Source organism: Quercus robur, chromosome 2 (assembly GCF_932294415.1).
Source record: "Quercus robur chromosome 2, dhQueRobu3.1, whole genome shotgun sequence".
In the NCBI taxonomy this organism is placed as follows: domain Eukaryota; kingdom Viridiplantae; phylum Streptophyta; class Magnoliopsida; order Fagales; family Fagaceae; genus Quercus; species Quercus robur.
The window spans coordinates 3,196,061-3,340,239 of NC_065535.1; the positions used below are offsets into that span (position 1 = coordinate 3,196,061).

General features: G+C 36.8%; 9 protein-coding genes, 2 long non-coding RNA genes, 1 other non-coding gene and 2 pseudogenes across 15 annotated transcripts in view; 10 read left to right on the forward strand and 4 right to left on the reverse strand.

Moving 5' to 3' along the window:
- The window catches only part of LOC126709670 (cytochrome P450 81C13-like), a 4,037-nt gene extending 4,004 nt beyond the window's left edge, over positions 1-33 (forward strand). The window contains exon 2 of the mRNA XM_050409989.1: positions 1-33. This exon is cut by the window's left edge and continues 866 nt beyond it. The gene's annotated coding sequence lies outside the window, so the exon portion shown is untranslated.
- Positions 34-13,378: 13,345 nt separating this feature from the next.
- Positions 13,379-20,900, forward strand: LOC126709711 (cytochrome P450 81C13-like). Its single transcript, XM_050410043.1, has 2 exons — positions 13,379-14,277; positions 20,148-20,900. The coding sequence occupies exons 1-2, from the start codon at positions 13,399-13,401 to the stop codon at positions 20,769-20,771; spliced, it is 1,503 nt and encodes a 500-aa protein (XP_050266000.1). The 5' UTR covers positions 13,379-13,398; the 3' UTR covers positions 20,772-20,900.
- Positions 20,901-25,061: 4,161 nt separating this feature from the next.
- Positions 25,062-46,273, reverse strand: LOC126709720 (uncharacterized). Its single transcript, XR_007649466.1, has 3 exons — positions 46,192-46,273; positions 38,603-38,848; positions 25,062-25,205 (listed from the first exon to the last, which is right to left on the reverse strand). It is a non-coding gene; the product is annotated as an uncharacterized LOC126709720 (long non-coding RNA).
- Positions 25,083-32,606, forward strand: LOC126709691 (cytochrome P450 81C13-like). Its single transcript, XM_050410020.1, has 2 exons — positions 25,083-25,979; positions 31,918-32,606. The coding sequence occupies exons 1-2, from the start codon at positions 25,083-25,085 to the stop codon at positions 32,536-32,538; spliced, it is 1,518 nt and encodes a 505-aa protein (XP_050265977.1). The 3' UTR covers positions 32,539-32,606.
- Positions 38,316-42,536, forward strand: LOC126709676 (cytochrome P450 81C13-like). Of its 2 annotated transcripts, XM_050410009.1 has the most exons (3): positions 38,316-39,376; positions 41,807-41,927; positions 42,048-42,536. In XM_050410009.1, the coding sequence occupies exons 1-3, from the start codon at positions 38,480-38,482 to the stop codon at positions 42,425-42,427; spliced, it is 1,398 nt and encodes a 465-aa protein (XP_050265966.1). In that variant the 5' UTR covers positions 38,316-38,479; the 3' UTR covers positions 42,428-42,536. The 2 variants fall into 2 exon arrangements, with proteins under 2 accessions (XP_050265966.1, XP_050265958.1); XM_050410001.1 differs by having other exon boundaries at positions 38,326-39,376; positions 41,807-42,536.
- Positions 45,718-48,314, forward strand: LOC126709700 (cytochrome P450 81C13-like; annotated as a pseudogene).
- Positions 48,315-51,032: 2,718 nt separating this feature from the next.
- Positions 51,033-59,405, forward strand: LOC126709726 (cytochrome P450 81Q32-like). Its single transcript, XM_050410062.1, has 3 exons — positions 51,033-52,039; positions 52,831-53,151; positions 58,871-59,405. The coding sequence occupies exons 1-3, from the start codon at positions 51,104-51,106 to the stop codon at positions 59,174-59,176; spliced, it is 1,563 nt and encodes a 520-aa protein (XP_050266019.1). The 5' UTR covers positions 51,033-51,103; the 3' UTR covers positions 59,177-59,405.
- Positions 51,848-68,413, reverse strand: LOC126709756 (uncharacterized). Its single transcript, XR_007649477.1, has 2 exons — positions 68,269-68,413; positions 51,848-51,932 (listed from the first exon to the last, which is right to left on the reverse strand). It is a non-coding gene; the product is annotated as an uncharacterized LOC126709756 (long non-coding RNA).
- LOC126709736 (cytochrome P450 81Q32-like) lies at positions 66,670-90,414 on the forward strand. Of its 3 annotated transcripts, XM_050410080.1 has the most exons (5): positions 66,670-66,950; positions 67,095-67,148; positions 67,424-68,233; positions 83,739-83,880; positions 89,731-90,414. In XM_050410080.1, the coding sequence occupies exons 3-5, from the start codon at positions 67,470-67,472 to the stop codon at positions 90,355-90,357; spliced, it is 1,533 nt and encodes a 510-aa protein (XP_050266037.1). In that variant the 5' UTR covers positions 66,670-66,950; positions 67,095-67,148; positions 67,424-67,469; the 3' UTR covers positions 90,358-90,414. The 3 variants fall into 3 exon arrangements, with proteins under 3 accessions (XP_050266037.1, XP_050266029.1, XP_050266044.1); XM_050410072.1 differs by having other exon boundaries at positions 66,671-66,950; positions 67,095-68,233; positions 89,731-90,412; XM_050410087.1 differs by lacking the exons at positions 83,739-83,880; positions 89,731-90,414 and adding an exon at positions 68,958-69,818 and having other exon boundaries at positions 66,689-68,375.
- A 7,146-nt stretch (positions 90,415-97,560) lies between these two features.
- On the forward strand, positions 97,561-100,711 carry LOC126709762 (cytochrome P450 81Q32-like). The gene is made up of 2 exons (XM_050410105.1): positions 97,561-98,632; positions 99,956-100,711. Exons 1-2 carry the CDS (start codon positions 97,715-97,717, stop codon positions 100,574-100,576), a joined length of 1,539 nt encoding a protein of 512 aa, XP_050266062.1. The 5' UTR covers positions 97,561-97,714; the 3' UTR covers positions 100,577-100,711.
- Positions 100,712-104,665: 3,954 nt separating this feature from the next.
- On the forward strand, positions 104,666-105,530 carry LOC126709772 (MFP1 attachment factor 1-like). The gene has a single exon (XM_050410111.1). It carries the CDS (start codon positions 104,756-104,758, stop codon positions 105,314-105,316), a length of 561 nt encoding a protein of 186 aa, XP_050266068.1. The 5' UTR covers positions 104,666-104,755; the 3' UTR covers positions 105,317-105,530.
- A 17,372-nt stretch (positions 105,531-122,902) lies between these two features.
- On the forward strand, positions 122,903-124,871 carry LOC126709781 (uncharacterized). The gene is made up of 2 exons (XM_050410123.1): positions 122,903-123,202; positions 124,643-124,871. Exons 1-2 carry the CDS (start codon positions 123,020-123,022, stop codon positions 124,802-124,804), a joined length of 345 nt encoding a protein of 114 aa, XP_050266080.1. The 5' UTR covers positions 122,903-123,019; the 3' UTR covers positions 124,805-124,871.
- Positions 124,872-142,207: 17,336 nt separating this feature from the next.
- On the reverse strand, positions 142,208-142,281 carry TRNAI-AAU (transfer RNA isoleucine (anticodon AAU)). The gene has a single exon. It is a non-coding gene; the product is annotated as a tRNA-Ile (tRNA).
- Positions 142,282-143,406: 1,125 nt separating this feature from the next.
- LOC126716187 (uncharacterized) overlaps positions 143,407-144,179 on the reverse strand; it is a 1,200-nt pseudogene continuing 427 nt past the window's right edge.

Here is a 144,179-nt window from a genome sequence, read left to right on the forward strand (position 1 = left end):
GATTTTATATAATATTTAACTTTTATTTTTGAATGTTTTTTATTTATTTATTTCATTTTTATGAAAAAATATGCAAAATTTTTATTATTTTCTATATGTGGAAAGAAGATACATGTAGCAACGATTTGGAGACGGATAATATAAAACACCCAATTTTATATAGGTCCAGGTAACGAGTGTCAAAATGCATTAATTAAGGTTGGAATTTTTATTGCAATCGATCTGTTTTTTTTTTTCTTTGGAAAATTGTATAACATTTAATTAAAGAGGTATTTATTTATTAGTTTTTGTTATTTTCAAATGAAATGGGATGTGCCTGATTCCTCTTTCACTAGTGCATTATGTAGCTGTTAACATATATTCATTTTTGATGGACGCTTTCTAGATTCTTCTTCTTCTTCTTTCTTTTTTATTTTAATATGAAAAAAAAAATGCTTTGCAAATTTACAGGAGATGCTTTTGTTACTTTCAAATAAAATGGGACACGATTGATTCCACTTTCACTAGTGTATTTCCTCTTTCACTAGTGTATTATGCAGCTTTTAACATATATGCCTTTTTGATGGACCCTTTCTAGTTTCCTCTTCTTCTTCTTCCTTTTTTTTATTTTAATTTAAAAAAATTCTATGTATATTTGCAGGAAATGCTTTTGTTACTTTCAAATAAAATGGGATGCGCTTAATTCCTCTTTCACTAGTGCATTATGCCGCTTTTAACAGATATTCCTTTTTTATTTTAATAAAAAAAAAATGCTTTGCATATTTGCAGGAGATGGTTGTGTATGATTGGCTCGGTGGTTGTGGTGGTGGGGTACGTTTCATTCATTATTCAATGCATTGCAGGGATATTAATCGAACCCATCGGCCATGAAACATGCATCATGATTCATGATTGATAAAGACTTTCTGGTTGTTGATAAGATTTTCTCTTATGACATGGATGTGAAAGAACCACGCTTATCTCTTATCCACCTCTCTATTTGCAGACAAGATCTTCCTCTCTTGTGGTTACCTCTTGAAAAAATCCAAACCATTGGTCCCTACAAATTCAGGGGCGAAGCTAGGGGGTAGCCCCCAAGCCCCACATCAAACTTAGTTATGCATTTGTTGTCACAATACAAAAAATAGAAGAGATAATAACTAATGTGTGGCAACAAATTGCCCCTCCTCGACCCCTCCCCCCAAGCCTCACATCAAACTCAGTTATGCATTTGTTGTCATGCATCAGTTATTGTCTCTACTGTGTTGATTTGTTGCCACACATTAGATATCATCTCTACTATTCTTTGTATTGTACACCTAGATGTATTCTTTTATTTTTTTTAATAATATTTCTAACGTTATTAAGTCAAGATTGCTTCTTTCCTTTATGATATACCAATCATAAGCAAGCTGTAAGTAAAGGTAGCAAAATAAATAAGAGATTTTAAAAAGTTGGATCACCATTTTTTGTTCCCTCATACAGATTTAGCATGAAAACTTCTCTGTTAATTTAGCTTTTTTCATTCATGTTTATGTGTTTTACTTGTTTAAAATATTTACTTAAACTTATAATCACCTTAAAATTTAGAATACCTTAAGCATAACAGTGACTATTAAATTTCAACTCTTACATTAGGCACTGAAAAAAAATTGAAAAAAAGATGAGAACAAAATATAATTTACATGTACCTTTATATTTAATCTTGCCCCCCTAAAACTAAAATTCTGGCTCCGCCACTGCCTACAATACAACCATGGCCATGGTTTCGTCCCTTTGCTCCAGCAATAATATTCCGTTTTCCACTAATCTTGGACATTAATCGATATGACATTACCCTTAGAATAGCGTGCATGTTTCTGGGCAACTCAAGACCATGCCTTATTGGTACTCACCTTTAGCAGAGCCCGGAAAAAAAAAATGTTTTCTAACATATCATGATCTTATCTTAAAAGAAGTTATGTCCATTTTTGCTTACATGATTTCTCGGAGGTTTTTGTGCTACTAGTAGCTTGGTTTGGTATTGTGAAGTTTGGATGGACTTAATTGGAGAAAGGTAACTTATCAAGCCCGAAGTGAACCTTTCATGGCCTAACACATTCTTGTACACTTTTAGGACCGAATGTAACACCCCACCAAAAAAAAAAAATATCAGAGGAGAGAATTGGCAATGATTGTGAGTACTAATGCTAAAGACTCCCTTTGTTAGAAATAATTGTGAGTGCTATGTTCTTGAGAGACCTGAATAAGAATTAGGGCTAGCTGAACAATAGATGTAATTGATGCAATCGCTTAAGCCTCCTAAATAAAAGAAGCCCCCACTTGTAAAAAAAAAAATTATATATATAATATATTTATCTATATATTTTAATTACAAAAAATTAAATATTTTTATTAGTCAATAAAATGCATTAAAATGGCTCTATTGTATCCTAAAATGCAGAAGATTAAAAAAGGAAAAAAAATAAAAATAGTCAAACTTCAACTAACAAAATTAAATTTTAGGAGACTAATTCATTAACTCATTCTTAAAATATGCTAAAATCAAAATTAATACCAGACAAATTCATTAATAATACAACGTAATTGTCTTGAAATATGCTAAAATAGAGATTATAAATTTCTAAAACAAAATGAAAAATCTCTCATCTCTCTATTTCTCTCCCTCTCCATCTATATTCTTACCTTTCTTTTCTTCATCTAGATTCTTGATTTTTATCTATAAGCTTAGTCATTTTTTGTAATAGGCTAATAGCTTGAAATCATTCTTTGCTAATTGTCCTTCATAGTAAATTCAAGATTGAAGAGGGGCGGTGTCGGCATAGCAGAGATAACCCCTCTGTCCTTCTCTATCGTTTCTATATTTAACATTGAAAAGTTTGCTTTTTATTCAATTTAAATATTTAAATATATATATTTTTTAATATACTTGCTTGATAGCCTCATAGGACAACATGCTATTCTTGCTCTCTTGCATGGCCCACTGCTCACAACATTGCACTCAACACAGTGCACACCTGCACATGTTGATTCTGACAAGCCATTGGCCATAAGCCCATAGTACGTTGTTTACACTTCACAGCTGGCCGATACATGCCACACATCCACCACACACTAACCCACCGACACCCACACTCACACTCACCATATATGCACACATCCACTGTATCTTTTACCTCTTTTTTTATGCAAATTTTTACTTTATCGATTATTATAAATTATTACACTAATTAATAATTTGATATCTATCGTATCAACTCATTTATATTATATTGATACTAATTTATTGAGTTATGTAATTGTAGGGACACGATTATTGGACGGCTCAATAATGATGTTGGGCTCGCACATTAAAGATCCCTCACAATATGATTTGTAGAGAGTGAGCTTGAAAGGCTTGCCTTTGATCACGGGGCGATGGTCCGGTCTTGATTTTAGAGGAATTCATGTAGAAAAAGGGGTTAGGTTTGAACATTTAAGCCTTATAGCGTCGCATCCTGAGGGGTTGGACTCCTCGGACTTGGTCCGAGGAGTATTAGGGTCTTCCCCGATTACCCGGCGGTGGGTTTTTTCTGTGGTGTGCAGATATCATTAAGGTGTTTTCACCCCTGGAGTCTTTTTTTCTGGAGGTGGGATGGGAGGCTCTACTTTTTGGCCCCCCCCCCCCCTCCTTTGGCTTTAGTTTCCTTTTATACTCGTTTCCCTCCACTCTTTAGGGTCCACGTGTAGAGTTGTATTTATGATCCTGGTACTTGTCCCATCAGCCCATCCCTAAAGTCGTTGGGGGCGGTTGTAAAGGCTGAAAAGCAGGGTTCCTTTAGTTGCAGAACATTCAATGCATTGGCAGCAGCTTTTTCTTGGATATTTACATGCTTCCTTTTGTCCTTTTCCTTCTTAGTACTTATCTTCTTTCATGGAGTGATCTGATGCGTCCTTTTCTCCTCGGCCTGGCCTGTCCGAGGAGGAATCCTTCCTTGGGCTGAGTCCTTGGGCCTTGATGTATAATGGATTTGGGCCCTGAATTCTCAGGCCCCACAATAGCCCCTCAAAATCCTGCTGCCCGACTTTTTAGTTGGGAAGGAGGGTTTTGGTGATGCTGAGCCCTCCTCGTGACTTATTCAAATTCCATGTCTTACTGCTGCTTGTGTCCTTCCATTTGCGCGGGAGATGTGTCGAATTAAGATGCATTACTTTATTCTTCATCCGAGTGGGTAACTGAATCAGTAAGGGACTCCGATTGTGTTTTTGGTAACATATTGCTCCATATTGCATCAATCCCTTTGGTGCCGAGGATCCGAGAGCAGACTTGGGAATCTCTGCAGTCTAGGGATTAACCCAATTGTTAATGAAGAGTTCTCTTCAGATGGATTCTGAGGTCCATGCATCGTAGTTTTTCCTTTGAGTACTTGGTTTCCCATAGGCTTGAGTCCGAGGACCATGCAAGGCCTTGGTTCTATCCAAAACTTGTAGTTTTTTCTTTTGAGTACTTGGTTTCCCCATAGGCTTGAGTCCGAGGACCATGCAAGGCCTTGGTTCTGTCCAAAACTTGTAGTTTTTTCTTTTGAGTACTTGGTTTCCCCATAGGCTTGAGTCCGAGGACCATGTAAGGCCTTGGTTCTATCCAAAACTTGTAGTTTTTTCTTTTGAGTACTTGGTTTCCCCATAGGCTTGAGTCCGAGGACCATGCAAGGCCTTGGTTCTGTCCAAAACTTATGATTTTTCTTTTTTGTACTTGGTTTCCCCATAGGCTTGAGTCCGAGGACCATGCAAGGCCTTGGTTCTGTCCAAAACTTATGATTTTTCTTTTTTGTACTTGGTTTCCCCATAGGCTTGAGTCCGAGGACCATGCAAGGCCTTGGTTCTGTCCAAAACTTGTAGTTTTTTCTTTTGAGTACTTGGTTTCCCCATAGGCTTGAGTCCGAGGACCATGCAAGGCCTTGGTTCTGTCCAAAACTTATGATTTTTCTTTTTTGTACTTGGTTTCCCCATAGGCTTGAGTCCGAGGACCATGCAAGGCCTTGGTTCTGTCCAAAACTTATGATTTTTCTTTTTTGTACTTGGTTTCCCCATAGGCTTGAGTCCGAAGACCATGCAAGGCCTTGGTTCTGTCCAAAACTTGTAGTTTTTTCTTTTGAGTACTTGGTTTCCCCATAGGCTTAAGTCCGAGGACCATGCAAGGCCTTGGTTCTGTCCAAAATTTGTAGTTTTTTCTTTTGAGTACTTGGTTTCCCCATAGGCTTGAGTCCGAGGACCATGCAAGGCCTTGGTTCTGTCCAAAACTTATGATTTTTCTTTTTTGTACTTGGTTTCCCCATAGGCTTGAGTCCGAGGACCATGCAAGGCCTTGGTTCTATCCAAAACTTATGATTTTTCTTTTTTGTACTTGGTTTCCCCATAGGCTTGAGTCCGAGGAGCATGCAAGGCCTTGGTTCTGTCTAAAACTTGTAGTTTTTTCTTTTGAGTACTTGGTTTCCCCATAGGCTTGAGTCCGAGGACCATGCAAGGCCTTGGTTCTGTCCAAAACTTATGATTTTTCTTTTTTGTACTTGGTTTCCCCATAGGCTTAAGTCCGAGGATCATGCAAGGCCTTGGTTCTGTCCAAAACTTGTAGTTTTCTTTGTGTTTATCTGTTTTTCGAAGGTCAGCCCCTAGAACATGGCGGGGAGAGTTGGCTTGAGGCCGGAAGCCCCTAGAGCTGTCCGCGCCGTTGGTACTGCAGGGCGTAGCCCCTAGCAGAAGTTTACGTCGGAGCAACAACTGCATGTCGCCGGAGATGGAGGAAACCCCGCGAATCTCTGCTTGCTAGAGATTTGACTCAAACGCCACCTGCGCCAACTCGCAAGCCTTCCCACAGACGGCGCCAATTGTAGGGACACGATTATTGGACGGCCCAATAATGATGTTGGGCTCGCACATTAAAGATCCCTCACAATATGATTTGTAGAGAGTGGGCTTGAAAGGCTTGCCTTTGATCACGGGACGATGGTCCGGTCCTGATTTTAGAGGAATTCATGTAGAAAAAGGGGTTGGGTTTGAACATTTAAGCCTTATAGCGTCGCATCCTGAGGGGTTGGACTCCTCGGACTTGGTTCGAGGAGTATTAGGGTCTTCCCCGATTACCCGACGGTGGGTTTTTTCTGTGGTGTGCAGATATCATTAAGGTGTTTTCACCCCTGGAGTCTTTTTTTCTGGAGGTGGGATGAGAGGCTCTACTTTTTGCCCCCCCCCCTCCTTTGGCTTTAGTTTCCTTTTATACTCGTTTCCCTCCACTCTTTAGGGTCCACGTGTAGAGTTGTATTTATGATCCTGGTACTTGTCCCATCAGCCCATCCCTAAAGTCGTTGGGGGCGGTTGTAAAGGCTGAAAAGCAGGGTTCCTTTAGTTGCAGAACATTTAATGCATTGGCAGCAGCTTTTTCTTGGATATTTACATGCTTCCTTTTGTCCTTTTCCTTCTTAGTACTTATCTTCTTTCATGGAGTGGTCTGATGCGTCCTTTTCTCATCGGCCTGGCCTGTCCGAGGAGGAATCCTTCCTTGGGCTGAGTCCTTGGGCCTTGATGTATAATGGATTTGGGCCCTGAATTCTCAGGCCCCACAGTAATAAATTAATTTTATTTGTGCAGGTTTAAACTTTAAAATATAAAGTAGTCATGACTTTAGAAAAATTGTAATAACCAAGTTTTATTATTCTATACTTTAAATTTTATTTTTAGTTAAATTATTATTTTTAATTATAATTTGGGTTTTATTTATCTATAAATATTTTCTCTTTATAAATGTCTAATAGATTTTAAATAAAAAAATCAATAAATATTATTTAATTAATATTTAAATATAAAAAATGCCTTACTTAAAAATTTCGCCTAAGGTCCTCAAAGATATTGAGCTGCCCTGATAAGAATGATTTGTATTTGAGGGTTTGATTTGTGAATTTTGAGTTATTACTTATGTGTGGTGATTATTGTCTATGTTAACGTTTGAGGTAGGGCACTTGGAGTTTGGATTGTAGGTCATGGGTCTTAAAAATCCATATTTGCCGGAAGGGTTGCATATCCTGGTGAGGATTTTGTTATGGCACTAAATTGTATGTGTCATTGGTGACAGCTTTAATCTCACAAGGAGATATAGTTTCTAATGTATTTTCTTCGGAAATGTATAATTTATAGCCTAAATGGTTTATAAATGTTTATATAGCTCTAACTTATTTTGGTAGAGAGTTTAGCATAAAAATATTTTTATACCATACAAATTATAATTATCTGCTTGTTGTAAATGAATTAAAAGAAAAGGAAAAAAAAAAAAATCTCTAGCAATTTCTCTTGATGGACAGTTATTGTAATGCCACGTTAGTAGTGTTCTGTCAGCCTAGACTACCATGTTAGCATCATATCAAGTTATCAGCACAAACTATCACATTATTGATGCCACATTTGCAGCCACATCAATGTTGACAATTGACTTTGATTAATGTTAATTGGCATTGACCAGATACCTTAAATTCTTAATTACTACTTTGTTGTGTGTTTTAAAAGTTAACTCATCAATTTGATAGATTACATAGCAATTTTCATGAGTACCTACACCATTCAAGAAGGATTTTTTTTTTTTTTTTTTTTGAGGAGGACCATTCCAGTTAATATACACCTTATTACTCCTGTTTTCTTATTTGAATTATAACTGACCTCCTGTCTCCAAAATAATGATGTTCAAGCAAAGCTACTCTAATTCCAGATCTATATGCGCGCATTAAAGATTCATGTGTTATATTGGGTCCGTTTGGATATAACTGAAAACTGAAAATTGAAAACATTATAGCAAAATAATTTTTAAATGTGTGAATAATACCGTGAGATCTATTTTTAATGAAAAGTTGTAGAAAAATGATATTTGTGGGTCCCGTGAACAGTGTACAGGTGCACTGTTCAAGGAAAAAATCAACATTCACGGCTAAAAAAAAAGAAAAGAAAAGAAAAACGAGACGTGGAAACGCAGGAAACGGGAATCCAAACCGCACCATTGTATCTATTTTGTAACATTAACAAAGTGGAACATGATTTTCTCCATTTCAGTTAAAATACTAAGCTTCCATTTCGCCATTAATATTTTAATTATTAGGTCTATAACAATGTATCAATTACCACATTATTTAAAATTATAAATAATGTAATACTTGACACAGATTTAGATCTATAAAGAATGTCTCAAACTTTTACCTAAAAGTTTATTCTAACCTTACTTGAGCATTATATGTGTGCTTCAAACTATGTTTATTGCAAGAATAGATACAATAGTAACAACCATGGAATGGTCAATGTCACTTCTTCTAAATCATCCAGAGGTACTGCAGAAGGTTAGAACAGACATTGACAGCTAGGTTAAAAAACGTGGGCGCTTGCTAAATGACTCAGCTTTTGCAAAGCTTCCCCCTCTTTGTTGTGTCATCAATGAGAGAGTACTAAATCGGTAAATCCTCCACAGCCATTTTTATTACCACATTTTCCCTCAGAAGATTACATCGTGGGGGAATTTCATATACAACGAAGGACAATTTTGTTGGTGAATGCATGGTTCATGCATAGGAATCCTAAGCTGTGGGAGGAACCCAATAGATTTAAACCAAAGAGATTTGAAGTAACCATTGGAGAAAGAGAAGGGACATTCCATTTGGCATAATGAGGAGGCCATGCCAGGTGCGGGCATGGCCAAGTGGAAACTTTCGTTGGCATTGGTTGCAGTCATTTAGTATTTTGTTTGGGGAAAGGGTTGGGAAGGAAGTGGCTGACATGAACCAAATTTTGGATTTCTTTTGTCAAAGCCTTTTCAGGCCATTTGTAGTCCATGCCCTTCTAGGACTAACATATGTTCTCAAGAGTAATTATATAATTCTTCAAAAGTACGATAATGGCATATTCTTTCCTTTCACATGATAATTGGTCATACTAATTTGAGTGGTTTTGTAGTCTTGAATCATGTTTCTGTTTGAAATTAGGATTGTTATCATTTTTCGGGTACTAGCGGTAATATGTTTTTGAGGGGCAATATTGCAATATTGGATAACCATGCTCAAGATGTGCATAGGTTGAGTTGAGGGTTTCTTCCCAACCCATCGAATGTATAGAAACTAATCTAACTAACCTAATGGATTGGGTTGGGTCACTGGATTTAGATAAAAAAAAAAGGATAATATTATGTAACAGTAATGCCCCTCTCATATGGAATGAACCCGTTAGTGTGAGATCCATCCTTAAATAGTAAATATGAGAGGGAGATTACATGCCACTTGCATCATATACCCTCTCCATCCATACCAGTGAGCAAGTCACGTTTTTATGTTGTAGTTGAAGTAAAACACGTGAGAAAGTCACGTTTTTTGTTGTAGTTGAAGTAGTTCATCACAGCAAATCACGTTTCTTAGTTGAACCAGGAGAACGTGTTTTGTTGAAGTGAAGGTAGGCAGCATGGGTTATCTTTATAAGTACAAATAAACCAGTGCATGGGCGGTGTAGGCCATACGTGAGAGCCGCAACGTGAGAAAAGAAAAAGGATTGGCTGAGAGTGTGACAGTGACACCAGAGCAATCCATGAGAAAACATAATAAATGTTGCGTGTTTGTGAGGTTAAACTTAAATTTACAAATCTGAAAGTGTAGCATCGGTTGTCAGGATTACGACTAAAATTGATCTGGATCGATCGGTTCTTGATCATATATCTATTCGTTGGGATTGTGGAATCGCGTACAGAATTGTTTTTGCCTTTCTGGTGATTTCTCTTTTAGTTTCCATTGATCTACCTCACAACATCAAATATAAAACCCATAATAATGATACATATGTTTGCTCAACATTGAGAGAGAGAGAGAGAGAGAGAGAGAGAGAGAGAGAGCATTTGCAGTAGAAATCTGAAGGTGACCTGTCTATGGACACACACTGCTTTGTCACATATATTACCTCAAATTGTGCACGTAGGGTAGAGATAGAGTTGGGGCAGTCGAAATATTAAATGGGTCAGAGGGTCAGCACAAAGAGAGAGTGAAAGATAATAGCATAAGCCCTAAGCATTTGAAAGTTATTTTTAACTTCCAACCTACTTTACATAAATGGATATATACTAATATACCTACAGCTAACATCATACAATGTAGTATAAGAATACTAAATAATAGTAACATATTATTATATGGAATGCATATAAGATAATAATTAATGTTTAAATAATATAAATAAAGAATAATAACACCCTAATACACCTTTGTTATTTGTTAATTTTTTGTTTATTTGGTTAATTAATAGAAAATTCGTCATTGAATTTAGAATAATTTTTGATGAAAGATATATTAAAAAAAAAAAAACAAGATTCTTCAACATATGTCATTATTATAGGTGTTTAAAAAAAATTATATATATATATATATAGAGAGAGAGAGAGAGAGAGAGAGAGAGAGAGAGAAGAATCTTATGATCTATGATCTAACGATCCAATCCACAAAACCATCTCACTAATGTTATGTAATATCCCAATCCTAACAAATGCCATGATCTTGGGTGTCATTTAAAATTATAAATGACGTGATAGTTTGTATATTATTAGATTCAGAAAGTAAAATTTGAATTATGAAATTAAAAAAAATGAACAATTTTTGAAATTGAGAGGATCCTATTATGAAATTAGAGGTTTGCTAGGAAGTATTGAGAGTGGATATATCATGTAAAATTGTATTAATTTCTAGAGAGGTGATAGTATTGTAATTGTTGTAAATTTAAGTTTCAGACAAAAACTTGACAAAATATTATAATCGATTTTATTGTAGTAAATTTATTCAGAGTTGATCCTGTGGCTTTCCCTCATCAAGTTGAAAAGGTTTCCACACAAGATTAAGCTTCGATTATGCACAATGATAAAGGGATATAAGGTCTTTATAGTCTCAAATCAGATGTAAATGGAAGTGAGACCTGTTAATGGCCATAGAGGTATGATACGAGCTCATGTGAGTGTGGTTCCACAAGAAGTGAGAGACTAATGTGAATGTAGTTATTCATGTAGCCGTTACATATAGTACTTAATGAAAGTTAATTGGCTACTTTTCTAACTAGCTATCTTTATTTATTAGTGAATTATCACCACGTTAATATTAAAACAAAAACTAATCTCTTTATGTGTAGGGATAGAGCTTGACTATAGTATTAGGTCTCTCTCTCTCTCTCTCTCTCTCTCTCTCTCTCTCTCTCTCTCTTATATGTTGATTTTCCATGGAAAACTTAGGCTTTGTGTGATTGAGATGTTGGAAAAAATGGAGGATGAAAAATATTTTGAGGATAGAAAAGTAAAATGATAAAAAAGATTTTACTTTTCCACCATATGTTTTGGTTGGGAGGGTGAAGAAGTGGAATAATAAAAAAACAAATATAAATTTTCTTTGTTTGGCTTAAAAGAAAAATGAGAAGATGAAAATTGTTTCTTGTGTAAATTACTAAAAAGAGGTGGGAAGACAAAAATTATAGATGGCGGGCAGGAAAAATAAATAAAAAATGGTGTGGACGGACAGTTGAGTCATTTTGACTCAACTATCCATTTTCACTCAAATTTTCTCTCCAATTTAAAGAGAAAATAATCTGGTGAGTCTAGGTATTTTCTCCAATGTTTTCCATTATTAACCCAACAATGAGTGGGTTCCAGTTATTTCAACTAATAAAATATCTGATGGTTGAATAAGAGATTTGAAGTTCAATCCCCACCTACTCCAAAAATTGATTGGTGTCTTAATCTAATGATAAAGGGTTATCATCAGGAACGGACGCCATAAGTTGAAACTCTCACTCAAAAAAAAAAAAAAAAAACCCAACAATGAAAAACGTTACTTTTCCACCCACTTTTTCATTATTAAAATTTTTTCATTCTTCCTATTTTCACTCAACCAAATACAACTTATACATTTACCTTTCATTACTCCTATCCATTATTTTCATTTTGAACCACTTATTATGAGAGAGCTCATTGCATAATGCATATATCGGTAATATGTGAAAGAGAAATGATATGTCTACAAAGAACAATAGCTATCTTTAATGTCTATAACTAATGTCAATTTAATTATTATCTACTAATAACTACTTTCTAACATATTTTGAGAAAATTGTTGTGCTTATAGAGTTATTATAGGACAAATAATCTCTTTTTGGTATCATGGTCATGGACATCATCATCGTTCATTTCGTTAACTCAAATCCCCAAAGACAAGCCTCCCTTTGCCGACGTTCCCCTAAGCTGCAAATCACATGGCAAAAAGAGCAAACCAAGCTCCCCCAACACTTCAAAAACAATTCGCTTTTACACATACTGATCATCAACCAAGTAAATCCTTGACAGAGCAAAGGAACAAAGGACACTAAATTCGTATAAAATTTTCTGTATATATTTACCAAAGAAATGTTAATACTACAGTTTTTACCATAACTTATCACATGGTGAATTGTAAATGACAACAAAAAAAAAAAAAAAAAAAAAAAAAAAAAAAAATTAAATCTAAAAGAGACAACATCTCTACTATTCTAAATTTATATAGTTTTTGTCATAACTTATCACATGGTGAATTGTAAATGATAGAAAAAAAAATAAATAGTAAATTTATATGAGTCCATGTTTCTACTATTCTCAATTTATCACATAACAAAAGTTATGTAAAATGTTATGGTGCAACATTCCTCTATTTTTAATGCTACTCTTGAACGGGCCTACAAGTACAGAAGAGTCTCATAAAAAATACAGTAAACTCTATTATAAGGGCACATGTCGAAAAGAAAATGTCATTAAATAATGAATGCATGCCACATGTTTGTACTGTACACTTAATTTTCTTTGTTAGGTTGGGTTGGTCGGATGAAATTTGATTAAATATGAGAACAAAATCTTCTCAATTTCATAGAGGTGGGGGGGACTGGTTTTGTATTATTGGAAGGAAGCAATGAAGTTGACAGTAGAAATGTCCTCAAAAAATCACACCAATAATGCCCTTTTGTACGAGAGGCCATCCTTGACGGACTATGGACTCTTTGTTGATGAAGCAAAGGAGTTAGTTAAGAATTTTTCAAATTTTGAGTTTGGTAATGTACTAACATAAGGTAATAGTTCACCCTACAACATTGCTAGACATGTTAGTGAGTTTACGGTATGAATGAAGGATGTTCTCCACACCTAGTTTTTGTAATTCAAGCCGATTCCGCTCTCTCTTTGAATAAAATTACAGTGTTTTTTCTTTAAAAAAAAAAAAAAAAAATTCTTCTCAATTTCAAGCTTTTGTGTAATAGGGTGTGTAGTAGTATTTTCCCTTCTATAAATATGACAGCTGCTCGACCACCCCACTTCAGTATTAAAATAATATTTCTATCTCCTTTGTCTCTCTAGTTTGAGTTTGCTGCTTTGCCATGGGAAACTTATTCCTTGCTTTGCTCTTCTCCATTATTTTCATTGTCAAAATTCTAAACCATCGCAACAAAAATCTACCACCAAGTCCATTTTCTCTACCAATAATCGGCCATCTCCACCTCCTTAATAAACAGCCACTCCACCAAGCACTACATACCCTATCATCGCAGTATGGTCCAATCCTTTCTCTTAAACTTGGTTTTAGGTCTATGCTCGTTGTATCTTCTCCTTCTGCTGTTGAAGAATGTTTCATCAAGAATGACATAACATTTGCAAATCGTCCCCGCACCATGGCTGGGCAGCATTTAACATACAACTCAACAGTTCCAGTTTGGGCTCCCTGTGGTCATTTGTGGAGAAACCTCAGGCGTGTTGCTACCATTGAAATCTTCTCTCATATCAGCCTCCAAAAGTCTTCTATCATTAGAGAAGAAGAAGTGTACTATCTTCTCCGCCAAATGTTTAGAGTGTCAAATATAGAACCCCAAAAGGTGGACTTCAAGTACTTGTCCACACTTTTGGTGTCCAATATAATGATGAGAATGGTTGCTGGAAAGCCATGTGTTGGAGAGGAGTTTGCATGCATGGATGTGGGAAAGCAACTTCTCAAAGAATTCAAAGATAGCTACTTTGCAAGCTCGACAGTGAATATATGTGATTTCTTTCCAATTTTAAAGTGGGTCGGTTACAAAGGGTTGGAGAAGAATATGATTAGAATGCAGAAAATGAGGGATGGAGCATTGGGGCGTTTGATGGAAGAGATGAAACAAAAGAAACCCCATGTGGAAAAGAAGAGGACACTGATTGAAACTCTTTTTTCTCTGAGAGAATCTGAACCTGAATTCTATTCAGATAATGTCATCAAAAGCATCATATTGGTAAGTTCATCCACATATTTTTCATTAGTAAAAGTAATTGAGGTAGAGACATGCACCTACCTTAAAATACAAACGAAGTAAATAGTACCGATTGTGAATGATTTTCTGGTGGTCCTATGGAGAGCTCTTACAAAACCAAGATGCATGTGAAACAAAATGGGTTGCGCACAATAAAATTAGTTATTGTTATAAGTTATAAATGGTAGATAATTCAGTAATATATGTCAATGATAAGTTCATAGGAGAATTAATAATAAACTGTCAACTAAGTAATTGTGAATTTTGTTGTGAAAATTGTTGTGTTCGTAGCATTGTTATTTTACTACTAGTAATTAGTAGTGGCTCAAGACCTCCAATTTTTTTTTTTTACTTTTTTTTTTATCCTTTTATAAAATATAGGCCCATCCCATTATAAAAAATATCTCAAAATTGTAGAGTTGTGTTAGGAATGTTACAAATCTTACTATATAGAGCTCACCAAAAAAAAAAAAAAAAACATTTATTAGGAGGTTGAATTGTTGAAGCTTACTAATCACATTTATTAGTCATTAGCACATTTTGTGTGCTTTATATAATATAAATATATATATTGTAGGGACACGATTATTTAACGGCCCAATAATGATGTTGGGCTCGCACATGAAAGATCCCTCACAATATGATTTGTAGAGAGTGGGCTTGAAAGGCTTGCCTTTGATCACGGGGCGATGGTCCGGTCCTGATTTTAGAGGAATTCATGTAGAAAAAGGGGTTGGGTTTGAACATTTAAGCCCTATAGAGTCGTATCCTGAGGGGTTGGACTCCTCGGACTTGGTCCGAGGAGCATTAAGGTCTTCCCCCGGTTACCCGGCGGTGGGTTTTTTTTATGGTGTGCATACATCGTTAAGGTATTTTCACCCATGGAGTCTTTCTCCTGGAGGTGGGATGGGAGGCCCTACTTTTTTGGCCCCCCCCCCCCCCTTTCTTTACTACTTTACCTTTTCTTTTATACTATCCCACATTCGCTGTCCTTCGTCCACGTGTAGGGTCAACCTTTCCAAGACTGATATTTGTCCCGTCAGTCTAATCCCAGAATTGTTGGGGGTGGTTGATAAAGCCGAAGAATCCGGCTCTGTTGGGTGCAGAGTCTTATCTGGGAAGGGTAGTAAGGGTAGCTCTCCCAAGATATTTTAGATCTTCTTTCAAATTTGTTCCTATACCCTTTTTTTACCCCTCTTCTCAATGGAACTTTGGGTCTGCCGAGGACTAAACTGTCCTCGGCTGCATTTCCGGGCCATTTTGTGCCTTATATTTTTGAGCTTGGACCATAACCTTTTTCGGCTTGGGCCTTTGGACTCCCCATGAGCAAGTGGGCCTGGCCCATAAATTATTGGGCCCCACAATAAGCCATAACCTTTTTCGGCTTGGGCCTTTGGACTCCCCATGAGCAAGTGGGCCTGGCCCATAAATTATTGGGCCCCACAATAGCCCCTCAAAACCCTGCTGTCTGACCTCCTGGTTGGAGAGGGGGGTTTTGGTAATACCGAACCTTTATTACGGCTCATTTAATTCAGCCTTTCACTGACGTCGGCAATTCTCTACCTGCCCAGGCGATGTACCGGTCTACGAGATGTTCCTCTTGATTTATTCACGATACGTTCATGCCGTTTGGTTATCCGAAGCGTGTCTTTAATAGTTTATCTTCACGAGACATCTCAGATTTAACGGTTACTGATGGTGTGGGGGAGCGGAACGGGCGTATTCTTGTTTGCAGATTTTCTTGGAGATCTGAACACATTAAGTACCCTCCTCTTCGTCCCCTATATATAAAGAGAAGAAACAAGAGTTGTTTCTCCCACAAATGAATCCCTTTAATTCCCCTGAAATTTGAAACCCTTAGATTCCTTCCGGAGTTTACTTTTACTCTCTGGTTATACCTTAACCTGAAATACACTCACCAAAGTAATAAGCAATGAAAAAACCATTCCCCTCCCAGAAATACCATGTTCTAACGAAGCTCGAAATGGCTCGGTCAGGGCAAGGATGGCGGAGACTCAAGATTTGTCTCGCCTTCCTTTTAGCCAAAATCCGAAGCAGGGACTCGTCACGTCACACTTTCGGCGTGACTGAGCCGAGGACACACATTATCAGTACCACCCACTCTCTCATGAGCATATCTAACATGGCACCAGTGTGTTAGGAGTCAGGACTGGGGCAGGGACTAAGTGCCCCTGCTTCTTCCTCTCTTCGTTCACTGGCGCCTCCTTTTGCCTCTCTTTCTTCTTCTTTCCACCACCAGATCCATCCTGGTGCTTTTCCTTCTCCCTCTTTTGCTCCTTTTTCTTTCTTTTCGTCTTTTCCCTCTTTTTCTCCTCCTTCATTTTACTCATCTCCTCCATCTTCCTCATTCCTTCTCCTTCATCTTCTTCTTCCTTCTCCTTCATCTTCTCCTAAAGAAGGTTCTTCTCTCAATATGGGCGATACTGAGGCAGAGATTGGAGAGACTTTGAAGACGAGTTTAAAAGACACCTGACTGTTTATTTATCTGTATTGCTGATGTTATCGTTGTTTCGGCAATTTACCTTTTGTATAGGCTTGTTTAAGCCCCTTTTTGTACGTTGTAATGTATCTTTATATTAATAAAAATTGTTGCCATTTTACTTTACATGTTATATCTCTATGTTTCCAAAATGATAACGCAATGCATAGACATACAGTCTTGTAAATTCTTTTTATTTTTAAACCGTGACCGACGTATAGGACTAAAGTTCCAGCTAATAAAAAGATCTTGCTCCCTGTTTATAAAAATAATCTTGCTCAATAATACTGGATCGAACAAATGATTCTTAGGGTTGAAACTCCCCTGAGGCAGGAACAGAAAGGATATTATGATGAGCTTACTGAATCGGCCGAGCACAATACTGCTGACCTTAGAGTACAATACTTGGGTCCTTAACCCCTTATCAAAGAGAAAAGCGTTTTTACGAATTTGTAAGTGCTGTTCGGCACAAAAATATAGCGTTTGAATCAATGACAACTAGGGCCAAAATACTTGCTAAGAAATAGGTGTAACCATAACTTTAATAGAGTTGTTTGGCACAACAATGCCGACCTGTGAAGAACGATACTTACCCCAAAACTAGTCGAGATGAGAACTGAGTGCTCGATGCGGTGTAGGAAGTAACCATCCGAAGACATATCACCCGCAAAATGAACAGCCTCCTTAGGCTACTGAACAGTGGGGCGTTTCGCCATCTTCTTATCACTCTTACTGGCCTTAACCTTTTACAGTATTTGAGCCGAGGATCTTCCCCATCCACGTAGCTGGTTTCCCCACAGGCTTGAGTCCGAGGACCATGCAAGGCCTTGGTTCTGTCCAAAACTTGCGTTTTTTCTTTTGTGTACTTGGTTTCCCCATAGGCTTGAGTCCGAGGACCATGCAAGGCCTTGGTTCCGAGGACCATGCAAGGCCTTGGTTCTGTCCAAAACTTGCGTTTTTTCTTTTGTGTACTTGGTTTCCCCATAGGCTTGAGTCCGAGGACCATGCAAGACCTTGGTTCTGTCCAAAACTTTTTTGAGTACTTGGTTTCCCCATAGGCTTGAGTCCGAGGACCATGCAAGGTCTTAGTTCTGTCCAAAACTTTTTTGAGTACTTGGTTTCCCCATAGGCTTGAGTCCGAGGACCATGCAAGGCCTTGGTTCTGTCCAAAACTTTTTTGAGTACTTGGTTTCCCCATAGGCTTAAGTCCGAGGACCATGCAAGGCCTTGGTTCTGTCCAAAACTTGAGTTTTTTTTTTTTCTTTGTGTACTTGGTTTCCCCATAGGCTTGAGTCCGAGGACCATGCAAGGCTTTGGTTCTGTCCAAAACTTTTTTGAGTACTTGGTTTCCCCATAGGCTTGAGTCCGAGGACCATGCAAGGCCTTGGTTCTGTCCAAAACTTTTTTGAGTACTTGGTTTTCCCATAGGCTTGAGTCCGAGGACCATGCAAGGCCTTGGTTCTGTCCAAAACTTGGGTTTTTTTTTTTTTCTTTGTGTACTTGGTTTCCCCATAGGCTTGAGTCCGAGGACCATGCAAGGCCTTGGTTCTATCCAAAACTTGGGTTTTTTTTTTTCTTTGTGTACTTGGTTTCCCCATAGGCTTGAGTCCGAGGACCATGCAAGGCCTTGGTTCAGTCCAAAACTTTTTTGAGTACTTTTTTGTACTTATTCGCTTTTTTCGCAGGTCAGCCCCTTGACCATGGCGGGGAGAGCTGACTTGAGGTCGGAAGCCCCTAGAGCTGCCCATGCCGTTGGCACTGCAGGACGTAAACCCTGGCATAAGTTTATGTCGGAATAACAACTGCATGTCACCGGAGATGGGGGAAAACCCGCGAATCTCTGCTTGCTAGAGAGTTGACTTAAACGCCACCTATGCCAACGCGCAAGCCTTCCCACAGACGGCGCCAATTGTAGGGACACGATTATTTAACGGCCCAATAATGTTGTTGGGCTCGCACATGAAAGATCCTTCACAATATGATTTGTAGAGAGTGGGCTTGAAAGGCTTGCCTTTGATCACGGGGCGATGGTCCGGTCCTGATTTTAGAGGAATTCATGTAGAAAAAGGGGTTGGGTTTGAACATTTAAGCCCTATAGCGTCGTATCCTGAGGGGTTGGACTCCTCGGACTTGGTCCGAGGAGCATTAAGGTCTTCCCCCGGTTACCCGGCGGTGGGTTTTTTCTATGGTGTGCATACATCGTTAAGGTATTTTCACCCATGGAGTCTTTCTCTTGGAGGTGGGATGGGAGGCCCTACTTTTTTGGCCCCCCCCCCCCCTTTCTTTACTACTTTACCTTTTCTTTTATACTATCCCACGTTCGCTGTCCTTCGTCCACGTGTAGGGTCAACCTTTCCAAGACTGATATTTGTCCCGTCAGTCTAATCCCAGAATTGTTGGGGGTGGTTGATAAAGCCGAAGAATCCGACTCTGTTGGGTACAGAGTCTTATCTGGGAAGGGTAGTAAGGTCAGCTCTCCCAAGATATTTTAGATCTTCTTTCAAATTTGTTCCTATACCCTTTTTTTACCCCTCTTCTCAATGGAGCTTTGGGTCTGCCGAGGACTAAACTGTCCTCGGCTGCATCTCCGGGCCATTTTGTGCCTTATATTTTTGAGCTTGGGCCATAACCTTTTTCGGCTTGAGCCTTTGGACTCCCCATGAGCAAGTGGGCCTGGCCCATAAATTATTGGGCCCCACAATAAGCCATAACCTTTTTCGGCTTGGGCCTTTGGACTCCCCATGAGCAAGTGGGTCTGGCCCATAAATTATTGGGCCCCACATATATATATATTCTTTCAAAATTATATAATAATAAGTGGTTTAAAAAAATTAAAAAGGGTTGTGCACTATTTTTCTCTGTAAGGCATTAATTTTTGTAAGTCAGTATCCTACATGGCAAATTGTCAACATTAGCCGTCTAATCTCTCATATGGCCACACAACAAATAATCTATATTTCTTTCTTAATATCAAAATCAAAATTTATAACAATGCATCACCTTATCTAAGATAAAGTAAACCTATTTTTCTAAAAGAATAATAAATTTTATTTTAAAATTTTGGTTGAACAATGATATTTGATTTTCTGTATGAAAGTAACTTTAGATTGGTTAGTATCAATTTATAAAATTATTTGTTTAATTCATCAAATTAACCATGGTTTTGTTAGTATTAAATAAATTTATTTTATTGATATTTAAATATTAAATGCTCTATTTAAATTATTGCCTTAGACCCCGACTATATAAAGCCGGCCTTGCTTGTACTGCATGTTGTAGATGTGCATAGCTCGTTACACAGATTTTGAACTCAAAATTTATTCTAAAATTGTTGGAATATTATGTGATTCAGATGATGTTTATTGGGGGAACAGATACAACAGCAACAACCTTGGAATGGGCAATGTCACTTCTTCTTAATCATCCAGAGATACTAAAGAAGGTTAAAGCAGAGATTGACAGCCAAGTTGGGCATGGACGCTTGATAAATGACTTGGATATTGCCAAGCTTCCCTATCTTCGTTGTGTCCTGAATGAGACCCTTAGATTGTATCCTACATCACCACTTTTATTACCTCATTTTTCCTCAACAGATTGCACCGTGGGGGGATATCATATACCACAAGGGACGATTTTGTTGGTGAATGTATTTTTCATGAATAGGGATCCCAAGGTGTGGAAGGAGCCCACAATGTTCAAGCCAGAGAGATTTGAAGTAATCAAAGGAGAAAAAGAAGGATTCAAATTCATTCCATTTGGCATAGGGAGGAGGGCATGCCCTGGTGGTGGCTTGGCATTGCGTGTGATTTCATTAGCATTGGGTGCACTCATTCAGTGCTTTGATTGGGAAAGGGTTGGGAAGGAAATGGTGGACATGACCACAGGTTCCGGATTATTTCTTATGTCAAAGACTAAGCCTTTGGAGGCTGTTTGTACTCCATGCCCTTCAATGGCTAACATCCTTTCTCAACTTTGATTTGATTTATGCGTATTTCATAGCAATAAAACTTCATTTCCGCTGCCTAGCTAGCCGTACCTTTTTCTCCAAAGGGTAATGATGTGTATTTCATAGCAATAAGCCTTTTGAGGCTGTTTATTTTTTTCTCTGTGGGTTGGATTTACATGTTGGGTTTTTAATAACATTTCTTCTTCTCAATTATTAGAAATAAAAATCATGTAGGTTTTTTCGGTTTGGTATTTGGATTTGACAAAACTTTTGTATAAAATTTTGGCTTCGCTTGTGGTGGTTCTTAATCTTTGGATCCTAGCAAAAATCTCAACTTGGTCGGGTTGGATTCATATGATTTACTATTTTACTTACGTTGGAAATTAAGCAAAGCATCTTTCATATAGGAATAGGACCAAAACGTCTTAATCATACGGTGAGCCATCATGATTGAGATTTTCAGTAGTTGTTGATAAGATATAAAACGTTGTCATAAACGGAGAGAAAGGAACATATCATGCATGTATGGTTGGGACTTTACGTTTGTTGTCGATATTTGATAAGAAGCTTTTAAGTATTAAGACATGAATGTCAATGTTTAGCAAAAAAAAAAAAAAAAAAAAAAAAAAAAAGACCATGAATGGCCCAAATCTCCCATTGGGTTCTTTAGAAGTGTTCATTGTGGAGAATCAAGCCAAAAATTCCAAATGTATAATGAACAAAAGGCTAATGGTGTTTTGACAAGAGAGAATCAAAATGCTAATAACAAAAGTGTAGAAAAAGTATAAAAACATAACAAGTCTGAAACTTCGACCCATAGTCACCAAGAAGAGGAAAATGAGAGAGGTTGTGAGGAAGAGAGGGAAGGTTCCCCTCTACCTATATTTCCACCCCTAAGAGCATTCACATCAGCTCTTGGATAATTGTGTATAAATGTGTAAAATACACATTTTAGCTACTTTTACACATTTTGAACCAAAAAAATACTCCACATCAGTCCGTTTAAAAATGTGTAAAATCGTCCAAATTTTTCAACGAGCTATAGTACCCGTGTAAATTTACACGGGCACTGTAGCTCGTGTATTTAGTTTTTTAATGTTTTTTCTCTCTCCTCTCCACAGTCTTTCACCTCCCTCTCTGCGCTCTCTCTTTCGCTCACAAAAAAACCCACAAAAACCTTTCATCCTCAGTTCTCTCTCCCTCTCTCACATCTCTCTCTCGTTCAAAGCATGCCACCGAAGTTCACAGCGTGGCGAGATCGGCGCTATGGGTCACAGCGTGGTGAGATCGGTGCGTGGCGTGTGGCGTGGTCTCGATGGTGGCGGTCTGGGTTTGGGTCGATGATCGATGGCGGCGATGTGGGGAGGTCTGGGTTGATCGGTCTGGGTTGGCGATGGTGTGGGTTTGCTTGGTCTGGGTTGATTTGGGTTGTGGGTTGATTTGGGTATGTGTGGAGGCGTGGAGACGATGGCGTTTGATCAGCGTTGATTTTTCTTTGTGTGGGTTGATCGGTGTTGGTTGATCTGATGTTGAATCTGATTTTTTGTGTGGGTTGATCGGTATGTGGGTTGATCGTATGTGTGGGTTGATCGGATTTTTCTTTGGTTTCTAATGATTTTTCGTGTGGGTTGATCGGTATGTGTGGGTTGATCTGATTTTTGTTTGGTTTCTGATGATGGTGGTGATGGTGGCTGGGTGGTGATGGTGGCGGTGATGGTGGCTGTGGGTTTGTGAGAAAGACGGGCAGTGAGGAGTGAATAATAAAAATTAGTAAAATAATGAATAGTTTAATAAATAAATGTGTAAAATAGATAAATTGATGTGGGTGATTTGTAAAAGTGGATGTATAAAATAGAAAAAGTAGGTTTTTTCGTGTAAAATAGACAGAAAATTTAGAAGAACTGATGTGAATGCTCTAAGGTTCAGAATTATGAGAATGTTTCCTGACTCAGTGGGTTTTTACTCTCAAGTTTTAGCTCTATGGGGAAAACGTGGTTCAACAGGTTTGAAACTTCGACCTGCAATCACCGAGAAGAGGAAATTGACAGAGGTAGTGAGGAAGAGAGGGAAGGTTCTCCTGTACCTATATTTTCACCCCTAAGATTTAGAATTGTGAGATTGTTGACTGGCTGAATGGGCTTTTGCTCTGAATTTTCAAGTCTCTAGGTAGAATGTGGTTAGTTGATTTTGAATCTAATTGGGGCCTTTTGTATTGGACTTGGGGTGTTCTAAGTAACTGTTTTTGGTCAACAGAAGAGACTTTGAATCCTAAGGTATGAATCAAAAAAGTTATGGTCAAATTTGATTTAATTGGGTAAGAGGGATGCCTTGCTTTTTGCATAATTTGGGAAATAAAGTAGCCTAAATTCATGGGCTAATGTTTCCTAGACATGGCAGGTCCTTGGAGATTGCATTTGGTTGTTGTAGTAGACCAGACCAGCCAATTAGGGCCAACTACATAGGGCCAACTATGTGTTTTAGACAAAAAATGGTATAGCAGAAAAGTTGGGCCACAATCACCTAGAGTATAAAAGCTGTTTTGGGGTGGAAATTTCGGGTACAAGACCTCCTCCATGAGCCTAAGGTGCTACCAGTTTCCCTTGCTCACTTGGTAGCACATATGTGTTGGGCTCATGCAAAAGGTCTAAAAAGAACTGACCCATACCCTCCAAACCACACTTCCTCAATTTCCCCCAATAAGTCGCATGGGCTTGAAGCCTTGAATCATGCTTAAAAGAATAAAATATAATATAATACATGAATTGAGCCCACAAGGAAGTCAGGCTTGGTCGAATCGGGCTTGTAGAAAATGTGTTGCAAAAATGGGTATCAACAAAAGTCAAAGAACCATTTTAAGGGGACCCACAGCCAAACCAAAAAAGAAGAAGAAGAAGCACTCTCCACGTTAATAAAATGGGCACAGGCCATGATCAGGTTTTGGACAAAAAAAGGCATTTCTAAACTCGTATTTGCAGGGTAACACAGTCACTCTTTGTATTGGATGGGTTACTCTTTGAATTGGAGCAGGTAGTAAAAGATTTCTTAAACTTGAAAATGTGTAGAGCGCTTATCAAATTACTTTATCGGATATAGAAAAAAAATTAAGGATCATAGTCAAGCTTATTTCAGTTGGGCTTAACAAAAAATTTAAGGTCAAGGTGTTCATGTAGGAATCAAAACCAAAAAAAATTTAAAAAAATTAAGTATAATTTGTCTTTTGGAACCAGGTCAAGAGGTTCATTAGAACCCCTGCTGTTCATGGAGCCGCCCCTGCTTCTCCCTCTCTGTTCTCTAAACTATTGCTGCTTTGCCATAGAAAACTTGTGCTACTGAAAGGTCCACTTTAATGACACAATTTCAATTACCCGAGTCTTCTTATTTGGGCCATTACATTTTCGACAAGCTGTCTACTAAGCTTTACTATGTTCAAGTAAAGCTACTGAAATTCGAAATCTATGCGCATTAATAGACATTTCCTGTGTTTTACTTGGCTAAAATTCTATTGTTGTAGCGTTTAGAAGTTAATTAGAACTTATGATCACCTAGATAATATAGATCTAATTTGGAGTCCTTTTGCAAAAATCTATAATCCATTATTTTGCTTCTTTATGTAAGAGAACCAAAAACTTAAATAAGTGTCTATTGTTTTGCATCTTTATAGTAAACTTCCTCTAACATAATATTTGCACGTAATTCAGAAACAAAGAATAATAAGTAAAATGAATTTATTAGATTAAAATATAAGCACAAGTTGCATCTTAGGGGAAAAAATGTGAAATAAAAAAAATAGTGTGAGTTGTATTGTGTGGGATTTTTAATTATAGGGATGGCTTATTGGTTAAGTGAGATTATATTGAAAATCCATATATATATATATATATATATATATATATATATATATTCTTAAAATTATGATATAGAATTTTAATTGGAGTGGAATTTAAATTTCTAAAATTTAGATGATAACGTTTTATTTATATTAAATTATTGTTAAATCTTATTCTTTAGTCAAGAGTTTTGTAGCTTAGTATCTTAATAAAATATTAATTTAAAACGATGTAATTTGAGGAAAAAAATTATTTATATAAAATTTAAATTAAAAAAAAAATTAATAATAGACTTTTAGTTGGAATAAAATGACTAAGAGCCTTGTGGAAAAGGTAATTAGCTATTTGGCTTGGTGAAGACAAAATATGGCTATATGGGGGTACCACGTCAATAGAAGGACAAAGAGAAATTTGTTTTTGTCATTCATGGGATAAGATCCTCACGACAGTATTTGGGTAAGGGTCATTATCTCTTCTCCCTCTGTCTTTCTCTAAACTATTGCTCTGCTTCGCCATGGAAAACTTTTACTTCTACCTTGCTTTGATCCTCTCCACTGTTTTCATTATCAAACTTCTAAACCGCCACCATAACAAAAATTTACCACCAAGTCCATTTTCTCTACCAATAATCGGCCACCTTCACCTCCTGAAACAGCCACTCCACCGAACACTAGAGACCCTATCATTGCAGTATGGTCCAATCCTATCTCTTAAGTTTGGTTCAAGGTCTATCCTAGTTGTATCTTCTCCTTCAGCTGTTGAAGAATGTTTCACCAAAAATGACATAATATTGGCAAATCGTCCCCAAACTATGGCTGGGGATCGTCTTACTTATAATTGTACCGCCCCAGTTTGGGCTCCATATGGTCACTTGTGGCGAAACCTCAGACGTGTTAGTACCATTGAGATTCTCTCTCATATCAGCCTTCAGAAATCTTCTATCATTAGAGAAGAAGAAGTGTACTCTCTTCTTCGCCAAGTGTTTAAGGTGTCAAATATAGAACCCCAAAAGGTGGACTTCAAGTATTTGTGCACACTTTTGGTGTCTAATATAATGATGAGGATGGTTGCTGGAAAGCCATGTGTTGGAGAGGAATTTGCATGCATGGATGTGGGAAAGAAGCTTCTCAAAGAATTCAAAGAGGTTTACTTTCCGAGCTTGACAGTGAATATATGTGATTTCTTTCCAATTTTAAGGTGGGTTGGTTACAAAGGGTTGGAGAAGAAAATGGTAAGGATGCACAGGAAAAGAGATGAAGCGTTAGGGCGTTTGATAGAAGAGATAAGCAGGCTGAACAATGATAACATTATAGATGTGGAAAAGAAGAGGACACTGATTGAAACTCTGTTTTCTCTACGGAAATCTGAACCTGAATTTTTTTCAGATGAAGTCATCAAAAGCCTCACATTGGTAAGTTTATTTACATCTTTGTCATTATTGTTTAATGGTGATTTTGATTACTTTTTGTTATATTTTTCACGATTATTTTGCGAAGTAACCATTTAGCACTGTTGTAGTAATATAAGGATGCAGAGTAATCTTTAAGACTAATATTTATTGTAATGAACAAACGATCTATGATATTCCAAATGGATTGGCAATCATATAGGATTATAAGAGTGTGCTTTGCATGCGTGTATTGAGTTTCAAAACCATGTGTTTACGACATAGATGTTGGCCATATACATGATTACAAGGATTCTAATTATAATTTGACTGTTTAAAGCATATACCCTTCTTCTTATGTGAACCTTGAATCATTCTTTGAATTTCTTGACACTGAGAATGTGTTCATGCTGAACAATTGAGCAAGAACAAGGCGTAAAGACAAGATGCTTTTGCGCCCCTACCCCAAAAAGCTCTACGTTAGTTCATTTCTTCTTCAATTTTTTAGCTTGAATTTGAGGGTGATGGAAAAGTGGGAGAATAAATTTTTTTTATTTTTTTTTTATTTTTCTACATTGTGTTTGGTTGGGAGTGAAAAATTGGAGGATGGAAAAAATGAGTTTGTATAAATTTACTCATATAATTTTGTTAAAAATGATGTCCAATTAAAACAAAAAGTGCAAAAAAATCACCTAAATTTATTAAAAAAGAAAAATATTACCCTGGAAAAAAAATTCATGTCTAGTTAAAAAAAAAAACAAAACAAAAGAAAGCACTATCATGCCCATGGTCTAGGAAAGCAACCAAAAAAAAGGGGGCAAAGGTCCAACACATAAAAGAAGGAGGGTAGTTCAATTATTGACTGTGATTATTTCTCTCCTCTCAATCTTCTCCCCAAATTGGAGAGATACAATTTTGTTCGACCAAGGGAGAAACACCTAACCCCACTAATTTTTCATCATCCCCTTCTCTCCAATCAAATATCTATAAAATCAGTTTTATCTCCATTTTTCTATCCCTATTTTCTATCCATCCAACCAAATGACCCTAACTACCCTTTACATGAATATCAAAATTTTTAAGTATATATCATAATCGAATTGAATTTAGGAAAAATTAAATGATGGGCCTTTCTCATACGGTATCTTCTTGTGATGAGATAGCATTACAGGCAGTCATCAATTTGTCGGAAGGAGACTTGAATTTTCACACTACATCATTAAATTGTTGTCTTTTTTTCATGCATTGTCAAGCAAGCGTGACTTTAGCTCGGTCCAGCCACCCAGCATGACTTCTTTGCATGCAATTTAATATATGTTGACTTGTTCTTCACATATGCCGTATTAAATAGGTGAGTTGGTTTTTGAGTAGAGAAAGTAGTGACATAACATTTGTATAAATGATTGAAAAATTCAACAGAGTTTCAATCAGTGTCCCCTGCTTTTCTTCATCTATATATCATTGATCAACTATGAGCATAGAATTAGTTAGGTATAAGTGTGGCAAGTTTTTATTTGTGAGGTATAGAATGGAAAAGGAAATGTGAGAGAAAATTATTTTGGACCTGTGAACGTAGGACTAAAAATTGAAAAAACTGTATCAAAATAATTTTTAAATATGAATAGTACCGTGTGGGACTCAGTTTTAAAGGTTTTTTTTGTTAAATTTTGTATTTATGGGTCCCGTGAACAGTGCATGAGACCCACAATTTTTCAGTAAAACGCAGAAACACACATTTAACGTGTGTTCCAAATACACACTTAATGTTCTATTTTGTGTTTTTGTTTATGTTTTCTTTTAGTTCTCTTTATTCTTATTATTCTATTGTAATATTCCACAATCAATCTTGTCTATTTTCTTTCCTCCCAACCAAATAACCCTAACTACCCTTTACATGAATATCAAAATTTTTAAGTGTTTATCATAATCGAATTGAATGTAGGAAAAATTAAATGATGGGCCTTTCTCATACGGTATCTTCTTCTGATGAGATAGCATTACTGGCAGTCATCAATTTGTCGGAAGGAGACTTGAATTTTCACCCTACATTAAATTGTATGCCTTTTTTTCATGCATTGTCAAGCAAGCGTGACTTTACTCTGTCCAGCCACCCAGCATGACTTCTTAGCACGCAATTTAATATATGTTGACTTATTCTTCACATATGCCGTATTAAATAGGTGAGTTGGTTTTTGAGTAGAGAAAGTAGTGACATAACTTTTGTATAAATGATTGAAAAATTCAACAGACATAGAGTTTCAATCAGTGTCCTCTGCTTTTCTTCATCTATATATCATTGATCAACTATGAGTATAGAATTAGTTAGGTATAAGTGTGGCAAGTTTTTCTTTGTGAGGTATAAAATGGAGAAGGAAATGCGGGAGAAGATTATTTTGGACCCGTGAACATAGGCTAGAAACTAGATCATGTATATTTTTAGGGTCTGTTTAGATATCGCTTATTGCTAAAAACTGAAAACTGAAAATACTGTATCAAAATAATTTTTAAATATGAATAGTGCCGTGTGGGACCTAGTTTTAAAGGTTTTTTTTTTTTTGCTAAATTTTGTATTTGTGGGTCTCATGAACAGTGCACGAGGCCCATCATTTTTCAGCAAAACGCAGAAACACACATTCAACGTGCGTTCCAAATGCACACTTAATCTATTTTGTGTTTTTGTTTATTTTTTCTTTTAGTTCTCTTTATTCCTATTATTCTATTATAATATTCCACAATCAATCTTGCCTATTTTCTATCCTCCCAACCAAATAACCCTAACTACCCTTTACATGAATATCAAAAATTTTAAGTGTTTATCATAGTCGAATTGAATGTAGGAAAAATTAACTGATGGGCCTTTCTCATACGGTATCTTCTTGTGATGAGATAGCATTACTGGCAGTCATCAATTTGTCGGAAGGAGACTTGAATTTTCACACTACATCATTAAATTGTATGCCTTTTTTTCATGCATTGTCAAGCAAGCATGACTTTAGCTCTGTCCAGCCACCCCGCATGACTTCTTTGTATGCAATTTAATATATGTTGATATGTTCTTCACATATGCCGTATTATATAGGTGATTTGGTTTTTGAGTAGAGAAAGTAGTGACATAACTTTTGTATAAATGATTGAAAAATTCAACAGAGTTTCAATCATTGTCCTCTGCTTTTCTTCATCTATATATCATTGATCAACTATGAGTATAGAATTAGTTAGGTATAAGTGTGGCAAGTTTTTATTTGTGGGGTATAGAATGGAGAAGGAAATGTGAGAGAAGATTATTTTGGACCTGTGAACGTAGGCTAAAACTAGATCATGTATATTCTTAGGGTTTGTTTGGATATCGCTTATTGCTGAAAACTGAAAACACTCTAGCAAAATAAGTTTTAAATATTGTACATTTTTAGACCCCTTAAACACAACCAGATTAACCTAGTTATTTAGCCAAGTTATTACTTAGTCCAAATTCTAGATCTAGGTTAACACAATCATATAATCATATTAATGTAAAGCGCGAAATATAAAGAACACAAAAATATGATGACCCAGGAAACCAAACCAGTAAAAACCTGGGGAGGATTTAACCTAACTATTCTCAAGGTAAACCTGAATCCACTATGAAAGAATTGAAGTTTATACAATAGCGACTTAGACCACTAACATCCTATTACTACCTCGAGTAGAAAACTTACTAACACGACCACGTGACAGCTCCGAGTCCATGGACCACTTCTTTCTTGGATTCCTAACAAGTACAAGTACTCCTGCTTGTGTATCTTTAAGCTCTTAATGTAGCAACTGAATGATCACCAAGTTCTTGACATAATCTTGAATCTTGGAAACCCTAAGTATGTGTGAAGGCAGCCACCTCTTGATCTCACAAAAGATTCACACACACAGCATATGGAGCATCTCTAAAAACGTGGTTAGGATTTTCCCTTTTATATTTAAGACAAAACATAAAACCCTACACGTCAAACAGGCTTGGGCTGAGTTGGAAAATTCTGCAGAAAAATGTTCTACTTGAGTTTCGATCGATCGAGTCTAATTCTCGATCGATCGAGCCAGATAGAATTGCACAATAAATTCTGCAGTAACTCGATTCCAACTTTATAAAAAACGCATACACTTTAAGCAAGTCTAAAACAATACTAAAACCTATTTTGATCATGGTTTGTCAACATTACAAATTAGAGTTCTAATACATTAGTTCCTAATCCTTAAAACCTAACAAATATGAATAGTGTCATGTGGGACCAAATTTTAAAGGTTTTTTTTTGCTAAATTTCGTATTTGTGTGTTTCATGAACAGTACACAAGACCCACCAGTTTTTAGCAAAACGCAGAAACGCATGTTCAACATGCGTTCCAAACGCACACTTAATGTTCTATTTTGTGTTTTTGTTTATGTTTTCTTTTTAGTTCTCTTTATTCCTATTATTCTATTCTAATATTCCACAATCAATCTTGTCTTATGGAGTGCTATTGAAAGGTCCACTTTACCAACACAATTTTAATTTCCTGAGTCTTCTTATTTGAGCTATTGCATTTTCGACAAGCTAGTTGTCTAATAAGTTCAGGGGCGGAGCCACCTTATGCATTGGGGGGGTCATGGCCCCTCCAAAAAATTTTAAAGCCTCTCTAATTATAGGTAAATCTAGGCTAGAATCATTTTGAGTTAAGACTTGGCCCCCACAAGATTAAAAGATTGGCCCTCCCTCCAACACGTCACTCATAAAATTCTTCTCACCTCAAATCCCAACTGTGCAATCATAAAAATTAACTCCTTTTGTCTTTTCCATTCTTCTCTAAAGCATGATAACCACATCCATATTTTTTTAGTTTTTAGTTATTCAATTTTTGTGAAGGGATAAAACTGAGGTGTAGTACATCAGATTACCTGATTAAAATCATATGTATTGAATCTAATTGTCCTTAAAAATAATAACATTATTTGTATGTTATTGGTCACGTTAAACATATGCTTGAATTTAATTGAAGAACCTAATGTATTATACTTAGGATATTGTACTTAAGTTTTGCACTTTCTCAAAACTATTACAATATCCCTTTCCACTTAAAAACCACTGAAAAGACTCTCCTCATCACTTGGTGCTCTCTCTTCAGTTACTCTTCATTAACTCTTCCATGGGATGCTCTCACATAATCACATTTTCATTAGTTTCTCCCTCTTCCTTAACAAAGAGTTTTCTTATTTAAAGCTAAGAAAATATTGAGAAATACCAACTTCTTTTTTTTCTTCTTCTTTTGCAATTTTGTTGTATACTTATATTTGATTTCTATGAATGTTATGGACTTATGATTTTTCAAAAGAATAGGAGAAACTCAAGAAAAAAAGACTTAAGATGCTCAATTGGTCGATTAACTTGTTAGTATTTTGATATTTGAGTGCTATGGAATTACACCGACAAAAAAATTCTATCAATAATCTTGTGTTATAAATATACTATACTTTGAGTTTTTCGTTGAATTGCAAATCAAAATGATAGTTTTACCTTGACCCCCCCAAGCAAAAATTCCTGGCTACGCCCCTGAATAAGTTTACTATGTTCAAGTAAAGCTACTGAAATTTGAAATCTATGCGCATTAATAGACATTCGTGTGTTTTACTTCATTAAAAATCTTTTGCTTAGAAGTTAATTAGAACCTATGATCACCTAGGTAATATAGATCTAATATGGAGTCCTTTTGCAAAAATCTATAATCCATTATATATGGATCATCTTTTGTTATTTCCTATCGTATTTCTCTTATCTTAAGAAACAATGGAGCCATGCTGTTGAATGTGAAACACTTTGTGGAAATGTAATTTTACAGAACATCCAAACATCTTCTAGAGATAAGTACTAAAAAATAGAAATACTTCTTCCCTTAAGCCTCGAATTTTTTTCTTGAAATGTTAGCTTAGCTTAGCTTACTAGAGAATTATGTGCTTCAGATGATGCTTATTGCGGGAACAGAAACAACAGCAACAACCATGGAATGGGTCATGTCACTTCTTCTGAATCATCCAGAAGTATTGCAAAAGGTTAAAGCAGAAATCGACAGCCAAGTTGGGTGTGAGCGCTTGATAAATGACTCGGATCTTGCCAAACTTCCCTATCTTCGTTGTGTCATCAATGAAACATTTCGACTATATCCTACAGTGCCACTTTTATTACCTCATTGTTCCTCAGCAGATTGCACCGTGGGGGGATTTCATATCCCACGAGGGACAATTATGTTGGTGAATGCATGGTCCATGCATAGAGATCCCAAGCTTTGGGAGGAGCCTACTAAGTTCAAGCCAGAGAGATTTGAAGAAATTAATGGAGAAAGAGTAGGGTTCAAGTTCTTTCCATTTGGCATAGGGAGGAGGGCATGCCCTGGTGATAGCATGGCCATGCGGGTTATGTCTTTAGCATTGGGTGCATTCATTCAGTGCTTTGATTGGGAAATGGTTGGGAAGGAGATGGTGGACATGACCTCAAGTTTCGGATTTCTCATGGCAAAGACTAAGCCTTTGGAGGCTGTTTGTACTCCATGCCCTTCCATGACTAGCATCCTCTCTCAGCTTTGATTAGATTTATTAGAAGATATGAGACTGATAAATAAAACCAATAGAATAAAATTACCTCTGTTTACTAAGTGCATAGATAAGTGCTTCTGAGGAAAAGGTTGACAAAATCCAACACATCTTTTATGAATCTGCCGTGATGAAGTCCTTTAAATTTTCCCCTTTAAAAATGGAACAAAGTTTAAGTAAATTTGATTGCAGTTTAAGTTTACAATTTTCACTTAAAAAATTAACATAATTACATATTTTGAAAATCTAATTGTTAAATTGTATATTCTTTATATTCTTAACACACATATATAATTTCATGCCAATCAAATTTTATTTACTATTTGATGTATTAACTTTATTTTATGCATAATTCAAAACTACAAAAATTTGAAATTTAAATATTTGATTAATGATATAGTTAAATTTTTTAGTTTCTGAAAAGTTAATTTCTAGATATGAAAGATATAAGAAGAAAATATAATTCAACGGTAGATTTGCCAAAATTCAAAGCAAGTAAAAAGATATTGGGTGAGATTACAGCTTTAAACTACAACCAAGGCTGATGTCAAACTTTATCCCTTGAGTCTTAAATGATTCTGCTTTCAAAATTTTTATTTATTTTTGGATATTTTTAAAATTTTTTTAATTTAAACTTTTCAAACAAGATTTATGCTTATTTTATATCAAAATATTCCAATCCTTTCAGTTTTGCCCTATAATAACATTTTGGGTATAAGAATAACATTTTATATTGCTAATACTAGTTGGGTTTGACGAAATTTGTGGATAAAATTTTGGATTTGCTCCGGATTTGGATCTGGTGGCTCTTTGGATCCTTGCAAAAATCTCTCTCGGGGGAATGGCTTCCTATACGTTAAGAAGCACCGACAACTTTCATTCATTATCCAATATGCAATGCAGATAAGCGTATCTGAAATGAAACTATTTCTTTTACCCAAGACTTCATGACGAAAGTATCCTATAAAAATATATATTCTTTTGGAATATAAACTTTTACTTTCTTGCAAATAAAATTAATAATTAAGATACCTTAATACATAACATAAACAAGTTGGACTCGGATACCTAATGTTCAAAACTCAAATCACCCATTTGATTTCTCTTAAAAACTAAAAATCTAAACCCATGCCTTATAATTATTAGAATTGCCGGGCTGTCCACGGGTCGGTCCGGGTTGAGTTTGTGCCCAACCTGCAACTGACCCGATCAAATCGGGTGGAGAAGTTCTAGACTAGCCGCCGACCGCGAAAAACCACCTGTCGAGTTGGATCGGGCTTGGGTGGGCAGCGGTTGGCTTTGATTTCAACCGAAATACAAAGATCAAACAAAAGTTTGATTCCTAAAGAAAAAAATCAACAGATCTACAACCCAAAGAGAAGATCTACAAACCCAAAGAACAGATCCACAAATCCAAAGAACAAAAACCCAAAGAACAAATCCACAGATAAACGAACCTAAGAGATGAAATAGAAAGATTGAATCTGAGAGATGGAGGCGAAGACGAGCTGGGACATTGCGGACGAAGAGTGAAGGTCGACGACGAAGACCACAGATTGACGATGGAGAGGTAGAGATCGACGATGGAGAGGTAGAATCGATGACGAGCAGGATTGGCAAAGGGTAGTAGAGATCATGAGACTGAAAGGAGAGCGTGAGAGTAAGAACTAAGAGTAACAAACTTCAGACCTTTAAACCCATTTATACGGCGGTCGAGTTGGATGGCTCAGGTATTGGAGAAAGAGACCCACACCCGATCCGCTAGAATCGGTTTTGAAAAGTAAGGACCCGTCGCCGACCATGGGAGTAGTCGGATCGGGCGACAGACGATTCGGGTTCGGTCGGTTTGGCTGGGTGGGTCAAATATGCAAGTTGTTTGGAATTGGGTTGGAAAACCACCAATTCCAAAATGAATCTTATTAGTGTCACAATTCGAGAAGACTTCATATCAATACCAATTTGTCGTTAAAAGAAATTCTAATATGATCTGCTAGCTTGTAGATGGTTTTAGATCACAAATCTCTACAACTAGTTGTGACTCCTGACAAAAAAAAAAAAAAAAAAATGTAAGGTTGAATTTATTCAACCATCTAATTGGCTTTATTCCGTGCCAAATTTGCTTGTAATTCAGCATTTAGTAACCCTGTATTTAGGTGGGTTTGTTGTAAGGGTAGTGAGTGAGATAGAGTGAAGATTGCTCAAGAGTGTGCAAGAAAACAGAAACTCGCGGCTGGGACTCGCGGGTGACTCGAGCCTGCAAGCCGCCAGAAGCAGCACACGTGCCAAGCATGCTGGAAGATGAACAGTCATGCTAGCTGGAGCACTACAGGACAAAACAGGACAACTGGCCATACGGTTAACTCGCGACTGAATCTCGCGACTTAGTCAAGCCGCGAGGTCAAGCCGCGAGCCACCCCTGTTTTGTAAAACCTGACGTTTCACATTCCTCTCCCTCTCCAGTATAAATACCCCTTTTACCCACGATTGAAAGAGTGCTTCCAGAGAGAATTTTGAGAGAGAAACCCTAAAGAAAAACCAGATTGTTTCACCCACAATCTCTACCTTAGAGTCTCTTCAAATTCCTCAACTCTCTTCCTCTCCATTGTCAAATCCTTGAGAGGCATTATACCAAACCTGATTCTCACCATCATCATCACTGTGAGACAGTTGTTTGGATTTCTGGGAAGCAGTTAGGAAGGAACCAATCTTCATTGGTTGATGCTACGGTCTAGTAGCGGAATCCGGGAAGCTAGAAAAGAAAAAGGTTCGGCGCAACCTCGTTGGAGCAAGAAGCTTGGAGGGCTTAGGTGCACTGGGTAGATTAGGCTTGGAGGGTCTATTGCTGTCCTTGTATCCCAACTGTATTTTCTAGTGGATTGTTTACCGCTTGGAGGGCGGCGGAGAGGTTTTTCGCCGAGGACTTCGGTTTCCTCTTCGATAACACATCGCGTGTTGTCTTTGTGTTTGCATCTTCCTTCCTCTCTATCTTTGCCTTTTTATTATCTGCTGTGGTTTTATTTTGTTATGGCTTAGATAGTCTTTAACCAATTTCGTATTATAGCATGTGTTAAGTTTCCGCACACTAGTTGTTTGACATATTGCTTGTATTGGTTAAGTTGTATTTTGGGGGTCTAAACGTTCAAAGGTGTTTCGTACACGTTTTTGAACTTTCAAAAAAAAAATCCACCAAACACAGAGATTGAACGAAAGATCCCTACTGCTCCAGCTATGTTGTATATTTGGTGGACATGCATATTATGTGGAAATTATCGATAATAATTAAGATTTCATAAATTTGTCAAAGTTGATTAAGTTTCCCTTAAAATCAACCAAGGGATCTAATAGTCCTAAGTGAATTACTGAGTGTGAAAATTAAAGAGTCCAAATCCAATTAGATTCTAAATTGAATTTTAACTGGAGTTCAATTTTCTATCATGTGTCTATTTTTTTTTTTTTAATTTTTATGGCAAGTGAATTTTGGCTGAAAAAACTGAAGAGTCTTAATCATATATATATATATATATATATATATATGAATTCTCAATTTCGTGTCACATGTCTCATTTAATTTTGTGCCAAGTGAATTATTAAGTGTGAAAATCGAAGAGTTCATATCCAATTACATTCAAAATTGGATTTCAATTTTCCACCACGTGTCCATTTATTTATTTTTTTAAAATTTTTGTGGTAAGTGAATTTTTTAGTGAAAAATCTGAAGAGTCTAAATCATATATATATATATATATATATAAAATGAGAAACCATTACATATTTTAGAAATATATGATTTAAAAAAAAAAAATCAAGCTAATACTATGTATAATTTGAATATCTTTTAAAAAAAATGTATAATTGTAATTGTTTTTAATTATACTCATGCATATGCACGAGACTATAGACTAGTTTCTATAGAAGCGATATTATTATTTTTCTTGTAAACACAAATTTTGGCCATAAACTTAAAATATTGTATTGTATTTATTATAATAGATTAGTTTGGAGTTGATATATGGTTTTTCCCTTCAAGATGAAAAGATTTTCCACATAAATCTTCTTGTTCCTGTGTGTAGTTGATTTATTTTCTTGTTGGTTTGAGATTTTTTTTTTTAATAGATATGATAATTATTTTTTATCATAAAGACACAAATCAGTTTTTAATGTAAACGAAGTTCAAACTCCAAATCTTTTAGTCAATAACAAATACTTTATCAGCTAACTAGAATCCATGCATAACACACATTTACCAATCACAACTCGCCATGTGATGAGTTGTGGCACGAAATTGTGCCAAATTTAGTGTACTTAGCAAGTCTAAATCTTCGGTACCACTTTTTGTATACCACTCTATATTCCACCAATCACTACCTGTCATGTTTTCATTTTACTTTCCTTATAGAATAATTGAAATTTAAAATGGAAAGCAATCATACACATGATAAGTAGAATGGTTTGGGATATTCAAATGTTTTATTCTATTAAATTGAATATCTTATATTTTTTTAAAGACAAAACATGCAACTATACAAGTACTAGGACTAGGAGTGTAGCAAAAGTAAGTGTAGTAGCCTAGTAGGTTAAAATTTAGGATGGGTTATGATTATTTGTTGAATTTTTAAAATCAACATAAAAGACTAAACTGTGGGAAAATTTGTCGTTATGCATTATGGTAATGGGATTAGGTCTAGTAATTGAAAGTTAGTCCATGAATGGTTCCAAAAATGAGAAATACTGGGGACACCAATTTTGGCACAATTTTGTACTATAACTTGCCACATGATGAGTTGTGATTGGTAATGGTGTGTCTCCACATGGCCCACTAACACACCCTTACCAATTACAACTCACCTAACACACCCTTACCAATTACAACTCACCATGTGGTGAGTTGTGACATAAAATTGTGCCAAAATTAGTGTCTTTAGCAAGTCCAAATCTTTGGTATCACTTTTTATATACCACTCTATGTTCCATCAATCACTACTTGTCATGTTTTCATTTTACTTTTCTTATAGAATAATTAAAATTTAAAATGGAAAATAATTATACACATGATAAGTAGAATCTATGTGTTGGTTTGGAATATTTAAAGTTTTTATTGTATTAAATTGAATATCTTATAGGAGTGAACATGCAACTATACAAGTAATGGGACCACAAGTGTAGCAAAAGTAAGTGTAGTTGGTTTGGAATATTTAAATGTTTTATTGTATTAAATTGAATATCTTATAGGAGTAAACATGCAACTATACAAGTAATGGGACCACAGGTGTAGCAAAAGTAAGTGTAGTAGCCTAGTAGGTTAAAATTTAGGATGGGTTATGATTATTTGTTGAATTTTTATAATCAACATAAAAGACTAAACTTTGGGAAAATTTGTCCTAATGCATAATGGTAATGGGATTAGGTCTAATAATTGAAAGTTAGTCCATGAATGGTTCCAAAAATGAGTAATGCTAGGGACATCAATTTTGGTATAATTTTGTTCCATAACTCACATCCTTATTAATCATAACTCGTAATGTTGCGAGTTGTGACACAAAATAGTATCAGCGAGTTTAAATCTTCTATACCACTTTATGTTCCATTAATCACTACTTGTCATATTTTTATTTTACTTTTCTTATAGAATAAATAAAGTTTAAAATAGAAAGTAATCATACATATGATAAATACTAATTGGTGAAATATAAAGTGGTAAAAAAAATGATACAAAGATGTGTACTCGTCCTTAGCATTTCTCTCCAAAAATCCCAAGCAAGAAAAGGTAACTGGCTTGGTGAAGATAAAATATTTTTATATAGGGTACCACGTCAATTGTAGGACAATGACAAAACTGTTTTTGGCATTCATGGATAAGATCCTCACTACAGTATTTCGGTAAGGGTTATCATCCCTTCTCCCTCTTTCTTTCACTAAACTATAGCTCTGCTTCGCCATGGAAAGCTTATACTTCTACCTTGCTTTGATCCTCTCCACTGTTTTCATTATCAAACTTCTAAACCGCCACCGTAACAAAAATTTACCACCAAGTCCATTTTCTCTACCAATAATCGGCCACCTTCACCTCCTGAAACAGCCACTCCACAAAACACTAGAGACCCTATCATTGCAGTACGGTCCAATCCTATCTCTTAAGTTTGGTTCAAGGTCTATCCTAGTTGTATCTTCTCCTTCAGCTGTTGAAGAATGTTTCACCAAAAATGACATAATATTTGCAAATCGTCCCCAAACTATGGCTGGGGATCGTCTTACTTATAACTGTACTGCCCCAGTTTGGGCTCCATATGGTCACTTGTGGCGAAACCTCAGACGTGTTAGTACCATTGAGATTCTCTCTCATATCAGCCTTCAGAAATCTTCTATCATTAGAGAAGAAGAAGTGTACTCTCTTCTTCGCCAAGTGTTTAAGGTGTCAAATATAGAACCCCAAAAGGTGGACTTCAAGTATTTGTGCACACTTTTGGTGTCTAATATAATGATGAGGATGGTTGCTGGAAAGCCATGTGTTGGAGAGGAATTTGCATGCATGGATGTGGGAAAGAAGCTTCTCAAAGAATTCAAAGAGGTTTACTTTCCGAGCTTGACAGTGAATATATGTGATTTCTTTCCAATTTTAAGGTGGGTTGGTTACAAAGGGTTGGAGAAGAAAATGGTAAGGATGCACAGGAAAAGAGATGAAGCGTTAGGGCGTTTGATAGAAGAGATAAGCAGGCTGAACAATGATAACATTATAGATGTGGAAAAGAAGAGGACACTGATTGAAACTCTGTTTTCTCTGCGGAAATCTGATCCTGAATTTTTTTCAGATGATGTCATCAAAAGCCTAACATTGGTAAGTTTATTTACATCTTTGTCATTATTGCTCAATATATGGTTATTTTAATTACTTTTTGTTGTTATATTTTTCATGATTATTTTGCGAAGTAACCATTTAGGCATTTTGCACTGTTGTGTTAAAATAGGATGCAGAGTAATCTTTAAGATTAATAAATATATATATATGGTTTTTTTTTTTTTTTTTTTTTTTTTTTTTTTTGAGGTAAGAAGATAGAAATATCATTAATATAACATAACAAACCAATTACATAGTATATGCCCTGTTTAAGCAGTCAGAAAACAGGGGAAGAAAGAAAGTCTAATACAAGGACAAGCATAAAACATTGATTTCCCGAACCACCCTAAGCTCCAAGAAGCCACATCCGTGGCTCAGTTGTGTAGTTGTGCTGCCATAAACGTTTGGTACTCCTGTAGGAAGCCGAGAGCCCCACTCAAAATTGCTTTTGGATGGGTTTGGATCTTTTCAAATTAGTACTTATTCCTTGCGTTCCATATTGCCCAAGTTGTCACTGCCCACCTTTCCAATTCCACTACAGAGAGCTTTAAGATTAATATTTATTGTAAGGATCTATGATATCCCAAATCGATTGATTATAAGAGTGTGTTTTGCTTGCATGTATTGAGTTTCACAACTATGTGTTTACAACATAGGCGTTGGCTATATACACGATTACAAGGATTTTAATTATAATTTGACTAGTATACTCTTCTTCTTATTTGAACCTTGAATCATTATTTGAATTTCTTGGCACAGTGAATGTGTTCATGCTGAATAATTGAGCAAGAACTAGGTGTAAAGACAGATGCTTTTCCGCCCCTGCCCCTTCCCCCTGTATAGAAATATATTATACTTGTTAGTTTGTAAATTCTATCACCAAAAGTACCAAAAAGCACTATGTAATTTAGTTCATTTCTTCTTAACTTTTTTTCTCTTGAATTTTTTTTTTTTTTAATAATCTCTTTTCTCTTGAATTTAACATTTAACATTAACTACCCTCTAGATGAATCATGAATGTCAAACTTTTTAAAGAATTTATCGCAATCGATTGGAAATAGGAAAAATTAAATGATGGGCCTTTCTCATACAATAGCCTTCTGTGATGAGATAGCGTTTACTGGCAGCAGTCATCAATTTGTTGGAAAGAGCCTTGAATTTTTACACTACAACATTAAATTACATGCCTTTTTTTGCATGCACTGTCAAGCAAGCGTGGCTTTAGCTCTCTCCACCCACCCAGCATGACTACTTTGCATGAAATTTAATATACCTTGACTTGTTCTTCAAATATACCGTATTAAAAAGGTTGTTAGTGTATAGCTTAGACTAGTTTAGCCCATTAGGCTTAGCCCAGTATACTGTACTTGTAGTTTACTCCTTTTACTTGTACTGCACACATATCTAGCCTATATAAGGCTCTCTATTGTACATTATTATATACACATCAATACACAGACTATTCAGTCTTTCTTTCTCATTTTACATTCTTAACAAAGGTGATTCGGTTTTTGAGTAGGAGAAAGTAGTGACACAACTTTTGACACAAGTCAATACTATGAGTACCATAAATGATTGAAAAAAATAAACAGAGTTTCAATCAGTGTCCTCTCCTTGTCCACATCTATAATGTTATCATTGATCAACTGTGAGAGAGAATAGAATGGAGAAAAAAAGGGGGACAGAAGATTTAAGACTCGTAAGAATAGGCTAAAAGTTGAATCATGTGGAAGTAGGCTAGAAGTTGAATAATTTATATCCTTGATGTTCTCTTTAGTGTCATTGTTTCTATTTTCTTTTTAGTTCTCTTTATTCCTATTATTCTATTCCAATATTCTACAATCAATCTTGTCTGGGAGTGCTATTGAAAGGTACACTTTTACAACGCAATTTTAATTTCCTGAGTCTTCTTATTTGAGCCATTGCGTTTTCAACAGGCTATCTACTAAGCTTACTATGTTCAAGTAAAGCTAATGACCTTCTCAAAAAAAAAAAAAAAAAAAGTAAAGCTAATGAAATTTGAAATCTATGCGCATTAATAGACCTTTTTTTTTTTTTTATGTTGAGAAAAGCATTAATAGACATTTCTTGTTTTTTACTTGGTAAAAATTCTATTGTAACGTTTAGAAGTTAATTAAAACCTATGATCACCTAGATAATATAGATCTAATTTGGAGTCCTTTTGCAAAATCTTTAATCCATTATATATGGAATTACGGTTCATCTTTTGTCATTTTTCTCTATCCTATTAAGAAACAATGGAACCGTGCTGCTGAATCCACGTGGAACACTTCGTGGAAATGCAATTTTACAGAACATCCAAACATCTTCTTGAGATTTGTGCTGAAAATATAAATTATTTTTCCCTTCTGCCTATAATTTTTGTTTCTGGAAATGTTAGCTTAGCTTACAGAGAATTACGTGCTGCAGATGATGTTGATTGCGGGAACAGACACAACAGCAACAACCATAGAATGGGCAATGTCACTTCTTCTTAATCATCCAGAGGTGTTGCAGAAGGTTAAAGCAGAGATTGACAACCAAGTTGGGGGTGAGCACTTGATAAATGACTTGGATCTTGCCAAACTTTCCTATCTTCGTTGTGTCATCAATGAAACGCTTAGATTATATCCTACATCACCACTTTTATTACCTCATTATTCCTCAGCAGACTGCACTGTGGGGGGATTTCATATCCCACAAGGGACAATTTTGTTGGTGAATGCATGGTCCATGCATAGAGATCCCAAGTTTTGGGAGGAGCCTACTAAGTTCAAGCCAGAGAGATTTGAAGAAATCAATGGAGAAAGAGAAGGGTTCAAGTTCATTCCATTTGGCATAGGGAGGAGGGTATGCCCTGGTGCTGGCATGGCCATGAGGGTGATTTCATTAGCATTGGGTTCACTCATTCAGTGCTTTGATTGGAAAAGGGTTGGGAAGGAGATGGTGGACATGACCTCAGGTTTTGGATTTCTTATGCCAAAGACTCAGCCTTTAGAGGCTGTTTGTACTCCATGCCCTTCCATGACTAACATTCTCTCTCAACTTTGATTAGATTTGTTATAAGATATGAGATTGATTAACAAAACCAATAGACTATATTACCTCTGTTGTTACAAGTGCATAGACCAATAAAGTAAAATTACCTCTGTTTTTATTAGTGCATAGATAAGCTAATTTTCTAAAATAATTAAAACTAAATTAATAAATAAAACTTATAACAAATTATAAAATAAGTAAATAAATTTTAATAAAAAATTACTTTAAGTTTTAATTGTTTAGAGTTTATACTTTATCATTGTTTATCTATTTTTATATTTTTAGAATTATCTTTATGTTTTGTGTTAGTTTCTTAATTTCTTAATATGAGTTTGACCATTTCTATTTGGGCTATATTTAATCTATGCCCTAACCAGCACAAACAATAATAAATAAATAAAATAAAAATTCCTCAATACCAATGTGTTCTTAGTGATAGTCTAATTAGAAAAATCAATACACTCGCAAATTAAATACAATAACTAAAACCCAAAATCAAAACATACACAAAATCTTATTGGTTAATTATAGGGATGGCTTATTGGTTAAGTGAGATTGTATTGAAAAGCCATATATATATATATATATATATATGTATGTATGTATGTATGTATGTATGTATATGTATATGTATATATAAGTTTTGAAAATTTTGATATATAATAGACTTTTAATTAGAGTAGAATTTGAATTTCTAAAATTTAGGTGATAACGATTTATCTAAATTAAATTATTGTTAAATCTTATCCCTTAATCAAGAGTCTAGAAAGCAACCTTTCGCAACTCAAGCTTACTTTCTAAGCAAAGTGGGCTTGCGGGCTTGGCATCTGTAGCTTAATATCCTAATAAAATATTAATTTAGTGAAAATGCCATTTGAGGAAAAAAAAAAAAAACAAAGACAATAACCAAAACCCAAAATCAAAACATACACAAAAGAGTTCAAAATTTGAGAATATATAAAATAAATAAATAAAAACTTACATAAAAGAACCTAGAACTTAAATGAGTGTCCATTGTTTTGCTTTTTTATACTCCCTCCATTCCAAATTGTTTGGCCTAGTTAGAAATGTTAGGACATATGTGATTCACTTGTTAGTAACATATGTCACTACTTTATGTAATTGACTAATCCTTTGACAAAACGCACTTTACTTATATTTGGGTAGATCTAAGATGTGTTTAATACTTCAAGAAACTGTGTTTCAAGATCAAGTGTTAAAGCTATGCAAGTCTATCCAAGATTCAAACAGAAGAAATGTTGTTCATTAAAACTCGAGAGCTAGCTATCTATCAAGACCTGTAAAGCTGTTCAGCCCAGTGGCTTGACAGCACCTTGACAGATAGGGTATCTGTTGAGATTTATGAAAAACAGAATTCCAGTTCTATTTTGACTCTAATCCGTGATTATGTGTTTGAACTTTCTTTTCTCACAACCCTAGACATATAAAATGATTATTTTAAAGGCCGTCAAAGTGTTCACAAGTTGCAAAAATGTTGAGTAAAGTTTGTTCAAGCAAATTGTGACTGGAGACACAGTTTTGCCCTAATTTATCATTCTTGTGAAGAAGTTGCTATATTTGTGCACCGTAGGGTTTTGTGACCAAGCATCTTCTTGATCTTCATCGTTGGGATGAACCGAAGAATTTTGCAGCTAACAACCTTCTCTAGTTAGTGATTGAAATCACGTACTGGGATCCGCGTAATTGGTTAGTCACGTACTTGGGAGTCGTGCATCGAAAGGAGAAATTGTCACTACAGAACAAGTCCAATTGGGTATTAGGGTAAGGGTTCAATTGTAGGTTGGTATAAGGTACTGGGATTCCTTTACTTGTAACCGCTTGTTGTGATAATAGTGGAATTTCGGGAGTGGTGACCTGAAAATCACCCGGTGGGGTTTTTACCGTGTAGGTTTTTCCCATTCGTAAATAAATCACCATGTCAAATTTATTTTCCGCTGCATATTTAGTTTATTGGTGATTTGTTTGTGCTACCATGCGTTTGCATGTTAATCAACTTAATTAATTCACTTGGCTAAATTAATTGGTTAATTTATCACAAGGGGTTAATACGTTTTTGACTTATCAAGAAAAAACCCAATTATTTAGGGAAACATAATTAACTATCTTATCTCTTAAAAAAAAAAAAAAAAAAAAAAGTTAAAAATTTCCTAAATTACCCTTAAATAAATTTATCAAAAAATTATTTAAGAAAAAAAAAACATTTCTAATATTGGCGCCAATTGTCGAGCAATTTGCAAACCAAATTCAATTTAGGTTTTTAATTTAAAAAATTCTCCCACAAATAAATTAAGGGCATAAAAGGAATGTTAATAAATTAATGGTATTTGACTTTTCAAACAGAATATAATGTTGGGACATCCCAAAATAGAATACTGGCTAAACAATTTGAGACAGAGAGAGTAGTAATATCTTGCACGCAATTCAATTCAAAAAACAATAAGTAAGATGCATTTATTAGATTCAAACATAAGCGTAAGTTGCATCTTGGGGGAAAAAAATGAACAAACAAAAACAACATTAGGTGTATAGTTTGAGATTTAATTATAGGAATGATTTATTGGTTAAGTGGGATTGTATTGAAAAACTATAGGTGAATATATATATATAGAGAGAGAGAGAGAGAGAGAGAGAGAGAGAGAGAAATGATATGTCTACAATATTTTTACAACAAATTCTTAGTGGCAAGTTGTTACTAGTTGTTATTATTGGGGTAAAAAAGTAATCTTAGTGTTAGTTTGAAATTTGAACCAATAACAACTAACCACCAGTGATTTGTTATAAAAATGTTGTAGACGTAATATCTCTCATATATATATATATATTCTGAAAATTTTGATAATAGACTTTTAATTGAAGTAGAATTTAAATTTCTAAAATTTAGATTATAATATTCTATCTAAATTAAATTATTTTTGAATCTTATCCCTTAATCAAGAGCCTTATAGCTTAATATCCTAATAAAATATTAATTTAATAAGATGTAACTTGAGGCCAAAAAAAAAAAGAAAAAAAAAGTGAGTTATGTGGATTTAAAATTTAAAAAATTTTAATAATAGACTTTTGATTTGAATAGAACGATTAAAAACCTAAATTTGTCCTTATGCATAAGGATAATGGGATTAGGTCTAATAATTTAGATGAATAATGATAATGGGATTAGGTCTAATAATTTAGTCCGAGAATGGTTCCCAAAATCCCAAGCAAGAAAAGGTAATTGGCTACTAGGCTTGGTGAGGATAAAATATGTTTATATGGGATACCACGTCAATTGTAGGACAATGACAAATCTGTTTTTGGCATTCATTGATAAGATCCTCACTACAGTATTTGGGTAAGGGTTATTATCTCTTCTCTCTGTCTTTCTCTAATCCATATTGCTCTGCTTCGCCATGGAAAACTGTTACTTCTACCTTGCTTTGATCCTCTCCACTGTTTTCATTATCAAACTTCTAAACCACCATAACAAAAATTTACCACCAAGTCCATTTTCTCTACCAATAATCGGCCACCTTCACCTCCTGAAACAGCCACTCCACCAAACACTAGAGACCCTATCATTGCAGTACGGTCCAATCCTATCTCTTAAGTTTGGTTCAAGATCTATCCTAGTTGTATCTTCTCCTTCAGCTGTTGAAGAATGTTTCACCAAAAATGACATAACATTTGCAAATCGTCCCCAAACTGTTGCTGGGGATCGTCTTACTTACAACTGTACTGCCCCAGTTTGGGCTCCATATGGCCACTTGTGGCGAAACCTCAGACGGGTTAGTACCATTGAGATTTTCTCTCATATCAGCCTTCAGAAATCTTCTATCATTAGAGAAGAAGAAGTGTACTCTCTTATTCGCCAAGTGTTTAAATTGTCAAATATAGAACCCCAAAAGGTGGACTTAAAGTATTTGTGCTCACTTTTGGTGTCTAATATAATGATGAGGATGGTTGCTGGAAAGCCTTGTGTTGGAGAGGAGTTTGCATGCATGGATGTGGGAAAGAAACTTCTCAAAGAATTCAAAGAGGTTTTCTCTTCAAGCTTGACAGTGAATATATGCGATTTCTTTCCAATTTTAAGGTGGGTTGGTTACAAAGGGTTGGAGAAGAATATGATGAGGCTGCAGAGGAAAAGAAATGAGGTATTAGGGTGTTTGTTTGAAGAGATAAAGCTGAACAATGATAACATTAAAGATGTGGAAAAGATGAGGCCACTGATTGAAACTCTGTTTTCTCTACGGAAATCTGAACCTGAATTTTTTTTCAGATGATGTCATCAAAAGCCTCACATTGGTAAGTTATTTTACATCTTTGTCACTATTGCTCAATGGTGATTTTGATTACTTTTTTGTTGTTATATTTTCATGATTATTTTGCGAAGTAACCATTTACCACCGTTGTAGTAATGTAGGAAGCAGAGTAATCTTTAATATTAATATTAATTTTGTAATGAACTAATGATATATGATATTCCAAATGGATAGAAAATCATATAGGATTATAGGAGTGTGTTTTGCATGCATGTATTGAGTTTCACAACTATGTGTTTACAACATAGATGTTGGCCATATACACGATTACAAGGATTCTGATTATAATTTGACTAGTAAAAGCATATACCCTCCTTCTTATGTGAACCTTGAATCATTCTTTGAATTTCTTGACACTGAGAATATGTTCATGCTGAACAATTGAGGAAGAACTAGGTGTGAAGACAGATGTTTTTGTGCCCCTGCCCCTACCTCCTGTTTAGAAATTATACCTGAAATTCAAAATCAATGCACATTAATGGACATTTCCTGTGTTTTACTTGGTTAAAATTCTATTGTAGCGTTTAGAAGTTAATTAGAACCTATGATCACCTAGCTAATATAAATCTAATTTGGAGTCCTTTTGCAAAAATCTATAATCCATTAGATATGTATCATCTTTTTGTTATATCCTATCGTATTTCACTATCTTGTTAAGAAACAATCGAGCCATGCTGCTAAATCCATGTGAAACACTGTGCAATTTTACAGAACATCCCAACATCTTCTTGAGTTGTGTACTAAAAAATATTAAGTCTTTTTCCTTTCTGCCTAGAATTTTTGTTTCTGGAAATGTTAGCTTAGCTTACTAGAGAATTATGTGCTCCAGATGGTGTTTGTAGCGGGAACCGAAACAACAGCAATAACCATGGAATGGGCAATGTCACTTCTTCTGAATCATCCTAAAGTATTGCAAAAGGTTAAAGCAGAGATTGACAGCCAAGTTGGGTGTGAGCGCTTGATAAATGACTTGGATCTTGCCAAACTTCCCTATCTTCATTGTGTCATCAATGAAACACTTCGACTGTATCCTACAGTGCCACTTTCATTACCTCATTGTTCCTCAGTAGACTGCATTGTGGGGGGATTTCATTTCCCGCGAGGGACAATTTTGTTGGTGAATGCATGGTCCATGCATAGAGATCCCAAGCTTTGGGAGGAGCCTACTAAGTTCAAGCCAGAGAGATTTGAAGAAATCAATGGTGAAAGAGAAGGGTTCAAGTTCATTCCATTTGGCATAGGGAGGAGGGCATGCCCTGGTGCTGGCATGGCCATGCGGGTTATGTCTTTAGCGTTGGGTGCATTCATTCAGTGCTTTGATTGGGAAATGGTTGGGAAGAAGATGGTGAACATGACCTCAAGTTCCGAATTTCTCATGGCAAAGACTAAGCCTTTGGTGGCTGTTTGTACTCCATGCCCTTCCATGACTAACTTCCTCTCTCAACTTTGATTATATTTGTTAGAAGATATGAGACTGATTAACAAAACCAATATTGTATAATTACCTATGCTTTTATAAGCGCATCAATAATTGCTTCTAATTAAGGAAAAGGTTGACAAAACCAACACATTTTAGTGAAGTTGTTGAGATGACTTCCACCAATTTTTTCCTTTTTAAAATTGGATAAAGTTTGGTTACAAATTTGATTGTTACTTAAAATTATAATTTCCACTTAGAAAATTAATATAACTATATATTTTAAAAATCTAACGGTTTGATTACATGATTTTTATGTTTTTAATACACATGTAAAATTTCGTGTCAATCAAATTTCATTCATTATTTGATCTATTAATTTTTTTTTTTTTTTTGCATAATTTAAAACTATAAAAACTTGAAATTAAATATTTTATTGATGACATAGATTTTTTTTGAGTAAACAGTAATACTTATTAGAACACACATGAAAATAGTAATAGTAATAATAGTATTTTAAATCGGGTTTATAATACATTACATAGACACATAGTTATTGATGGAACTGACGAAGTCAACTGAACGATCTCATCAAGACCAACGGGGCTATCCTCTGAGACGAGCTAACCACATGTCCATATTACTGACAAGAGTAACGAAGCCATTCAATGCAGCTAATAATATCCTGAGCGGTTACAAAACCAGCTGTATAGACCCTTAGAAGCCTCATTAAGGCTCACATTACTGAGCATGAGGCGTTACCAAGGGAGACATTAAAGCCACATTAACAACCACAATGGCTAGTGGTTGTGGAAACATATATAAAGCCCTCACAGCACTAATACAAGGTACATAGACACATCTAATAGGCTAGTTATTCTGATACTCTGTTGTTTCCTAAAGGTTTTCTTATATTGACTTTGGCATCAGAGACGTTGTAACAAGCACCACACCAGTGACCACCTTAAGGAAGCTATCTTACCATTTTCACAGTGACACAGACGAAGACTCGGCTCCATCTAGACGCACTTACAACAACTGATGAATCTGCATTTCACCAGTTATTATTTTTTATCTATTTGAAATTTTACAAACATAGAGGATATAAGGAAAAAATATATATATAAATCAACGTCAGATTTATCTAAATTCACATTAAATAAAAAGATATTAAGTGGAGTTGTAGCATTAAGTAATAAATAATCTAATTTGTTACTAAACTTTATCGATTGGATCTTAAATTACTCAGCTGTCAATTTTTTTTTTATTAATTTAAACTTTTCCAACAAGAATTATGCTTATATCAAATAGAAATAAAGTTCCTTTCTTTGTCTAAGTCTCACCCTCCAAAATATTCCAATCCTTTCTCAGTTTTGTCTTGTTATAACATTTGGGGTAAGACTAACATTTTCTATTGTCAATGATAGTTTGGTTTGACGAAAGTTGTGGGTAAAATTTTGGATTTGATCCGGATCTAGATCTGGTGGCACTTTGGATCCTCACAAATATCTCTCTCGGGATGGCTTCCTATGCTTTCCTTTTTATATGTTTAGAAGCACCGACAACTTTCATTCATTATCCTACAAATACAGATTAGCGTTTTACCCACGTTCATGACGAAAGTACCATATAAAAATGGGCCTACGAAATGACCATGATCAGGTTTTGGAGGAAAAAAAAAAAAAAAAAGTAAATATATTGTCACAATAATTTTCACAATTTTTATCATAATTTGTCTATGTTATGAGTTATAAGTGGTGGAAATAAAATAATATGTCTATGTGAATCCATAATTCTACCACTCATAAGTCATTATGTGACAAAATTGTAGAATTAGTTGTGGTATCAGAATTACTCAAAAAAAAAAAAATCAATCCTAAACTTATATTTGTTAAATATTAAATTCAAAATCCATTATTAATCTTATTAAATTTTATGAATTTTATTATAAATCCATTTTATTTATATTTTAAAAACTCAAAATGATATTAGACATATTCATTTATTATTACCACGAATTAAGTTAAACGAATCACTGAGGACAGGATAACATAAATTTAAAATCATAAAAACTTATTAAACCAATGAATGATACCCTATATGGTAAGCATTTTTATTTGCATTGTAAGAGAAGTTTAGACAAAGATAATAATATAATATAATATTAAACAAATTTGCTAATAAGTGAAACTCAAAAAAAAATTTTGATAAGTGAAACTCAAATGTTAATTAGGTCTAGTTAGTTTACTTTTGGAATGTAAACCTTTGTTTTCTTGCAAATAAAATGAATAAGTACGATATCTTAATAATTGATTAATTGCATAATCGACCAGGTCTCAGATCTCTGATGGTGTATTTATTTGCCATCATCTTTTTCCTTTAATTTTTTAGCTTATTAATTAATTTTCTTATATAAAATTTTTTTAAGTCTCAAATTTTTAAGGATATACTGTAACCAACTTTAGTAAATAAACAATCTACAATCAGCAAAAACAGTTGCATCTAAACTCACACTAAACCTAAATCATTCCCATTTTATTACCTGTTAAAAAATTAAAAATAAATAAATAAATAAAACTCATCTCATATTATCAAGGGCGCAAACATGACATCATATGTTACAAATAATGCATATTACCATATTAGTATCACAATCCGAGAAGATATCAATACCAACCATTCATATTTAAAATGTTATAAATTCAAACAAACATGATTGTTAAGAAGATAAGAAAAACAGAAATTAGGGTGAGGAAATCAACTATATATAGGACTTCAATTCCACTTGTAATTTGTCTAGGTAAGAATAGTACTGCAACTTTATTAAAATAAAGAGAGATTTAATATTTTCTAAGCCATAGCGGACTCAATTATGATTTGAATTTTCCTTTATTCAAAGTAACAAACGTGTCTACGTGCTGGTCATAGCTAAGTTTTTAAAGACTAATACAAATGGACAACCCAACCAAACAGAGAGAGAAAATGGAAGATCCCTACTGGTTTAGCTATGCTCTGATAATTATTTTCTCCATTTTTCTCAAGCTCTTCATAAAAAACAAGAAATCAGCAACAACAATCAAGAAGAACCTACCTCCAAGCCCACCATCTCTCCCTTTTATTGGTCACCTTCATCTTTTCAAACAACCAATCCAGCGATCTCTACAAACTCTTTCACAAAACTACGGCAACATCTTACTCCTCCGATGTGGTTCACGTACAGTCCTCTTAGTCTCTTCCCCTTCAGCCGCCGAAGACTGTTTCACCACAAACGACGTCGTCTTCGCCAACCGGCCGCGCTTGCTTTCTAGCGATCACTTCAACTACAACTACTCCACAGTTGCTGTAGCTCCCTATGGTGATCTTTGGCGCAACCTTCGCCGTATCATGACGCTTGAGATACTCTCTTCCTCTCGTATCAACGCGTTTTCGAGTGTTAGACAAGAAGAGGTCAAGTTACTACGTGAAAAACTCATCCAAAGTTGTGAGAAAGGCACGAGAAAGATTGATTTGAAGTCTAAGTTTGTGGAGCATTCTTTTAATGTCATGACAATGATGATAGCTGGGAAGAGGTATTTTGGAGAAGACGTGGAAGATGAAGAAGAAGCTAAGAGAATTCGTGGTGTTATTAGGGAATCAGTGGATTTGTGTGGAGCAACAAATATGGGAGATTTTTTACCATTTTTGCAGTGGATGGACTTGCTGGGTGTGGAGAAGAAGATGGTGGGGTTGATGAAAAAGATGGATAGGTTTTTGCAGGAACTGGTTGATGAAAATCGTGGAGCTGGAAGCGAGGCAGAGGTGAAGAAATTGATGATACATAACTTGTTGAAGTTGAGAGAAACAGAGCCAGAGTTTTACACGGACGAAATCATCAAGGGAATTATTATGGTAATTTACAAATCCTATTCTTCTTTAGTTTTTGAAGAATTTTATTGAAACAAATGATTGGTCATATACCGCCCTGTAACACTGGCTTTGGTTCAAATGATCTCTCTGAAAAAATCACAAATTAATACCTTGCTTACTCAAACAGAGCATGATATCTACATTCTTTTGAAATGTCCACACCTTACAGTAAGTTTGTATGGTTAATGTGTATTAGGTAGTGTAATGCTCTTGTTTGTTACGTAGTAAAGTGAAATCAATTGCATTTATTGCCACTCTTGTTTGTTATGTGTTAAAGTGGAATCAATTGTATTCATTGTCACCTCGTTTTGTAACACTATAGTGGCTAAACTTGTTAATAGTTTTGGCATTTTTATTTTTGAAAATACTACAAATTTCTTTGGAGAAGGAAAAATACTACCAAATGATGTATTATAATATAAATCATATAAACTGACGCGTTACAAACAATAAAAAAGCGATTCAAAAGTAGTTCATTATATTTTTGGTGTGATATTAATTGTATGAAATGTCACCTTAGTGAAAACAATATTGATAGCAATTTTAGTATTTAAAAAAAAATATATATATATATATATATATATGGATTTTATTTATTATGTTGCTGATATGCATACTAATTATCTCTCCTACTACCTCAAATTGTAAGCTTTTGCGTAGCAAAATTGGTAGCAGTTACTAACTGGGGTCTTCAGGAATTCAACCCAATTTGTAAATTTGTATATCCAGATAGGACCTGAGCATACCTTTCTTACCCAGCTTACTTTTTACAGGTGTTGCTAGTAGCAGGGATTGATACTTCATCAACTACCTTAGAATGGGCTATGTCACTATTACTCAACCATCCAACTGCAATGGAAAGGGTCAGAGCTGAGATAGATGCTAATGTGGGAGAAGGCCGCCTTTTGGATGAACAAGACTTGCCAAAGCTACATTATCTACAAAATGTAATTAGTGAGACACTCCGATTGTACCCACCTGTTCCTCTTCTTGTGCCACATGAAGCATCTAAAGATTGTGTAGTAGGCAATTATGATGTGCCTCAAGGAGCAATGTTACTGGTCAATGCTTGGGCCATTCATAGAGACCCTAAGGTTTCGGTGAACCCAACAAAGTTTATGCCAGAGAGGTTTGAAGGGAGGGGTGGTGAGGGGTATAGGCTGATTCCATTTGGTGCTGGAAGGAGAGGATGTCCTGGAGTTGCATTAGCTAACCGGGTGATTGGATTGACATTGGGGACTTTGATTCAATCATTTGAGTGGGAAAGAATTGGTGAAGAGGAGGTTGACATGACTGAATATTTAGGTATCACCATGCCCAAGGTCAAGCCTTTGGAGGCAATGTGCAAAGTATGGGAACAAATGCCTGAGCATTCTCCAGTGGATACCATCATCTAAAAGCCCCACAACTAAATCAATTGGACTCGTGAAATCCTGTGATTAAGAATATCCACAAAAAAAATAAAAATAAATAAATAAAAAATTGTGATCACAACTTAGATATAGTTGATTGTATGTGGTGGTGGTGGAGAAAAAGTTACGTGTCTATATAAAAGTGACAAGTAATCACTCATACTTAGTTATTACAAAAATTGTGACACAAAAGTTGTGGTTCTAAAAAAATTTTCATACGAAATTCTCTCAATGCAAATACATCTTATCTACGTAAGTCCATTAATCTAAGACTGACACACTAGTTTTTTAGACAAAAACTGAATTCCTTCTTGCTAATAGTATTTGTATATCAAGAATTGCGGTCAATATTTTCGTAGTACATGTAATTGCAAAATCATATTTTGGGGGCTATGTAGAAGTTAGTCCATAAAGGAACCTAACTAGGTCGGTGGGTTTTAGGTTCTCAAGACTTAAGAGCAGGCTAGAGTTTTTGATCTATTTAATTTATTGTGCTTATAATAGCCTATCAGTCTTATGAATGCACTATGAGCGCGTTCAAAGAATTGGGACTAAGGACTCATTTAGATTGAGGGGAAAGGAGATGGAGTGGAAGTAAAGTAAAATTGGCTAAAAATAATAATAATTTTGGGCAAATTCTACTACCATCCCTCCCCTCAATTCAAATGGATCATTAAGATTTTCATTTCTTTCTTACTTTAGAGGGACAAGGTCCTACTAACAATTTCAAAAACCTAAATCTAATAAGTACTGTCTACCAATCCTTTCCCGTTATGTACTCCAAATTTCCCCCTACATAACTTTTGTTTTCACTTAATTTTTTTTTTTAGTTCTTCTAACCCCAGGGACTAGCTTAATCAATGTTCTTATACGCAACCTGGGATGTGTGAATCATTCAATTCAGTGTTTGCTTATAGTGACTCATTATCTATTTGCCACCTACAATCCATCTACTACAAGGTATGGAGTTTCCAAACTTAAAATCTTTTGTTTCTTTTTAATTTCTTTTTAATTCTGAACACGTGTGGAGGTCTGAAACAACTGGCTATTACTTTTTCTTTTTTTCTTTTTTTTAAATTCTTTCCTGTGACATCTACGTATACAATGAATTCTTCTATAAGTGATGGACCAGACTAACAATAATGTGCTGCCAGAAGCCTGAGCATGATAGTAACTAGTAAGGAACGTTCTGGTGGAAATGGGCCCGAAGCCCATTCAACCACACAACTATTAACTACACTTGTACTGTCATTAATGGGATGGGGGAAAAGAAGAACGAATGCCATCCACATTTTATTAGTAATTTGCATTATTTTAAATCTTAAAGTAGGTTTTCTTCATGTTGTTTTCGTTGGGTTAAAAATGCCATCCACATCTTCAATTTTCCCTAGAAAAATCACTGCACATTTTTCTTTTTAAATTTTTTTTTACCTATTTTAATTTTGATGACCTTAAATTCTTACATTATGTTTGGAACGATTCAAGAAAAGAGAAGAGTAAAGACAAAGGTATTTAAATATACTAAAAAAAAATACTAATGTATACTTATGACTCTTAAAATTTGTGATTGTTTTTATAAATTCATATTTAGAGATGGTTTAAAAATAACTTATTTAACTGAAACTAAAATTTTTTTACTGAAAGTACTGTAAATAAAACTAAAAAGTAACTAAAATAGTTCAATAAAACTATAAAACTTATGAAGAGTATCAAAAAGTACAATGAGACCCATAAATAGTAAAAAAAATATACTAAAAAGTAAAAAAAAACTGACTTTTTAAGCAAATACCAAATACACACTTAAAATATTATAAATTCAAACAAACATGATTATTAAGAAGAAAAGAAAAACAAATAATGGTGAGAAAGTCAAACACATGACTTCTCTTTCCGCTTGTAATTTGTTTAAGATGAAACTCAACTTGTTGCAAATAGTTTTAAAAATAAGAATACACAAAGATCCGAAAAGATTATTAGTTCCTAATTTTTTGGTTTGATTGGAATTCAACTAATGATTGAATCAGTGACGTTATAAATAATTTAATTTATAATTTTAAAAATATATAAAAATAACTCATATTAAATTTTAATTAAAAATATTTATTGAAAGATATCTACAATTTTTAAATAATTTTTATGTAAAGTTTCACATCTTATTTCTTATATAAGAAAATCTGTTGCTTGATTCCTTAACTGTTAATTAAGCTTCACTTAAAAAAAATAAAAAATAAAAAAACCTTCACTGGAAATTAAACCCACCCCCACGGCCCCACCAATTGCCTAACACCTAGTGTTTCTCTTTGGTCTGTCAGCCTACCATCATTACTTGTCTCACTTCCAAGCCTCACCTACTCTCATTTACTTTCATAGTTTCATTTATTCACATCCATCGGAGATTCAAAATACCATCCTCTCATTCCAAATCCAAATCGCTTTTCCTATCTTTTAAATCCTCACAGAATATATATGGCTCTCTCTCTCTCTCTCTCTCTCATAGTTCTTTCTAAGTCCGTTTGGTACATGTGTTTAAATACTTATTTTCAGTTTTCAAATAACATTACATATATTTTCACACTTTTCTATTTACATGTATTTCTAAAAAATACAAACAATGTTATTAAAACGATATTACCAAGCGGGCCTGAAATATCTACTTTTCACCTTTTTGTTAGTTTTTCATTTGGTTGTTACCCTTAAATTTAAGTCCTTTTCAACACCCACTTCGCCTACAAATGAAAATTTCTCCGGTTCTCATTTCCTCACATGACTAGGATTGTTGTGCTATTAATCAAAGACTGAATAAGATGAGAGAGACTAAGAAGTGTTGTCATTTCAATCAATATTGCTGCCTTTTTGGTGTTTTAAGCGAACCACTCCATAACCCATTGAACCGTTCTGGTTCTCAGTTTTTGTGGTTGAACCATCCAGTTCCAGTTAAACTAACCAAATTAGTGCGTATTTTCCTAGCACTAAAATTATATTTCAATTGCGTTTTGGGTTTTGTTAAGGTCTCATGACACTGTTTATGAGATCACCAAACACAACAAAACATAGATTTTTAGGTAAATTTGGGTCTTACAGTACTATTTATACATTTAAAATTATTTTATTACAGTATTTTTAATAATAAAATTTCAATTTTCAATAAATAAGTGATATTCAAATAGACTCTTAGTATCCAGTTGCTAGTTGAACCGATTGAACCTATTGGTCCAATTTGGTTTTTAAAAACATCTTGCAACTAGTTTAGTTGTTACTTGTTACAGACAAATACATAAGTTCAATACCACATAAAATGTAATAACTTTTGTGACAACTGTCTTTATAATTATCTTACCCGTCAAACTAGGATTAGCTGCTTGTCATTTTCACCGACAATTTTTTCTCCCATTCTCGCACGCAAATAATTTCTGAGTACAGGTAGACAACCTAACTAAACATGTGAACAAAGAGAGAAAATGGAAGAAGATCCCTACTGGTTTAGCTTTGCTCTGATAATTATTTTCTCCATCCTTCTCAAGCTCCTCATAAAAAACAAGAAATCAGCAACTATAATTAAGAAAAACCTGCCTCCAAGCCCACCATCACTACCCCTTATTGGTCACCTTCATCTTTTCAAACAACCAATCCAGCGATCTCTACAAACTCTTTCACAAAACTACGGCAACATCTTACTCCTCCGATGTGGTTCCCGTACAGTTCTCTTAGTCTCTTCCCCTTCTGGCGCCGAAGACTGTTTCACCACAAACGACGTCGTCTTCGCCAACCGGCCGCGCTTGCTTGCTAGCGATCACTTCAACTACAACAACTCCACAGTTGCTGTAACTCCCTATGGTGATCTTTGGCGCAACCTTCGCCGTATCATGACGCTTGAGATACTCTCTCCCTCTCGTATCAACGCGTTTTCTAGTGTTAGACAAGAAGAGGTCAAGCTACTACGTGAAAAACTCATCCAAAGTTGTGGTAAAGGTATGATAAAGATTGATTTGAAGTCTAAGTTTGTGGAGCATTCATTTAATGTCATGACAATGATGATAGCTGGGAAGAGGTATTTTGGAGAGGACGTGGAAGATGAAGAGGAAGCAAAAAGAATTCGTGGTGTTATTAGGGAATCAGTGGATTTATGTGGAGCACCAAATATGGGAGATTTTTTGCCATTTTTGCAGTGGATGGATTTACTGGGTGTGGAGAGGAAGATGGTGGGGTTGATGAAAAAGATGGATAGGTTTTTGCAGGAACTGGTTGATGAAAATGGTGGAGCTGGAAGCGAGGTACAGGTGAAGAAATTGATGATACATAACTTGTTGAAGTTGAGAGAAACAGAGCCGGAGTATTACACCGACGAAATCATCAAGGGAATTATTATGGTAATTAACAAATCCTATTCTTATTTGGTTTTTGAAGAGCTTTTTTGAAACAAATGATTGGTCATATACAGCCCTCTTGGCTTTGGTTCAAATGATTTCTCTGAAAAAATCACAAATTAATACCTTCTTACTCAAACAGAGTATGATATCTACATTTTTTTGAAATGTCCACGAGTTAAGTGAAATGATGTGTTGTTCCAGTAGGTAGTGTACAATAATGAGTGCTCTTGTTTATTATTTGTTAAGTGAAATGACCGCATTCATTGTCATGACACTTATGTTATTAAACTTTAGTAGTAGTTTGGGAAGGGAAGGGAAAATACTACAAATTTCATTTGGGAAGGGAAAATACTATAAAATGATGTGTTGTAGCAGATATTATTCTATATAAATCTTATGTTACAAATTATGAAAAGTAATTCAAACAGTTGTTTATATTATATTATTGAAGTGATATTTTACAATAAAATTGATATAAATTTTAGTATTTTTAAAAATATATATGAATTTTGTTTATTATGTAATTGATACACACTAATTACCTCTGCTACTACCTCAAATTGTAAGCTTTTGTGTGGCAAAATTGGTAGCAGTTATTAACTAGGGTCTTTAGGACTTCAACTCCTTCGTAATTTTGTATACCTAGAGATGGTAGGACCTAATCGAGCATACCTCTTTTTAGCTAGTTGACATTTGCATATTTATTTTTGTAGGTGCTGCTAGTAGCAGGGACTGATACTTCATCAACTACCTTAGAAAGGGCTATGTCCCTATTGCTCAACCATCCAACTGCAATGGAAAGGGTCAAAGCTGAGATAGATGCCAATGTGGGACAAGGACGCCTTTTGGATGAACAAGACTTGCCAAAGCTACATTATCTACAAAATGTAATTAGTGAGACACTTCGTTTGTACCCACCTGTTCCTCTTCTTGTGCCACATGAAGCATCTGAAGATTGTGTAGTAGGCAATTTTGATGTGCCTCAAGGGGCAATGTTATTGGTGAATGCTTGGGCCATTCATAGAGACCCTAAGGTTTGGGTGAATCCAACAGAGTTTATGCCAGAAAGGTTTGAAGGGTGGAAAAGTGATGAGGGGTTTAGGCTAATTCCATTTGGTGCTGGAAGGAGAGGATGTCCTGGGGCTGCATTGGCCAACCGAGTGATTGGATTGACATTAGGGACTTTGATTCAATCATTTGAGTGGGAAAGGATTGGGGAAGAGGAGGTCGACATGACTGAATATTTGGGCCTCACCATGCCCAAGGTCAAGCCTTTGGAGGCAATGTGCAAAGTAAGGGAACTAATGCCTCAGCATTCTCCAGTGGATGCCATTATCTAAAAGTCCCCCCAACTAAGTCAATTGGACTTGTGAAATCCTATATATGATTAAGAATATCCACACCAAAAAAAAAAAAGTGACTACAACTTAGATGTAGTTGATTGAATGTGGTGATGGTAGTCAAAAAAAAAGTTATGAGTTTATGTAAAAGTGACAAGTAGTCACTCACATTTAGTTGTTGCAAAAATTTTGGCACAAAATTTGTGGTTCTAAAAAAGTTTTATACAAATCTCTATCTCTCTCTCTCTCTCTCAATGCAAATACTAGCTTTTTATCTGCGAAGTCCATTAATCAAAGACTGAACACACTAGTTTTTAAAACAAAAACTGAATTCCATGTTGCCAATAGTATTTGTATGGCAAGAATTGTGGTCTTTGTAGTTCATAGCAATATATTCATCTAGTGCATGTAATTGCTAAATCATATTCGACCGAGGAAGGTTTAAGTTCAAAATGGTTGCGTCCTGGGCCTCTAGGCTATGTAGAAGTTAGTCCATAAACAAACCTAACTAGGACAGTGAGTTTTAGGTTGTTAAGACTTAAGAGTGGGCTAGAGTTTTTGGTCTACTTGATGTATTAAGCCCATATGTAATAGACAGTTAGTCTTATGAATGCACTATTAGCGAGTTCAAAGACTTGGGAGCATAAAGTGTAATTTTAAGGAGTGGGTTTAGTAGTTCTTAAGATCTCATAAATTATGATATCAATGAAATTTTAGGTCTAAAATCTCTTTCCAGCATCTTCAGGTCACCTCCAAAAGATTCATCCCTATAATAATCCGACATATATGGGACAAGGCACATACCTAAAGGAATAATCAAATAATCAAAAATGTTTGAATGCCTTGTTTGTAAATTAAAAAAAAAAAAGTATTTAACCTTTTTTTTTTTTTCTTCTCTCTTCAAACAAAGCCCAAAGTATTCATAAATTGCTCCATTCATTTATTACCCCACTCATGCAAATAGATGTTATTGACTAAATCGAAACAAGAAATATATATTATCATAAAGAACTATATTTTTAAAATGATATAAAATAATAACAACGTAGACTTGTCCGCTCCATGGAAACCATCTGAGACCAATGATCTCTATCTAGAAATGAGAAACTCTATAATAAGTAACTTCTCAGTCTTCAGATAGCGTTTGGGCGACAGAGAAGCATTTTTTGTTTTTCAAAGGCAGTGTTGATGCTTCATATATCAAAGCCACGGTCAGATCAGATGCTCAAATGCCTAACAGCTAGCCAGCTTGAAACTTTAAACCTTGAGATTTGGAATTATCATTTATAAACCCCTTTAAAATTGTACCGTTCCCTGATCAAAAAATAAAATATTGTTATGTTGACTAACATTGTACCGTTCCTAATCTGTTCAATGGTCGATAAATAGTTAAAATATTTTAATGGTATAAATCATGGTTTTTAAAGATATTGTTAGGTTGACTAATGTACAAATTTATTAAAATATTATAAATGATAAGAAAATATCTATTTAAAATCCATATTAAACTGTAAAAAATACATTTTATTTTTCGTAGTGTCCGAAAACTTGAATTCCTTTAAATGGTTAGTCAAGGTTATTAATTTTTATGCACTAATTTTTATTTATTTTATATTAATTAATTATTACGTTATTACGGTTCGATCTCGGTTCGACTTCAAAAATCTTAAACATTTCTTTTTATGGTTCAATGAATGGTCCGGATCTGAAAATCTTATTATGCAAAGCACTTTGGTATTGGCATATGAGAATTGTCCGAATCTCCTTTGTTATTTGGTTGATTATGAGAACAAATAAGAATTTTATAAGAACAATATAGTATGTAAACTAAATTTATTTGTAGACTTTCATGCTTAAACCATAGTCAAATATTCTTGAAATTTTACGGAACTTTATCCTAATTAATTTCCTATATTTCAAAAATATCCTTGTCAAACCTAATTAATTAACCTGAATTAATTTCCTGGAAGATGTAATGTTCATCCTATTCCAAAATTTATTCTGAATCAACTTTGTTGTAGATCGGGTTAAGCAGAAACTAGCTAGGTGGAAGGAAAATTTATTGTCCGTGGCTGGTAGGGTTGTTCTTATCCAATCCTCCCTATCCACGGTTCCCGCATATGTCATGCAGTGTGCCCAATTACCTAGGAAAGTTTTGGAGGGCATTGATAGAGTTAATCAGAATTTTCTGTGGGGCTCAACTGAAACGTCTAAGAAAATGCATTGGATTGGATGGGAGAAGGTAACTAAACCCAAAAAACAGGGGGGGTCTAGGACTCCAAACAATTAAGGGGAGGAATACTTCCCTCTTGGCCAAACTGAATTGGCGCTTCAACACTGAGACAGAGGCTCTATGGACTCGAGTTCTCAAGAAAAAGTATTGCAATCCTCGTAAGCTAAGTTCTAGCAACAGTGAAAAACTCCCCTGCTCCCGAGTTTGAACAGCCATAAAGAAGGGGAAGGATGTTTTCCAAAGAGGTGCTATGTGGACTGTTGGAAGAGAAAGTAATCTTAGCTTCTGGTTTGACAGATGGTTAGATTAGGGACCCCTTCGAAGGGAATGCAAGGTCCCCTAACTAGAGAGGAACATTAGTTAGAATTTCAAGAAGTAGTGTCGAAAGGTGGCTGGAAATGGGTGCTATATCCATGGTTCTACCTCAAGATGTTGTTTTGGGTGTCCAAGCAACTCCTGTTGCCATTGCCCTGAGAAGTAAGGATATGCTTGCGTGGGTAGGGACTCTTAATGGATTATTCAGCATACACGGTGCTTATGCACTAGCCGTGGGGCTTGAAACTCTCCAATCTTTAAAGGGCAGTGGATCTAGAAGACTATCATACTTCCAAAAATTCAATTATTTTTGTGGAAATGCTATCATTATAGTATTGGAGTTAAATCCTGTTTATATGCTAGAAGGGTGGGCACAGACACCTATTGTCCACTATGTCAGCAAGCTGTTGAAACTATCATCCATGCCCTCCGTGACTGCACAGTTGTTAAACCAATTTGGCATCAATTAAATGCAGAGGCGTTGGATTCATCTTTCTTCAGGAGTGAGCTATTAGAGAGGCTGGAAAAAAAAGGCAGGGAAAACCATGCAATCCCCCAAAGTCCTATTCCTTGGAGATACACCTTCCTTTTTGCCATATGGGTAATTTGGCTGAAGCGTAATCACAGTGCAGCAGCGGAGATTAGACATAGAACTCTAGAGTTTTACCTATATGGCTTAGGTCCAAGAAATTCACCCAGACTGATCGAGAAGCACATAAGGTGGGAGAGGCCGATTCAAGGTTGGATGAAGTTGAACACCGACGGTTCTTCATTAGGAAATCCTAGGATTGCAAGGGGTGGTGGTGTTGTTCAAGATGAGTATGCAAATTGGATTGTTGGTTTCTCGAGGAAAATTGGGAGAACTACTAGTTATGTAGCAGAGCTGTGGGCTCTTCGGGATGGGCTCAATTTATGCTTAGCAAAAAGTTTTCTTGTTGTGGAAGTAGAGTTAGATGCTAAGTGTATTATTGATGCTCTATCAAGCCCCACCCATTCTAATGTGAGCCAATCTGCCCTATTGGATGATTGCAGGCAATTAAGCTCCAGGTTCAGACATATTCGCTTTAATCATTGCTATCGAGAAGCAAATCAATGCGCAAATGGCCTGGCCAGGAAGGGTGCTGCCCAAAGTGATGATTTTATTCTGTTTAATAGTCCGCCTGTGGACTTGGAGACTAGTTTTAATTTTGATTTGAATGGTCTATATTCTATGAGACATTGCTCGATAACCTTGATTTGAATGGTCTATATTGAGTGGAGTTGTAGCAATAGGCTATAAACAATTAAGTTTGTTGCTAAATTTGGTTGATTGGATCTTAAATTACTCAGCTGTCAAATTATTATTATTATTTTTTGTTTTATTAATTTAAACTTTTCCAACAAGAATTATGCTCATTTTATATCAAATAGTAATAAACTTCCATTCTTTGTCTAAGTCTCACCGTCCAAAATATTCCAATCCTTTCTCAGTTTTGTCTTGTTATAACATTTTGGGTAAGACTAACATTTTCTATTGTCAATAATAGTTGGGTTTGACGAAAGTTGTGGCTAAAATTTTAGATTTTATTCGGATCTAGATCTAGAGGATCTTTGGATCCTCACTAAAATCTCTCTCGCGATGGCTTCTTATGCTTTACTTTTTAAACGATTAGAAGCACTGACAACTTTCACTCATTAGCCTATACAGGTGGAGTTTGCTTTAACTTTTTGAAATTAGGCTTTTAAAAAAAATGAGGTTTTCAAAAAGTGCGTATAAAATTGGTTTTTTGAAAATGTTAAATGTTTGGTAAAAGTTACTAAAAAGTATTTTTTGAAAAAGTTAGATGTTTGGCTAACACTTATAAAAGTAGAGTTTGAGTGATAAATTACTAAAAAAGACAAAATGTGTATATATATATATATATATATATATATATAAAGGAGTTTATTTCATACTTAGTATAAATTTCTTCTTAATAATAATAATAATAATAATAATTACTTTATGTTAATAATAAATGACACTCTTAATAAAAGATTTTGTAAAAAAGTATTTGGCTCTACCATTTTTTTTTTTTTTAAATGTTATGTTCACAATATTTTCACAATATTGTGAACTGGCATTACTCAAATATATTCTACTCTTTTAATACATTTATTGGCAAGTTGCATCCACACCCAACCCATTTCCCTTTTCTTTTTCTTTTTCTTTTTATTCCTTCCGATTTTCCTCAGTCACAAGAGCCAACCCTATACCTTTTGTCTTCTTTCTTTTTCTCCTTTCTCTACTTTCCTCCACACATTCAGCCACACAGCCCACACCCACGCAATTCTTCACCTCAATCTTCTTTATTCTTTTCTTTTTTCTCTAAATTCAACCACTCACGAATGGGAAGATTCACCTAAGGTAATTTCTCTTAATTTCACCAAAAATCTTCAATACCTCTATCTCTTCGTAACCCCAAAACCAAATGGGAATTGAAGTCAGATTGATGCATTAGAACTCCTCCTCGTTACTCAGCCTCAGCCATGTCGAAAGATTCAAATCAGGCTGTTGAGAGTGAGATTGGCAGTAGAGGTTTCAGCATATTGTAGCTATTATTTTCTGTGTTTGTCTTTTCGGTTTTCAATGTATTTTGTGGTTAGTGAGATGAGGGTAATTTGAGTCATTCATTGCATTTCCAACGGCAATATTGATTTAAAGCGCTTTTGCTTTTGTAAACGCTCCTCAAACCTGTCCGCACGTTTTGACTCAATTCTTTACATTTCAAAACACAACTTTTTTGAGAAAGCAAGTTTTGAAACATTATCAAACGTCTTTTTGGTCTCAAAAAGCGCTTTTTGCTGTTTGAAAGTGCAAACAAACGGGCACATATACAAATTAGCGTATTACCCATGAGTTCATGACGAAAGTACCATATAAAAATGGGCCTACGAAATGACCATGATCAGGTTTTGGGAAAAAAAGAACATTTCTAAACTTATATTTGTTAAATTTTAAATCCAAAATCCATTATTAATTATGTATTTCATTATAAATCCATCGTATTTATATATATTTTTTTTTAAACTCAAAATGATATTAGACATATTCATTTATTATTACCATGAATTAAGTTGAATGAACCACCGAGGACAGGATAACCTAAATTCGAAATCATAAAAACTTATTACAGCACAATGAGACTCTTAATTCCATTCAGAATATAATTACAGCAGATATGAACTCTCAGCTTTCAGCTCAGTTTATGGCATGGGAAGTAAAGGAAGCGATTAAACAGATGGCTCCGCTAAAAGCTCCAGGCCCTGACGGTATGCCCCCTCTATTTTTTCAAAATTATTGGAACCTAGTAGGGAATGATGTTACTTTGGATGTCCTCAGTTTTCTAAACTCGGCTACTTATATTTTAAAAAATCTCCCATATTTGTTGCTCCACACAAATCCACTGATTCCCTAATAACACCACGAATTCTCTTAGCTTCTTCTTCATCTTCCACGTCTTCTCCAAAATACCTCTTCCCAGCTATCATCATTGTCATGACATTAAAAGAATGCTCCACAAACTTAGACTTCAAATCAATCTTTCTCGTGCCTTTCTCACAACTTTGGATGAGTTTTTCACGTAGTAACTTGACCTCTTCTTGTCTAACACTCGAAAACGCGTTGATACGAGAGGAAGAGAGTATCTCAAGCGTCATGATACGGCGAAGGTTGCGCCAAAGATCACCATAGGGAGCTACAGCAACTGTGGAGTAGTTGTAGTTGAAGTTTTTAAAAACTGTGGAGTAGTTGATGTTACTTATATTTTCTAACTCTCAATGGATAAAATTTTTAAAATTGTGGTTTTTTTTTTTTTTTTCAATAAATCTCTTGAGGCATTTGAGATAACAAATTATATAGTTATGAGTTGTTAGTTTTTATTTATTCATTATTATTCACTACTTTACCACAAACCCTTTTTTTAAAATTTTTTTAAAATGAAAGATGTAGGGCCAGGAAGCTTATGATCTGACCCACGCTCTATCCGAGTTCAGGGCCTGTGCCGAGGAGGTAGTGTGCCGAGGACGAGTGATCAAAGGCCAAGGGGTTAAGGGGAACAGCAGAGGACGACCCTGTCCTCGGCACTCCAAGGCTTTGATGAGAAGAGCAACGTCATAGTAAAGGCCATCCCCAAATAGTCCCCCGAAGGGGATGTGAGTGGAATAGGGCCCACATGGAGGTACGGTGCAAAGTAGATTCAAGGAAAACACGTCCCCTCCGCATTAAATGCACCGGCCAACGTCCTGATCATGATTAATGAGAAAAGACGCTTGGACGGTGTAACTTTGATCCTCGCGACTAAAAAGAAAAGTAAGAGGGGACAGCTGATGGGACAGAAGTAAGCACCTGCCTGACCAACAAGTGGAGGGTTAGGATCAACTAAGAAGGACTATATAACGTAAAAGTTAGTACGCGCCAAAGGGGCTGGGAAAAATGGCCAAAAACCAGAACATCTCAGCCCGCCTCCAGGAGAAAGACTCCAGGGGCGAAGACGACTTAACCATGTATGGATATCACGAAAAACCCACCACCTAGTGACCAAGGCCTAACCTTTCAAACCCATGTTCTACAAATGATATTGTTTGGGCCTTTTACGTGCGAACCCAACATTGCTACGGTTCGTTACGAATCGTGTCCTTACAAAAGAAAAATACTACATTTACAATATTTTCATAACAAATCACATTTGGTAAGTTGAATTACTTTTTTACCTATTTATAACAACTAGTAATAACAAACTATTTAAAATTTATTATAAAAATATTATAAAAATATTATATACTTAGCCTCCCTCCAAAAATATCATAACTTTTTTTGTAATTATCATTAACCCAATTTTCCACCACATCGGACCCACCACTTTTCACAACCCATTGTTTCCACCACACACAGTCCACTATGACTACAAACTAATTCTCCACCACATACCAAAATTTAAAGAATAAAAAATATCGTATCTCAAACTCAAAGTCAAAGACTCAAACAGAGAGGATTTCAGGAAAAAAAAAAAAAACAAAGTGAGAGGAAGACCAGGCGACGATGATGGCGAGGAAGACGATCATGGAGATCGGGTGCCAGAGGAGGCTGAGGAAGAGGATGAGGAGCGTGATGAGCGAGTAGCTAATGCAGTACAGAGGGGTCTTTCTCCACAACCGATTTGCTCCGCCTCCACAGTCGCTTGTCCTCCTCCCTACTGCCAACAAAATGTGGTTTTTTGCTTTTATTGTTCGGATTTCATTAGGCTTATGAGAAAGATTTATTTTGTGTTTTAAATCTTTCGATTGGGTTTTGTGATTTTTTTTTTTTTTTTTTTGATATGTGTTTTTTGTTTTGATTGTGGTATGTTTTAGTTTGTAACCGATGAGACAGAGAAGCGCGAGAGAGTGAAGAACGAAAGAGAAAGGGGTGAGAGAGAAAGAATTATTATTTTATTCCACCCGTGATTATTTTAAGAATGAAATATATTTGGAGTTGCTACAGTAATTGTTTCAGTGCTATTACTGTAGCAAATCTATAAAAAAAAAAAATTGGAGATGGAGAGGTTGTTGGAGAGGTTTTTTTGTGTGTTTACTTTCCGTAATTGGCTTTAAAGAGCTTATTGGAGATGCTCTAAGCCATAACGGACTCAATTTAGATTTGAATTTTCCTTTATTCAAAGTAACAAAAGTGTCTATGTGCTGGCCAGACTAATTCAAATAGACTACCAAACCAAACAGAGAGAGAAAATGGAAGATCCCTACTGGTTTAGCTTTGCTCTGATAATTATTTTCTCCATTTTTCTCAAGCTCTTCATAAAAAACAAGAAATCAGCAACAACAATCAAGAAGAACCTACCTCCAAGCCCACCATCTCTCCCTTTTATTGGTCACCTTCATCTTTTCAAACAACCAATCCAGCGATCTCTACAAACTCTTTCACAAAACTACGGCAACATCTTACTCCTCCGATGTGGTTCCCGTACAGTCCTCTTAGTCTCTTCCCCTTCAGCCGCCGAAGACTGTTTCACCACAAACGACGTCGTCTTCGCCAACCGTCCGCGCTCGCTTGCCAACGATCACTTCACCTACAACTACTCCGTTGTATCTGTAGCTCCCTATGGTGATCTTTGGCGCAACCTTCGCCGTATCTTGACGCTTGAGATACTCTCTTCCTCTCGTATCAACGCGTTTTCGAGTGTTAGACAAGAAGAGGTCAAGTTACTACGTGAAAAGCTCATGCAAAGTTGTGGGAAAGCCACGAGAAAGATTGATTTGAAGTCTAAGTTTGTGGAGCTTTCTTTCAATGCCATGACAATGATGATAGCTGGGAAGAGGTATTTTGGAGAGGATGTGGAAGATGAAGAGGAAGCTAAGAGAATTCGTGGTGTTATTAGGGAATTGGTGGATTTGTGTGCAGCAACAAATATGGGAGATTTTTTACCTTTTTTGCAGTGGATGGATTTGCTGCGTGTGGAGAAGAAGATGGTGGGGTTGATGAAAAAGATGGATAGGTTTTTGCAGGAACTGGTTGATGAAAATCGTGGACCTGGAAGGGAGGCAGAGGTGAAGAAATTGATGATACATAACTTGTTGAAGTTGAGAGAAACAGAGCCAGAGTTTTACACGGACGAAATCATCAAGGGAATTATTATGGTAATTTACAAATCCTATTCTTCTTTGGTTTTTGAAGAATTGTATTGAAACAAATGATTAGTCATATACAGCCCTGTTACACTGGCTTTGGTTCAAATGATTTCTTTGAAAAAATCACAAATTAATACCTTGCTTACTCAAACAGAGCATGATATCTACATTCTTTTGAAATGTCAACACGTTACAGTAAATTTGTATGGTTTATGTGTATTAGGTAGTGTAATGCTCGTTTCTCAAAAAAAAAAGGGAGGTGGTGTAATGCTCTTGTTTGTTATGTGGTAAATGAAGTCAATTGCATTTATTGACACCCTTGTTTGTTATGCGTTATAAAGTGGAATCATTGTATTTATTGTCACCTCTTTGTAACACTTTTGTAGCTAAACTTGTTAATAGTTTCAGCATTTTTATTTTTGAAAATACTACAAATTTCTTTTAGGAAGGAAAAATACTACAAAATGTTGTGTTATAATATAAATTATTCTATATAAATGATAAATCTTATAAAGTGACACGTTACAAACAATAAAAAAGTAATTCAAATAGGACTTGAGCATAACTTTCTTACTCAGCATACTTTTGCAGGTGCTGCTAGTAGCAGGGATTGATACTTCATCAACTACCTTAGAATGGGCTATGTCACTATTGCTCAACCATCCAACTGCAATGGAAAGGGTCCGAGCTGAAATAGATGCTAATGTGGGACAAGGCCACCTTTTGGATGAACAAGACTTTCCAAAGCTACATTACCTACAAAATGTAATTAGTGAGACACTCCGTTTGTACCCACCTGTTCCTCTTCTTGTGCCACGTGAAGCATCTGAAGATTGTGTAGTAGGCAATTATGATGTGCCTCAAGGAGCAATGTTACTAGTCAATGCCTGGGCCATTCATAGAGACCCTAAGGTTTGGGAGAACCCAACAAAGTTTATGCCAGAGAGGTTTGAAGGGTGGAGTGGTGAGGGGTATAGCCTAATTCCATTTGGTGCTGGAAGGAGAGGATGTCCTGGGGTTGCATTAGCCAATCGGGTGATTGGATTGGCATTGGGGACTTTGATTCAATCATTTGAATGGGAAAGAATCGGTGAAGAGGAGGTTGACATGACTGAATATTTGGGCCTCACCATGCTCAAGGCCAAGCCTTTGGAGGCAATGTGCAAAGTAAGGGAACCAATGCATCAGCATTCTCCGGTGGATGCCATCATCTAAAAGTCCCCAAATAAATCAACTGGACTCATGAAATGCTATGATTAAGAATATCCACACACCCAAAAAAAAAAAAATCTATGACCATAGCTTAGATGTAGTTGATTGTATGTACTGGTAGTAGAGAAAAAGTTATAAGTATGTGTAAAAGTGACAAAATAGTCCCTCACACTTAGTTGTTACAAAAATTGTGATACAAAAGTTGTGGTAGTAAAAAAATTCCATATGAAATTCTCTCAATGCAAATACTTCTTCTATGTGTAAGTCCATTAATAAAAGACTGACACACTAGTTTTTAAGACAAAAATTGAATTTCTTATTGCCAATAGTATTTGTATATCAAGAACTGCAGTCAATATTTTCATGGTACATGTAATTGCGAAATCATATTTTTTGGGGGCTATGTTGCTGCTAGTCCATAAAGGAACCTAATTAGGAGGGTGAGTTTTAGATTGTCAAGACTTAAGAGTGGGCTGGACTTTTCAGTCTATTTGATTTATTTAGCCCATAATAGACTATCAGTCTTTTTGAGAAACATTATAGACTATCAGTCTTATAAATGCATAAGCGTGTTCAAAGATTTGGTACAAAGGACTCATTTGGATTGAGGGAAGAGGAGAGGAAGTGGAAGGAAGTAGAGTGGAATTAGTTAAAAAAAAAGAAGAAGATAATTTTGGGCAAATTCTTCTCCCATCCCTCCCCCTCAATCCAAACAAATCATTTAAGAGTTTCATTTCTTTCTTACTTTAATTAGAAGGACAGGGTCCTATAACAATTCCAAAAACCTAAATCTAAGAAGTACTGTCTTTCCTATTATGCACTCCAAATTTCCGCTCTACATTACTTTTGTTTTCACTTAATTTCTTATTTTTAGTTTTCTAACTCCAAGGACTAGCTTAATCAATGTTCTTATAGACTTATATGCAACTTGGGATGCATATGAGTCATTCAATTCAGTTTTTGCTTATTGTGACTCATTATCTATTATTGCCACCTACAAGGTATGGAGTGGAGTTTCCAAACTTAAAAACTTTTGTTTCTTTTTAATTCTGAACACGTGTGGAGGTCTGAAACAACTGGCTAGTACCCTTTTTTTTTTTTTTTTTTTTTTTTTTTTTTTTTTTTTTTTTTAACTCTTTCCTGTGACATCTTCTTTTTATGTTTATTTATTTGTCTGTGGGCTGTGACATATACAATGAATTCTTCTAAGTGATGGACCAGACAAACAATAAATTGGACCTCGGTTGCTTTTGAGATATGGGGAGAAAAGTAAGCTTCTTTTTATTTCTTTACTATTTATGAATTGCATTATAATTTTTGATATTATTCATATATTTTAGCTAACTTTTAGTTCTATCTACAATATTTTCAATAAATAAGTCCCCTTATCTTAATAAGTGGGGACACAGAGTAATGAGCTGCCTGAAGCATGCTAGTAAGGAACATTTTGGTGGAAATGGGCCCGAAGCCTATTCAACCACACAACTTTTAACTACACTTGTACTGTAATTAATGGGAGGGGCAAAAGAAGGGAAAATTATTAGGTACTTTCAGAGTACCATAAATGCGTATTTTTTCCTCTCACATGAATGATAGGTCCCACTAATACTTCTAGAGTACCATAAATGCGTACTCCCCATCTCACATGAATGGTAGGTCCCACCATGAATTTAATTAGTAGGATCCACCATTCATGTGAGAGGGGGAAGTACGCATTTATGGTACTCCGGGAGTACACAATAATTTCCCGAAAAGAAGAACGAATGCTATCCACATTTTATTAGTAATTTAGACCCATTTGCTAATATTATTCTAGTAATATTGTTTGTATTTTTTAGAAATACGTGTGAGTGGAAAAATATGTGAAAATACGTATAATATTATTTAAACACTGAAAACTATTGTTTAAACAACGGTAACAAATGGGTCCTTTGTAGTATCTTAAATCTTAAAGTAGGTTTTGTTCATGTTGTTTTCGATGGGTTAAAAATGCCATCCACATTTTCAATTTTCCCTAGAAAAATCATTGCACATTTTTCTTTTTAATTTTTTTTTTACCTATTTTAATTTTGATGACCTTGAATTATTACATTATGTTTGAAACAAATGGAAAAGAGAGGAGAGTAAAGACAAAGGCATTTAAATATACTAAAATAAAATACTAATGTATACTTATGACTCTTAAAATTTGAAATTGTTTTTATAAATTCATATTGAAAATATTATAAATTTAAACAAATATGATTATTAAGAAGAAAAGAAAAACAAATAATGGTGAGAAAGTCAAATACATGACTTCTTTTTTTGCTTGTAATTTGTTTAAGATGAGACTCAACTTGTTGCAAATAGTTTTAAAAATCAGAATGGACAAATAGCCGAAAAGATTATTGGTTCCTAATTTTCTGGTCTGATCAGAGTTTGATCAATAGTCAAACTGATGACGTTATAAATAATTTAATTTATAATTTTAAAAATATATAAAAGTAATTCATATTAAGTTTATAATTAAAAATATTTATTGAAAGATATCTACAATTTTTAAATAATTTTTATGTAAAGTTTCACATCTTATTTCTTATATAAGAAAATCTGTTGCTTGATTCTTAAAACAATAAACTTAACTGTTAATTAAGCTTCCCTTAAAAAAAAAAAAAAAAAAAAACAAAACAAAAACAAAAACTTCACTTGAAATTTAGGTCCACCCCCACGGCCCCACCAATTACCTAACACCTACTATTTCCTCTTTGGTCTGTCGACCTACCATCATTTACTCTTTTCTCACTCCCAAGTATCACCTACCCTCCTTTACATTCTTTTTTTTTTTTTTTTTTTTTTGGGTTAGGTAAGTGCGGGGATTGAACCCCGAGCAACAAATTACTACAGAACTCGGGTACCAAGTACCAACTCGCCTAGAGGGACGGTGCTTCCTTTACTTTCATTTATTCACATCCATCAGAGGTTCAAAATACTATCCTCTAATTCCAAATCCAAATTGCTTTTCCTCTGTCTTTTAAATCCTCACAGAATATATTCAGCTTCGACGCCTCTCTCGCTCTCTCTCTGTGCACGCATGGTTCTTCCCCAATATTTACTTTTTCATCTTTTTGTTAGTTTTTTATTTGATTGTCAACCTTAAATTTAAGTTTTTTCCAATACCCACTTCACCCACAAATGAAATTTTCTCCAGTTCTCATTTCCTCACAGATTGAATGTTATTGTGCTATTAATCATAGACTGGATAAGATGAGAGAGACTAAGAAGTGGTGCCATTTCAATCAAAATTGCTGCGTTTTTGGTTTTTAAGCAAACCACTCCATAACCAGTTGAACCATTCTGTTTCTCAGTTTTTGTGGTTGAAGTTCCGGTTAAACTAATTGACGGGAATGACGACTCTACATCCCACTGACGAAGATAACATTACTGACGGAAGAATCATCCATGACGAAGTGATCAGAAAGGTCGAAGGAAGCCATCATCACTGACGAGGCAGAGAGTTATTCAATGCGATCAATCAATGATTCGAGCAGTTACCAAATCAACCAAGAAGACCGTTGGAAGACCTATTAAAAGTCTCATTACTGGCCAGGTGCGTTACAGAAGAAAGCATTAACAGCCTCAACGGCTAGCCCTTATGGGTTCAGGTATAAAACTTTCACATAACCAACAGAGGAGGATATATGCAAAAATACTCTGAAACTATCTATTATTTCTTTATTGTGTTTAACTGTGATCCTAACTTTGGCATCGGAGACTTTGTGGCAGGCGCCACACCGGTGTCTCTGGACGAGCAAACCTTCACGTCTCACGGGTGATTCCATCTGCACATTCACTGACGGATTTGTGTTCCATCAGTTTGGCGCCGTCTGTGGGGACGAGTTTTCAGATTTACATTCGAAAACGTAGTTTCCATCAATTCACCATATCCAGATGGAATCCAACCCAGATTCAACGGCCTTGGCTCAGCAAGTTCAAGCCCTGGCAGCCACCATTGAGGAACTCACCAGGCAGAACCAGGAAATGAAGCTGCGGCTCCAGCAGGTTCAACAAGCTCAACAGGAAGAAAACCGGTCCAAGGGTAACATGGAGGGAGAGGGGGATAGCCAATAGAGGGAAACCCCCCGGAGACCAACTACTCCGGACGAACAGAACTCAGATCTTCTTCGGGAAATGAGGAAAGAGATGGACGAATTAAGGAGTGCTATCAAGGAAAAGACAGACCGAAGTGTAGACAAGATGGTAAGGGCTACAGATTCGCCCTTCACTGCAGCGGTACTTGATTGCCCTGTGCCGTCAAAATTTCGCCTGCCTCAATTAGAACCATTCGACGGACTCAAGGACCCTCAGGATCATCTTAATACCTTTAAGACGACTCTGGGCCTTCAACAACCACCTGACGAGATATTATGCCGCTCCTTCCCTACGACTCTCAAAGGAGCTGCAAGAGAGTGGTTTACTAAGTTACCAAACTCGTCCATAGACAACTTCGATCAGCTAAGTAGTGCTTTCCTGCGTCACTTCATAGGGGGACAACGCCCAAGGAGACCAGTAGATTACTTACTCACCATAAGACAGGGAGAGAAGGAGACTTTGAGGTCATATGTCAAGCGATTCACCTGGGAAACTCTGGAGGTGGACGAAGCTGATGACAAGGTGCAACTGACGACCTTCAAGGCAGGGTTGAAATCCAGAGACCTTGTAGCCTCTCTTGCCAAAAACCCCCTGAAGACAATGGCAGAGATGCTCTTGAAGGCCCAAAAATACATGAACGCGGAAGACGCTCTAGCTGCCATAAAAGATACCGAGAGGCTAGGAGAAAAGTCCAAGAGGGAAGACGACCGCAGAGGGCAAAAGAGAGACAGACCAGAACGTCGGAACAGTGACGGGAATAGAAGGAGAGATGACAAAAATCCTCGTCAGGTAAAATTTACTCCTTTGGTTATGCCTGTTGACAAGATTTTCACGCAGATCAAGGACGAGCATTATCTCAAATGGCCCAGGCCATTACACTCGTCCCCCAACGTACGTGACAAGAACAAGTATTGCCGGTTCCACAGAGACCACGGCCACAACACCGAAGATTGCAGAGACCTGAAGGAACAAATAGAGGAGTTAATACGGAAAGGAAAGTTGCAGAAATTTGTAAAGAAAGGAGAATATAGCAAGTTCAGAGACGACAACAGGACTCAAAAGGAATCCTTCAATCGGGATGACGACCATACATCCCAACATCCACGCAAAGTGATCGGGGAGATAAACACGATCACGGGAGGACCATTCTCAGGAGGGTCATTCAGATCGCTTAGAAAAGCATGCTACAGACAGGTAAACAGCGTCCACGCCATTCCTCCGTCCAAGTACCAACGAACATACCAAGATATGTCCTTTAATGAAGGAGACGCCAGGGGAGTGAAGCAGCCTCACAACGATCCCCTGGTCATAGTGCTGAATATAGAAGGGTTCAATACCAGAAGGATCCTTGTTGATAACGGAAGCTCAGCGGATGTCATCTACCTCCCAGCCTTCCAGCAGTTGAAGTTAGATCCAAAAAGGCTCCGCCCTTTTGACTCTCCGCTGGTCAGTTTCAGTGGAGACAGGGTCTACCCCAGGGGTATAGTGACTCTGACGGTGACAGCAGGGACCTACCCGTTGCAGTTGACCAAACAAGTAGATTTCCTGGTTGTAGATTGCCCCTCGTCCTACAATGTCATCATTGGGAGGCCTACCCTAAACAAGTGGAAGGCAGCAACGTCCACATACTGTTTGAAGGTGAAATTCCCAACAGACGATGGTGTAGGTGAAGTGAAGGGTGATCAGGTCCTGGCAAGGGAGTGCTACCAGGCCGTACTGGCAAGAAAGGAGAACCACACGTGGACGATAGAAGAAAAAGAGAAAGACGGAGTGGAGACCCTGGAAGCAGTGGAGTTGGTAGAAGGAAATGCGGACAGGATAACCAGGATAGGGACGACGCTAAGCCCTGAGATGAGAACGAGACTCATAAAATTCCTTAAAGGGAATCTTGATGTCTTTGCATGGAGTCACGAGGACATGCCAGGCATATCTCCAGAGATCATCCAGCATAGACTGAATGTGGACGCCAACAGGAAGCCCGTTCAGCAACGACGAAGAACTTTCGCTCCAGAGCGGGATCAGGCAGTAGCAGAAGAGGTAACCAAACTCTTGACGGCTGGATTCATCCGGGAGGTATACTACCCAGAATGGCTCGCCAACGTCGTCCTGGTGAAGAAACCAAATGGAAAGTGGAGAATGTGTGTAGACTTCACTGACTTGAATAAAGCATGCCCAAAGGACAGCTTCCCTCTACCAAGGATAGACCAACTCGTGGACTCTACCGCTGGACACAAGTTGTTGACGTTCATGGACGCCTTCTCAGGGTACAACCAGATAAAGATGGCTGAAGAAGACCAAGAGAAGACCGCCTTCATCACCAGCCAGGGACTCTATTGTTATAAGGTGATGCCTTTTGGGTTGAAAAATGCTGGAGCTACATATCAGAGGTTGGTAAACAAAATGTTCAACCAACAAATTGGCAGAAACATGGAGGTATATGTAGACGATATGCTCGTCAAAAGTAAGGAAGAGCTCGCTCATCTGGACGATCTGGAGGAGACTTTTGCAACCCTGAGAAAACACCGGATGAAGCTGAATCCTAGCAAATGTGTTTTTGGGGTAGCCTCGGGAAAATTCCTGGGATTCATGGTGTCCCAGAGAGGAATAGAAGCCAATCCAGAAAAATTACAAGCTATCATTGACATGGCTCCACCCAAGACCGTCAAGGATGTACAAAAACTTACGGGAAGGATAGCAACTTTAAACAGGTTCGTCTCTAGGGCCACAGACAAATGCTTGCCCTTTTTCAAAACTCTCAAGCAGGCCTTTGCTTGGACTGACGAGTGCGAAGCAGCGTTCCAAGAGTTGAAGCGATATCTGAGCAGTCCACCTCTCCTGAGCCCGTCCAAAGGAGGGGAGAACCTATATTTGTACCTGGCAGTATCAGCTTCGGCAGTCAGCGCAGCCTTGATTAGAGAAGAAGGCAAGAAGCAACTCCCGATGTACTACGTCAGCCAGGCCTTTCAAGGAGCTGAGTTCAGGTACCCAAGAATTGAAAAGATTGCGTTCGCGCTTATAGTAGCCTCGCGCAAGCTCAGACCGTATTTCCAGTCAAATCCTATCCTTGTAATGACGGACCAGCCAATCAAGAAATCAATGAACAAACCAGAAGCAGCAGGGAGAATGGTCCAATGGGCAATCGAACTCAGCCAATTTGACATCGAGTACCATCCAAGAGTAGCCATCAAGGCACAAGCTCTGGCTGACTTCATCGCCGAATTCACTCTTCCAGACGAAGAAGGAACTACTGACGAAGTTGATAAATGGACAATACAGACAGATGGTTCGTCGGCCCAAAAGAGGGGGGGAGTAGGGGTCGTCATAACTACCCCCGACGGAGAAGTGATGAAGTATGGAGTTCAACTGGAATTCCCAGCCACCAATAATGAAGCCGAATATGAAGGAATATTGACGGCCTTGAGGCTTGGAAAAGCTCTTGGTGCCAAAAATTTGCTGGTCCAGAGTGATTCAAAGCTGGTGATCGGGCAGATCAGTGGAGAGTACGAGGCAAAGGAGGAAAGGATGCAGAAATACCTTAAACTGACGAGGATTTTAACTCAGGAGTTTGACACAGTGGATTTCGTCCAGATACCAAGAAACCAGAATATTGAAGCTGACGAAGTGTCAAAACTAGCGTCGTCAGAAGTAGGAATGACAAGCGCAGACGTGGCAATAGAAATTCAGAAATGCCCAAGTATTGAGGAGGTGGCAGTGCTCACCACCCAGAGCACAAACACCTGGATGACGCCCTTGATATCCTTCCTCCGAGACGGACACTTACCTCAGAATACTGACGAAGCCAGAAAGGTCAGAAAGAGAGCGGCTAGGTTCACGATCCTAAATGACGTCTTGTACAAGAGAGGCTTCTCTATGCCCTACCTGAAGTGCGTCAACGAGGACGAGGCCAAATACATCCTAGAAGAGGTACACGGAGGAGTCTGTGGCGACCATGCCGGCCCCAGATCCCTAGTAAACAAGGTGATAAGAGCGGGGTACTTTTGGCCAACCATGCAGGGGGATGCTGCTAACCTCGTCAGAAGATGCAACAGATGCCAGCGGTACGGGAATGTACAACGGCTTCCAGCAGAGAAGATGACGACCATATCCTCCCCATGGCCATTCGCGCAATGGGGAATCGACATCGTCGGTCCTCTGCCCCAAGGTAAAGGTCAGGTAAAGTTCCTTCTAGTTGCTATTGACTATTTCACAAAATGGGTTGAAGCAGAGGCTCTAGCAACCATCACTGAGGCTCGGATCCGGAGCTTCGTGTGGAAAAACATTATCTGCAGGTTCGGGATCCCTTTGACGATCATATCCGATAATGGGAAGCAGTTCGATAGCCAAGGCTTCAGAGAGTTCTGCTCGAACCTCGGGATCAAGAATCAATTCTCATCCCCGGGACACCCCCAGGCAAATGGACAGACGGAAGTAACAAACAGGACGTTGCTCAAGATAATCAAAACCAAGCTGGACGAAGCAAAAGGTGCCTGGCCCGAAGAATTGCCTAATGTCTTGTGGGCATACAGGACTACAGCCAGAACCCCGACAGGAGAGACACCCTTCAGGCTTACCTACGGCTCAGAAGCAGTGATCCCAGTAGAAGTTGGAGTAACAAGTATCAGGCGAGGAGCTTTCAGAGAAGGACTCAATGACGAGGGGCTGCGGTTCAACCTGGATTGCTTGGATGAAATAAGAGACAACGCGTCCAGTCGAATGACAAAGTATCAAAAGAAAATGGCCGAGTATTACAATAAGAGGGTCAAACTCAGGCGTCTGGCCATAGGGGACCTCGTCCTTCGCAAAGTCACTATAGCTACTAAAGACCAGACTCAAGGGAAGCTGGGCCCTACATGGGAAGGGCCATATCGCGTCATTCATTACTCTAGGCAAGGGAGTTACCATCTAGAAACTATGGACGGACGAAAACTCCCTCGTCCTTGGCACATTGAGCATTTAAAGAAATACCATGAGTAAATGTAACACACGAATGCACTCGTTATTAAAGTTAATAAAAGTATTATTCATTCAATGGTTTTTGCGCAGGCAGTACAGGTCAACCATGAGGCCTATAAATCATTAAGTAACAAGATTCCGCCTTGACGGATGTAAGTTACCGACGACCATAATACTATGGTTAAAAGACTTAAGTAACAAGATTCCGCCTTGACGGATGTAAGTTACCGACGACCATAATACTATGGTTAAAAGACTAAGTAATAAGATTCCGCCTTGACGGATGTAAATTACTAACGACCATAATACTATGGTTAAAAGACTTAAGTAACAAGATTCCGCCTTGACGGATGTAAGTTACCGACGACCATAATACTACGGTTAAAAGACTAAGTAACAAGATTCCGCCTTGACGGATGTAAGTTACCGACGGCCATAATACTATGGTTAAAAGACTAAAGTAATAAGATTCCGCCTTGACGGATGTAAATTACTGACGACCATAATACTATGGTTAAGATACTAAGTAATAAAATTCCGCCTTGACGGATGTAAATTACTGACGTTAAAAGAACAAGGGACAAGAGTCCGCCTAGACGGACGTAAGTCGAATGGCAGGAGTCAGTTCACAGAAGAGCACAGTGCATTAAATCAACAACTAATTAGCAAAGCACAAAAAGTATGGACGGGTGTAAACCAACCAGAAGAAAAGTAAGTACGCTTCATTCCAGCCCATAAACACTGGGTCGATATCATTGTTTTCAAAATAAAGTAAATTGTTTTGAAATTAGATTTACAAAAAAGAAAAGCCCAAAACAAGACGGGCACCCACAATAAAAATTTTTCTAAGTAAAGTAGGTTCAAGCATCAGCTGTGCCTTCACTGGCCGGCACGTCAGCAACGGGTTCAGGAACATCATCACCGGGGGCAGAAGACGAAGCCGCCTCCTCCAGGGCCATTTCCTTGTCCACCTCCTCCAAATCCAGGCTCTCCAAGTTGACTCCGGAAGGATGCTTGATCATGTACCTCCGGAGAAGCTCAAATCCCTTAAAATACCAGCTGAAGAGCACGGTATTGTACTCATCAGTGGTCTGGAAAGCCTCCACGGATCGAGCGGCGATGTTCACTAATTTCTCCTTGGCTGCCATAAGTTGCTCGTCCTTCTCCTGAGTCAACCCGCGCTCAACTCTGAGGTCGTCCTCCAGCACTTTGACCTTCTCCTTCAGTGTCGTGGCCTCGTCCATAGAAGTAATCAGGTTCGTCCTCAGGTCAGAGTTCTCCTTCTCCTGAGCCTCCATCCGGGTCGCCAGAGACGCCACCTTGGCCCCTTGAGTGAGGTACTCAGCGGTAATATGGATACTCTCCCCCAACACCTGGAGGAAATTATGAAGTCGTCTATAAAAAAAAAAAAAAAAATGAAATGATGAAGAGGGAAGAACCCGCACTTGGACCAGTTTGTGGACGTGACGAGAAGCCACATCGTTTAAGGACAAGTCAGATAGAGCCTTCAAGTCCGCTGAAGTAACGACCTCGTGAGCTCTTTCCACAGCCAATGACTCGTCATCCCATATGGTGGACGAACGAGTATCAGTCTTCTCCTTTCCTTTGCCAACCACGCGCGGCCTTTTAGAGCCAGGAGTAGGAATCTCTTCTATTGAAACGGTCGGGGAGGCAGTCCTCGTCGTTTCAGAGGCTATGGAAGGAACAATGCTGAGCGGGATGGAGGCAGAACCCTTCCCGGTAACTCGCACGGTCTTCTTCCCCAAATTGGACAGGGGTTCGTCCTTCTTTGACCTCATCTTTGCATACATGTCCTTGTTAAACTTGGTCGTCATCTCTGCAAGAAGAAAGTGTGTCAAAGAGGTGCTTAAGTGTACATAAGAGGAATCAGCATTGACGAAGTTAAAACTTACTCTTTTTTCCTTCAATGCCAAGCTGACGAAGAACGAAAGGAGATGGGTCAGGACCGAGGTTGTAAAACGCAAGAGATCGAGGGTCAACCAGCTCGTCGCAGCTCTCAATCGTCTCAGCGTACCCGATGGCGGTCTCTATGCGTTCCTTATATCGTCTCTTCAGCCCAGGCCGTCTCTTAACTATACCAAACAAAGAAACAAAGAAGTCAGCAAGATCAGAACTTGAAAATTGGCAAGATTGAAACAACGGGGAGAAATACTGACGCACCTAAGGTCGGGGTTCCCCACCGACGGAGCAACCTCGGGATATCACCCCAATCACTGCTAGATTGGGTCTCGAAGTCGTCCCCAGACACAAAGAAAAAGCGCGACTTCCAATACCTGAATGACGAAGGCAATCCCTTGACGATCCTAATCTTTCTCTCCCAAGGGACTAATTCGTAATATCCCCACTCTTTAGACTCTTTCAAACGATACAGGTAGGTGAGCTCACCTATCCTGATCATATCCCCGTTGGAGGCCAACCATATTTGCATACAGTTAATGACGATCCTCCACGAGTTTGGCATGAGCTGTCCAGGGGCTATACCAAAATGATCTAAAAGTTCCATCAGGAACGGGTGGACGGGGAACCTAAGCCCACAAGTGAAGGCTGACTCATAAAAACATATTTCGCCTGGAAAGAAGTGACAAGCCCTATCTTCTTCCCTGGGACGACGAACCCGAACCCTAGACGGAAATTGAAACCTATCCTTAAATCTATTCACGGTCTCGTCATCCAGACCACAAATCTCCCTAAGGGCATAAAAAGCCCTAACCTCTCGAGAACCAGAGACGGCGGTATCTCCTTCAGCCGGGCCACCACTGGACGATAGCCCAGTCTCGAGGTCACTAGACCTAACCTCAGACATTAATCTTCTCCCTCCTAAACCCTCAAACCAATTTAGTGATTGACGGAGCAACGGCAACAACTCACTCAAAACGACACTCAGACTATTGCCTTCGTACACAAAATTTTCTAAAAAAGGGTAAGTACCCAAAGACCCCCCTAGACGCGCAAAAAGGAAGGAGATCGACGGGCAAGCTATCCTAACCTCTAAGCTATCAACCATGGAAAATACAGAAATCAAAAGGAAAACAAGGTACGAAACTGAAACCCCAAAAGAAAAACAAAAACCAACACCAGAATAGAAGCGAAAAGGGAATAGCAAATCAGAAATTATACAGTAAAAGAAGAAAAAAGAAGAAAGAAAAAGGAAAGAAGAACATACCTCCAATGGCGGAACGGCAGAAGCAGCACAAGGAAAATCGGAGAAGAAGGAAGCCACAAAATATTCAGAGTATCTCTAAAAAACTGGTTTGCTTTTGCTCTCTGAGAAGTAAACGAAAAGTTGAAAAGGAGAAGTTTTAAATGTGGGCCAAAAACGATTGAAAAACCAGCGGGAAACCCAAGGGTCATGCCATTAATTCCACAGACCATCAAGCGCCACGTGGCCATGATTGCGTGTAACGCCGCCACTAAGCATTAAAGGCGGAACAGAACCCCAAGAGTCACAAGAAAAACTTTTCAGCTTCTGTGATCGTCATGACAGGTCACCGACGACCCCAGAACCTGGGGGGCAACTGACGGGAATGACGACTCTACATCCCACTGACGAAGATAACATTACTGACGGAAGAATCATCCATGACGAAGTGATCAGAAAGGTCGAAGGAAGCCATCATCACTGACGAGGCAGAGAGTTATTCAATGCGATCAATCAATGATTCGAGCAGTTACCAAATCAACCAAGAAGACCGTTGGAAGACCTATTAAAAGTCTCATTACTGGCCAGGTGCGTTACAGAAGAAAGCATTAACAGCCTCAACGGCTAGCCCTTATGGGTTCAGGTATAAAACTCTCACATAACCAACAGAGGAGGATATATGCAAAAATACTCTGAAACTATCTATTATTTCTTTATTGTGTTTAACTGTGATCCTAACTTTGGCATCGGAGACTTTGTGGCAGGCGCCACACCGGTGTCTCTGGACGAGCAAACCTTCACGTCTCACGGGTGATTCCATCTGCACATTCACTGACGGATTTGTGTTCCATCAGTAATCAAATTAGTATCTGGTTCCTGTTTAAACCGATTGAAGCTAGCATTCAGTTTTTAAAACCATATTGCAACTAGTATAGTTGTGGTAAACAAATACAAAAAAAATTTTATACCACATAAAATGTTATAACTTTTATGAAAACTATCTTACGAGTTAGACAATTACCTTACAAGTAAAACTATATTTAACAATTTATCATTTTCATATAGGCCAGAATTCTTTCTCCCATTCTCACACGCAAATAATTTTTGAATACAAGTAGACAACCTAACTAAACATGTGAACAGAGAGAGAAAATGGAAGAAGATCCCGACTGGTTTAGCTTTGCTCTGATAATTATTTTCTCCGTCCTTCTCAAGCTCCTCATAAAAAACAAGAAATCAACAACTATAATCAAGAAAAACCTGCCTCCAAGCCCACCATCACTACCCCTTATTGGTCACCTTCATCTTTTCAAACAACCAATCCAGCGATCTCTACAAACTATTTCACAAAACTACGGCAACATCTTACTCCTCCGATGTGGTTCCCTTACAGTCCTCTTAGTCTTTTCCCCTTCTGGCGCCGAAGACTGCTTCACCACAAACGACGTCGTCTTCGCCAACCTGCCGAGCTTGCTTGCTAGCGATTACTTCAACTACAACAACTCCACAATTGCTGTAACTCCCTATGGTGATCTTTGGCGCAACCTTCGCCGTATCATGACGCTTGAGATACTCTCTTCCTCTCGAATCAACGCGTTTTCTAGTGTTAGACAAGAGGAGGTCAAGCTACTACGTGAAAAACTCATCCAAAGTTGTGGTAAAGGTATGATAAAGATTGATTTGAAGTCTAAGTTTGTGGAGCATTCTTTCAATGTCATGACAATGATGATAGCTGGGAAGAGGTATTTTGGAGAGGACGTGGAAGATGAAGAGGAAGTAAAAAGAATTCGTGGTGTTATTAGGGAATCAGTGGATTTATGTGGAGCACCAAATATGGGAGATTTTTTGCCATTTTTGCAGTGGATGGATTTACTGGGTGTGGAGAGGAAGATGGTGGGGTTGATGAAAAAGATGGATAGGTTTTTGCAGGAACTGGTTGATGAAAATGGTGGAGCTGGAAGCGAGGTACAGGTGAAGAAATTGATGATACATAACTTGTTGAAGTTGAGACAAACAGAGCCAGAGTATTACACCGACGAAATCATCAAGGGAATTATTATGGTAATTAACAAATCCTATTCTTATTTGGTTTTTGAAGAGCTTTTTTGAAACAAATGATTGGTCATATACAGCCCTCTTGGCTTTGGTTCAAATGAAATCTCTGAAAGAATCACAAATTAATACCTTCTTACTCAAACAGAGTATGATATCTACATTTTTTTGAAATGTTCACGCGTTAAGTGAAATGATGTGTTGTACCAGATATTAGGTAGTGTACAATAATGAGTGCTATTTGTTAAGTGAAATGAACTGCATTTATTGTCATGACACTTTTGTTATTAAACTTAGTAGTAGTTTTAGTATTTTCCTTTTTTTTAAATACTACAAATTGAAAAGCACAGCAAAGTAATATAGGAAATGCAGAAGAAAATAGAAGAATTTTAGAGAAGAGAAGTGATTCCAAAGGAAAATGAGAAATTCTGTTATTGCAATACTGATCTGATACAATGCCCAAATATTTATACCCTAACTGAATCCGTATAATGTGGAATGGAATAACAAATTCTAATCAACCCATTCTAGATCACTGACACGTGTACAGCCACTTACCCTTCCTGAGCTAATCTTATGCTACCTGTAGTTCAGCCTATTATAACTATACTACAGGTCGTTTACCAGCTGCTTTATCCTCTGCTTCAGTAGCTCTGTCATCAGCCTTGCTGTCTTGGGCGTGAGCCTTTACCTCAACTTGTGTAAGTGCCTTTACATCCCCCCTCAAACTGAGGGGAGGAACACCCATCAGTTTGGAAGCAAGATCAAGAAACCGGGGAGAGGAAAGAGCCTTGGTAAAAATATCAGCCAGCTAATCAAGAGTAGAAATAAAATTAAGCTTCAACTCCTTAGCAAGAACTTTCTCACGAATGTAATGGTAATCCACTTCAATATGCTTGGTACGAGCATGAAAGATGGGATTGGATGCCAAGGCCAAAGCAGAGACATTATCACACCAAAGCATAGGAGGAAGGGACAAGAAGATACCCAAATCCTTAAGAATCATCCTAAGCCAACTCAACTCAGCAGCAGTAGTAGCTAAAGCCCTGTATTCGGCCTCAGTAGAGGACCTAGCCACAGTCAGCTGCTTCTTAGCAGACCAAGTGATAGGGGAGTTACCCAAAAACACCACCAAACCAGTAATGGACTTCCGATCAAGGGGATCACCAGCCCAATCAGCATCACAGTAAGCTGAAAGGGCCAAAGGACCAGGCTGAAAATGAATACCATGATGTAAAGTACCCTTGATATACCTAAGAATCCTCTTGGCAGCCACAAGATGATGCTGAGTAGGCTTGCTCATAAATTGACACACTTGCTGGACAGAAAATGCCAAATCTGGCCTGGTGAAGGTCAAGTATTGCAGCCCACCAACCATACTTCTAAAAACAGTAGGATCATGAAGCAAAGGGCTGGACTGAGAGTTGACATGAACTGTGGGAGAGCAGGGAGTAACACAAGGCTTGCAGTCCAACATTTTAAACTTGGTCAGTAAATCCAATGCATACTTGGATTGATGCACAAACAACCTTGAGAAGTAGGCTCAATTTGAAGACCAAGAAAATAAGTAAGAGGACCTAGATCTTTCAAGTCAAAAACTTTGGCAAGCCTTGAAACCAAATGATCAATAAAAGAAGGACTATTCCCAGTAACAATAATATCATCCACATATAGAAGTAGGTAGACCACAAAAGAATCATGATGCAAGATGAACAAATTGGAGTCTGCAGATGAGGAATGGAAACCAAGATGAAAAAGCTCAGAGGTAAAGCTATCAAACCAGGCCCTAGGAGCCTGTTTAAGACCATAAATTGCTTTGTGAAGCTTGCATACATAGTCAGGATGAACAGGATCCACATAACCTTGAGGCTGTGACATGAAAACCTCCTCTTGAAGCACACCATGCAGGAAGGCATTAGAAACATCTAGCTGCTTCAAGGACCAATGATTCTGAACTGCCAAAGCTAAGACAATCCTGACAGTTGCAGGCTTAACAACTGGACTAAAGGTTTCATCATAGTCCAAGCCATATTGCTGTAAGAATCCCTTAGCAACCAACCTTGCTTTATACCTAGCAATGGACCCATCACTGCCCCTTTTAATTTTGTACACCCACTTACAATGAACCACATTCTTATCAGTAGGAAGAGGAACTAAGGACCAAGTATTTTGCTTCAATAGGGAATTGTATTCAGAATCCATAGCTTCAATCCAGTGTGGAAATCTAGAAGCAATATGAAAGGTAGGAGGTTCCTCTTGAACATAATTTCTCACAACAGCATAAGCTTTGGGCTTGAATATGCCATGTTTGGATCTGGTAAGCATAGGATGAGTATTGGGAAGGGAATGAGGAGCAGATGGGACAGCTGATGTAGAGGGCATCATAGAAGTGGAAATATCAGAAGAGGAAGACTCAATAGGACCCGAGGAAGGCATAATATCAGAAGGTGATGAAGTAACATTGGTAGGAACAGAACAGCCCTCATTAGACTCAGATAAAGGTGAAAAGACAGTAGGTAAAGTGGCAGAAACAGCAGACAAGGGAGAAATAGAAGAACCGGGTAAAAGTGTAGATATCCAAAGGTCCAAAGAAGGCTTGACAGAAGAGATATGGACAGAAGAATCAGATGGAGATGTGGGGAGAATAGGAAAGTCAGACTCATGGAAAAGGACATGTGGAGTGATATAGACCTTTTGAGTGTTAGGATCAAAACAAATATACCCTTTGGATAATGGAGGATACCCTAAGAAAATACATTTAGAAGACCTAGGCTGAAGTTTATGGGCAGTATAGGGTGTCAAAAGTGGAAAGCAAGCACAACCAAAAGTTTTGAGATTGGTTAAAGAAGGAGGAGAGTGAAATAACAGTTCCCAAGGAGACTTAAAGTCTAATATAGAGGAAGGAAGTCTATTTAACAGATAAATGGCAGTGCTAAAGGCATAACACCAATAGGAGGAAGGAAGATTGGACTGATACAGCATGGACAAACCACTTTCTACTATGTGTCTATGCTTCCTTTCAGCAACTCCATTTTGCTGAGGAGTATAAGGACAAGAAAGCTGATGGTGAATGCCATGATCTAAGCAAAGGGATTTAAAAGAATTATTAACATATTCACCCCCACCATCAGTCCTAAGAGTTTTGATTTTAACCCCAAATTGATTCTCCACAAGAGTTTTAAAATGCAAGAAAACAGTAAACACCTCAGACTTTTGTTTAAGAAGAAACAGCCAGGTATATCTACTAAAGTCATCAACAAAAATGACATAGTATTTATATCCAAGAATAGAAGGAACAGGAGCAGGGCCCCAAACATCACTGTGTACAAGTTGTAAAGGACAAGAACTAGACTTAACATGCTTTGGAAAAGGAAGTTTGTGCATCTTAGCACTTATACAAGACTTACATTGAGAGCAAATGTCACTATGAACAGAAATTGCAACATTATTATTGAAAGAAGATAAAGCAGAATGAAGAAGCTTGGAGCAAGGGTGACCAAGTCTTTTATGCCACAACATTGCCTCATTGGAAACAGGAGCATGGACAGAGGACTTGAAAGCAAGGGATGAAGAAAAGGCTGAATCAGCAGAGAGGTGTGAAGGAAAAGGAATGGGATATACACCATCCTTACTCAGGCCTTGATAAAGAACCTTCCCCGTAGCCAAATCCACAATTAAGAACTGGTTGGCATCAAAATAACAAAAGGCATTGTTTTGTAAACACAGTTTATGAACAGATAAAAGATTGGAAGCCAAATCAGGAACCCTAAGAATATTGTCTAAACGAAAACAATGAGAAGAGGTTTGAAGCTTACCATTTCCAACATGAGTCACAGGCAATTCTTGCCCATTTCCAACAGTAACAGATTCTTGACCATTGGTAGCTTGTGATGTCAGAGAGAGCTGAGAAAGGTCAGGGGTAACATGATCAGAACACCCTGTATCAGTAAGCCAGCTTGAGGAATGTGATGAAGCAGAGTTAGTTGTTGCTGTCATAGCACTAGCAGCCATAGACGCCAATTTGGATGGAGCATGTCTGCCTTGATAGGCAAAATTCATGCGATGGTAACAATCCAAGGCAGTGTGACCATTCTTGCCACAAATTTGACAAGTAGGTCTTGAAGACTGAGATGAGCCTTGAGACTGAAAAGAGGGAAAACCAGAACCATTCTTGTGTTGGAAAGTAGGAAGTTGAAGAATACCATTTGCATTACCAGAGGACTGACCATGATTAAACCCAAAATTAGGGCCAAAATTATTAAATCCTCTGCCACGACCCCTCTGATTTCCATTTCTACCTCTTCCTCTATTGGTATTCTGATTAAAACCACTCTGAAGAAACATAGCCATAGGTGTATCCCTAGTCTCAGACTTCTTCTTAATGGCTCTCTCTTCTGCATTCAACAATGTATTCAACTCTTCTATAGTAACTATATCATTACGGGTCCTTATAGCAGAACAAAATGCACTATATTCATTTGGTAAAGCTTCTAAAACCAAATGTATAAGCTCTTCCTCATCAACCAACACAGCAACAGAACTTAATCTATCCCTAGCTTCTTTGATTCTTTGAAAGAAATTATCCATGCTTTCAGGACCTTTCTTAATGCTCAGTAATTCATTCTTTAAGCTTAAAACATGAGAACGAGATACAGAAGCAAACCTCTTTTCAAGCACATTCCAGACTGCCTTCGCAGATCTCTGACCCACTGTGAGAGCTAGAACTGATGGAGATAACGTAGAATTGATAAAGGTGAAAAGTGCTTGCTCTCTGCTTCTCCAACTGATATACTCTAGATTAGATTCTCCAGTAAAATTTCCAGAGCTATCCTTCAAGAAAGAATCAGGAGCTACACATGAACCGTCAAGAAAACCAATCATCGCATAGGCTTCAAGAATCACACCGATCTGATGCTTCCAGACGATATAATTGGTGAAATCGAGTTTTACGGTCATCATGCTCGACATACTTGATAAGAGAAGCAGCGAAGGATTTACCAAAGAACTTGTGGCTGAAGCGGTTGAAGAAGTTGTTGAAGGAGTAGTTGCAAAATTGGAGCTTGGAGCAGAAGCCATTAATGGTGGCTCTGATACCATGAAAAGCACAGCAAAGTAATATAGGAGATGCAGAAGAAAATAGAAGAAGTTTAGAGAAGAGAAGTGATTCCAAAGGAAAATGAGAAATTCTGTTATTGCAATACTAATCTGATACAATGCCCAAATATTTATACCCTAACTGAATCCGTATAATGTGGAATGGAATAACAAATTCTAATCAACCCATTCTAGATCACTGACACGTGTACAGCCACTTACCCTTCCTAAGCTAATCTTATGCTACCTGTAGTTCAGCCTATTATAACTATACTACAGGTCGTTTACCAGCTGCTTTATCCTCTGCTTCAGTAGCTCTGTCATCAGCCTTGCTGTCTTGGGCGTGAGCCTTTACCTCAACTTGTGTAAGTGCCTTTACACAAATTTCTTTTGGGGAGGAAAATACTATAAAATGATGTGTTGTACAGATATTATTCTATTTAAATCTTATATTACAAATTATGAAAAAGTAATTCAAACCTTTATTTATTATATTATTGAAGTGATATTTTACAATAAAATTGATATAAATTTTAGTATTTTTAAAAATATATATGAATTTTGTTTATTATGTAATTGATACACACTAATTACCTCTGCTACTACCTCAAATTGTAAGCTTTTGTGTGGCAAAATTGGTAGCAGTTATTAACTAGGGTCTTTAGGACTTCAACTCCTTCGTAATTTTGTATACCTAGAGATGGTAGGACCTGATCGAGCATACCTCTTTTTACCTAGTTGACATTTGCATATTTATTTTTGTAGGTGCTGCTAGTAGCAGGGACTGATACTTCATCAACTACCTTAGAATGGGCTATGTCACTATTGCTCAACCATCCAACTGCAATGGAAAGGGTCAAAGCTGAGATAGATGCTAATGTGGGACAAGGACGCCTTTTGGATGAACAAGACTTGCCAAAGCTACATTATCTACAAAATGTAATTAGTGAGACACTTCGTTTGTACCCACCTGTTCCTCTTCTTGTGCCACATGAAGCATCTGAAGATTGTGTAGTAGGCAATTTTGATGTGCCTCAAGGGGCAATGTTATTGGTGAATGCTTGGGCCATTCATAGAGACCCTAAGGTTTGGGTGAATCCAACAAAGTTTATGCCAGAAAGGTTTGAAGGGTGGAATAGTGATGAGGGGTATAAGCTAATTCCATTTGGTGCTGGAAGGAGAGGATGTCCTGGGGCTGCATTGGCCAACCGAGTGATTGGATTGACATTAGGGACTTTGATTCAATCATTTGAGTGGGAAAGGATTGGGGAAGAGGAGGTCGACATTACTGAATATTTGGGCCTCACCATGCCCAAGGTCAAGCCTTTGGAGGCAATGTGCAAAGTAAAGGAACCAATGCCTCAGCATTCTCCAATGGATGCCATTATCTAAAAGTCCCCCCAACTAAGTCAATTCGACTCGTGAAATCCTATGACTAAGAATATCCACACCCAAAAAAAAAAAATGTGACTACAACTTAGATGTAGTTGATTGTATATAGTGGTAGTAGTAAAAAAAAAAAGTTATGAGTCTATATAAAAGTGACAAGTAGTCACTCACATTTAGTTGTTGCAAAAATTGTGGCACAAAATTTGTGGTTCTAAAAAAATTCTATACAAAACTCTCTCTCTCTCTCTCTCAATGCAAATACTAGCTTTTTATCTGTGAAGTCCATTAATCAAAGACTGAACACACTAGTTTTTAAGACAAAAATTGAATTCCATGTTGCCAATGGTATTTGCATAGCAAGAATTGCGGTCTTTGTAGTTCATAGCAATATATTCATCTAGTACATGTAATTGCTAAAATCATATTCGACCGAGGAAGTTTTAAGTTTAAAATGGTTGTGTCCTGGGCCTCTTGGCTATGTAGAAGTTAGTCCATAAACAAACCTAACTAGGACGGTGAGTTTTAGGTTGTTAAGACTTAAAAGTGGGCTGGAGTTTTTGGTCTATTTGATGTATTGAGCCCATAATAGACTGTTAGTCTTATGAATGCATTATTAGCGTGTTCAAAGACTTGGGACTTGGGACTTGGGACTTGGGAGCATAAAGAGTTTTTTTTTTTTTTTTTTTTGCAAGGGCATAAAGAGTAATTTTAAGGAGTGGGTTTAGTGGTTATTAATTAAGACCTCATAAATTATGATATCAATGAAATTTTGGGTTTTAAATCTCTTGCCAGCATTTTCGGGTCACCCCCAAGAGATTCGTTCTTGTAATAACTTGATGTATGTGAGACAAGACACATACTTAAAGGAATAGTCAAATACTCAAAAATGTTTGGATGCCTTTGTTTGTCAAAAAAAAAAATGTATTTAACATTTCTTTTTTCTCTCTTCAAACAAAGCCCAAAGTATTCATAAATAGCTCCATTCATTTATTACTCCACTCAAGCAGATAGATGTTATTGACTAAATCGAAACAAGAAATATATATTATCATAAAGAACTATATTTTTAAAATGATATAAATTAATAATAATAATGTAGACTTGTCCGCTCTATGCAAACTATTTGAGACCAATGATTTCTATTCAGGGTCGGCCCTAGACATTTTTGGGCCTTAGGTGAGAATTAAAATTAGGCCTTTTTTATATTTATGTATTAATTAAATTATTATTTTTTTATTATAATATATTTTATTTAAAATCTATTTTTCTCGCATTTTGAGATACAAATTGACTAATTAAATTTTTGTATTCAAGTTCTTCTAACATCTTATTTTCATTATCTTCTAATTCTTTTTGGTGAATATTTTGTTCATTTGTGATATTTTAATCTAAATTTTGTGTTGTATTTTGTTTATTGCTTGTAAGGACGCGATTTGTAACGACCCGTAACAGTGTTGGGTTCGCACGTAAAAAGGCCCAAACAATATCATTTATAGAGCGTGGGTTTGAAAAGTTAGGCCCCGGTCACCAGACGGTGGGTTTTTCGTGATATTCATACATGGTTAAGTCGTTTTCGCCCTAGGAGTCTTTCTCCTGGAGGCGGTCTGGGAGGCTCTGGTTTTTGGCCATTTTTCCCAGCCCCTTCCTTGGTGCACTAACTTTTACATTATATAGTCCTTCTTGGTTGATCTTAGCCTTCCACTTGTTGGTCAGGCAGGTGCTTACTTCTGTACCCGTCCCATCAGCTGTCCCCTCTTACTTTCTGTTAGTTGCGATGATCGAAATTACACTGCCCAAGCGTCTTTTCTCATTAACATGATCAGGATACTGGCGGGTGCATTTAATGCGGAGGGGACGTATTTTCCTTGAACCAATTTTGCACCATACCTCCATGTGGGCCTCATTCCACTCACATCCCCTTCAGGGGGCTGTTTGAGGATAGCCTTCATCGTGACGTTGCTCTTCCCATTGAAGTCTTGGGGTGCCGAGGATAGGGTCGTCCTCAGCTATTCCCCTTGACACCTCGGCCTTCGATCATTCGTCCTCGGCACACGACCTCCTCGGCACAAGCCCTGAGCCCGGATAGAGCGTGGGCCAGCTCGTAAGCTCCCCGGCCCCACAGCTTACTTTTCCTTTTATACTAGCATGTGTTCCTTATCCTTCGTCCACGTGTATGATCGACTTTTCCAAGACTGATACTTGTCCCATCAGCCCATATCCAGAGTGGTTGGGGGTGGTTGTAAAAGCTGGGGAGTATGGCTCTGTCAGGCGCAGAGTATTGAATAGCAGTAAGGGCAGTTTTCCCTGGTCGTTATGCTTTCCAGCGTATCCTTCTCTTTTGACCTAGATATTTTAGATTTTTTTCCAAACTGTTCCTATACCGTTTTTACCCTTCCTTCCAATGAAACCTCGGATATGCCGAGGACTGAATCATCCTCGACTATGTCCCAAGACAATTTTGTACTTGTATCACCTGATCCTGGGCCATAACCTTCCTTGGCTCGGGCCTTGGGCCCTGATGGATAAATGGGCCAGGGCCACCAATTATTGGGCCCCATATTACTAATGTAAGGACTCAATTTGTAACGACCCCAAAAATGGTATTGGGTTCGTACGTTAAGGGCCCAAACAATATAATTTGTAGAGCGTGGGCTTAAAAGGCTAGGTCTTGGTCTTCGGACGGTGGTTAATCATGGTCCTCATAGTGGACGCATAGAGGTGAGCTAAGGTTATTCGTGGATCTTGTCCATGAAGTTTTATATTCTTATTCTTCCTTTCCCTTTTCTGGGAACCCTCGGTTTTTGGCCTCCTTTCTTTTGGTGCATAAGCCTTTATATTATATAGCCATTCTCGGTTGATCCTAACCCTCCATCTGTTGATCAGGCAGGTACCTACTCGAGTACCTGTCCCATCAGCAGCCTCCCCCATACTTTTTGTTAGTTGCAATAACCGAAACCACACTGTTTAGGAGTCTTTTCCCATTAATATGGCTAGGACGTTTGTGGGCGTATTCAATGCGGAGGTGACGTCTTTTCCTTGAACCACTCCTTTTTAGTACCCCCATGTAAGTCCCATTCTACTCGTCTTTCCTTCTGGGGGCGCTTTGGAGGCTGCCTTTGACAACATGTTGCTCTTCCTATTGAAGTCTTGGGATGCCGAGGACAGGGTCATCCTCAGCTACATCTCTAGGCTATTTGGTTTTTCACTACTTGTCCTCGGCAACTACTCTCCTCGGTACAGGCCCTGAGTCCTAATGGAAAGTCGGCCGGGTCATAAGTTCTCTGGCCCCACAACTAATAACAAATTTATTCATTAATCCTTTTTTAGACTCAATTAATGTATTTCTCTTCTCCTTTTTTTAAGTTTTTCATATCCAGATACATATTTTCTAATAGAAATTTCAAATAAAACAATATTTAAAAATAAAATAAACACTATCTATAATATATTTATAATGACCAAAATAAAAAATAATTTTCAAGTGTAAAGTAATATAACCTCATGTATATAAAAAAGTACAATGTAGCACTAACTTTATTGAACAATATAAAGAATCTAGCAATCTCAAGTTCTCAACCTGCACAAATTAAAAGCCCAGACAAAAGTACAACTCCACCTACAACCCAGCCAAAACCGATCCTATTACCTTTTTTTTTTTTTTTTAAAAAAAAAAAAAAAAAAAGAAGAAGAAGATGTAAAAGACAAAACTTTAAGGCCCACGGCCCCAGCCTAAGATAAGACATAGGCGTAAATGCTCTTTTTGTCCCTATATTTTGGAGTCATTTCTATTTTGGTCTCTACATTTTTATTTTACCATTTTTAGTCCCTAATCCAATTAACGCGTGTTATTTTAGTCATTTCCGTCAGCCAACAGACGGAAATAGCTTACGTGACTAATGGAACATTCTAATGGCTGACGTGGCACTGATATAACGATTAAAATATTATTAAAATTAAAAAAAAAATTTAATCTAATTTAATTTTTTTTAAATATTACTTATCATTATTAATTTTCATTGTTCTTCCCAATCCAACCTAGCAACGAAGATCTCAAACCCAGATTACAAGAACACAAACCCAGCAACTAATAACTTAAACCCAGATTACAACAACACAAACGAAAAAAGAAAAAGAAAAAAACAAAGATCAAACACAAACACAGACCCAGATCACACTCACTCTCTCTCTCTAACCTACCTCTATAAAAACCCACACCCTCACTTCCTTCCTTTCCTTAAACACCGTTTCTGACTCTTTCACTTGTTCCAAACAAATCCAAATCTCCAAAACTTTTACAAACCCAAATGGCTCCAAGAGACAAATCTGGCTCCATCAACCCAGATATGAACTCCAAGGAGATTCGATATAGAAAAAAGAAGAAGAAGAATGTGTTGGCCGGATTGTCGATGACGGCAGTGGCGAGCAAACGATGCGTGGTGGAGATGAGCATCGGCGAGCTGCAATAGATTTTTTTCGCCAGAATGAAGCGGAATTCGAAAACGGTGCCCCTTAGGGCGAGTGACGTTGACGGAAGGATCAGCGTGGACATACATGATGTAGAGGTTTTTAGAAGGGGCATTTTGGAAAAACTGCTACTAGAGATGGGCGAAGTGGAGGTTGGAGTTGGTGACGAAGAGGAAAGCAATCTTGAGTTTGGGGTTTTTGCTATTTGGGTTTGCTTGGGTCTGTAAATTTGGATTAAGGCGTGTAAAGACTTGGGTTTGTTGAAGGTGTTTTGAATCCTTGAAGGTCTTTGTGTTTGTAATGGGAATGTGAAAGAATGATAGAGTAATTGTTGAATGTGTTTGTGTTTTGTAAATCTGTGGGCATGTCTTTGTGTTTATAAATCTGATTGATTTTATGGGTTTTGTTGCTAAGGAAATATAAGAAAAGAAAAAAAAAATATATTGATTTTTTAAATTTCTGGGCAAGGTTTGCTAGGAAGGAAATGAAGAACATGATTGACGGGGAAGAATACATGTTCTAGATTCTTCATGTTTTTTCCAAAAAAAGAGAAACAAAATTAATTTATTTTTTTTCTTTTTTTCTTTTTTTTTTTAAATAAGATGGTTAGAATTTTTTTTATATAATTTTATCTAATGTGGCTTTTTTAATAATATTTTAATTCTTCCGTCAGCCATGTCAGCTATTTCCATCTGTTGGCTGACGGAAATGACTAAAATAACAAGCGTTAATTAGATTAGGGACTAAAAGTGGTAAAATAGAAATGTAAGAACCAAAATAGAAATGACCTCAAAATCTAAGGACGAAAAGAGCATTTACGCCTAAGACATACGAGTCCTAAGACTCCAATCCACCCACAACCACAAGTCATATTAGATAAGATAAGCCTCCATCCATAAAACCAGTGAACCACGACACAATTTAGATTCTGGATTTGCAGAATGCAGAGCAGAGGAAAAGTCATATAGTCTATACCTAGAGAGTAGGGGTGGTAATTTTTATCCATATCCATGAACCCGTCTATTACCCACCTTATTTGGATAAGTCTTAACCCAACCCATTTAATATTTGGGTTAAATGGGTAAAGACCCATTAGGTTATTTAATTATATGGATCTTAATGGATAAACCCACTAATACCCACTAACACATCTAAAATTTAAATAAACAACAAAAATTCTAAAAAAAAGCTAAATTTAAGATTACAAAATTACTTTCACCAACAACAAAAAAGTCCAAATCTCTCCTTGTTTGGTTACTAAGAAAGTAGTAGAAAATGACAGAAATTAGCGGAAAATGATAGAAATAGGAATTCTGAATCTAATAAGATTCTTCAAACAAAATCGGAAACTTTACCACTCAACTAAGCCCAAAAATAGCCAATTTTTCATTTTTCTGATAATAAAAGCAAAGAAAAAGAAAGGATCCCAGAAAAGCATCACTTTGTTTTCTTTTCCTCCATTTTTTGAGCAACCAAACAAAAATGTCTTAATCAAGTACAATTCCAATCATAACCCATAAATCAAACCATGGGTTCCCAGTCTCAAAGCTCGAACCAGTGGCTTAATTGCGCCGGAGGAGGCTATGAACTCCTTGTTCTCGTCGCAGAGCGAGAGATTCAAAATCTCCGTGACGCTGTACTCTTGGAGCTGAGGATCGGCCGAGGAAATCAACAAGATTAACGGCTTAATCACGCCGGCTTTGGCGATTTTGAGCTGGTTTTCCGGCTTGTTCTTCGCGATGAGTCTGATCTTCATGGCCGCTTGCTCTTCAACAACAACAACAACAGCGAACCATTAATTTCTGACACCACAACACAGAGCTCTCTCTCTCTCTTAACTCAGTGTCTCCAACTCAGTCTCTCTTCTAACTCGGTCTCAGCCAAGATCTTTCTCTCTCTCTGTCTTGTAATTTTTCTGTTTCTATGTTTTTCTAGGCAGCCCAACAGATTTCTTCTGTGTCCTACGTTAAAGATTTTGGGTGTAGATATATTGCTTTGTTGACTATATAAAAGTTGGTTAAAAGATTTAAAAAAAAAAAGGTTTTTAAGTGAACGAATTATTTTGCATTTGATAGAAGTGTGGAGAATGTTGGATTTGAGATTCTAAAGGATTTATTCTGAGATGGCTTTTTGGGGAAAGTTTCTAAAGTTATTTATTTATTTGGATTATATTAGGTTAAATGGGTGGGTTATTAATTAAATGAGTTGAGCGGATAATGGATAATTAATTTATATATAAACGGGTCATAAATGGATAAATAGGTAATTATGCACCCAACCCATTTATGACTCAACTCACCCATTTGCCACCCCTACTAGAGAGCATAGAGTTGAGACAGATCACTGATCAGATGGAAGGAAGCATGAGCCACCAACAAAAGATTTAAAAGTAGAACTAATGTAGAGAAAGAATGAGAAAGACAGAGAGCAAGAGCCAAGAGAGAGAGGCGGAGAGCAAGAGAGACATAGAAAAGATATGAGGAAATTTTAGGGATTTGAGATTTTTTTTTGTGTTTTGATTTGAGATTGTTTTGTGAGTAAATTTTTTAGATCAAATTTGTAATTTAGCCAATTGAATTTTGATTTGTCTTGAGGCTAAGGTCCTAAAGATGATGTTTTTGGGATAATTAATTTTGTTTAAATAAAAGAATTTTTTGGAATAGCAATATTTACAAGAATATTTTAGAGTTTTCATTTGAAACTAAAATTTTTCTTTCTACTAATTTTTCATAATTTTGGGGCCCTCCTTCCACTAAGGGGGCTTAGGCAATGGCCTAGTGGAAGGGCCGGCCACTCTATCTAGAAATGAGAAACTCTATAATAAGTAACTTCTCAGTCTTCACTCTTCAGAAAGAATAGAGTAATAGTAATAGTAATAGTAATAGTACTAGTACTAATGGAAGGATCTCCCTGGTTTAATTTTGCACTTTTATTCGTCTTCTTACTTGTAGTATCAAAGTTTGTCTTCAAAAGACGTGCAAACCCAAGAAACCTCCCTCCAAGCCCACCTGCCCTACCTATTATAGGTCATCTCCATCTGCTTAAAGAACCCCTTCACCGAACTCTGCATGAACTCTCTGAGAAATATGGCCAGATCTTATTTCTCCGATGTGGGACGCGTAAAGTCCTTGTAATCTCATCACCTTCAGCCGTAGAAGAATGCTTCACAAAGAAAGACATCATCTTTGCAAACCGCCCTCGCATGCTAGCCGGGAAGCACCTTAATTACAACTACAAAACAATAGGGTTCTCCTCCTATGGTGACCACTGGCGAAACCTCAGGCGCCTCACAACCCTAGAGCTCTTCTCTACTAGCCGCCTCGCCACGTTTACCAGCGTTCGCCAAGACGAGGTTAGACTATTGGTGAAGCAACTGTTTCAAGACTCCTCTAGAGAGAAACCAACAAAGGTTGAGCTGAGACCAAAGCTTTTGGATCTTAATTTCAATATCATGCTGAGGACAATTGCTGGGAAGCGATATTATGGGAAGGAAGTGGTGGACCAAGAAGCCAAGCAGTTTCAGATTATCATGAAGGAGGTGACAGAGCTTCTAGGGAGTTCAAATTTAAATGATTTTTTGCCAGTGTTACAATGGGTGGATTTTCAAGGGTTGGAGAAGAGGATGGTGATTTTAAAGAAGAAAATGGACAGGTTCTTCCAAAATCTCGTTGATGAGCACAAGCGAATGAGAGGTAGTACTTCTAGTCAAAGTGTTAATGAAGTGACAAAGATGACATTAATTGATGTTATGTTATCACTGCAAGAGATAGAACCAGAATTCTACACCGACGAAGTTATCAAAAGTGTTATACTGGTTAGTATACGTCTTTATCAGTTAAACCTAACAAAATGAGACATTATGCTGTTAGGGTCATTTATTTCCATCAGATGATGAATTATTGGTTGCTCCTTTTTGATATCATTGTCCTGCTATAGTGTTGATCTAATCTTCAGCTCGATGAATAAGATTATCAAGATCTTCTACCAAAAAAAAAAAAAAAACGTCTAGATAAAGTTCTCTTGGTCAATAGTCTTGATAAAGATGTCCATTAAAAAAAGAATTATCACCACTCACAAGCACTACGTCTAGATAAAGTTCTCTTGGTCAATAGTCTTGATAAAGATGTCCATTAAAAAAAGAATTATCACCACTCACAAGCACTAGTTTTTTTTTTTTTGAGATAATGCACAAGTTAATTATAAATAAAAAATATTACAGCAACAAATTATTTTATAAATTACTAATATATATGGTGAGTAGTTATTAGTAAATAAAAATATGATAGTAGTGAGGGGTCTAGATTAGAACTAATAAAAATATATCATATTAATAATTTGTAAAAATATTGTAATATAGTTTATAATATGGTGAGTATGGTAAGTAGTTATTAGTAAATAAAAATGTGATGTTATTAATAAGTTTAAATAAAAATTAGTAGCCAAAAGCCTTGTAACTGAATTGATACCTCCCCATATACAAAATACTTAGGGGTCTAGAGGAAAAATTGTTCAAATTTCGGGATTAGTAGCATATTATAATTATATTTCAAAAAAAAAAAACTAGTAAAAATGTGTATTATTAATAATTTGTATAAATATTGTAATATAGTTTGTAACGTGGTATTACTCTAAATAAACTAACAATTGGCCCTCTTACTGTGCACATTATACAATAAATAACTTGTTCTATTGATCAATTAATCTGTTGCCTTAAGGATTTTAGGCTTAGGGTCTAAAATTGAATAATGCTAAAGATACAAATTATTTCATAAAAAGTTTTATAAACTGCTGATGTAGTGAGTGATTATTGGTAAATGAAAAAATAATATTAATGGTAGGCTTAAATAAAAACCAATAAAAAGTTGGTCATATTAACATTTATAAAAATATTATAAAATAGTTTGTGTAGCATTACTCAATAAAATTTGTATTATGAAATTTTCTTTTAGAATGGCTCCCACTAATGAAGGCGTACATACAAACCCCACTAAATGTATATAATGTAGCATGCCAAGTTCTCCAATTGCAAATGATAGTAAACCATCAAGATATGGAGTAGTATTATCTGCAGTACTAGCGATTATTTGAACTCCATATACATGCTTAAGTTGTAGCTCTCTTCCAAATGTGTGTGCAGGCAACGCTACTTGCTGGGACTGAAACTTCATCAACAACCATGGAATGGGCACTCTCACTTCTTCTTAAGCATCCAGAAACAATGCACAAGGCTTGGGCTGAGATAAACACAAATGTTGGACAAGCCCGCTTTTTGGATGAATCAGACTTAACAAAGCTGAACTACCTACAAAATGTGATTGACGAGACTCTTAGGCTATTCCCACCAGCCCCACTTCTTATACCACATGAATCATCTGAAGAATGCACTGTTAGTGGTTTTCATGTGGAACAAGGCACAATGTTACTAGTCAACTTGTGGACCATTCACAGAGACCCTAAGCTGTGGGTTGAACCAGAAAGGTTTAGGCCAGAGAGATTTGAAGGTGTAGAGGCTGAAGGGTATCACTATCAACTACTTCCATTTGGTGTAGGAAGGAGAGCTTGTCCTGGAGCTGCTCTAGGTAGACGAGTTATAGGGTTGGCATTAGGAGCACTGATTCAGTGTTTCGAGTGGGACAAGATTGGTGAGAGTGAAATCAACATGTTGGAGGAAGCAGGGATTGTCATACCCAGAGCTGAGCCATTGGAAGCTCTGTGCAAACCACGCCAAACTATGATCAACCTCCTCTATGATTTGTGAATTCTATATATAACTATGCAATTTCCTAATATCATGTATTATGCAAAGCACTTTGGTATAGGCATATGAGAACGGTCTGAATCTCCTTTGTTATATGGTTGATTATTAGAACAAATAAGAATTTTATAGGAACAATATAGTATGTAAACTAAATTTAGTTGTAGACTTTCATGCTTAAACCACAGTCACATATCTTGAAATTTTATGGAACTTTATCCTAATTAATTTCCTATATTTCAAAAATATCCCAGTCAACCCTAATTAATTAACCTGAATTAATTTCCTGGAAGATGTGATGTTCCTATTCCAAAATTTATTCTTAAATTTTCTTTGTTTCATTCCCATATACTGAGTATGAACTGTTGAGTTGTGTATTTAAGATTCCTATATTTCACCACAATCACAGAGCAACTTGGTTATACTAATTCCATAGTTTGCATACATATATACTAGCTAGTACAAATGTCAACTGGGGAGTGAGAAGATATGTACAAATTCCGTTAGAGAAGTTACGGGTATATTAATTCTTATCTGTAGCATTTATGTACACACATGACACATTTATATCTGGGATGTGTGAGTCATTCAATTCAGTTCTTGCTTATAGTGACTCATTGTCTATTATTGCCACCTACAAGCCATCTACTACAAGTCTGCAAGGTACTGATTTTCCAAAATCAGAACTTTTGTTTCTCTTTTTTCTTTCTTTTTTCCTTTCTGTTCTGAACACGTGTGGAGGTGATCTGAAACAACTGGTTATTACTTTTTTCTTTTTTTCTTTTTTTCTTTCCAGTGACATCTCCTTTTTATGTTTATTTATTTGCCTGTTGGCTGTGACATCTACTTATACAATAAATTCTTTTATGTGATGGCCCAGACTAACAATAAATTGGACCTCGTATCTTAGTGAATGTGGACAGACACACAGTAATTTGCTACCTGGAGCATGAACATAATTGTAAGGAACCTGCTGGCGGACATGGGCCCGAAGCCTGTTCAACCACATAACTATTAACTACACCTGTAACTGTATTGTAATGGGAGGGGAAAAGAATAACGAATGCCCTCCACATTTTCAATTTTCCCTAGAAAAATCGCTGCACGTTTTTCCTTTTAATTTTTTTACCCATTTTAATTTTGATGACCTTGAATTCTTACCTTCAGGGAAGAACCAGGATTCAAATTTAGGGGGCCAAAGTTCTTTGTTCAAATATTTTTTTAAATTGGAATATCAATACTAGAGGTTGACAAAGTTGCATATTAGCATTAATTTATTAATTATTATTTGTATTTTTTTCTTTTGAAAAAAAAAATTAATAATAAGATTTTATAATCAAGTGTTTTGCAAGTCAATTGACACGTCTTAATATTTTCAAAGTTTAACTAATGTGTGGATGAAGCGATCAATATGTGGCATAGGAGTTGTCTTTATGCCTATGAGGGTGGAGTCATTTGGGAGGAGTGTAGAGCTCTCAAGTGAGAGGAAGAAATTGCCAAATTGGATAAAGGTTATTGGGTTTTTGTAATTTTTTTTGCTAGGATTTTTAATTGATTTGTTGTTATTGTTTTTACTTAGACCGGATTTATGATTTGTCAAAAGATTTTCTTATTATCTAGATATGTGCATTTTTTTTATAGATTTTTCTTGTTATCTATTTGTTAGATTTCTTGGGTCAGTTTGTAAATTTTTTGGGGAAGGGGGGCCAAATATATAAATTTAAGAGCCAGAATTAAAATTTTTTTTTGTTAATATACATACTAGTATTTTTTTTTTTTTTCAAAGGTTGGGGGAGGGGGGCATGGCCTCCCTTTGCCCTTGAGTAGTTCCGTCCCTGCTTACATTATGTTTGGATCAAAGAGAATAAAGGAGAGGAGAGTAAATGGGAAGGTACGTAGTCAAATATACTAAAATAAAATTCTAAAGTATACTTATAGCTCGTAGAATTTGGGATTGTACTTATAGCTCGTAGAATTTGGGATTGTTTTTATTTTGATCATTAGTTGAGAATTAGAGATTGCCTTAAGTTGGAATTTGAGAGATTTTTTTTGTTAACAAAAGGCCTATTAGAAGTCTATAATTTTTACCACCGCACACCTTTAATATGATAGTTTACTCCACAAGTACAAAGTTCTTGTAAGGTGCGGGCAAGGATTAGAGTTCAGGTCTTCAAGAAATAGTTTCACATACATATATACTTAGATTAGACTATAAAAGAATTCTATCTTGTATTAAAAAAATAAAAGGCTACATTTTTTTTATATCATCATTTTATTATATATATATATAATTTTTGTTAATTTGATATTCAGAGCTACTAATAATATTAAACTAGGCTAGTTTAAACTAATTATAAAACTCATGGTCTTTCTAGATAGAGTAATGCAACACTAAAAAATTCTAATTAAATTAAGTTTGATCTTCTCTAAACAAATCCTAACTACATTAGATAAGTTTTTTCTATAAATAGTCTCTATTTTAAATTTTTATTTATTAATTGTATTTTTTGATAATGATTATTTATTAATTATAAATGTATAAATATAATCAAAATTTTCTGCGTATTTGACTGGTGAACAAAGGTTTTTTTTTTTTTTTTTGCTAGGTGATTGTGGGGGCTAGAACCCCCGAGCATCAGGTCAAACGGGTACCTGGGTGCCAATAGGCTACTGAGGCCAATGGCGACTAGTGAACAAAGGTAGTTCATTTTGTTTTCTTACAATGCCATTTATTTCCCCTCCAACCCAAATATTAGCGGGAGGCAATAGGTTCTAAATTGCTAAATAACCCCCCAAAAAAAAAAAGGTTAATCTCAAAAAATCCCTAATTTTTTTAGAAAAGAAAATCCTTAGTTTAATGCTAAGAATAAGTGTCACCTAACGTGTATGATGTATCATCCACACCTAAAATTCCAGAATCCAGACCAAAACAATATACCATGTCAAACACAAATGACACACATAGTACGTAAAGTTTCCCAATGATCCCAACCTCTCAACCAAAAAAAAGAAAAGAAAAAAAAAAACATCTAGTAACAAATTAAATTAAGAACAAAAAGGTAAACCGTCCCACACTATCACACTCAAATCATCCAACTTGTACTTACTTCTAAGGTAACCCATTACCACTTTTTATCTCACCCAACCATTAGCTACTAGAAGGAATTTATTAGTGTAACAAAATATGTATCGTCTATCTCTCATGAAATGGACCCCACACTTATAAAGTCCATCACCTTGTGAGAAAAATATTATGCATTTAATTATACAAAATAAAATTCTATAGATCACACATCATAAATTTTGCAGTTCAATTAACATTTCTAATAGTCCATTTGGATTAAGAGAGAGAGAAAAAAAAGTAGAATAGAGTTGGCCAGAAATTAACCTATTGTTTCTAGCCAACTCTACTTTACTCTACTCCCCACTCTCCCCCTCCCACCACTCAATCCAAACATACTATAAGTAATTTGCAATCAAATATAGGAATAATTAAGAATTTTAATAGCATTCCCAAATAGATTATCTCATACTAAACGCACTATTTAGTGTTTTCAACAATTTACCTCCGGTGTTAAAAAAATTCTCATCTCCAATTATCCAACAAATGCATCATTGGTGGTGTTTTATAATTGTAGTTTGAAGTTTGAATCTCACATCTCCTGTCTTCATTATTTACCATTCAACATGTAAGAGAAATAAAAAATGCAAAATTTTTATTTTTGTCTTTAAATTTTACCAAAAAATTGTTTTTCATCTCTATGAAAATTTTATTTTTCGTCTCAAAACTATTGAAAATATTTTACTTTCTTTTCTTAAATTTTATTAAAAGTTTGTTTTTGCCTTTAAATTATTAAAAAAGTTAATTTTTTTTTCATCTATATTTTTGCCTCTAAACTATTAAAAAAATCTTCACAAAATTATGAATGAAAAATAGTTTTCTAAAGTTTATAAACGAAAAACAAATTTTTTTTGTAAAATTTAAACACCAACATCGTTTTTTACTCAAAATAATAATAATTATTGAATTGAAAAACAAAAAAGACAAAACTCTATAGAGCCACACACAAGGCTCTTCCCCCAAATCTTTGATCTATTTAATACTAAAAAAAAAAATCAAAATCTCCAACTCACTACGCTCCCCCAACAATTAAATTTGAAAATTTCATTTTGGTCCCCAAGATGACAGACTCGGAGAGCACAATCGCACCCCTAACCCCAGAAATGGAATCCGAGTGCCAAGACCAAGACCAAAACCACGAACAACAACAACCAAACCCAACCAAAAAGCCAACCAACAATGGCAACACCACCACCACCACCACCACCACCACCAACACCAATACCAATACCTTAGCGTTCAGCATATGGCCGCCGACGCAGCGCACGCGCGACGCCGTGGTGTCGCGCCTCGTCGAGACGCTCTCCAAGCAGTCCATTCTCTCCAAGCGCTACGGCACCTTGCCGAGCGACGAGGCCTCCTCCGCCGCGCGCCTCATCGAGGAGGAGGCTTTCTCCACCGCCGCCGCCTCCGCTTCCGCCGAGGACGACGGCATCGAGATCCTCCAGGTGTACTCTCGCGAGATCAGCCGCCGAATGCTCGACACCGTTAAGGCTCGCGCCTCCTCCGCTGCCGCCTCTTCTGTCGTCGACGCCGGAACTGCGCCGCAGACTCCGTCTCTCGAGGCCGCTTCCGCCACCGCTGCCAGTGAGGATAACTCTCCTACCGTCACTGAATCTTAATCTCTCTCTAGGATTTAGCTTTTCTGGTATGCTAGGGTTTCTGTTTCATTCGGAATAGTATTATAAGCTACATTGAGATCTGTTTGTACTATTTATGCATTTTCTGTTCCTTATATTATGATTATGATGATGATGATGTTGTAGCCATTATTATATTAATATCTGGACTATTTTTCTTTGTGAAATAATCGTAATGCAGTTCAATTTCTCTGTTTTTCTCTGTATTATTTGGTGTATTGGAATTATATTCTAATTTGTTAGGAATTAGAGATTTTGCTTAAACAATGTATATATACCCTAACTTGTAAAAAAAAAACAATGTAATCAAGAGAATGCATAATGAATTGATGAATGAGAGTCCAAGGTATGGAATTGGAAATGGATTTTTCATTAGTATTAGCTAGTTTAGATTGTTTTTCGTGAGCTAGATTAACTTCGCGAATGTTAAGTTATTGATGATGAATTGGATTTGAAAATTCTTTATTTACAGATATCTTAATTGTTTCCCCAATTTGTATTAGGTTTAGCTATATATCCAACCCCACACCACACATAGACATGGTATAGCTCTTAATGTTGTATCTTGTTTGAAACCCAGGCCTTTTATTACAATAGGCTTGTTCCATACCTTGATCCACTATTGTATCGATAGCATTTCGTGCTGTGGTTTAGGACACAAAGGGTGTGGTTTAGAATCCCAGTGTACATCTTCTCGTAGCCTTGACTCCACAAGTACTGATGGGAGACCAAGAAATTACCCGACCTCATACATCTGTAATTGTCACAATGGTGTTGTCGAAACTTGCTAGAACATGAATAACTCCTTTTGGTATTCTATGTGGACTCTTATGTAAACCATGAAGCCCGTTCCTACCTTATCCTATTCTTGGTACAGGTTTTGCCATATTTTATCAGCTTGTAAATATAAGTCAGAATATATACATAATGTACTGAAGATATGTGTAAGAAAAAAAAAAGCCGATGCTTCTCTTCCTATTGGTGTGTGTGCTGTGGCTGCTGCCCTATTGATGAAGACTTGTGTGTGTTTAGTTTCTCATATTTCATGTGAGATGAGTAGATGACTGTATCATTAATTCTCTGTGCCAAGGACAGGCTAATTGGTGCATCATGTAGTATGGCATTTTTGTTTACTGTATGCATAGCATTGTCTGGTTTGAAAATTATCTTATAAGTTTTCCCCCTTAGACTATAATTTTCATTTGTACTAGAAAAAAATGGGACCATACGCTTGTATGTGATCCTGCTTTTGTGTGTGCTCTTATTCTTTCTGGCCCTTAATTACAATTATCCAATTGCTTTGCCAAGAGCCTTGTAGATCAGTGGCATTGCCTGGTCTTCCCTGTGAGTCAAACCAGGTTCAAATCCCCCCTCTCCCACTTGGGGTGTCAATGTGTCATGCCATTGCAATATGTGGCATATATTTAGTCCTCTTAATTGGTCGAGGTTTCACTAGTGTCAATCATTCTTTTCATGTGATCAGCATGATTCTTGCATCATCACATTGTTGGAATTTGGCAATGCGAGACTTACTTAAAAGAAAGAACTCTTGCAATGAGATGTTTCAGGACCTTTTCATGGAGTATTTTGCTCCCAAGTACTAGAAGCAATTATATTTCTGATAATCTAGTTGATGCTCCTTAAAAGTTGAAGAACCTTTTCCTTTGTGTTACTACATCACTCTATTATGAAGCTGCAATGTTCATTTCTGTGTAGATGATTCTAGGACAGACATAAGTGTTTTGGAATAAAGATCCCCTCCAATTGAATCTTCCAATTCCCTCCAATTTTTATTTAGATGTAAGATGTGGCATTTACAAATTGAATAAATGCCACATGTCGCACATCCAGATAAAAATGTGAGGGAATTGGAGGATTTAATTGGAGGGGATCCTTTCTCGGGTATTTTCTGGTTAGTGGATGTACATCCTGATGCACCTACAGCACTGCTTTGTGTTGTATACATAGGTGAAAATTGAGCAGGCGCCACACCTCCTGTGTGGGGTTTGGATCTGCTTACAAGTGGTGTTGTGATAGAATGTGATCTGTTATGGGGCAAGATGTGGCTTTTAGTTTCTGTGTTTACACCTCGAATTAATATTTTTGTGCTTTTTATCAAGTTGATGTTATTATTTAGATACTTTGTGGTTCAGTCTGCATTAGGTGAATGTCATCATAATTCTGAGTTCTGTAATTGATGATGTTATATATTTTTCATCCAGTCTCTCTCTCTCTCATATGGATGATTGTGCTATAACCCTCTTTTGATGCTCTTCACAATGGATGAATTCTATCTCTGTGCTATTGGTCACCGAGCAAGAATACAATCTTTACTATCATTACGGCAAATCATGTCATCTGTTGTTTCTCCTTTTGAGGTTCTGAGCAAATGTACATAAATCCTCAACACATACATATTCAAATATGCAGGAGCGTTGTCAGCACATTATAAATACACACATTATGTAGATACTTCTAATAGTCCTCTTAATTTGACTTACCAAAGACAAAAGAAAAAGTCCTGATGTTAATAGGAAGAAGAGAAGTAGGTAGTCTCTCTTTGCAAACTGACCTCTGTCAGATACAAGAGAAACTAACAAAGGAGTCGGAGATGCTATTTGGAGTAGTGCTAGGAACCCATAAAATGACACAACTTTGATTACACTTTCATCATCATGGACAATAATCACAATATTTGAATCTGTTCTCAGCTTGTTGTCTTACCAGTGCCACTGTATTGGCATGGAGTTGCACACCATCTGATGTCTCTACCTTTTACCTCCCTGTTGATTGATGGTATTCCATTACAGTCTTTACAGATATATGTGGATGTTGCCATTTAACTTTTAGTTAATAACGAATCGGTTTGTGTATTTCCATGGCATTTATGTGGTATACGTATATGCCATGGCATTTATGCGGTATACGTATATGCCTTAACGATTAGCTTGATTGCGTTTTTGACTTAGTAAAACTTGGTCTCTCTCTAGCATGATTCCACATCTCTGAACATCCATTGTCTGAGGATAAGTTTATGAAGAGTTAAAGCTGTCATTTTTTATTTGGACCGAAATGTTTACATTGGACAAAACCCAGTTTTTTTCCTCAAAAAAAAAAAAAAAAAATAAAATAAAATAAAGGAAGACAAAACCCAGTTTCCAATAAATGAATTGGGTTTTTAAATATCAAAATTGAGACATATAGCAACAGCTTCTTTTGCATTTCGTAGAAGCTGGGAAAAATTTCAAAGACTTTTAATGAGTAAAATGTCAGCAGTGAAGACATTTCTCATAAGTCTTTCAAAGACTGATCCAGCCAAAGCTAGTATGGCAAAGTTTGTTTTTTTGTGTTTATTTTTTTGGGTTGATATCGGGAAATTTCTAATGTTGAGGATACATGGGGGAAAGAAAAATATATACATTTACTATTTACACTTCTCTTTTTAATTTTTTATTTTTTAAAATAGATAACGTTTATATTTTAAAATAGATAACGTTTATTCAAGACTATATGATTTTATTATAATAATATCTTGATGTGAAAAATGTAAAAAAAAAAAAAAAAAAAAAAATTAAATAGATAGCGTTCAAATATTTTTATCTTTTACTTTTATTTTTATCATAAACTAAGTCAATAAAATTTTAAACAACTGGAAGTCTTTTAGTAAAATGATAGACTACTATGCAAAAATGATGCTGTGGGGCCCAACAATATGTGGGCTAGGCCCATTTGTTCATGGGAGGCTTTAAGGCCCAATCCGAAGAAGATGTTAGTCCAAGCTCATTAGTGTAAAGCACACATGGGCCCAAAGAGGCAGCCGAGGACGGTGCAGCCCTCGGTTTGGTCCAAAACTCCATCAGGAAAAGGGGCAAAAGCGGCATAGGGACAATTTTAAAAGAAAATCTGAAATATCTAGGAAAGGCTGACCTTACTGTCTTTCCCAGACTGATCTTTGCACCTAACAGAGCCGTGTTCTTTGGCTTTATCAGCCACTCCCAACGACTTAGGTCTGGGACAGATGGGACAAGTATCAGTCTTGGAAAGGTCGACCCTACACGTGGACGAAGGAAATTGAACGCATGCTAGTATAAAAGAAAAAATATGTAACCTAAACAGAAGCCTCGAGTCCCACAGGGAGAGGGAGGGGTTCCAAAGGTGAATACACCTGAACCATGTATGAACAGCTTAACAAAACCACTGCCGGATGAACATGACTTAGCCTTTAGATCCCACTCTCTACAAATGATATTGTATGGGCCCATTCACGTCCTGACCCAACTACAATTTCGGTTCGTTCTGGACCGTGACCCTACAATTGGCGCCGTCTGTGGGAAGGCTTGCGCGTTAGCTCCAGCGGTGGTGAAGTTGAGCTTCTGTCGAACAAGGGACTACGAGGGTGCCTTTATCACCGGCGACACATTGTTGCTATTCCAACATAAGCTCCCACTAGGGGCTACGTTCCACGGTGTCAATAACATGGGCACGTCTAGGGGCTTCAAACATCAGGCCAGCTTCCCCCACCTTATTCGAGGAGCTAAACCTTCGGAAGATAAGCAAATAAAGAAGAATACAAGTTTTGGACAGAACCAAGGCCTTGTATGGTCCGCGAACCCAAGCCTCTGGGGAAACCAATTACTTAAAAAGAGAATACAAGTTTTGGACAGAACCAAGGCCTTGTATGGTCCTCGGACCCAAGCCTCTGGGGAAACCAACTACTTAAAAAGGCAATACAAGTTTTGGACAGAACCAAGGCCTTGTATGGTCCTCGGACCCAAGCCTCTGGGGAAACCAACTACTTAAAAAGAGAATACAAGTTTTGGACAGAACCAAGGCCTTGTATGGTCCTCGGACCCAAGCCTCTGGGGAAACCAACTACTTAAAAAGAGAATACAAGTTTTGGACAGAACCAAGGCCTTGTATGGTCCTCGGACCCAAGCCTCTGGGGAAACCAACTACTTAAAAAGGCAATATAAGTTTTAGACAGAACCAAGGCCTTGTATGGTCCTCGGACCCAAGCCTCTGGGGAAACCAACTACTTAAAAAGAGAATACAAGTTTTGGACAGAACTAAGGCCTTGTATGGTCCTCGGACCCAAGCCTCTGGGGAAACCAACTACTTCAAACGACAATACAAGTTTTGGACAGAACCAAGGCCTTGTATGGTCCTCGGACCCAAGCCTCTGGGGAAACCAACTACTTTAAAAGAGAATACAAGTTTTGGACAGAACCAAGGCCTTGTATGGTCCTCAGACCCAAGCCTCTGGGGAAACCAACTACTTAAAAAGAGAATACAAGTTTTGGACAGAACCAAGGCCTTGTATGGTCCTCGGACCCAAGCCTCTGGGGAAACCAACTACTTAAAAAGGCAATACAAGTTTTGGACAGAACCAAGGCCTTGTATGGTCCTCGGACCCAAACCTCTGGGGAAACCAACTACTTCAAACGACAATACAAGTTTTGGACAGAATCAAGGTCTTGTATGGTCCTCGGACCCAAGCCTCTGGGGAAACCAACTACTTAAAAAGAGAATACAAGTTTTGGACAGAACCAAGACCTTGTATGGTCCTCGGACCCAAGCCTCTGGGGAAACCAACTACTTCAAACGACAATACAAGTTTTGGACAGAACCAAGGCCTTGTATGGTCCTCGGACCCAAGCCTCTGGGGAAACCAACTACTTAAAAAGAGAATACAAGTTTTGAACAGAACCAAGGCCTTGTATGGTCCTCGGACCCAAGCCTCTGGGGAAACCAACTACTTAAAAAGGCAATACAAGTTTTAGACAGAACCAAGGCCTTGTATGGTCTTCGGACCCAAGCCTCTGGGGAAACCAACTACTTAAAAAGAGAATACAAGTTTTGGACAGAACCAAGGCCTTGGATGGTCCTCGAACCCAAGCCTCTGGGGAAACCAACTACTTCAAACGACAATACAAGTTTTGGACAGAACCAAAGCCTTGTATGGGAACCAAGGCCTTGTATGGTCCTCGGACCCAAGCCTCTGGGAAAACCAACTACTTAAAAAGGCAATACAAGTTTTGGACAGAACCAAGGCCTTGTATGGTCCTCGGACCCAAGCCTCTGGGGAAACCAACTACTTCAAACGACAATACAAGTTTTGGACAGAACCAAGGCCTTGTATGGTTCTCGGACCCAAGCCTCTGGGGAAACCAACTACTTAAAAAGAGAATACAAGTTTTGGACAGAACCAAGGCCTTGTATGGTCCTCGGACCCAAGCCTCTGGGGAAACCAACTACTTCAAACGACAATACAAGTTTTGAACAGAACCAAGGCCTTGTATGGTCCTCGGACCCAAGCCTCTGGGGAAACCAACTACTTAAAAAGAGAATACAAGTTTTGGACAGAACCAAGGCCTTGTATGGTCCTCGGACCCAAGCCTCTAGGGAAACCAACTACTTAAAAAGAGAATACAAGTTTTGGACAGAACCAAGGCCTTGTATGGTCCTCGGACCCAAGCCTCTGAGGAAACCAACTACTTAAAAAGGCAATACAAGTTTTGGACAGAACCAAGGCCTTGTATGGTCCTCGGACCCAAGCCTCTGGGAAAACCAACTACTTAAAAAGAGAATACAAGTTTTGGACAGAACCAAGGCCTTGTATGGTCCTCGGACCCAAGCCTCTGGGGAAACCAACTACTTAAAAAAAGAATACAAGTTTTGGACAGAACCAAGGCCTTGTATGGTCCTCGAACCCAAGCCTCTGGGGAAACCAACTACTTCAAACGACAATACAAGTTTTGGACAGAACCAAGGCCTTGTATCCTCTGGGGAAACCAACTACTTAAAAAGGCAATACAAGTTTTGGACAGAACTAAGGCCTTGTATGGTCCTCGGACCCAAGCCTCTGGGGAAACCAACTACTTCAAACGACAATACAAGTTTTGGACAGAACCAAGGCCTTGTATGGTCCTCGGACCCAAACCTCTGGGGAAACCAACTACTTAAAAAGAGAATACAAGTTTTGGACAGAACCAAGGCCTTGTATGGTCCTCGGACCCAAGCCTCTGGGGAAACCAACTACTTAAAAAGAGAATACAAGTTTTGGACAGAACCAAGGCCTTGTATGGTCCTCGGACCCAAGCCTCTGAGGAAACCAACTACTTAAAAAGGCAATACAAGTTTTGGACAGAACCAAGGCCTTGTATGGTCCTCGGACCCAAGCCTCTGGGGAAACCAACTACTTAAAAAGAGAATACAAGTTTTGGACAGAACCAAGGCCTTGTATGGTCCTCGGACCCAAGCCTCTGGGGAAACCAACTACTTAAAAAGAGAATACAAGTTTTGGACAGAACCAAGGCCTTGTATGGTCCTCGAACCCAAGCCTCTGGGGAAACCAACTACTTCAAACGACAATACAAGTTTTGGACAGAACCAAGGCCTTGTATCCTCTGGGGAAACCAACTACTTAAAAAGGCAATACAAGTTTTGGACAGAACTAAGGCCTTGTATGGTCCTCGGACCCAAGCCTCTGGGGAAACCAACTACTTCAAACGACAATACAAGTTTTGGACAGAACCAAGGCCTTGTATGGTCCTCGGACCCAAGCCTCTGGGGAAACCAACTACTTAAAAAGAGAATACAAGTTTTGGACAGAACCAAGGCCTTGTATGGTCCTCGGACCCAAGCCTCTGGGGAAACCAACTACTTCAAACGACAATACAAGTTTTGAACAGAACCAAGGCCTTGTATGGTCCTCGGACCCAAGCCTCTGGGGAAACCAACTACTTAAAAAGAGAATACAAGTTTTGGACAGAACCAAGGCCTTGTATGGTCCTCGGACCCAAGCCTCTGGGGAAACCAACTACTTAAAAAGGCAATACAAGTTTTGGACAGAACCAAGGCCTTGTATGGTCCTCGGACCCAAGCCTCTGGGGAAACCAACTACTTAAAAAGAGAATACAAGTTTTGGACAGAACCAAGGCCTTGTATGGTCCTCGGACCCAAGCCTCTGGGGAAACCAACTACTTAAAAAGAGAATACAAGTTTTGGACAGAACTAAGACCTTGTATGATCCTCGGACTCAAGCCTCTGGGGAAACCAACTACTTAAAAAGAGAATAAAAGTTTTGGACAGAACCAAGACCTTGTATGGTCCTCGGACCCAAGCCTCTGGGGAAACCAACTACTTAAAAAGAGAATACAAGTTTTGGACAGAACCAAGGCCTTGTATGGTCCTCGGACCCAAGCCTCTGGGGAAACCAACTACTTAAAAAGAGAATACAAGTTTTGGACAGAACCAAGGCCTTGTATGGTCCTCGGACCCAAGCCTCTGGGGAAACCAACTACTTAAAACGACAATACAAGTTTTGGACAGAACCAAGGCCTTGTATGGTCCTCGGACCCAAGCCTCTGGGGAAACCAACTACTTAAAAAGAGGATACAAGTTTTGGACAGAACCAAGGCCTTGTATGGTCCTCGGACCCATGCCTCTGGGGAAACCAACTACTTATAAGAAAAAACTGTGTTACATGGATTTCCTAGTTTGCCCTCGGATCCTCAAAGCTAAAGGGACCAGTATAGAATGGAGTAACGTGTTTCCAAAAGCATAACCGGAGTCATGCAATGCTCGGTCGCTCCCTCGGATGAATTATTTAGAATTTGTCGTCCTCGGACAATATTCCCGCGCTTATTACAGAACGTTCAACCGTCATCTCGGTTAGTTTCCTAAGTTTAACTTACTATGAGTCATTATTATGCCTGATAGTGTCGGTAGATTAGAATTAGTTGGATTGTGTTTCAAGAGTTCTTACTTTAAATACCGCCGAGGATGAACACACACATAGAACACACCCACTCACAAAGTAGTGTTATCAAAGGAACAGCATTCAAAACAAGTAAAGAAGTCTCCATTTTTTACTAAAGCAAAGAAACAGTACAGCGTACAATGAAAAGCTAGAATCAGTTTGTGTCAAAGCTCACTACATAACCAAAAAGAAAGGAAGATACAAGAGAATAAAGTAAAGCCGAGGAAGTAGATCAGAGGAGAGGTTGGCTACAGTTCCAAGATCTTGTTCTTCCTTAATGCTTTCACTTGCCCACAACTCAAACAGCAAAAGAGACCCAACTTGAGCCTGACACCGCTGAAGGAAAGGTGCAGAGAGTTGGAAGTTGAGGGGCTTTCTCTAAATATTCGCCTGCCACAAGGCAGAGGCGATGATGGCGGAGAATCTTTCTTCTGACACACCAAAGTTCTGGTATGAACAGAACCTGCTTCGGATTTTGACTAAAAGAGGGAGAGACATCCTTTCCCCTCTGTTGAAATGGAGTACTCTCTTGAACTTATACTTCCTGTGCCCATACCTCACCATTTTTAGTCTCATAAGTGCACTGCGCTTCCGTGGCGGAGAGATTTCCTTCTTCCCAACCCTCGCCTCAGACATATTGTGCTAAGGGAAGGCAGCACTGAGTATAGGAGCTGAGATTTGGGAGAAAACTAAAGAATAGGTGCGAGGATGAAGTAATTTTCTCTCCTATTTATTTAAAGAGATAAAGAGGTGGCATTTAATTCACGCAGCGTCCCAAGGAACGCTACAGACAAGATGGCGTAGGCTCAATCTCCAACGCCACCTGCAACCAGGGAATTAAAGGAGTCTCTGGAAGGTGCACCTCGAAGATTGGGACATCAAAAAGTACTACGTAACCAAAAACTACATAAATACCCTTTAAGTTGTGGGCCAAGTGAGTTCGTGGCCCAGGCCTGTTCTGCACGGGGGCCCAGGGGCAATGGCCCACACCGAGAAATAACTGTTGCCGAGGACAACTTCCTGCTCGGCACCTCGTGAAATACCTGAGGAAAGGGAGAAACTGAACTCAAAGAGCCTTGGACAGAACCTAGGCCTCGTATGGTCCTCGGACCCAAGCCTATGGGGAAACCAAGTACTGAGAAAACCTAAGTTTCGGACAGAACCTAGGGTTTGCATGATCCTCGGACTCAAGCCCATGGGGAAACCAAGTAATGAGAAAAAGTCTAAGTTTAGGACAGAACCCAGGTATTACGAGGTCCTCGGACCCAGGCCTTTTGGGAAACCGACTATTCGAATGAGGAAGGTTCTCGGCTCAAATACTGTAATAGGTTAAAGCCAGTGTGTTTAAAAGATGGCGAAACGGCCCAACTTCCATTAACCTAAGGAAACTGTCCATTTGGCAAGTGAAATGTCCTCGGATAGTTATTTCCTACACCGTATCAAGCACTTAGTCCTCATCTTGGCTAATTTTAAGGTGAGTTTCGTTCCTCACTGGTCGGCTTTGCTATGTTAAATAATCTTATTAAAGTCATGGTGACACCTTTTTATTAGCAAACATTTTAGCCCTAGTTATCATTGATTCAAATACTATGTTACGGTGCCGAGCAGCGTTGGTAAACTTGTAAAAGCATAAAAACATAACATGCGAAATAAATGAATATCAACTTTTATTAATATGGAAAATTGTTACAACGTACAAAGAAGGGCTTAAACAAGCCTATACAAAAAATGAATTGCCAAAGCAACACTAGCATCTGCAATACAGATAAGTAAATAGTCAGCTGCCTTTTAAACTCGCCTTCAAAGCTTTTCCAATCTCTGCCTCAGTACTGCTCGTATCAGGAGAAGAACCTTTTTAGAAAAAGATAAAGGAGAAGGAAGAAGAATTGGAACACATGGAAGCACTTCAGCAAGCTCTGGTCACCGAAGAGTGCAAAGGAAGAAGAAGATGGAGGACATGAGCAGAAGATGGAGGAGATGAATGAGGAAGATGGAGGACATGAGCAAGAGAAGGAGGAGAAGAAGAGGGAAGAAATGAAAAAAAGGAGAAAGGAGCAAAAGAGAGAGAATGAAAAGCCCCAGGAGGGAGCTGGTGGTGAAAAGAAGAAGAAAGAAAAGTAAAGGGTGGCACCAGTGAACAAAGAGAGGAAGAAGCAGGGGCATTTAGTCCCTGCCCCCGTCCTGACTCCTAGCACACCGATACCACCTTAGATACGCTCATGAAAGAGCGGGTGGTGATAATGTTGTGTGTCCTCGGCTCGGTCACGTCGAAGGTGCGACGTGACGAGTTCCTGCTTCGGATTTTGGCTGAAAGATAGGCGAGACAAATCTTGAGTCTCCGCCATCCTTGCCCCGATCGAGCCATCTCGAACTTAGTCAGAACAAGGTATTTTTGGGGGGGAGAAGGTTTCTTCATCACCTATGACTGTGGTGAACGTATTACGAGTCGAGGTATAATCAGAGGGTAAGTATAAATTCTGGGGGGAATCTGAGGACTTCAGTTTTCTGGGGGATTAAGGGATTCACTTATGAAAGAAACAACTCATGTCCACCCTCTTTATATAAGGGACGAAAAGGATATCATTAAATGTGTTCAGAGCTTCAAGGAAATCTGCCAGCGAGAATACGCCTGTTCCGCTCCCCCACGTCATCAGCATCCATTGAATTTGAGAGGTCTCGTGAAAGGAAAACATTAAAGACCTACTTCGGGTAACCAAACGGACAGAACGTATCAAGGCTAAATCAAGGATGATATCTCGTAGGTTGGAGCGTTTCCTGGGTATTTGGAGAATTGCCAACGCCAGGGAAGGGTCGAATTAAATGAGCAGTAATGAAGACTCGGAGTTACCAAAACCCCCCTTTCCAACCAAGAGGTCGGACAGCAGGGTTTTGAGGGGCTATTGTGGGGCCCAACAATATGTGGGCTAGGCCCATTTGTTCATGGGAGGCTTTAAGGCCCAATCCGAAGAAGATGTTAGTCCAAGCTCATTAGTGTAAAGCACACATGGGCCCAAAGAGGCAGCCGAGGACGGTGCAGCCCTCGGTTTGGTCCAAAGCTCCATCAGGAAAAGGGGCAAAAGCGGCATAGGGACAATCTTAAAAGAAAATCTGAAATATCTAGGAAAGGCTGACCTTACTGTCTTTCCCAAACTGATCTTTGCACCTAACAGAGCCGTGTTCTTTGGCTTTATCAGCCACTCCCAACGACTTAGGTCTGGGACAGATGGGACAAGTATTAGTCTTGGAAAGGTCGACCCTACACGTGGACGAAGGAAATTGAACGCATGCTAGTATAAAAGAAAAAATATGTAACCTAAACAGGGGCCTCGAGTCCCACAGGGAGAGGGAGGGGTTCCAAAGGTGAATACACCTGAACCATGTATGAACAGCTTAACAAAACCACTGTCGGGTGAACATGACTTAGCCTTTAGATCCCACTCTCTACAAATGATATTGTATGGGCGCATTCACATCCTGACCCAACTACAATTTCGGTTCGTTCTGGACTGTGACCCTACAGATGCAATCTACCATGATAACCTTTAATTTCTCGATAGGAGAAGAGAATGAAATTAAAAGAATAATAGAATTTTTCTCCAAAAAAAAAAAAAGAATAATAGAATATTCATTCTATTATTTTGTTTGGATGTGAGAGAATATTTATTTCTCTTTTTTTTTTTTCCCCTTAAATCCTCAAATTTTCGTTTCCCTTAAGATTGGGAGGTATAGAAGGAAATAGAATTGAGTTTAATGAAATTTTCATTAAAACTCTCAAAATGCTTCAATACATTCAACTCTTTATATTAAAATAATGATATATTAGTGTTGTTGTCATAAAATGATTTCATTTCGTTCCATTTATATTACTCTTAGTGTGCGTTTGGGAAGCGCGTTTGCATTTCCCAAACGCACATTTTGCGTTTTCTGTTCTCATTTTTTTTTTTTTTTTTTTTTTGCACGCGTTTGAGAGACCAACATGGCTACTGTTCATGAACAGTAACCACAAAGTTTGACTTTTTCCACTTTTCAGCACAAATTTTACTGTTTACGGAGCCACAAATTTCATTTTTCAGCCACTTTTTCATTAAAAATGGGTCCCACGGTACTATTCACACATTTAAAAATTATTTTGCTACAGTGTTTTTCAGTTTTCAATTGTATCCAAATGGACCCTTAATCTTAAACAAAATTACTTAGGCGATGTTTGGTAACTATTTTTTTTCTTTAGTTTTCTGTTTTCAAAATTAATTTTCTATTTTCTAAGGCAAAATAATTTTCTGTTGGAGTTGTTTTTGTTTTTCAGTTTTCCCGCCTAAGAAAACACGCTAATGAACCAGCGCACTGGTTCGACCCACAAGAGTGATAAAAAGTTTTTCCCACGCCTTTTTTTTTTTTTTTTTTTTTTTCACTCAATATTTTAGCACCTAACTCTGATAACCCTTTATCTTGCTCTGCGTCTCCACTGCCTCCCGATAACCCTTTATCTTGCTCTGCGTCTCCACTGCCTCCCTCTTGCTCACAGAGAAAAGAGAACAACACTCAAAGGTACGGGTCTTTTCTTTTCCTTTTTTCTTTGTTCATGGATTATTCCGAAATTGCTAGAAGTTTGCTATGTATTTTGCGTGGAATCTGGGTTTATTCAGAATGGGTCATTAGATTCTTCTACTCCTTTTCTATTCATCATCTCAATCTCCTTTTCTTTTTTGTGTGTGCGTGATTTAGCAGGTCTGTGCGATCTCAGATTTGGGGAAGTATTGACCCAATCACTCAAAGGTACGGGTCATTTCTTATCCTTTTTTCTTTGTTCATGGATTATTCCGAAATTGCTAGAAGTTTGCTATGTATTTTGCGTTGAATCTGGGTTTATTCAGAATGGGTATTTTCTGTGTGTGTTTGGTTTGGGATTTTGGGGTTTTGGGTTTGCTTTGGCCGTGTTGGTATGCTTGTGGGTTCTATGGTGTTGGGTTTGTGTGTGTCTTGCATTCCTGTGCTCTGTTTAATATGCTCTGTTTAATCAAAAACTGTCCAATATATATATATGTATAAATTCCAAATTGAAGGCTTGAGAAAGTCCTTGATCCCATGGAGTTTATTCAAGTGCGAGGGAAACAATGAGAAACAGTCCACGATGATATAATCTAATGTTAATTCATATATAATCTATGGTGTTGGGTTTGTGTGTCTTGCATTCCTGTGCTCTGTTTAATCATAAACTGTCCAATATATATATGTATAAATTCCAAATTGAAGGCTTGAGAAAGTCCTTGATCCCATGGAGTTTATTCAGTATGGGAATTACATTTGCAATGAGATTTGCGATATGGGAAAGAAGAGGAGCGTTTCACCGTCTAAAACAGTAAAACCTAAACCCCCAAATTTATTATTTCTCCCTTCTTTTAGATCTGAATTTGATATGAGAAGCCCCCTGTAATGAAGCTCAAGTGGTTTGTCTCCACTCTCCACTAATACTATTACCAGAAGGTCCACTGCAAGTAAAGTGTTTTCTTTGACAAGATGCATCCTCGTGGTCGTGGTCGTGGGCTAGTTGAGAATGAAGAACAGGACGAGAACAAGAAGGTAGTCGAGGAACAAGAACAAGAACAAGAAGAGGGAAGTGAAACTGAAACTGAAACTGAAACTGGGTTTATGGATTTGGACCCAGATACGCTTCACAACGTGTTGAAGCGCGTGGATGTATATACCTTAGGACGAGCGGCGTGCGTGAACAAGATGTGGCGCAAGACGGTTTTGGACGACCGGCTCCTCTCTCGGATCTTTAAAAGAATCTTTGGCGTGCCTCTTCACCCTTTCAGGAAACAAGAAGAGGGAAGAGAAACTGGGTTTGGGGATTTGAAGAAGGAGACTCTAGTCAACGTGTTGAAGCGCGTGGATGTGGTTACCTTGGGACGAGCGGCGTCTGTGAACAAGCGGTGGCTCAAGGCGGCTTGGGACGACCGGATCTGGGAGCCGATGGTTGAAAGGATCTGGGTTAGCACTGGCTGTCGTTCGTACTCCTATAGACTCAGAAATCCGAATCGCGTGTTACCCTTCCGTCTGCTCCTCAGCAATAAACAAATCTCGGATTACGTAACCGCCCCATCGGATTTTTATTCGATCGACTTCTCGAAGAAGATAGGACCCTGGAAAGTGAATATATAACATCCGTGGTGTAAAGTAGACTGGTTGAAGAAATGGTTAAAGCATTTCAATCAAATTCCTCCTTCTTCATCGGTGAACTTTTTAGGATGACTTTATGAGTTTTTCTACTTTCAATCCCACTCCTTGGAAGACAAAATCTCTTTTCATTCCCCAAACACTTTAATTGACTGTCACAAACACTTTAATTGATTTTCATGTTAGATTGCCCGTAGCCTTGATCAGTAATAGTATATATGAATAATGTAGCTGATAAAAGTAGTCTGATCGTGCAAATCCAATAGCATTTCTGTTAGTTGAATACTTATCATTCTTTATGCTCACAATTAGAAGGTCCACATAGATAGTCCCAAAACGGAACACTTAATATGCAGATTTTCTAGTACTTGTAGATTGAGCATACAGAAATAAGAATACTTGAAGAAGTAACCGTGTCTGTAATTGTATTAGAAAACAATTGTAGCGTATGCTTACATGTGATCTTGCTTTCGTGTGTGGGCACTCATTCTTTCTGGCCCTTAATTACAGTTTCCAATTTTTCGTGCCAAGAGCCTTTTAATTTAGTGGAATTGCCTGGTCTCCTTTATGAGGAGAGCCAGGGTTTGAATCTCCCCCCCCCCCCCCCTGTAACATTGAATTATCAACCCAAAAAAAAGAAGAAAGGAAATCCATTTTGGTTGGCCTTATACCTTGCCATTCATATGCTTGTATGTGATCGTGCTTGTGGTGTCATGCCATTGCAATATGTGGCATATATTTATTCCTCTTAATTGGGTGAGGCTTCACTAGCGTCACTCATTCTTTTCACTATGATCAGCATGATTCCTGCATCACAACATTGTTGAAATATGGCAGTGAGAGACTTACTAAAAAGAAAGAAATCTTGCAATGATAGGTTTCAGGACCATTTTATGGGGTATTTTAACCAAAGTACCAGAAGCAATTGTATTGAAGGTTATATTATGCTTTTGGAACTCTTATATTTCTGATGATGCTCCTTACAAATTGAAGAATCTTTTCCTTTGTGTTTCTACATCACTCATTTATAGGGCTGCAATGTTCATTTCTGTGTAGATGATTCTAGGACAGACATGAGTGTTTTCTGGTTAGTGGATGTACATCCTGATGCACCAGTTGCAGCAGTGCTTTGTGTTTTATACATAGGTGACACTTGAGCAGGCGACACACTTCCTGTTTGGGGTTCGGATCAATTGTTGTTGTGACAGAATGTGGTCTGTTATGGGGCAAGATGTGACTTTAAGCTTCTGTGTTTACACCTTGAATTAATTATTTTGTGCTTTCATGAAGTTGATGTTGTTTTGTAGATACCGTGTGGTTCAATCTGCTTTAGGTGAATGTCATCACAATTCTAAGTTCTCTAATTGATGATGTTATTTCTCTCTGTCTCTCTCTCTTTTGGATGATTGGACTATAACTCTCTTTGGATGCTCTTCACAATGGATGAAATCTATCTCTGTGCTAAATTCTTTTTGCCTAAGTACCACCTTAATTTTCACCAAGCCAAAATACAATCTTAACTGGCATCTTGGCAAATCCTGTGATCTGTATGTTTCGCCGATTGAGGTTCTGGGTAAATGTACCTAACCTCAACACATACATACACTGATACACATGTGCAGGAGCATGTAGGCACGTCATACATACACACATTTATGTAGATGCTTCTGAAAGTCCTTTTTTAATTTGAAAGTCCTTGAGGATTGTCAGTTCTTTCATGCTAGAAATAAAGCTATCTTTCTTTGATCTTAAGATTCTTAACATAAATTTTGCTTGCCGAGAGCTTGTAGTTCAACCAATTGGCATTTCCTGATATTTCCAATGAAAACATCCAAGCGAAGGCCACATGGCTTGGTAGAAGTGGATTTTATTGTTTGTGATTGCTTTTTGTCAAACCCATTTTTTAGCTATGAACTGGGAGGATGCTAGCAATGCTACCTACTGCAATATTATTACACATTATTCTAATTCTTTGGGCCAGCTCAGTATCAAATTGTTTTGAATATACGTAAGTTGATCGCTAATTTGTTTGCTGTGCTTTTTTATTTTAGCGAATAGTCTAATGTTTTTGTTAAGGAGAAAGATACTGAAGGGCGTTGGATATGCAGAAAATTATGTTTGAATGTACTTTTTTGACTAGCAGACAATATTCACATGACAATCGACGTACTTTCAGTGTACTTGTTTTTATAGTGGTTTTAAAAAAAGTTTGATGAAATGACAAGTTGTCACACATTTTTTCATATATCCATCGCAACTTGTCATCTCAGCTAACTTTGAATCATATCTGTGATAATGATGATCAATTCTCTAGGAACGCCAAACTCAGACATCTGGCATGGGGAACCAACCAATCGTGAATAATTTTGAGAGTGGCTGAGCTCTCTTTTATGCAAAAATCGTTTTTTGACTGGCGCAGTATATGTAGGCACACTAGGGACATGAGTTTTAGAGTTTGTGGTAGAGCTCAGAATCCCAAGTTATGAACAACCGCTTTCATGCGGATTGAGATCACGGTGTGCAATTACTCAAATCTCAACCATTCATTGAATCTAATGCTTCAGAAATTGACACATTATTTAAGCCACGTCAACAATCCGTGTGCTCCATTAACTTCACTTTCTCATTTCAAGATTCAACTATTCACACTCTTTTCTCAAATTTTCAAAATTTCAGTTTCTCCCTCCCTCTTCCATTCCACCAAACCTATTTGGGACACCCATGGCGGCAGCTAGCAGCCATCGAATCCCATGCCGCCACCACCTCCGGTGGTTCATTCTGGTGTGGCTTCTCCTCTCTTGAAATGCCTCTCTCTATTTTCTTGTTCTCCTAAGCCCAGCCGTGGCCGAGCTTCTCCTTGCAGCCATCGTCTCCAAGTTGCTGCCATCACATCAATCCAGCCAACAGTCTCCCTCGCCGGATCTGTCAATTCGGTATTTTTTTTTTTTTGTGTGTTTATCTTGCATTTTTTGTTTTATTTTTGGGATGGTATCACCATTCACCCGTGAATCGTTTTCCTTTAATTAAGGTTACCTTGAACTATTTGTTGGAATAATATTTCTACGCATGATTAAGAGTGATAAAAGTTGAAGTTAAATAAAGTTGGTATGAGTAAAATACACGAAGCTGAAATTAAATAATGGTTACAATTATATATCTACTTCTAGTGTAACTATTGTAATTACTTGCTGAGAGTGAAGTCAATGTGATTTTGCTATTTTTTGGGTGGGCATTGAAGGTGTTTGATGAAATGCTTTGTAGAGTTTTAGTTTATTTCTTTGTATTCAGTCTTTTTTTTTTCTTCTTCTTTTTTGTGGATTTTCATGTTAGTTTGGTGCTAAGATTGTGATTATAATTGAATTTATGTTAGTATCGTATCTTTGAAAACTTGAACTTCTCTTCTTGGTTATTCTCTATGGATTTTTTTTCCTTTCTTTGATTTCTTTGCCAAAGCTTATCCCTTTGTTTCATTTATAGCACTAACGATAATCCCTTTCTTAGTTTCTTTCATTGAAACATACTATGCTTTCTTAGCTTAATGATAATTTCTTAGTTTGAAGTTTGTCACAATGTATTAGTTCTCTCTTATTCCATTTTTTTGTCATTATTGTGGTTTGAGTTTGGTAGTAGTTGTTTATTATCTTTTCTTTTAATGTTGATTTTGGAAATGCACAGAAGATGCCTGTGAAAATATCTGTTAGAGAAACTCTGAAGTTTTCTCCCTCTTTTCTTGATTTCTTTTTCAAAGATTTCCCCATTCTCTTTTGGTCCTTGCTAAAAAATAATTTCTTGTGTAATGGTTTGATTTTTTTTTTCTTTCCTTGATTTCTTGTTTTTGTCCAGTTGGTGCTCCCTGTTGTTTTTTTCCATCACAGAAGCTTTAAACAGTTTGAGCATGCTGTGAATTTAATTGGCTTGTTTTGAAATAAATTTTTTTGCCAAAATATTGTCACTTGCATTTGCCACTAAATACCTTGGATCTGTTTTTAGATTCTTTCAATGCAACCTTTATTGGAGCCTAATGCACATCAATTGGTGAATATCTCATCTTTGCTTCTCCTTAATGCAAAATGCATTTGTTATTGTCTAATTGCCACATTAAAATTGGGCTATGCACCTATTATATTACGACATTGATTACAACGAAATTAAATGCATCTCATGAACATTCGGACTATATGATTTGTTTTGTATTTCACTTTTAATTTTGGTCCCTTAGTTGAGTTCTTAAGATGGAAGCTCCTAAGCTAAACCCTCAACAAACTTACATAATTAAGTAATGATAATGATCTTATGGCTTTACTTGTGCTTGCTATTAATTGGAAATTTTGATATATGTTTATCATTGAAATCACTCTTTGTTCTTTTGTCAGGTTGAATGGCATGATTATAGGTATGATATTCTTTTGATCATTGAGAGCAAGAAAAGGCACGTGTTGGAGGGATTAGTGTTGAAGTTTAGATTGTTTTGTGTTAGTGAAGACCACATGTTCTCACACTTGTATAAGTTCTACCATTATGAAGAAGTATTGTAGAAATATATATTTTTTGAATACATGTAGACCTTACAAATTTTGTGAATGCAAAATTTAGGTTTTTTTTTGGTGAAATAAATCATTGCCGATGAATATATATATATAGGTAGGGGTGAGCAGAAAGTCACCGGCATCGATCCAACCGACCGGCGCCAATCGTCCCGCACCGCCATTGCAACCGACCGACGAAGCCGATGCCGGCGATCGGAGCGCGAAGGGAATCCCGATGCCGGTGCGGTGCGGTCACCAGAGCTGGAAATCTGAAACCGATACATGCCGAACCGAACCGATACCTGTATGTATATCGTTCTTCACTTCTCGGCTTCTCCAGTTTTTCTGATCTGAGTTCTCTGTTCTTCTCCCAAGTTTAGTCTGTTTAGTTTAGTTTAGATGGTAGATACTACGGCGTCGTTCAAACACAGGTTCTCATTTTAATTTTTTTTTTAATAAAACGTTGTCGTATCGTATGATCTAAGTGTTATTAAAATAAATAAAAAACAAAACAAAACGGTGCCGTTTTGGTTTAGGTTTTCAGATTCTGCCCAGTATAAATTAATTCTTTTGTGTCCATCCTTTAACTCTTTCTCTTGTTCTCGCCTCTCACCTGAGTCTGAAGATGGGACTGTTCGTTTATGGCATTCTACCACTTATAGGTAATTTTCTTTTCCAGTAAAAGTATGTCTAAAGTTTTATATGCCTCTGAGGTTGGCTTGGCATGAGAGCCTCTTTTGTTGACTCTTTTCCTTTAGAGACTTTTTTCTTGGTGGTAAATCAATAGTTTTTTTTTTTTGCATAATGGCTCCCTTCCTCATAATGACGTATGGTTTTGAATTGAAGTTTGAAACTAGAGTTGATAAAGGTGTTCTTAGATAAGGTATAGGAAACAACTGTTCAAGTATGTTATTTTAGCATTTCATTTCTTTTGAGGCCTATATTTTCCTTACATATCCTTAGCAAATAGTATTCTGTCACAAGGAAGCCACAAGGTGTTGGGGCTTTTCAGATTGTTTATCCATTCTTGAGTTCCTTGTTTCTCATTTTAATATTCTAATATGTCTTCATGTGAACAGATTTTTTGCACAGGTTTTGGATCATTACTGTTTGGGTGAACAGATTTTTTTTATAAAGTTTCATTAAACAGATTATTTTTACAGGTTGAACAAATTTTTTTTATTATAAAAAAAAAAGAAAAAAAATTGTTAATGTTTCAAACCGACCAAACCGATTAAACCGAGCCGATTAAACCGCACCATTATAGGTCGGAAAACCGACCCTAATCGGTATGCATCAGTTTTAATTATTATAAAACCGATCCCTATCGGTTCGGTAACAAATTTGAGAAAAAACCGAGCCGACCGAACCGCGCACACCCCTATATATAGGGCTTTTGCTCTAATAGCCATGTAATCAAAGTGCACATTTCAATAAAGTTTTGTTTATTCTTGAATCAAACTATTGCATCAATTCATGACTGTATAGGCAACATCAAAATTGTTCAATTTGAAGCATTATAAGAAATTAGAAATAAAAGGTACACAATCAATTACATTTATTAAACTCTCAAACCAATATAAAGAAAAGAATAACTATATTTTATTTCATTCTTCTTCGTTTATACTCTAATTCCTTGTAAAAGTTTTCGTAAATGAACGATGAAACTACTTAAGTGTCAAAATTAAAGAATACATTCAATGTTTCACTAATACATTCAATGTTTCACTAATACTGAATATTAGCTTTTTGATAGCAAAATATGGCTTCAATAAATAAGGGAGATGTTCGTAACAAGTTCTACTTTGAAAACATTCAATTACAACCAAAGGTCATCCACCATTAACACACTACAGCTTTCGAAATCTGGTTTAGCCAGAAACTCTCGCAACAACATTCCATCTATCATATATTTCAGAATAGTCTTTTCTGAAGTGCAATCTTTAAAACGGAAAGAATAACCTATATATCATGGCCAAGTTTGACACCCATTTCTTGAGAAACTCGTGCAGCAACACTCATTGCAGAAACTTGTCTTGGCTGCGTGCATCCAAAGCTGATATTTCCTTCGACTTCTCAAGCAACTTGGACATCTCCTCATTATCAATATTGCAACCATCCATAACTGATGTTTTGATAAAATCAATCTGATCCTCAAACACAAATTAGTAGTCATCAGATATTTGCTTTTTATTTTTTGAACCATTTTGTACTCATTTGTATCATCAAAATACTGAAAAAATAAAATATAGTTTTCAAGAGACACTTTTATTTTTCTAAAGATAATAACAGAGAGTGGCGAGTTAGGCGACAGTGGTTCTGATACCAAGTTGACAGATCCAGCGAGGGAGATTGTTGGCTAAATCGATGTGGTGGCAGAAACTTGGAGACGGTGGCTGCAAGGAGAAGCTCGGCCACGACTGGGCTTAGGAGAACAAGAAAACAGAGAGAGGCATTTCAAGAGAGAAGAAGCCACACCAGCATAAACCACCGGAGGTGGTGGTGGAATGGGATTCGGTGGCTACAAGTTGCAGGCATGGAAGTTTGGCCATCGCTGTCCCAGATAGGTTTGGTGGAATGAAAGAGAGAGGGAGAGACTGAAATTTTGAAAAATTGAGAGGGGAGGGTGAATAGTTGAAACTTGAAAGGGGAAAGTGAAGGTAAAAGAAGCACATGGATCGCTGACGTGGCTTAAATGATGTGTCGATATCTGAAGCATTAGATTCAATGAATGGTTGAGATTTGAGTAATTGCATCCCTTTCATGCTATAGTAAGTGGTATTTTTAGGACATAAGTTTGTGAGCTATTGGGTTCAATTAACAGTTTCCCTAAGAACATGTGTTAATTGATTATTTTAGAAAATTTTGACACACTTTTATGAAAAATATAAAAAATAAAAAAAATTTCTTTATTATTAAAAGTTTTTTTTAAAAATTTCTTAAACCAATACCTCATTAACTTTTTTAATAACTTTAAAATCTTACTTCTTGAAAGACAATTACATGGTGCAATAGTTTTACCTATATTTGCAACACTTTTCGTTGATTTTCATGTTAGGTTGCCCGCGAGCCTTGACCGGTAATAATATGAATTGTGTAGCTGATTAATTAGTCTGATCACGCAAATCCAATAGCATTTCTATTAGTTAAATTCATTCTTTATGCCGACAATTAGAAGGTCCACAACCGGCTCTCTTAGCAACTCAATGGTTTGACTACTTATAACGGAACACTTGCCCAATTAATCAACGAACATGCAGATTTTCTAGTACTTGTAGATTGAGCATACAGAAGGAAAAAAAAAAAAAAAAATCCTAGAAGTAATTTAGTGAGGTTTGGTTATTGTAAAAGTAAGTCTACTATCATAACAATTTTCACAATTTTTACCACAACTTGCTTACGTGACAAGTTATAAGTGGTGAAAATAAAATGATAGATTTATGTGGGTCTATGATTCCACCACTCATGAGTCGTCACATGACAAAGTTGTGAAACTAGTTGTGGTACTAGTCTTATTCTTATTGTAATAACTTATTATTGCATGAAGTCACGATTTGAGTGTAATAAGTACGTGAACACATACCTTTTATATAAAATTGATATTGGGTTTGTAACTTTGGTTTGCATTAACGATTGTATTGGTTGCCCATAATATGAAAAGGAAGCACACCCTGAACAAAGAAAATAGCAATCGTGTTTTATTATAAGGTGGTCAGCTTAGAGGAACTAATGATGCACACAAAGTCAAAATTAACAGGTAGGCTAATACCTGTTCCTCTGTCCTTTGTGATCTTCTCTTGACTTCAATGGAGAAGTTGTTGACATTTTAACTTAAATTTTTCTTTATCTCAGGACCCTTTTTGCCATTAACTGATTAAGCTCTTGTTTAATTTTTAAATTTTGATTTTTTCTGAGTAAAGCTGTACTACTTTTACCCAATTTATTTTTAAATTCAAATAAATCAATAAATAAATAAAGAAAAAGATGGTAAAAAAGGTTCAATAATAATTTAGGGACATTATTTGTCTATTTCATAATGGGTTATCAAACCGCACATTTTTAAAACTTCACTTTCTTTTCTTTTCTTTTTCTTTTTTTTCTTTTTCTTTTATTTTTATTTTTTTTTAAGTACAACTTTATCAAAGTATCCTGTATTCAAAAGGTTAAAAAATAAGTTGTACTAAATGTACATTAGATCCTCCACGTTATATAAAGATTTTTGTGATTGTTCAGTTATCATTGATAACTAATATGAATTCATTTTACCCCCCAAAAAAAAGTATCATCTTTCTACCAAAATCTTGACTTTTCCTTTCATAGTATCTTTATCATGATCGATTGATCATATTGGACAGTTACATATCTCAAAAAGAAATCTATTTCAATAAAGAATCCCGAGGACAAATAGATTTTAAAAATAAAATACCAAGATGAGAGAGACTGAAGAGATAGAATTGATTTGTAGGTCATCTCATTATCATGTTTAAATGGTCTTGATGCCAAGATTTAGAAAATACGCCTAGTTGATGTAATGAATGGTTTCAACAATTTCATAGTAATCGGAGATAAACTCAAACAAACTTAATACATGTATTTAGAAGTATCTAATATATCTACTAGGATTACAATCTTCGAGTAATAGTCTCGACTTTTCGAGTTAAACATATAAAAAATATATATATTAAAACAAAATCCTATACAGATTAAAAAATCTAAGTCACAGTCTTTGTACAACAAGAACATAAAAAAGAAAGCAAAAACAAAGAATGAGTAGTGCTAATGACCAGGGCCTCTTTTGCTGGGTCCAGAAGTCAATCTATACTGAAAGCTCCTCGCTGAAGAATGACTACTAGTGCTTGAGTTTTTAGTAGAAGAAACCCCAAACGAAGCCGCTCCATGACCAGACTCAGCTCCATCCACTTCTTCACGAGCCCTCTTGGCTCGAAGAGCTCTGCACTCACAAACACTAAACTGTGTCGATACAACCAATATGGTCATACCCAACACAAGCAAAAGGGTCTTCATTGTCGGCGCTGTTGAGCTCTTCTTCATTGACATCTCTCTATCTTTCACTTTCAAAAAGGCCTTTCAAGCTTGTTTTTGGTATGTCTTTTTGATGAATAAGCTTTGTTGTTGCTATGCTTTGCTAGCACATGATACTATATCTATATATATACGTGGTCTTGCTTGCAGAGGACGGTGCAGCATAACGCTTAAATTGGGACCTTTATAGGATTTATTTGACTTGGCCTATTTTTCTTTTTAATTTTTTTTTTCTCTCTTTTTGTAAGGTGAGGTGGGAATTTAATTGGGAGGAATGTACGAGGGTTTTTACTTTGAAATTCTTTATGCCGTGTCGAAATTGACTTTACACTAACACGTAGTGTATGTTACGTAGGTTATGAAGTCACGAGGGAAGAAAATGAGAATTAGGCTGTGTTTGGTTCCCATAAAATATTTTCCAGAAATATTATTTTTGGGAAAGGAAAATATTTTCAAGTGTTTGGTTGCATTATGAAAATTGTTCTAGAAAATATTTTCATGTGTTTGGTAATATTCTAAAAATGTTATTTTCCACCACCACCCACACAAAACCGACCACCACACAACAGGAAAACCACCAAAACACCACCACCCACACCACCACAACAACAACAAAAATCAAAATCACACAGAGAGAGAGAGATCGGTTCGTGGGTTTTCGGCGAAGTCGAAGGCTCGTGGGTCGAAGGCTCTGGGTCGAAGATCAGTGGGTCGAAGGTTCTGGCTCTGGGTCGAAGGCTCTGGGTTCGTGGCATGATCTGAGCTCTGGGTTCGCCGGCGAAGTCGAAGATTGGTTCGTGGGTGGCGCGAAGACTCTAGGTCGCCGGCGAAGTCGAAGGCTCGTGGGTCGAAGATCAGTGGGTCGAAGGCTCTGGCTCTGGGTCGAAGGATTTGGGTTCGTGGCGTGATCTGGGCTTTGGGTTTGCCGGCGAAGTCGAAGATTGGTTCATGGGTTCGTGGCGCGAAGGCTCTGGGTCGCCAGCGGAGTCGAAGGCTCGTGGGTCGCTGGCGATGGGCTCTCTCTCTCTCTCTGTTTTCCAGAAAATGAGATTTGAAGGTAAAATAAAAACGGAAATGATTTTACACCCCATAACACGGTCAACTGAAAAGCATTTCCGGAAAATTTATTTTTCATGCGCAACCAAACACCCACATTTACGGAAATGTATTTCCAGAAATGATTTGAAACCAAAACAAACATAGCCTTAATGTTAGAATTGGAAAGAAAGCAAGAATGCTCAGTACACTTGCATTGCATTTCTGGTTTTTAATTAATTAGGGTGTGCTTTTGCATGGTCACGTTGTGCCTAGATGTTCACGCGGTTTCTGAATTCTGATCCAACACGTGTACCGCGTATGTACATATATGGTACTGCATATTTAGATGCACTTGTCTTTGTGCCTTCTTTTTCTGGTTGTAAAGCCTAAAGACGGTGCATAGATATATAGGGAAAATGTTGAAAAGCCTTGACATGCATAAATGTCTTAAATTCAGGTCTCCATTGTACTAATATTAATGCCCGCATTAGATCTCTTTAAATAAAAAATAGGGGATTATCAATTTGTCTGATGAAACTGTATCTGTGCTTATTTTGCTAGGCCCTTAATTATGATTGTTAATATTGTTTGTGCTTAAACTGTCTGTGCTTGTATTAGAAAACAATTGTAGCATATGCTTGCATCATTGCATGTGATCTTCCTTTCGTGTGTGTTCACTCATTCTTTCTGGCCCTTAATTACAATTACCAATTTTGCTTGCCAATAGCCTTTTAGTCTAGTGACATTGAATGGTCTTCTTTATGAGGAGAGTCAGGCTTGAATCCCACCAATCTAACATTGAATTATTAACCCAAAAAAAAAAAAAAAAAATCCATTTTGGTTGTCCTTTTACCTTGCCCTTTACTAGAAAACAAGGGTACTTGTATGTGATCTTGCTTGAGGTGTCATGCCATTGCAATATGTGGCATACATTTAGTCCTCTTAATTGGATGAGGCTTCACTAGCATCACTCATTCTTTTCACTATATATGTTCCGCATGATTCCTGCATCATAACATTGTTGAAATCTGCCAATGAGAGACTTACTGAAAAGAAAGAAATCTTGCAATAAGAGGTTTCAGGACCATTTTATGGGGTGTTCTGCGCAAAGTAACAGAAGCAATTGTATTGAAGGTTATATTATACCTTTGGAACTCTTATATTTCTGATAATCTAGTTGATGCTCTTTACAAATTGAAGAATCTTTTCCTTTGTGTACATCACACTTTTATAGGGCTGCAATGTTCATTTCTGTGTAGATGATTTTAGGACAGACATGAGTGTTTTCTGATTAGTGGATGTACATCCTGATCATGCACCCATTGCAGCAGTGCTTTGTGTGTTGTATACATAGGTGACACTTGAACAGGCGCCACACCTCCTGTTTAGGGTTAGGATCAATTGTTGTTGTGATAGAATGTGATCTGTTATGGGGGCAAGATGTGACTTTAAGTTTGTGGTTACACCTTTAATTGATTATTTTCTGCTTTCATGAAGTTGATGTTGTTTTGCAGATACTGTGTGGTTCAATGCTTTAGGTAAATGCCATCATAATTCTAAGTTCTCTAATTGAATTGATCAGGGCGGAGCTAGGATTTTTTGTTTGGGGGCCAAATTTTGATATTAATATATTAGTTTTAAGTCAAAATAAATCATCATACACATACGTAAACACACATACACAAATATAAACATTAATATTTTGATATTAGAGTGGGTCATAATTTATAAATATATTATATATAAAATTAACAACTTTCAAATATGTATATTCGCAAAATAATTTTTTAAGGGAATTTATCATCTTTTAAATTCCAATGAGTATACAAAAGTTGTCTAGTTTGATATTAAATAGGTACAAAAAAACAAATAAAAGAAAACAAAAATTTACTATCTTATCTTTATAACTACTAGACCAATTGACAAATTCTAATGATTTTTAAGAGCATTATTAGACTAACTCAAACATTTGGGAGCCAATTTCTATTTTTGTAACTAAATATTTAAAAATTTTAATACTAATACATAATATAAAATAATTTTTTAAAATTTTGGGGGGCCATGGCCACCCAAGCCATGCTATAGCTCCGCCCCTAAATTGATGATGTTATCTGATGTCTCTCTCTCTGATGATTGTGCTCTAACTCTCTTTTGATGCTCTCAACGATTAGATTGTTTGTGTTTGAAAATCCATTTGTTTGAGTATAACTAGATGTGGCATTTAAAAAAAACACATGGGTTATTTCTTTTTACCTTGAATACAATTCTTGTCACATGGTACTGACCTTTTTAGTTGCTTCCTTTTGCCTTAGATGGTTATCCACAATGCTTTGAAAGAATACATGGATCATGACCACAGTCTTAACTTTGCTAATATCATTATCGTCTGATTCGTGATATTAGAGTACACTCCGGTTTTTTTTTTTTTTTTTTTTTTTAATATAAAAAATTAGTAATATTCCGTGGTTATAAAATTAGATGAAGCGGTTATGGGAATCAATTAATCATAAATAATTTTGACAGTGGCTGAGCTCTCCTTATTAGGGCGGTAAATAAGCCAAATTTTGTTGAATATTGAATGTACAAGTTTTTTACAAAGCACATCAACCAACTTCAATTAACTTGATTCTTATCAAGCCTATTTATGAACTCAATCCGTTTATTAAACAAACCTAAAATTAAGGTCTAACTTAACTTATTTATAAACAAACAAACATAAATAAGTTTTTTATCAAATCAAACCCAAATGGATCATGAGCAGCTTAATTCATAGAATCATACATCTTTGGTTCTTTTTCGTTGACTGTCAAAAAGTTACAAGCTTCCTAGTTCCTACCATTTACAGTCAATATGTCATTATCTTATAGTTAGGTGATGACTTGTGACTCGAGTTCCATTCCTGTTTATTTTGTTGGTAGCAGTGACTGGAATTCATTCATGCTTTTTCGAATGAAGTGGCTTTGATTGGAGCTATAGTCATTTATACTTTTTGACTGACACACCAAACGCTTTCGTTGATTTTCATGTTAGGTTGCCCGTAGCCTTGACCAGTAATAGTATGAATTATGTAGCTGATCAAAGTAGTCTGATCACGCAAATCCAATAGCATTTCTGTCAGTTGAATACTTGAATTCATTCTTTATGCTGACAATTACAAGGTACACTTACCTAATTAATCAACGAAATTTGCAGATTTTCTAGTACTTGTAGAATACTAAAAAAAGAATCCTTGAAGTAATTTTAATATACACGAATAATTTACGGAAGATTGGTGATTGTAACGACTTTGTTCTAACATTAATTCACGATTTCAGTGTAAAAAGTGTGTTTATATATATATATATATATATATATATATATATATATATTTATATATACAGTTGTGTATTAGTATTTTCCCTTTTAAGGAAAATTGATCTTGGGTTTGTAACTTTGATTTGCATTAACCGATTGTATTGGTTGCCCATAATATGAAAAGGAAGAACACCCTGAACGAAGAAAATAGCAATCGTGTTTTATTACAAGGTGGTCAGCTTAGAGGAGCTAACGATATGCATACTAACTACTAAGTCAAAATTAACAGGTAGCCGAATACCTGTTCCTCTGTCCTTTGCGATCAATTCTCTTGACTTCAATGGAGAAGCAGTTGACAATTTAACTTAAATTTTCTGTCTTAGGACCCTTTTGGCCATTAACTTATTAAGATCATATATAATTTTTTTAATTTGATTTTTCTGAGTAAAGCTGTACTACTTTTACCCAATTTAATAAAGAAATGTCAAACAATAAATAAATAAAGAAAAAACTACTGTAAAAAAAAGGTCCAACAATAATTTGGGGACTATTTGTCTATTTCATAATGTGTTTTCAAATCACACCTTTTCAAAATACAGTATTTTTAAATATCACTTTTTTCTTTTAAGTAAAACTTTGTCAAACAATCTCATTTTCAAAAAGCTGAAAAATAAGTTGTACCAAATGAACAATAAATTCTTATCCTTTGTGTTATATAGAGATTTTTGTGATTATTCAATCATTGAACACTAATATGAATTCATTTTACCCCCCATAAAAAAGTATCATTTTTCTACCAAAATCTTGACTTTTATTTTCATGGTATTTTTATCATGACGTTTGATCATATTGGACAGTTACAGATTTCAAATGAAATCTCTCCAACTGAACTCTAATAAAGAATCCCATCTAAGTGGAAAGACAAATAGATTAAAAAAAAAAAAAAAGTTTACCAAGATGAGGGAGGATGAAGAGATAGAATTGATTTGTAGGTGATTTCATTAACATATTTAAATGGTCTTGATGCCAAGATTTAGAATACCGAGTTGATATTGTGCATGGTTTCTACAATTTCATAGTAATTGGAGCATAAACTCAAACAAACTTAATACACGTATTTAGAAGTATCTAATATTTCAACTAGGATTACAATCTTCGTATATAAGACTCGACTTTTCAAGTTAAAAATATATAAAAAAAAAAAAAAAAAAAAATCCTTGACAGATTAAAAAATCTAATTAAGTCAGAGTCTTTGTGCAACAAGAACACAAACGAAAGCAAAATCAAAGAATGAGTAGTGCTAATGACCAGGGCCACTTTTGCTGGGTCCAGAAGTCAATCTATACTGAAAGCTCCTCACCGAAGAATGACTTCTAGTGCTTGAGTTTTTGGTTGAAGAAGAAACTCCAAACGAAGCCACCCCATGACCAGACTCAGCTCCATCCACTTCTTCACAAGCCCTCATGGCTCGAAGGGCTCTGCACTCACCAACACCAAACTGTGTCGATACAACCAATATGGTCATACCCAACACAAGCAAAAGGGTCTTCATTGTTGGTGCTGTTGAGCTCTTCTTCATTGACATCTCAATCTTTCACTTTCAAAAAGGCCTTTCAAGCTTCTTGTTGGTATGTATTTTTGATAAATAAACTTCTTGTTGTTATGTTTTTTTTATGAATAAGCTTGTTGTTGGTATGTGATGCTAGTATATGCTACCATATCTATATATACACGAGGTCTTGCTTGCAGAGGACGGTGCTGCATAGCGCTTAAAGTGGGACCTTTACAGGGTTAATTTGACTTGGCCTCCTTTTCTTTTTAATTTTAATTTTTTCTTTTTTCAAAAAATTAGAAGGTGGGGTGGGAATCTAATTGGGAGGAATGTACTTTGAAATTCTTTATGTTGGTTCGAATTTGACTTTACACAAACACGTAGTGTATGTTACATGGGTCATGAAGTCACGAGGGAAGAAAATAAGAATGTTGGAATTGGAAAGAAAGCAAGAAAGCTGATCAGTTCACTTGCATTGAATTGCATATTATCTGGTTTTTAATTAATTATGGGTGTGCTTTTGCATGGTCACGTTGTGCCTAGATGTTCACACGGTTTCTGATCCAACGCGTGTACCGCGTGTTTACATATATGGTACTGCATGTTTAGAATTTTAGATGCATTTGTCTTTGTTCTTTCATTTTTTTTGGTTGTTAAAGGGTAAAGACGGTGCATAGATTAGGAAAATGTTGAAAACCTTTTTTTCTTTTTCTTTTTTTTGATATGAATATGTTGAAAACCTTGAGATACATAAATGTCTTAATTTTAGATCTCCATTAAATTTTGGTTCAACAAATTTTCTTTTTCTCAAAAGATCACTTCAACATCTTCGTAATTGGGTATCTACTAATGTATAATTATTATACCGTGTCTATCTTTTGTGTTGTATAATTCATTCACAACCAATCTCAATCCAAAAAAAAAAAAGGATGGTTTTGGACTTTTGGTTGATTAACCTACAACCAACAAAAAATTCAATTTATTCTGAATGGATCCACTATAGATGCACATTGAAGCGTCCCTACTAATGATGTGATATATTGAAAATATATATTAGTCGATCTAGATTAATATGTTGAGAAATCATAATTGATACTAGAAATTTTAAAATTAATACTGTGTAGTTATTATTGTTGGTGTTGTTAGATAACATACTATTCTATGTTATGGGTCACGTTGTTGTGCACCTCATAAAGACATATCTGGCTTATGCAGCAGGCAAATGTAACAAGCTGGATTGTTGAAAATTGGAATCAAAAGTAACACTCGGCCAGGATCTTTTTCCCTTTTTCTCTTAAATTTTGCTCAAAGCAGAGGTCAGCCAATTAGCTTAAGGTTTGGACTGGTTTTACTGGGTAAAAGTGAGACTCGGCCGGGTCTTTTTCCCTTTCCTTTTTGATTTTACTCAAAGCAGAGAGCTGCTTAGCAAAAGACTTATTCGTTTTGGACTAGTTTTACTGGGGAAAGCCTTAACTATTTCTCTTTCGGCGTCTTCCAAAGTATACTTAAATTAGTTCATAGTGACGGGATCTTGTCAAAGTGAGTCATTAGCATGTTCAATTTTCAACATGACATCATGCTCTTTGAATGTCGAAGAATATTGAGAATTTGCTGCCTATCTTATTTACAGATAAGAAGTTGGTGTAAAGTACAGATCGGCTAGGTCTAGCCCAATTTGGATGTTGCAAACCTAGAAATTGACATTTGAAAGCCACACCCAATACCACTAGTTCACATTATAGTACCATATAGTTGCTATTATTATATGCTACAGATACGCTCCCGTAATCAGTGTAGTAACTAATAAGCCTGACAAATATTTTTGAATTTGAAGGGTTGAAATTTTTTAAGTTGAAGTTCAGTTTTCTACCGTACAAACAAAAATTCATATTAAAAATTAAATTTTGTTATTTAACATAGAAATATTAGAAAAGAAAAAACTTAGCTATGATAACATGCTAGAAAAATCGAGATGTAGTTACCATACAATGATAAAGTGTTTGAGAAAACATGAAGAAGAAAATAAAGGAGCATAGAATTTATATATATATATATATATATATATTAACAACAAACAAATTAGGATTACAATAGTCGAACTACAAATTTGAATAAGATTACTTTAGGCAATCTACTAGAATTTAATACAATGAGCCCCTAGATTAGAGTTGTACTATATACTTAGCACAATGACATGAGCTTTACGAGACCTGTGATGAAGTGAGGCCACAATACTGAAGGAGAAGACATAAAAATGAATAAAACACACACGAAATATGAGAGATAATTATAAAAATAATGATGAAAAAGGACCCCTCCCATTTAAATCTTTCAATTTCTTCTAATTTTAATCAATATTTAAGACAAGTGACCAACCTTTTAAGAGCAATGCCCATGAGTAATATGTGATGTCACTCCCCCAAATTACATTCTATTATATATATATAATTATATGCGGGATCTTGTTTGTCCTATATGAACCAGTCAAAAGTTAAAGGATATATTATATATCCTTTGACCTGAATGATCCATACCAAAAGATTCGGATGAAAACATTCACACTCTCAGATCTATCAAATCTGAAATGGGTTGACACCAGTTTCAAACTTTTGTCGAAATTAGCTTTGATTTTGAGGAGTTCACTACCCAACTATTTCAACCAAATGACACTCTTCCTCTCCCAACTTGGCAAGATATGCAGAGCTTAAGATTTTTTTTTTCTTCATTTTGTAGTAGATCACAAAGCAATTGGATATAATATTCTTGGTTTCTTAGCTGTATATATTTGACAAAAATGTGTAGCAAATTGCTTTTAAAGAATCTAAACACTAAAGTCTTCGTTTATTCCATTTTTCTCTATATATGATTTGTTTATGTTAGACCAATTATCTCCATGGTACAATACGCAATCAAATTTTGTGATCTTTACCGGACAATTGTCATTACATCGGTGCCCGTGGTCATCCCATCTCCTCGTGAGCCATGAGTTGGTTAACTGTAATTGAATCTCATACGGTGCTAAACGTTTATATTCATAAGTCGTGGGGCATGTGCCTCATATAATAATGGTATTGTAAACAGCTCATAAAACAATAAGTTGAAGGACATAATTCTTTGATATGGTTTGTTTGATTGACACTTAATAAAATAGCAAATGATGGGCTCATGTGATCACAACTTGTTACTTTAGCAATTTTTTGAGAACTGGCCTAGTGAGTCCCAAGACCTCATGAGATTCATCAATCAAACCATAAATTTAAAACACTAAACTAGCACCTTAATTAGATAATCTCTAATGTGAAAATTACACACATTAGAAGATTAGTCGGGTGCTCAAAGAGTTATAAACATTCTTAATTAGTCAAGCCAAAAAAAATTGTCACTTTAGCATATTGTGTAAAGGGAAAATGCTAGTATACACGTCACATTCTTACACACACTTTAAATGCACGTGTGTATAAGAATACATGTAATAGGGTCATTAAGGTGTGTATAATAAACACTACCTTTGTGTAAAATGATGTGTCTTTTTTTTTTTTGGGGGGGGGGGGGGGGATGAATAAGATAGAAGATGTGTCCTTATCAATATTGCTTCTCATAATTTTTTTTTTTTTAAAAAAAAAAAAATCTAGAAACATTCTAAATGTTACTCGTGAGCTTAGATCTCCATTCTCATATATATTTAGTGTGACACCAAGTCACCAACAAGAAATCCAGCAAGGATAAGTGTGATCATAGTAGAAGACCAAAGAGTACCATCCGGCAAGAGCCGCCTAATAAGCCGGCATTTGCCACTTTGACAAGCGTGCATTTTGCGGTTTCTGCTGTTGACATCTCTCATTCACGGGCTCAAATAATAATACAAACTGAAATCCTTTATAAATTAGAGCAAAATCTCACTTCTTCTTTTTAAAAAAAATATTTGTAACAATCTATGTGGTATTTTAACCTTGAATCGAATTCAATTAGAAGCCTAAATTAATGTTAAATAATGGATTAGATGTTATATAAAATGATACCCAAACATTCTCTAATCTTGACAGGAACTTACATGAAAACTATTATAAAATTCGCAAGAATGATTAGTTGTTAGAACGAAGGCAACATTTATTTATTTGTATATTTGGTGCAGGGTAAATATTCACAAGATGATAGCGTAGGCCGTAGAGGGATGTATATAATAAATAATAATTAATCATCTCCCAAAAAATAAAAATGAAGTATTAGTATTCACTCTATTTTGCTTCAAGATTAGGAAGATCCTTAACAAGTTCAAATGAACTCCTTCTGCGCCAAGTATTGGTTCGGGGATTTCTCCGAGGTCCATTGGGCTTGGACTCCAAGGATCCCTCGGCTTGGCATTAGACTCACCAAAGACCCCACCTTTCCTTTTTTTCATTTCTTTTTTTTTTAATAAATAAGATAGAATTTTAACCAATGCCCACTCTCGATAATTGCTCTTTCTCATCATACCAAAATACCAACTAATTTTTGGTGTAATTCAAATCTTAATTTGCTTGTTTGATTATTAGAGATTTTATCAGTTGAACTAACTAAAACTCACTTTGCCCTATTGAGAAACCAAGTTCTCATGAGAACCGGATTTATTAAATGTTGGTTAATTTAACAAAATGATTGCCCTTTATCCTAAAATCTCATACCACGTGCTTAAAAGTGTATTTTCTTCACTCGTTAGACTTACAATTTTTATTCAATTCATTTTCTTGAATACAAATTTTTGTTTCACTTTTTATGTTCAACTTTATACTCCACCATTTAATGATGTATCACGTAATTTATTTCTTTTAATTTTAAACAACGGTTATTTTATAAGGAAAGTCAAATGAATACATGACATATTATAATTGGTGTTGTGAAGCAAAAGTGTGACAAAAAATTTGAATTAATATACCCACTCCAAAAATTGAAGAATAAATAAATCTAGGAGATAGAATATTAGGGTAGTTTGCCCCCACAAGAGTCCAAAAGTCTTCATTTTAATTACTTCTATCACAAAACCATGTCCCCCGCTGCCTATTCAACTATAAATACACATAAAAGATTGCAATATCCCTCCAATTAACCTGCACCTTTTTAAGGCGCATAAAAAGGAACTAGCCTAGCCACACCAACAACTAAAACTCAGGTCGAACAAAACAACATAACTAATCATGATGAAGCATCATCCTCGTTGCATCATTGTCTTTGCTCTCAACTTCATCTTCATTGTCATCTTCATCATCCTCCTGCTTTCATGTTCCATGGATGTTCAGGGCTTCAGGCCTCTCAAGTATCAGCCTCCTCCTTCTAAATCAATGAACAAGTCGTTCGCAGCTGAAGCATATTCTGGCCCCAGTTATGGAGGAATTGGCCACAAATGATTCAAGGAATCCAAGAGTTTCGGTTTTTTTTTTTTTTTTTTTTTTCAAATTTCTTTAAGCCTTGATGGCAATTTTCATTAATTGTTGTTGTTTTCCCTTTTCCTTTTATTTTTTTTTTCAACATTTATTATTATTATTATTATTACAGTTTTTATTTTGATTTTTTTGCTGAGAAAGATGACAAATAGTACAAGTAATGCATCAAGTGTACCGTGTACGTTTCTCTTATGCTTGCTCAAAGTGTGGGCATTATATATGTATAGGAGTAATTTATTCTGAAAATGAGACTTGAAAGCATGGGTTGTGAGGAACTGAGATATATAGAGGGTGTTGTAGAATATTTCAGCTTTTTTTTAGCATAGAAAGGAACAATCGAAATATCCAATAGAATTGTATTTAGTTTTGTTGTCATTAAGACTACAACCTTTTTTTTTGGTTTTTAATTTTGAGTGAGGTTTTCAGGTATTGCTCTCAATTTACAAGGTAGATGCCAAATGGATCATGGAGCTAGTTTATCTATTTACTACAAAGCATCACTGCCACTTCAAATTCATGTAATCTGTGGTGGGAGAGTTGCAAATAATAGTTTCCAAATCTAGTAGATGCTTTACCATTCACTATCTACTGCTGGGATAAAATATATATAGTAGCAAATTTACTCGATAAAGATTTATTGTCCTTAATATATATATATATATATATATATATATGTTTCGATTCTTTCGAATATGTTTTTCATTCTTTTGGTTAAGTGATAAACTATAATTAATTCAAAAAGTTTAACCTGCCATATTCAACTTTTTTTTTTCTTTTTTTGGAGAATCATCATTTAACTAATGTCATTTTAACATTGTTTCTTAGCCTATGACTATGAGTCCAAACTCCTCAATAAATGAATCCTAACATCTGTTAAAAATCGTTGCAAATAGCCCAAAACATGGTCCAACGGGTAGTCTAGACGTTCCGTACAGAAAAGGAAAAAGGTTAATCAAGCTGAGAGAAGCCTTTGCAAAGGCCCAAAAAATGGCCCACGAGACACCTTCAAGGCTCAAAAAATGGCCCAGGAGATATCTTCCCCCAGAAAAAGAACAAAATATCAATAATTGGCCCATGCAGGTCTCGAACCTGCGACCTTCGCGTTATTAGCACGACGCTCTAACCAGCTGAGCTAATAGGCCAGATGACTTGTAGATTATTTTCTTTTTGTTCTATTTTAATCTTTTTCTCGGTAACTGTTTATTTACTCTATCCACAATAAGAGCATGTTTGTCCAAAGTTTTTTCATCACTCAATTTCCATCACTCATCACTCATCATTCATAACTCATCACTCAATTTTTCACACTCGTTTGGCATCATCACCCAATTTCCATCACTCAATATTTTTCACACTATTTGTGGGCCCCATACCTATCAGCCGGTGAAGCTTTTTTTTTTTTTTTTTCAGTACCTAAACTCACCGAAACTAAAAAAAAAATAAAAAAACAAAAATCAAAAGTTGCACCTGTGGGTCCCCTATGTGTGTTTAATTACAATATTGTCATTGAGTTATAAGAGCATCCACAGTAGTAGAGTTAAAAATTTAGCTTTTTAGCTCCACCAAATGTTACTTTATCTATTTTACCTACATACATGCTGTAGCAGTGGATCTATTTTATCTTTTAACACAATAAAATAATATAAATATCACAATAAAATAATATATCCATTATAATAAAATAATATATCCACTACAATAAAATAATATATCCTATACAATAAACAACAACCACAACCACCTTCAACCGCCACCGCCACCGTCGTCGCCACCGCCACCGCCATCGTCGACGACTTTTTTTCCACCGCCGTCGTCGCCATCGCCGCCGCCACCGCCACCGACGACTCTTTTTCCGCCGCTGCCGCCGCCGCATGATAGCAAATAATCATCTAGTGTTAACAAGTAATTTTTTTTTAACCCCAAATTATACTCGTACATTTTTTTTTTACTAAAACAATTTTTCAATTATCATGATAGCCTATTATCGTCTCAATTATCCGGAAACAACCTTGGAACAATGTGAATTATGAAATGAAGGAACTTTATAAGAAAACATATAAAATAAAATACATATTATAGCAAGAACAATGTAGTCCATAAATTTGCTCACATACATAACTCAAACCAAATTACAATAAAACTCACACACTCGCACAAGTTCCTATGACTCATACTAAACCCATATACAAAAAAGAAAGTTCCTACGACTCGCCTTGCAATTGTCATAAATGTTCAATAAGGTCCGACTGGAGTTGAAAATGAATTTCTCAATCTCTAATGCGTCCATGCCTTTCAATGTATGACAAAAATTCATCACTTTGTTCACGTAACATTTGCAGAGGAGGATTATCCATTCCATCATTTTGCTCATAATCCAAATCTACCACTTCATTATCATCCTGCTCATCTTCTCGCTCATCTTCAACAATCATATTATGGAGAATTATGCATGTTTTCATGATCTTTTTGAGTGTTTTAAGATGAAAAAATCGTGCAGGTCCACGGACAATTGCGAAACGTGCTTGAAGCACTCCAAATGCACACTCAACATCCTTCCTATACGCCTCTTGAGCTGCTGCAAATAATTTATACTTCTGTCCTTGTGGAGTTGGGATTATTTTCACAAATGTTGCCCACTTTGGATATATACCATCAGCAAGGTAATATCCTATAGTGTAGTCATGACCATTAATTGAGTAATGTATTGTAGGAGCACGTCCTTCAACAAGTTCATTAAATATATGAGATCGCTCTAACACATTAGGATCATTATTTAACCCAGTTAACCCAAAAAATGCATGTCATATCCAAAGATCATATGATGCTACTGCCTCCAAAATAATAGTAGGCTCACGAATATGACCACAATATTGACCTTTCCATGCAGATGGACAATTTTTCCACTTCCAATGCATGCAATCAATTGAACCTAACATACCTGGAAAACCTCGACGTTCGCCGTGAGCTAACAGTCTAGCAATGACTTCATTGTTTGGCTTTCTCAAGTATTCTTCAGAGAAAACATCAATTACCGCAGTAA

Coding starts and splice junctions, on each gene's coding strand:
- LOC126709711 (XM_050410043.1), top strand. CDS start 13,399: ATGGGAAACTTATTCCTTGCTTTGCTCTTCTCCATTATTTTCATTGTC. Junction 14,278..20,147: donor TCATCAAAAGCATCATATTG/GTAAGTTCATCC, acceptor TATGTGATTCAG/ATGATGTTTATTGGGGGAAC.
- LOC126709691 (XM_050410020.1), top strand. CDS start 25,083: ATGGAAAACTTTTACTTCTACCTTGCTTTGATCCTCTCCACTGTTTTC. Junction 25,980..31,917: donor TCATCAAAAGCCTCACATTG/GTAAGTTTATTT, acceptor TATGTGCTTCAG/ATGATGCTTATTGCGGGAAC.
- LOC126709676 (XM_050410001.1), top strand. CDS start 38,480: ATGGAAAGCTTATACTTCTACCTTGCTTTGATCCTCTCCACTGTTTTC. Junction 39,377..41,806: donor TCATCAAAAGCCTAACATTG/GTAAGTTTATTT, acceptor TACGTGCTGCAG/ATGATGTTGATTGCGGGAAC.
- LOC126709726 (XM_050410062.1), top strand. CDS start 51,104: ATGGACAACCCAACCAAACAGAGAGAGAAAATGGAAGATCCCTACTGG. Junction 52,040..52,830: donor TCATCAAGGGAATTATTATG/GTAATTTACAAA, acceptor TACTTTTTACAG/GTGTTGCTAGTAGCAGGGAT. Junction 53,152..58,870: donor CCATTCATAGAGACCCTAAG/GTTTCGGTGAAC, acceptor AGAGACCCTAAG/GTTTGGGTGAATCCAACAGA.
- LOC126709736 (XM_050410080.1), top strand. CDS start 67,470: ATGGAAGATCCCTACTGGTTTAGCTTTGCTCTGATAATTATTTTCTCC. Junction 68,234..83,738: donor TTGATGAAAAAGATGGATAG/GTTTTTGCAGGA, acceptor AAAGATGGATAG/GTTTTTGCAGGAACTGGTTG. Junction 83,881..89,730: donor TCATCAAGGGAATTATTATG/GTAATTAACAAA, acceptor TTATTTTTGTAG/GTGCTGCTAGTAGCAGGGAC.
- LOC126709762 (XM_050410105.1), top strand. CDS start 97,715: ATGGAAGGATCTCCCTGGTTTAATTTTGCACTTTTATTCGTCTTCTTA. Junction 98,633..99,955: donor TTATCAAAAGTGTTATACTG/GTTAGTATACGT, acceptor ATGTGTGTGCAG/GCAACGCTACTTGCTGGGAC.
- LOC126709772 (XM_050410111.1), top strand. CDS start 104,756: ATGACAGACTCGGAGAGCACAATCGCACCCCTAACCCCAGAAATGGAA.
- LOC126709781 (XM_050410123.1), top strand. CDS start 123,020: ATGCCGCCACCACCTCCGGTGGTTCATTCTGGTGTGGCTTCTCCTCTC. Junction 123,203..124,642: donor TCGCCGGATCTGTCAATTCG/GTATTTTTTTTT, acceptor TTCTTTTGTCAG/GTTGAATGGCATGATTATAG.